The 138,683-nt window shown below is 45.8% G+C and overlaps 1 protein-coding gene, 1 long non-coding RNA gene, 1 other non-coding gene and 4 pseudogenes across 7 annotated transcripts, besides 1 other annotated feature; 3 read left to right on the plus strand and 4 right to left on the minus strand.

Annotated features, from left to right (window-relative positions):
• Positions 1-5,495: 5,495 nt before the first annotated feature.
• Positions 5,496-102,505, minus strand: Lima1 (LIM domain and actin binding 1). Of its 5 annotated transcripts, XR_001781560.2 has the most exons (12): positions 102,361-102,505; positions 70,703-70,851; positions 53,820-53,865; positions 46,522-46,986; positions 34,687-34,771; positions 33,451-33,599; positions 29,139-29,240; positions 23,770-23,827; positions 21,437-21,546; positions 14,353-14,411; positions 10,548-10,681; positions 5,498-8,318 (listed from the first exon to the last, which is right to left on the minus strand). XR_001781560.2 is itself a non-coding variant. In NM_001113545.1 (11 exons), the coding sequence occupies exons 2-11, from the start codon at positions 70,819-70,821 to the stop codon at positions 7,325-7,327; spliced, it is 2,262 nt and encodes a 753-aa protein (NP_001107017.1). In that variant the 5' UTR covers positions 70,822-70,851; positions 102,361-102,484; the 3' UTR covers positions 5,496-7,324. The 5 variants fall into 5 exon arrangements, 4 of the variants coding, with proteins under 4 accessions (NP_001107017.1, NP_075550.2, XP_030104549.1 ...); NM_001113545.1 differs by lacking the exon at positions 14,353-14,411 and having other exon boundaries at positions 5,496-8,318; positions 102,361-102,484; NM_023063.4 differs by lacking the exons at positions 14,353-14,411; positions 53,820-53,865; positions 70,703-70,851; positions 102,361-102,505 and having other exon boundaries at positions 5,496-8,318; positions 46,522-47,177.
• Gm25897 lies at positions 30,048-30,154 on the minus strand. The gene has a single exon (XR_003951733.1). It is a non-coding gene; the product is annotated as a U6 spliceosomal RNA (small nuclear RNA).
• Positions 34,104-36,722: an enhancer, noted in NCBI's record as "VISTA enhancer mm17". NCBI's record gives its function as "enhancer in: forebrain[4/8]" and the evidence as "EXISTENCE:transgenic organism evidence [ECO:0001131][PMID:17130149]".
• Gm4468 lies at positions 36,061-37,668 on the minus strand (annotated as a pseudogene).
• On the plus strand, positions 44,975-63,049 carry Gm17057. The gene is made up of 2 exons (XR_384452.3): positions 44,975-46,246; positions 61,207-63,049. It is a non-coding gene; the product is annotated as a predicted gene 17057 (long non-coding RNA).
• Positions 107,227-107,831, plus strand: Gm18095 (predicted gene, 18095; annotated as a pseudogene).
• On the plus strand, positions 110,660-111,458 carry Gm18890 (predicted gene, 18890; annotated as a pseudogene).
• Positions 125,126-125,642, minus strand: Uqcrh-ps1 (ubiquinol-cytochrome c reductase hinge protein, pseudogene 1; annotated as a pseudogene).

A 138,683-nucleotide genomic window follows, 5' to 3' on the forward strand; every position in this document is an offset into this window, starting at 1 on the left:
TTTTGCACTTCCTTGATCTCCACCCCCCTCCTTGGCTTTAGGCCTTAAAAGTTACCTTCACTTTTTCTCAGAGAAAACACAAGGCTTTGAAATATCTTTACATTAAAAGCCTGTAATTCCAGCCTCCACTGTAATCCCACTTGGGGCTCAGGGTCGTTCTCTGCAAGTTCAGGGCCAAAATGAACTTCATGAGACCTCCCCATCCCACCCCCATTCCCTTTTGAGTGTCTGTGGGAGGTAGTGTTTCACAGCTGACGGCTCCGCACTTGGGTGACCAAAGGGAGAGAATTGTCCCTTCCTTTTAAGACCAGTTTGCATACAGTACAGGACAAAAGGTTCCTCCTCTCCCCTCTTGAGGCAGAAGGTAATGGGGGGAAAAAAAAGCAACAAGGCAAAAGGAAAATAAATGACCGCTAGTTTTAATGACATCTGTCATGTAGCAGTTTATGAAGGAATAAACTGAAGTCCAAAGAGGCAGAATAGTTTGCCCAAAGTCATATAGACCAACAGCTGTAATTAGAAAATAATTAGAGGGGCTGGTGAGATGTCTCAGTGGGTAAGAGCACCCGACTGCTCTTCCGAAGGTCTGGAGTTCAAATCCCAGCAACCACATGGTGGCTCACAACCATCTGTAATGAGATCTGACTCCCTCTTCTGTAGTGTCTGAAGATAGCTACAGTATACTTAGATATAATAAATAAATAAATCTTAAAAAAAAAAGAAAGAAAATACTTAGACTCCAGAACTCTCATTTCCTTATCTTACAAACCACCTCAACTTTATTTTTTTATTTATTTATTGTTTCCAGCCCGCTTGGGCCCAGATCGCTTTGGCCTATTTATTTATTATATGTAAGTACACTGTAGCTATCTTCAGACACCCCCAGAAGAGGGGATCAGATCTCATTACAGATAGTTGTGAGCCACCATGTGGTTGCTGGGATTTGAACTCATGACCTCTGGAAGAATAGTCAGGGCTCTTATCTGCTGAGCCATCTCTCCAGCCCCCCACCTCAACTTTAAATGGTCAGAGCAAACCTTGAACTCTTGTAAATCTACCTAAACAAGGAAACAAACCAGAGACCAGGCAGTTTTCAGAGGACTAAACTGTCCTTCAATTGCCAGAGAGCCCTGAACATTGGTTAAAACTTAGCTACAAGGCTAATAGCCAGGAACTAACTGGGGACAGCGGTGATGGTAATCTCAACTTACGGTCTGAGGACAACAGATAAAGGAACTTCACAACTAGTAGGGTATGTTTAAAGTGTGAGGTGAGGGCCAGTCATGAAAGAGCCACCCAGTGAGGACACTCAAAAGTGTTCCTCACCTGAGTGCTTCTCAGACGTTAGCCTTATCCCATGCCGCATATGGAGAGTGTTAGGAGCTTTCTGGGCCCAACCAGAGATGCTCTGAACAGAACCCATGGGAGTGGACTTAATTGACTTTTCTGTTTTGGTGTTGCAGATTGAACCCTGGCCTTACGCATGGGAAGCACACTCGCTGCAGCTGAGCTACAGCCTCAGCATTGCTTGCTTGCTTGCTTGCTTTAGGATTTATTGGTTTACTGTATCTAAGTACACTGTAGCTGTCGGCATCAGATCCCCATTACGGATGGTTGTGAGCCACCATGTGGTTGCTGGGATTTGAACTCAGGACCTTTGGAGGAGCAGCCAGTGCTTTTATCTGCTGAGCCATCTCTCCAGCCCCCATTTCTTATTTCTAACAAACTCATAAGTGACATCGCAGGCTCCTGAACCGTTGCTTGAAGCCATGTCCATTAAACTCGGCCTCATTTATGGAAACTACTCCATGTGTGTGGTATGGTGTGTGTGTGTGCAAATTACATTTATTATATGCAGGTTCTGCTTGTCTGCACGTGTATCACAGATAGGCCAGGTGCCTGTAGAGGTCAGAAGAGGGCATCAGATCCCCTGGAACTGGAGCTACTGATGCTTGTCAGCCACAATGTGGGTGCTGGGAGCTAAACATGTATTCTCTTGCAAAAGCAACAAGGCCTCTGAATCACTGAGCCATCTCTCCAGCCCCAGGTACATTGTAATTTTTATAGACTTTGTAAAAAAGCATTAATTATTGGTCTTCTCTTTCCAACACCAATAAACTTGTTTCTAACAAGGAATTCAGGTCTTATCTTGCCCACTTGGTAGGTCTTTTTTTTTTTTTTCTGAGACAGTTTCTTTGCATATCCCGGGCAGTCCTGGATCTCACTCTAAAGACAGAGGCTCTCAACTCAGAGGTCCGCAGGCCTCTACCTCCTGAGTGATGAGATTTAAGATCTGTGCTCACCTGGTAAGTCTTTTATGCAAATTCCTTCATCTCCCCCACCTTGTAAAACCTTTATGCAAATGTTTTAAACCCCCTCCCCCCTGCTTCCCAAAATTGAAAATCCTGTTTACATAAAGGCCTCTATGCCTCCTTGGAACTTAAGTGAGTTAATGGGATGAGAACTCTTTCCACTTTCCCTCATTTCCTTTAGGCTGACTGTCTTAAAAACTAGTCTAGTAGACAATCTTTTGGCTGGGTGTGTGTGTGTCTCACACCTTTCATCACAGCACCGGGTAGGCAGAGGCAGGCGAATCTCTGGAGTTCCAGGCCAGTCTGGTCTACCAAGCGAGTTTCAGGACAGCCAGGGCTACACAGAGAAACCCTGTCTGGAAACACACACACACACACACACACACGTATATGAACAGCTATTCTGGGCCCATGAGGTTTTAAATCTGAGCACGAAGAACATGTCAGCTGAGCATATGGGAACCAGTATACAATGAATTTGGTCTAAGATGCTATTCAAAATTCCCCCCAAATGTGCATGTAGCAATTCTTAACATGTTTACTGGAATCATTCCTATTGAAATAGGTGATAAAGTGAGAGAAGCTGAGGAATCCACCTTTTCCTAAGAGCTAGGAATTAAACGTTGCTAAACAGCTTTAATAATAGGCCCTTTTGTAAATACTCTTTAATATTTACTTCAAATAAGCCGAAGTCCTAAGGACCAGCTTCAACTGACAGCTGCCAGACCCTCCACTCGTGCCTAGCTGCCTTGACTTAACCAAGAGCCAATAGCCAAGCCTCCCTTCTTTGACGGTCAGCCGAGCAGTCATCATGCCATCCTAGCACTCAGGAAATGGAGGTAGGTGGATGTCTCTGATTTCAAGGTCAGCCTGGTTTACATAATAAATTCTACACCAGCTGTGGCTTACATTGTGAGATAACCTCATCTCAATAAATAAATATTTTTCAAAAATGCTCTACATTCTAGAGTACCAAAGATTAAGATCTAATATGCAGAGACTGTGGGGAGATAGCTTGGCTTGGCAGGTAAGAGTACTTGCTGTTGCTGAGGAACCAGGTTTGGTTCCTGGAACCTACACAGTGACTCACAAACACCCATAACTCCAGTTCCAGAGACTCAGATGCCCTCTTCTGACCTCTGGGACATGAGGTACTCATGTGGTACACACATATGCATATAGGCAAAACATTTGTACACATAAATAAATCTAAAAAAAAATTTAATGTGCAAATATTCAAGTTTTGATTCTCTCTATAAAAATAAAACCCATCTGATTAATATACAAATTTACTCTCTGTATACCAGAGAGCTGTTTTAAATATTTTGGGCTGGGGAAATCGTTCAGTGGAGCACTGGCTGCTCCCCCAGAGGAACCAAGTTCAATTCCCAGCATCCACACAGAAAACCACAAGCATCTGTGATTCCAGTTGCAGGTGAGCAACGATGCTGCCGGCCACCATGGTAACCAGGCACGCATACGGTGCACAGACACACATACAGGCAAAATACCCATTCACCATAAAAATCAACATTTCTACAAAAACGAGTTGCCTCATAATTTACTATCGGTACATGTTTTGTTTGTACACCTACGTCGTGTGCCTGTATACCTGAAGTCACATAGTAGCGTATTGGGAGAAAACAGCTCTTGAGTGGGATATACAAAGCCCTGATCAACAGCAGACTGCAGGAAGTCAAGAACAGAGGCAGAGAAGACGAGAGATGACAGAGAAGCTGAAACTGACCGAGGGTGAGAAGCTGTGGAGGGCAGAGGTGAGACTTCGGAATTATAACCCTGGGCTGATAGGAGAGTTTAAGAGTTGGGCATTGTGGCTCACACCATTAATCCCAGCACTCAGGAGGCAGAGGCAGGCAGATCTCTGTGAGTTCAAGGCCAGCCTGGTCTGTAGAGCGAGTTCTAGGACGTCCAGGGCTACACAGAGAGGAAACCCTGTCTTAGGGTGAGGTGAGGTGGAAAACTAGAGAGAAGATGCTGGGTGACCTAATAAATAGATTGCCCCAAAGCACACATCTCTCCGAAGAAATCCAATCATAGGAAACTAAATAAAATTTCTAAGATGGTCTTTTTAGGCAGGGTCTCTCTTGTAGTACAGGCTGGCCCCACACTTCCGGCCCCACGCTGGCCTCAGCCTCCCACAGGGTGGGTTTACAGGCGTGCCACCACTCCAACTTATTTTTTAATCATTTTTTTGTTGTTGTTTTTTGTTTTTTTTGTTTTTTTTGTTTTTTGTTTTTTGAGACAGGGTTTCTCTGTGTAGCCCTGGCTGTCCTGGAACTCACTTTGTAGACCAGGCTGGCCTCGAACTCAGAAATCCGCCTGCCTCTGCCTCCCGAGTGCTGTGATTAAAGGCGTGCGCTACCACGCCCGGCTTCTGGCTTGTTTTTTAATCCTTATTTAAGTGTATATCTGTGGATGTCAGTACAGGGTGTCAAACTCTGTAGAGCTGGAGTTCAGATTCTTGTGAGCCACCACGAGGGTGCTAGGAACCAAACCTGAGTCCTTCAGAAGAACAGCACTCACTCTAAAATTCAGAGCCAACTCTCCAGCCTCTTGATCTGTTTGAGATTGGGACTCACACTCTGTGGTTTAGGCTGGCTTCCAATTCAGTAATCCTCCTGTCTCAGAGGCCTCCTGAGTCCTGGAATTACACGCATGGACCACCACCACCTTTGGTTTTCAGGCTATTATTGAAACCACGAATCAATGGCAGCAGGAAACACTTGGAGAAGTTGATTCTATAGAAGAAATCAACCAAACGCGCTCACACCCAGAGCGAAGAGCGTGCGTCTTCAGCAGAGATGGCTGAAAATCCTGTTTTGTGTCAGACACAATCATAAGGTAAATTAGTAAATGCGGAATGCGGTAAACAGTAAAATCCGCCACTGGAATTTGAATTGGTAAAACAAACAGTTCATTTTGAATGCACACACTAATTTTCTTGCCAAATTACTTGCAGCCCCCCAACTCCCAAAAAAGTCTTTAGGGTAGATGAAAAGTGCACAATTCGGTTCTACATTGCCATCTAGTGGTCAAATGAACTCACAGCATTTTCCCCCTAAAAGCTGCTCAATAGAAGCAGGTTCCGAGAGACCCTGTGTAAAGAGACGGGAATAAGAGCAGTGTGGAGGAGACGGGAATAAGAGCAGTGTGGACACTGGAAATGTAAATTAAAAGCTTTATTGAATAAAAATGTTTTAGGCTAAACAAGGCCATAAGGAAACAGATTATTTTACATCTCTAAAACTGAGCTAAATCTCTACAAATGCAAAGAGGCCACTACCTTAAGCCCACCCCGCCATACACATCATTTGGAATATCAGTTACATACAAGAACTGCACTCGTTTATAATATTCTAAAGCCTTAATACCAGAGAAAACCATCTATCCTCCTCTGGGTTTACCAGCCTCACACAGAGTCACCTGGATGTGGGACTCAGCTGATGAACCGCCTCTAACCGATGCACCTGTGGGCCTTGTCTGTTTTTGTTGTGAGCAGTGTCACCCCTGGCCAGGTGGCCCTGGGTGGTGTAAGAAAACCAGTTGAGTAAGCCACAGAGATGAAGTCAGCAAGCAGTGTTCCCACACGGTCTGCATCAGCTCTTGCCTCTGGGTTCTGGCCTCGCTTCCCTTGACCATGCTGCGTGCGCGCGTGGCCTGTGTGTGACCCGTGGCCTGTGAGTGGAGACAAACCCTTCCCCTCTGAGTTGCTCCTGCCCAGTGTTTTATCACTACAATGAATCAAAGTAGGACACGGCCTAAGAAGACAGACCTAAAAGTGATTTAATGCAACCCTGGAAGAATTATCTGGCCTAAAAATCAATACATTTCAGAGCCAAGATTCGCCTCGACCTGAGGCTTCCCAGCTCTGATCTCAGGTTGTTTTACTTGGAGCATGGTGAAGCGTGATCCAAAAGGTCTTACAGCAACACTGCAGCTTTCCGCAAAGTGCGAGAAACCACCAGAAGAGATGGCAAACACCCAGAGTGCAGGGAGACACACTGGCATTCGCCACTGATTATCTGGGTACAATGTCCGTCTCTCCAAACACCAAAGTATATAGGTTGGTTCTCTGTCTCGCAGGTGTTTGTGAGGTTGGTTGTATTTTTTTTTTTAACTTGTTTCTTATTGTTGATGATGGGCACGTGTGGACAGCTCTGTGCAGTCTGCTCTCTCACCTTTACGTAGGTTTTGGGGATTGAACACTGCTGCTCCGGCTTCAGTAACCAGCGCCTTTCACTTGGCCAAAGGTTGCTGTTTTGTGCCTCAGTGATTAAAAATACAGGATGTAGGATGAAAGACAGTAAGCTTTCCCTATCTACCAGAGGAAGAGAATGCATTTCAAAAGCTTGAAAGACTAAATATTTGATTTTCAGCAATTGAGTACTAAAAAATGAAATTGGTAAAATAGCTACACTGTGCCCTTTATACTAAAGTGCCTCTGGTCATGAGGTGGGCTCCTAAATGTGTTGTGTGTGTCTCTAATTCCACAATGGTCTCTGTAGTGTGAAAACAAGCCTCTAAATATCTAACCACACCAATCTTGATTTGGGGAATGCAGTGGATGGCAGGCAGCATCAGTGAGAGAAATCCCTACTTAGCCCTTCCCTGAAAAAATGGAGGGATTTGTTTGTTTGTTTGTTTTGAGGCAAGGTTTCTCTTTGTAGCCCTGGCTGTCCTGGAACTCAGAGAGACCCACCTGCCTCTGCCTCTGCCTCCCGAGTGGAGTGCTGGGATTAAAGGTGTTTACCACCACACCAGGCTTAAAAGATCACTGGTGTTTTGACAATGCGCTTAGAATTGGTTTTGGGTGAGTTTGTTTGTCTGTTTTGTTTTTGCTTGTTTTTGCCCTGTTTTGCTAGCGGGAATTCATTTCCAAAGTTGCTCCCACATGAATGACCCTTGGCGCCAAGCTGCCTGTTTCTGCGCACCACTTGATAAAGGGCAGTGAGTTGCTAACCAAAATCTAAGGCCAGAACCATGGCGGCCGGTCATTCTTCATCCTCGTCCTCATCATAGTACCGGTTTCTCTTTATCTGTTCCTCCACAGACAGCTCTCGGACCACTTCTCCCTCCCAGAACCCGACATCTTGGGATTTTTGATTCTGGGTAGTGAATTCTTTAGCAGCCGTGGTGTCTACAAAGCCAGACCAACCCGGAGCCTCGGGTTCTAACGGGGACTGCTGTGCGTGGACATGGTTGTCATCTTCAGCTATGTTTGCTCCATTTTCCATAAAATTCTCACTCTCCAGCTCAAAAGAACTACGGTCCTTGCTCCTCGGCACTTCCTCGCCCTGCCAGCGTGATTTTCCCACATTCTCTTTCTCCCCAGAGGGTCTGGCATTTTCCGTTTGTTTCCTTTCCATCGTCGCTATCCCTCCTCCAAACTCCTCACTCTGCTCGGACTCGCTCCAACCTTTCCTGAGAGATGGCGAAGAGGCCTTGGGGCTCTTGATGGAAGAGGTTCGAAAGGAAGCTGCTACCGTAAACGGGCGGCTCCTCTCCTTCAGGGACGAAGACCGCCGCAGCTTCTTCAGGTCCAGATCTACATCCTCCGGGGCCTCCGTCTTGCAGACGTCATCCTCCGGAGGCCACTTGGGCTTCGATACTTTGATCCCTTCCTCCAGGGCACTTCCGGAACCGCCCAGCTCGGCTGGCGGAGGCCAGGCGATCCTCAGCTTCTTGGTCTCCGCAGGCTTATCCTCCCTCTCCCTCTGAGAAGAGGCCTTGGCTTCCATACTTGCCGCCAGCACGCCGACCTTGGCGATGGGGGCATCTTCTACACCCGGGCTATGGGGGCTCTCCCCTGCATTAGGCGGCTGGGCTGGTCTCCCCAAAGTCTCCTCATTGTCGCTCTTGCTTGCCCACAGATCCTTATGCTGCTTGTGCCCAAAGCCCTCGTCATAGTTGCCTTTGGACTTGAAGAGTTGATTGAAGTGAGGCTTACAGTAGATTCGTCCATGTAAGGATGCATATGTTCCTAGACTGTCACCAAAAGAGAAAACACTAAGTCAGCGAATCTTCCTTTATACTCTCAGTTACTGCGGCAGGCTGTAACGAGAGTGTCAGTATTTTGTGAGATGGTGAGAACCCTCCTTCCCCTTTGGAGGTAGATACTGTGAATGTGGGGGGTCTTCTACATGCCAGGCAAACACTGTGCTAACTCATCTATAACCCTAGTCCAAGGAAAGTGCCTTGTTTGTTTGTGTTTTTCTTTTTTTATTTATTTATTATATGTAAGTACACTGTAGCTGTCTTCAGGCACACCAGAAGAGGGCGTCAGATCTTGTTACGGATGGTTGTGAGCCACCACATGGTGGTTGCTGGGATTTGAACTCTGGACCTTCGGAAGAGCAGTCAGGTGCTCTTACCCACTGAGCCATCTCACCAGCCCTTGTTTTTGTTTTTCAAGACAGGGTTTCTCTGTGTAGCTCTGGCTGTCCTGGAATTCACTCTGTAGACCAGGCTGGTCTCGAACTCAGAAATCCACCTGCCTCTGCCTCCCAAGTGCTGGGATTAAAGGCATGCGCCGCCAGCACCACCCGACGCTTCATTTACATTTCAAGTGCTATCCCAAAAGTCTTATGCTCTTTTAAGGCCTTTTCTAGTTTTATTTTTTCCAGGGAGGGTCTAAAGTCACTATGTAACCCAGGCTGGCCTTGAACTTGAAACTCAGTCTTCTGAGCGCTAAGAGCTCAGGTGTGCAGCGCCATGATTGTCGTTACCTTTACACAGAACATGCTCACGCCCTATGACCAGTAAACCTTCACCGGTCACTCTCCTAACTGGTATGTAATTCCTCGTTTTCAAGTGCTTTTATTCTCTCTAGTCAAAATGTTTAAAAGTTACTTTTCCTGTAAGTCTGTCTTAACCTTATGGCTCCAATCACTCATTTCCTCAACATTTTTTATAACCTGTAAGTCATATAATTTTCTTCTTGATTTATCATCTGTGCTAATTTTAAAATCACAACAGTGTGAGAATGAATACAGTGTGCTGCACATATTTGGTACTTAGTGTCTGCTCCTGACTGGATAAGAGCAAGCCATGCTGACAGAGAAGGAGCAGGAGGCAACACTTTATTCAGTTTAACTTAAAAAAAAAAAAAAGAATTTTTATTTATGTAAATACACTGTAGCTACCTTCAGACACACCAGAAGAGGGTGTCAGATCTCATTACAGGTGGTTGTGAGCCACCATGTGGTTGCTGGGATCTGAACTCAGGACCTTTGGAAGAGCAGTCAGTACTCTTAACCACTGAGCCTCTCCAGCCCGGTTTAACTTTTTTTTTTTTTTTTTTTTTTTTTGAGACAGGGTTTCTCTGTATAGCCCTGGCTGTCCTGGAACTCACTTTGTAGACCAGGTTGGTCTCGAACTCAGAAATCCACCTGCCTCTGCCTCCCGAGTGCTGGGATTAAAGGCGTGTGCCACCACCCCCGCCCCGACCCCTTTTTTTCTTTAATTCAAAGATAGAATCACTAGATAGCCCTAGCTGACCTGGAGCTTATTATGTAGAACAGGCTAGACTTGAAGTCACCTGCCCTCCTCTTTAGTGTTGGAATTAAAGATGTGTGCCACCAAGCCCAGCCCACTATATAATAGCTTGTAAAGGCTCATTTAATAGGGGTTGGAGAGATGGCTTAGTGGTTAAGAGCACTGGCAGCTCTTCTAGAGGACCCAGGTTTGATTCCCAGCACCCTGATGGCGGCTCACAGCTGTCTTCAGTGGGTCTGCTGCTTTCTTTTTAGCCTTTGCAGACACATGGTGCAGGCAAAACACCTATATCTATATTTCTTTTTAAAAATTAAATTCCTGGGAGATCTGATGCCCTCTTCTGGTGTGTCTGAAGATAGCTACAGCATACTTACTGTAATAATAAATAAATAAATCTTTAAAAAATTAAATTCCTTTTATACCTTGGGATTTGATGGCTTATGGTTCGATAAGGCCACAGGTTCTGCTAAACCTGGTCACGAATGAGGGGCTTCGCTAGCAGTTCATAGATTCTAGGCTTCAGTTCTAACACAGCAAGGCATCAAAACATTCCCAATGACATCATCACTCATATGCAGGACCTATCATTAAATAGTGCTTTCTGTCTTACCAGAGGCCCCAGCAGTGTTAATACAGTTGCTTTTAGTGCCTGTGTTCTAAAAGCCAGAGTTCCTCTGCGCGCCCACTCTGCAGACAGAGGCCTGCTTGGGTCTGGCTCACCTGAGCTTGTTGTTGCAGTAGGAGCATCGGAAACAGCTGATGTGAAACACCTGCTGGTTGGCCAGGAGCCGTTCCATGGGGTACACCGTCTTCTGACACTCCACGCAGCTCTCCTTTGCCGGCGCCTGAAACTTCTAGAGAAGGAAGCAGACAACTTCAGCCTCAGCACTAATGCCTTGGTACCTGCCGAGATGGGCCTAGGATTTAACTTATCTTAAGGGCCATTCTCAAAGGAACTACACCCTGCTCAGATTCTACCCGCTGGCTTGGTAGAGCTGGGAGGCTCTCCTGGATTTCTGTACCAAACCGTGTGGCTGCCCTAAGTGTTGATGCCTTTGAGGTCAGGTGGGCTTGGGTTGTATTGCAGAGCAAGGTGTAGGCAGGCTGAGACACAGACACAGGCATAGGCACACGCACTCGCGCGCACACACACACACCCCACAGATACACTTCGGGTTGGAGAGCTGTAGTTAGAGGGGCAGGGAGGAGAAAATGAAATCGTAACACAGAATGAGCAAGTTTGACAGAAGTGGCAGAAAGGAGGCAATCTGCACAGTCTCGGGGGGTGTGGGGTTCTGACACCCAGGCTGAGGGAAGGTGATTATAACAACCGGGTGTATGTGTTGAGGGGCCAGGGTCTGACGCTCAAGGGAAGGTATTACACTTTGGGAATTAGGGGTTGGTATTTTAATTCCAGAGGAGTATCTTTTGTTACTCTCTGGACAGGTTTTATTCTAGTTTTTTAAAGACAGATTCGCACGTAGCCCAAGCTGCCCTCAGACCCATCGGGTTCCCACGGACGACCTTGACCCTCCTGCCTCTACTTCCCAAGTGTCAAGACTGTATGGATACACCACTACATCTAAATGTGTGTAGCATATTTTAAAAAAAAACTTTTAAAATGTTTACTATTATTTTATTTTCTCAGTGAACATGTGCACACACCACTGTGCACGTGTGGCGGTCACAGGACAGCTCTGGGGAGTTCGGTCTCCCCTTCTGCCATGTGGATTCTGAGGATCAAGCTTAGGTCCCTAAGCTTGGCAGTAAGTGCCTTTACCTGCAGAGCCATCTTGTCAGCCCCAAGCTTTTTTTGGGGGGGGGGGCGGGGGGGGAGTTTCTCTTTATAGCTCTGGCTGTCCTGGAGCTCACGTTGTAGACCAAGCTGGCCTGGAACTCAGAAATCCGCCTGCCTCTGCCTCCTGAGTGCTGGGATTAAAGGCTTGCACCACCCCGCCCGGCTTCTAGGCATACTTTTAAGCAAACCTTAACTGACACACAGATGGGGTAATTTGTAAGAGAAACAAACTCCCTCATTAGGCTTCCTCACACTACATTGTTTATACTGTCTGAAAACTAACAGAGAAGAAAAGCAATGCCCTGGGCAAGGTATTCCTTAATGACTGTGAATTTGTGAACTACTTGCAAACTGTGCATTAAGAGTGGTCGGCTGGAGAGATGGCTCAGTGGTTCAAAGCACTGACTACTCCTCCAGAGGTCATGAGTTCAATTCCCAGCAACCACAGGGTGGCTCACAATCATCTGGGATCTGACGCCCTCTTCTGGTGTGTCTATAGTGTACATCATATGTATAAGATAAATACTTTTTTAAAAAAATTAAAAATCATATTAAAAAAAAAGAGTTGTCACGTTGATCAACACAATAATTCAACTTCTGAAACCATGAGAGCCAGGGACTGACGATGATGCTTAGCTGGCAGAGAGCTTGCCCAGCTCCTACAAAGCCCTGGGTTCAGTGCTCAACAATGAATAAAACTGGGCATGATGGTACAGCCCTTGAGTGGTGGAAACAGTAGAGTCTTAAGTTCAAGGTCATCCATAGCTATATATACAACAAGTTTGGGGCAAGCCAGTGATCCACAAGGCCCTAAAGCCCTCCCACAATATATACAGATTGCTACTGTAGCCCTGATAAAAGGCAGAATTCTAAACAGATACTGAAAACGTTTACATGATAAAAAGTGTTATGTTATGGATGGTGGTGGGACCCAGAAGTCTCTACTCCTGAGTGTGAATGTCCTAACTTGCTCCAGCACAAGTATGTCAGCCAATAGAGGAATATAGCATATAGTGACCAGGTAACTCTCATAGGCACCCCCTAGCGGGGCAGGCCTAAGGTGAGCTTGGGCTCTCAGCAGAAAATGTAAGATAATGCAAGTTATTCCTTGGGCCCAGAACCTGAATTTAGCTAAGCCTAAAAGGACCAGGTTATGGGTGGACCAGACTTGAGATTTAAAAAACAAACAAACAAACAAACAAACAAACCAACCCTAGTTGGGTGTGGAAACTTAGGCCTAGCATCCCAGCACTTGGGAGGCACCTGCAAGAGGATGGTTGCAAACTCAAGGCTATTCTGGTCTATATAGCAAGTGCCCACCAAGCCAGCCATGCTAGAGTGGGACCCCATTGCAAATAAACCATACTGACCAAGCAGCCAGCCCTGAAGATAGACATGTAAAAACATCACACTGACTGTTTATTCACTACAGGGACAAAATCAGTGAGGACAGACTGTTCTCCAAGCAGATCTGGTAGGAAATGGAAGCAGAAAACAGACGTGGAATTGCAAGTGAAGATCTATAAAGCAAAGCTTACAAAAACAACAGGCGAACACTCGCACAGTCTCGGGGGCACAGGAGTAAGAGACAGAGTGCAGTGGAAGGAAGGGTAACCCCCTCCATTCGGGCCAAGTCCTGAGAAGAAGAGAAGTGAAATCACCCAAAGCCAGAGGCTAGCTCAGTGTACCAGAGGCTAGCTCAGTGTACCAGTCATGAGGGAAGCACCTCAGAGTGGCCCAGGTTACAGCTGAGAGCTGTGGGCAGTCACGAGGGCAGTATTTGAATAAAAGGTTTCATTTCTTTTATAGACACAACTGGATTTAAAGGGAGACACTGTTGCCCCGTTTTAATAAGGTTTTCTCTAAAAGGACTAGATGGGTTTTTGTGCGTGTGTGTGTGTGTGTTTGGTTTTTTGGATTTGTTGTTTTATTTTGCCCAGAAAGCAGGACCTCCATTAAAATGCAGAATAAGGGCTGGAGAGATGGCTCAGCGGTTAAGAGCACTGACTGCTCTTCCAGAGGTCCCCAGTTCAATTCCCAGCAACCACATGGTGGCTCAAAATCATTTGTAATGGGATCCGATGCCCTCTTCTGGGGTGTCTGAAGATAGCTACGGTGTACTCACATACATAAAATAGATAAATCTTTAAAAAAGAAAACACACACACAATGAAATTTGAGAATGATGGTACAATTGGAGTTACTTGAGAACCTCTCCAAATCACAATTCAAACTGAGCAAGTAATGAGATAAATGTGCTTGTCAGATTGAGAATCTTTTTCACTTGCAAAGAGGGGATCCTGCAGTTTTAACAGTTGAAATAGAATTGGAGCCGGGCGTGGTGGCACACGCCTTTAATCCCAGCACTTGGGAGGCAGAGGCAGGCGGATTTCTGAGTTCGAGGCCAGCCTAGGCTTCAGAGTGAGTTCCAGTACAGCCAGGGCGACACAGAGAAACCCTGTCTCGAAAAACAACAACAACAACAGAAATAGAATTGGGAGAACAAGGGGAAGGGACACTGAGAGCATGTGTGCAGACACATGAATATACACACATGTATGCACACACACAATCACATACACACACACATGCATGCAGGAATGCACGCACACACTCATACATATGCACTCACACAGGCACCATACACAAAGAAGGAACAAACTGTAGCAGGGTGCAGCCCAGGGAATAGAGAGAAGAAACTTGAGAGACAGCGAAGGTTTTGCTCACATTAGGAGGAAAGTGGAAGGCAGGAACAGAGATTAGGTGCCAGGAGCAGGACGCAGAGGCTGGAAGAGACAAATAGGAACCTTTAATGAATACATAGCATTCCATGTGCCCAGAGAACGCAACTGCAGCTGAGCTCCCGCTCAGACTCTGATCCGAGAGTGAGACCACATTCTAACTCTGCCTAGGGAGGCAAAACCCAGCCCCTCTCAGACCCACCTGGGGCACAGCCAACCTCAGGATCAGGATTATGAAGGCTTTTATGAACCTTCACCTACACAAGGAGTGTCTTCCTCATAACTGTTCAGGCTGCATTACCTCCCACGCCTGACCCACAGCCGCTTTGTTAGGACTTTAGTACCTCCCACGCCTGACCCGCAGCCGCTTTCTTCATTGAAGCCTCCCACACCCAAGTGAGAAGTCACCCCCTCCTTGACATCAACTCCACAGCCTGCTGCCTCACACAACTGGCTGAGCACAGGACCTGCTGCTTCCTGCTGCTTCTGTCCAAGTCTCAGGGCTTTTTTCTGCTGTTATTTAAGGCTTGTGCAGCGAGGGACCCTACACTGTCATAAAAACAACAGCAGAGGCTCCCAGCATGCTCATATGCCAAGTAGTAGCGGCTGGGTTGTGCCTTCCCCTTAATTCTCTGTCCTGGGCGCTCAGCCACTTTTCTGTAATTTCCCCCATGTCTATTCAGACAACAGGAAGCATAGTCAATGCCCGAAATGCTTCCATTATCCAAGGTCTGGCATACATCCTGCCCACCCATGCCTCCACCATAGGTTGACTTGACACAGCCATGCCCAGAACCCTGCTGACATGGGACTGTTAGATAGGCTTCATCTTTATGATATATTCTCTCACCTACTAAGTGTTTTTTTTTTGTTTTGTTTTGTTTTGTGGTTTTTTTTTTCATTCCTCTTTCTCTACCTCACTTCTCACACATAGATACTAAAGTATCAGGGGTTTCAGATACCTGACCAAGGTTACAAACAGTCAGGGACAGAATGAGAATTAAAACCCATAATTCCTAACTCAGGCCAACGGAGTGTTTTCTAAACACTCCGAGCTGTCTTTGGAGAAGAGTACGGATGCTAATTCAGGACAAATGCCCTCACACTCACACATCCAACACACTGGAGTCTTCACTTGATTTCAGATTCAAATGTGGAGATATTATCTTCCGGACCTTCTTGAATGAATGAGGCAATATATAAATAACTTATATTAACCAACACAATCTTTACCACGTGAAGAATATTACAGCTCTTCCATTGATGGGCATCTACCTGCTTCAAGTTAGTTTCCAACACATCTACCTCCCTTCATCTGTATCCTTTCAACACAGTATTATGCACACTGTCAGATGAAGGCGGATGTGCAGCGGGCATATCCATCAACGAGGGGGTTGGGGGAGGGAAACGGCTGGCAACAAATCGGGAAGCTAGGCCGGTGGACATAATGAAATCGGAAAGAATTCTACCCAGAGGTCAGACCTCCAATTCATCGGATGAATACCGCAAATGCTGTTCATTTTTCCAGTTTGTGCAAAAAAAAAAAAAAAAAAACAACAACAAAAACCGACGGCTAGGTAATAAAACTGGACTTCTTTGTCACGCAGTACATGACTGAATACCGTGTAGCCTGCAGATGCTGAGTGAAACTCTCTGTGAAACCATTCTCAGCACCACTCACATCCCACATAGACTGTCTCCATAAGAGGAGGTCAGTATGCTGGGACAGCATCTACAGGATCTTGGTGACCTTTGGTCATGATTCTCCTAGGTTTGTAAAAGAATATGAAACCAGGCTGGGGGCAGCAGGGACCGCTGGGAAAAGCTTGCTTATCATTAATGGGGTTCTATATCTCCCACACCATACAATAAACCCACAAAGCCTCTTATCCCTGCCCACAGAGGGCAGAAAGACACATACGGCAAGGGGCACCTCGAAGGATGTCCTTCCAAGCAGTATGTTGTGCTTGCTTGCTTTTCTCTTCCTTCCTTCCTTCCTTCCTTCCTTCCTTCCTTCCTTCCTTCCTTTCTGTCTATCTGTCTGTCTGTCTGTCTGTTTTTCCTTCTCTCTCTCTTTCTTTTAATTTTATTTATTTAATGTATGAAAGCTCTGCTGCATATACATCTGCCTATATAATGAGGGAGGGCATCAGATGCCCCTATAGATGGTTGTGAGCCACCATGTGGTTGCTGGGAATTGAACTCATGACCTCTGGAAGAGCAGCCAGTGCTCTTAGCCGCTGAGCCATCTCTCCAGCCCCATGCTGTGCTTTCTTTCTACATTCATCAGCAGGACCATCTGAGGAAGCAGGGGACAAACCGGTGACCCTCAGGGCTGGCCACATTCTTTTGCCTTTTCATCTCTCTTGGGTCTTGGCCTTTCTCCTACACCCCATCATTAATCATTGAAAATGCCATGGCCTGATGGCAAATGTCTATAACCTTAGTACATGGGAGACAGACACAGCAGGACTACAAGTTTAAGGCTAGCTTGAAGTATACAGTGAACTGAGGCCAGACTGGGCTCAGTAGTGAAATCCTATTGCAAAACAATTTTTGAAAGGTTGTTAAAAACGCCCAGGGGGCTGGAGAGATGGCTCAGTGGTTAAGAGCACTGACTGCTCTTCCGAAGGTCCTGAGTTCAAACCCCAGCAACCACCTGGTGGCTCACAACCATCTGTAATGAGATCTGACACCCTCTTCTGGTGCATCTGAAGACAGCTACAGTGTACTTAGATATAGTAATAAATAAATCCTAAAAAAAAAAAAAACAAAAAAACTCCCAGGGTTTGGACTGGAGAGATGGCTCAGTGGTTAAGAGCCCTGGCTACTCTTGCAGAGAACTGGGGTTCAATTCCCCGCATCCACACGGTGTTTCACAACCACCTGCAATTACTGTTCCAGGAGACCTGCTGCTTTCTTCTGACCTCCACAGGGACCAGGCACACGGCAAACATCCATGCAGGCCAAACATTAGAGAGCTGGGATTAAAGGAGTGTGACATCATGCCCAACAATATTTATTTTGATTTTATGTCTATGAGTGTTTTATCTCCATGTATGTTATGGGCACTGTATGTGTGCCTGGTGCTCAAGGAGGGCATTGGATCCCCTGAACGAGAGTCACTGATGGTTGTGAGCCACCCCGTGGGTGCTGGGAATCGAACCAGGATCCTCTGCAAGTGCTCTAAACCACTGAGCCAACTCTCCAGCCACCTTCAGTTTTTACATAAAAATACTAAATTTTAAAATTATCTGAGTTCCCTGCTTTGGATGCCCTAGTTTTCAGTAACAGACAGGCACTAAGAACAGATCCCCTCCACCTCAGGATGCGTGGGACTCGAAAAGTCTATTTTGAGTGAACAAATGTATTCTTTGCTACATGCGATTTCCCAAAGTAGAGAACTGACTTCTGATGCAAAGTCTAGAGCCATGACATGAGACCAGTTACATCAGCAGCTCTTCCCAGACACGTTTACTGAAAGTATTTCTCTTGCTTACAGACTGCAAGAAGACTTTAAGCAAAAGAAAACAAACAGCCCTTAAATAAAGGGGAGGTAAAATAAGTCCCATGCAAGGTTCTGTCCTTTTGAGCTTTGGACTACTGACAAATAGGAGGAACTGGGCAAGGTACTTTAGTCTTTCCCACAGGCCTCAAACCCTGAGGTGTGTGTGTAAAGGCTACTGCTAATGACCAGAGACAAAGGAGCCCTTGGAGAAAGACACACATTGTCTCTGACCAACTGAGGAACACCTGTGTGATGCGTTCCTACACAGCCCTCATTGGCTCGGGGCCTGGAGCCTAAATCAGAACGGAATTCAACTCAGCACTGGGCCAGAATAAACAGCCCTAATCATATCTGGGTAAACAGGCAAGGCCATATTGAGGAATAATGCTATCATGGCCAGATATTAGTTCTTGGATAAACAAGGGCTCAGGTTCTTCAGTGACACAGAATCCACAACCAGGTCCAGTCTTATTAATGATTGTTTTATACAGATAGGGTCAGTTTCAATGCATAGCCCAGGCTAGGCCAGAATCTGCTACCTCACTGCCTTAACATGCACCACTATCCCTAGTTTTAGTACCATTTTCTTTTTCATTTAAGTTTGCAAGTGTGTGGCGGGGGGTGGGGGGTGGGGGTCACTGAAACACAGTATAAGCATTCAAAGGACAGCTTGCAAGTGTTGGTCCTTTTCATGTGGGCCTCATGCAGCTTGTCAAGTGCCGTGTCTGCTGAGCCATTTCACTGGTAGTGCTAGCAAATTACATGCTGACTCGACACACGTTAGAGTCATCTGGGAGGAGGGAAGCTCAATTAAGAAAATGTCGCCATAAGACTGGGCTGTAAACAAGCTTCTTAGTGATTTATTGGGGGTGGGGTGGGGGAGCGGGCAGCCCATTGTGAGGGTGGGGTCACCCTTGGTCCTGGGTTCTATAAGAAAACAGGCTGAGCAAGCCATGGGGAGCAAGGTAGTAAGCAGCATCCCTCCATGGCCTCTGCATCAGCTCCTGCCTCCAGGTTCTTGCCCTGTAGGAGTTCCTGTCCTGATTCCTTCTGTGATGGATTGCGATAACCCAAATAAACCCTCTTCTTCCCAACTAGCTTTGGTCATGGTGTTTTTCATTGCAGCAACAGTAACCCTAACTAGGGCACTGGTCTTCTTTTCCCACCTCTTCCTTGCAGAACTTGGGAATGGAATCCAGAGTCTCACATATTAAGAAAATGCTCTACCACAGAGCCAAGGCTGGGCCCCCTAGCTACTATCCCCTCTATCCTTAAAATAAAAAAAAAAATGTATTCTTATTATTTGAAAAAGTATACTTGCGCATGTCTGTGTGGGGTGTGTTTCTGTAGCTGCAGAGGCCCAAGGAAACCAGAGGCGTGAATCTCCTTGGAAATGGAGTTAAGGACAGCTCTAGGCTGCCGGATGTGGGTGCTGGGAATCTAACTCAGGTCCTCTGCAGGAGCTGCTCTTACGCATCTCTCTAGCCACCCCCTCCCTGCTTTAAATCTATTTTTTGATCCAGAGTCACAAGCCAAACATTGACCTTCGGACAGACGGTGCAGGGGAGGTAATCACACAGTACGGCACCGGCTACCCGGCTGGGCTCAGACCTTGGAAAGGTCAGGGAGAACTCAGGTGCACACTCAATGCCCGTGACTCTGCCCTTTCCTCTCTCCTTTGTCTGCGTTGGTGCCTGGCATAGCCTGCACCTGCGGGCCCTGTGCTTGGACACCCAGCTGCACCTGGAGCCTCCCAGTTCATTTCTTCCGCACCCGCTTTCTTTTGTTCCCTTTCTCAGCTTCTGTTCTTCTATAAACCACGCCCTCCTCGTGAATTTCTGCTTCCTTTAAACATCTATCTCTTCTTGTTTGCTCTCTTTGCTCCTTGACCTCCTAATCTGCCCTTGGGATGCTGGATTCCTCTGCTTCCTCTTTTGGTCCAGACACCTACTCGGGTTCTGTGTCCTTCATCCTTTTTGTGAACTAAGGAGTTCATCTGCGCATCAATCATGGACTCCGATCCTCACAGCACATGTGTCCATGGTGCGGGAACAGCATGGACTGCCTTAAAACCAGTCTATCTTTCAGTTTCTCCCAAGCTGAAATCTTTAAAAATGAGCCCAGGGCTCAGCGGTTAAGAGCACTGGCTGCTTTTCCAGAGGCCCTGAGTTCAATTCCCAGCAACCACAGGGTGCCTCACAACCATCTGTAATGGGACCCAATGTCCTCTTCTGGTGTGTCTGAAGACAGCTACAATATATTCATATACACAAAATAATCCTAAAAATGAAGAAACAAAACCCAGCTGCACAAAGGCACACCCGAGAGAAGGTCAAGTGAGGAGGGATGTGTGGGTGTCACCAGTTACCACTCCTTTTTTAAAAAATTATTTAAGTATTTATTTATTTATTTATTAAGTACACTGTAGCTGTCTTCAGACACACCAGAAGAGGGCATCAGATCTCATTACGGATGGTTGTGAGCCACCATGTGGTTGCTGGGATTTGAACTCAGGACTTTAGGAAGAACAGTCAGTGCTCTTAACCACTGAGCCATCTCTCCAGCCCCCAGTTACCACTCCTAGCAGGAAATGGCTCTGCACTGACCAACATACACTTACAAGTCTATTAGCACGACTAGTAACATGAAGTGTAGGGGGGAAAACTGATTGTTTTTGGATATGTGTGTGTTGGTGTGTGTGTGAAGGTATGTGTGGAGGTCAGAGGTCAATGCCAGGTGTCTTCCTCAGTCACTCCCCATCTTCTTTAATTGGCTAGACTGGATGGCCAGTGAGCCCCAGATATTCTCCAGTCTCTGCTTCTCCAGCACTGGGTTTACAGTCCTGCACCTCCATGCCCAGCTTTTTTATATGGGTGCTGGGAGAGCCAGATCCAGGTCTTATGGCTATGCTGCAAGTGTTTTTATTCCACTGAGCTACCTCCACAGTTCCCGGCCCCTCACCCCCCCCCCCGCCTTTAATGTGATGTTCTGTGTATGAGTGCTTTGCCTGCATGTACATATGTGCACCACACACCACATGCATTCCTGGTACTCCAGGAGGCCAGAAGAGGATAGATGGTAGACCTCCCAGAACCGGAGTTACATACAGATGGTTGTGAGTCACCATGTGGGTAGTGAGAAGTGAACCTGCGTCTTCGGAAAGAACAGTAGGTGTTCTAACCAGTGGGCCATCTCTCCTGCCCCTGAAAGCGACTCTGAAGCATATCCCTACTGGCATTACAGCTAGGAAAGCACAAACAGGCAATGCTGAACAGAGCAATAAAAACTGCAACACACATGGCTGCAGAGATGGCTCAGTGGTTAAGAGCACTGACTGCCCTTCCAGAGGTCCTGAGTTCAAATCCCAGCAACCACATGGTGGCTCACAACCATCTGCAATGGGATCCTATACTCTCTTCTGGTGTGTCTGAAGACAGTGTACTCATATACAAAATCTTTAAAAAAAAAAAAAAAAAAGATACCCGTCCAGGACACATACCAACCAGTAACTTAAAAAAGCAACGGGCAATACGTAAGACTCAGAGAGCAAGCACCACCGTACCTTCGCTGTTTTGGAAGGAGAACTTTCCGGAAGACTGGAGGTCCTGGCGTCAGGACTCAGCGGCTTAGGGTGCATAGGCTGCTGGGCCTCGCTCTTCACCTGGGAGTTACCTGGTTAAGTCACAGAAGGCAGGCATATTAGAGTAGCTCACGCAAGCCTCAGGAAGAGAGTTTTGAAAAAGCAAAACATGGGTACTTCCCACCAGGGACTGACTGGTCCTTTTAGCATCAGGAGAAATACTGCTTCTCTGTTGAAGAAGGGCTAAACTGAAGGTGTCCTGGGCCCCGCTAGGACTCAGGCTGTCAGTGAGACCTTCTTGCCCTGCAGCACACAGCTGGGACCCAGACCATGCAGAACAACATTCTGCTCTGAAGCCTTAGCCACTTCGAAGCTGTGTATAGATTTTGATATGTTCCTGGTGGTTTGCAACCCTAGTAACTTCCAGGCTGGGAAAAAGAGAGACTGCATGTTGAGTCTTTTTTGTTGTTGTTGTTGTTGTTTTTGTTTGTTTGTTTTTTGTTTTTTTTTTTTCTGAGACAGGGTTTCTGGCTGTCCTGGACTTTTTTGTTTTTTGGTTTTTCGAGACAGGGTTTCTCTGTGTAGTCCTGGCTGTCCTGGAACTCGCTCTGTAGACCAGGCTGGCCTCGAACTCAGAAATCCGCCTGCCTCTGCTTCCCAAGTGCTGGGATTAAAGGCGTGCGCCACCACACCCGGCTCATGTTGAGTCTTTGTCAGTCATTGTTTGAAAAATTTTTTGACATAGGAGATATCTCCTGTGTAGCCCTGGATGGCCCAGAACTGTAATAATTATCAAGAAAAACTTTTCATTCTTTTATCAAGGGAAAAAAAAAAAAGAAAAAAAAGCATGCTGGCCACAGTGGTGCACATCTCCAGTCCCAGCACTGGGGAGGCAGAGGCAGGTTTGAGTTTGAGTTCGAGGCCAACCTGATCTACAGAGTGAGTTCCAGGACAGCCAGGGCTTCAGAGGGAGTCCCTAAATATTAGAATCAGAAGTGGTCCCAGTATCATAAGCGTGTGGCCCACGTAGGTCTGGGAGGCAGGATAGATCAACCTACACAGTGAGCTCCAGTGTGTAGTGAAACCGTGGTCAAAATCAGAGATGGCGGGCGGGCCGAACGTGGTGGCACACACCTTTAATCCCAGCACTCGGGAGGCAGAGGCAGGCAGATTTCTGAGTTTGAGGCCAGCCTGGTCTACAAAGTGAGTTCTAGGCCAGCCTGGGCTACAGAGAGAAAACCTGTCTCGAAAAACAAAAAAACAAAAAAAAAAAAAACAAAAAACAAAAAAAAAAAAAGAAAAAGAAAATCAGAGGTGGTAAGAGCCAAGTCAACCCCAAACCTTTTTTTAAAAATGTATTTATTTTTATTTATATATGAGTACACTGTATCCGTTTTCATATACACACACAAAAAGAGGGCGTCAGATCCCATTACAGATGGTTATGAGCCACCGTGTGGTTGCGGGGAATTGAACTCAGGACCTCTGAAAGAGCAGACAGTACTCTTTAACGCCGAGCCATCTCTCAAACCTTTTATCTTTGAGAAATCAGGCTTAAAATACTCCAAAACAGGATAAAAGTATGAAAATTTAGCACTTAAGTAGAAAAAAATCCTTAGGCCTTTAAAATGTTCTTCCAAAATTAATCCATCTCTCTTGAACAACCTCTGTCAAAGTAAAACGTCAAGATCTGCTTATGTAGCTTCGGACTTGGAAGAGTCTGGTACAGAAACAGGATAAGTTCAATGAGAGAAGTGTTGTTAAAAATATTCTTTCAGTGAGGGCTGGAGCAATGGCCCAGCAGTTAAGAGTGCTGGCTACTCCTCCAGACCCAAGGGATCTAATGCCATCTTCTGGCCTTGATCGATACTACAGGCTTGTGGTACACAAATGTATTTCAGGCAAACACCCATGCACAATAAATGAAAACCTCAAAAATTAAAATATTCTTTTTCTCTCATGTTAACCATATTTAATTTCTTTTTCTTTTTGGCTTTTCAAGATGAGGTTTCTCTGTGTAGGCCTGGCTGTCTTGGAACTCACTCTGTAGAACTCACTCTGTAGACCAGGCTGGTCTTGAACTCACAGAGATCTGCCTGCCTCACCCTTCCTAATGCTGGGGTTACCGGTGTGTGCCACCACTGCTGGCTAACAGTGTTTAACTTCTCCCTAAACTATGAATGTGTGAAGGGTGTTCCAGCACCAGCCCTTAGCACCCAGACCCTGATGAGATTGGTTGCTAGGTTTGGTACATTCTCTACAGACGATAGCAGGGGGAGGAGGACCCCGCCACAGAGCTCGGAGCAAATGCTTACAGGTGTCATCTTCAGCAGGGACAGAGAGGGCCACTAGACTATTCTCAGTTGTAGAAACCTACAAGAATAAAAAAGATTAAGGAGGATTAAGAAGCGCATTAAAAATACAAGCGCAAACCGGTGCCAGTTCCATAAAATCCTGCTGACTCCAGTTAGTCACTGGCAGCCTGCAGGGAAGTAACGGCCCCAGAACAGCTGAGCATTTAAACAACAGGCAGCAAAATGTCTTTTATGAGGATATTAACGTGCCTCTCAATTACAGAGGAACACTAGAGCAGACAGCACTCAGCTGCCAAGCCGGTATCATCTCCCTCATAAAGAACTTTCACGCCATATCTTAGGAAGAACACCCCCCCCCCCCGGCATTAAGAACAACCCCCCCTCAGATGGCGCCAAGTACACTCCGTGGCAAGGGAAAGGAAAGTATTTAAACCCAGGGGTTATTCTTACTCTTATTTTCCTGTTTTTTATGGAAAGGTTGAGACTTGGGAGGTGGAGGCAGGGGAATCAGGAGTTGAAGATAACCCCCTGCTATGTTGTGAGTTTGATGATAACCTGGGCTACAGTATACCATGTCTTAGAGGGGAGGGGAGGGGAGGGGAGGGAAGGGGAGGGGAGGGGAGGGGAGGGGAGGGGAGCAGAGCCAGTCTTGGAGAGTGGGCTCATTTTAAAGACTCAGATTTAATTCCCAGCACCTACATGGTGTCTCACAATCATCAATACAATACTCTAGTCTCAGGGGATCCAGCAACCTTTTATGACCACTTCAGGTGTCAGGAACAAACATGGTGTATAGACATACACACGCGCGCGCCCGTGCGTGTGCGTGTGTGTGTGTGTGTGTGTGTGTATGGGAAAACAGACCAAAACACTGCCATACCTTGGTGAAGGGTCGGGGTTGGTGTGTGTGTGTCTGTGTGGGATCAGGTTGGGGAAGAACAATAAAAACCAACAAAAAACTTCCAGTTTTTTTTTTTTTTAAACAAGAAGCAGACCCTATGTAGAGGTATATATCTCTTCCTCAGAAGCCATCAACTTTACATAAAAGTGTATATATATATATATCACTTTTATTTTTAAGTATATATATATCAAGGTCTTTAATGAGCTGAATACATTCACAATGGAGACTAGGTGGCTGGCCGACCACACCTGAATGCCAGCATTCCCCCCCTCCCACCCCCAGTCTCTTTTCACTACAGGAATTCTGCCTTGGCAGAGGATAAATCAGAAAAATCACAGTTGACGTTTAGCGAGTGTTTACTATATGCCAAGTATCGCACTGATGGCCTCACATGCAGCATTTCATTTGATGACATGAAATACTTTTCTCTGAAAGCCGTGCTTGGTTATAAAGAGGCCATTCCTGCTGGCAGGTTGGCACATGCCCGTAATCTCAACACTTGAGAAACCACAGAGAGAGGAGGGGCCAGAAATTCAGGGTCATCCTTGCTAACACAGCCTGTGCTACATGAGACCCTGTGACCCAAAACCAAAACCAAACAAGATGCTCAGCTCTTGAGAATCTGTAGGTACACCTTTCCTGGGATATTCTCTCCCCTTGAATCCGGTCCCCTTGAACCTGTGGGGGTACACGTAACGCTGACATCACTGCCCACCGGCAGACAGAGGTCATGAACTCAGAAACTTCCAGGCAGGAGTATCGGAGACCATGCTCAGACATCTCCTTGAAGGAAGAATAGCAGCTTGACAAAGCATGGTATTTCAAGAAAGTTTCCTTGGGGCTGCAGAGGTGGCTCTGCAGTTACGAGCACTGGCTGCTCCTTCATAAGACCTGGGCTCAATTTCCAGCAACCACGTAGCGGTTCCAGATGATCCAAGGCAGTCTTCCATTCCCAAAGGATAAATATCGCCCCCTCCCACTTGTGTGTGTGTGTGTGTGTGTCTGTTTTGCTTTCTTAAAGAACAGCTCCTATAGCACCAGAGTCCTTTTGCAGCAGACCGAAGTTTAAAACTGTGCTTAGGCACTGCTTAGCACGTGGTGGCGAGGTGCGCACCAAGGCTCTGAAATCCCACAGACTTGGACACAGTCATGTTCGCAGACTCACAGGTCGTGCGGGAAGAGTATCTGTTCTCTGCCCCTTCCCTCCCCACCCACTCTCCCAGTTATGATTCACTGCACCCCGTGCTCCTTTAGGCTGTAATTAAAATGTTCTGATCTTGCCGTTCAGCCTAGAGTTCTCATTTCAAATCAAACCAGCAGGAGGACAATCAGGAATTAAGCACAAAACACAGAATTAAAACCACGTGACCATGATTTTCCAGATAAGTATTTCTTCAGAGACGCCCCTTAGGTAACAAAGCAGGGAGGCATTTCAATGCTGCGGATTTTTTTTTTTTTTTTAATTTACAGACTATAAGGAAAATTCCAAACATATCTGCTGGTTATATTTGAGAAACAGCTTTCACTAGGCAGGCATGGGGAACTACACCTTTAGTCTCAGCAGTCAAGAGACAGAGACAGACATATCTCTGTAAGTTTCAGGCTAGCCTAGTCTACCCAGCAATTCCAAGCCATCCACGACTACAGGGAGAGAACTTGTCTCAAAAACATTTAAAAAAAGAAAGAAAGAAGAAGAGCCCACTTATACAGTTTATTGTTTATCTTATTATAAGATCCTTTTATTTTCTATGTAGGAGTGCTTTGCCTGCATGTATGTATGTGCACTATGTATGTTCAGAAGAGGGTGCTGGCTCCCCTGCAATTGGAGTTACACACAGTTGTGAGCTGCTATGTGGGGGCTAGGAATTGAACCCTGATCCTCTGAAGAACAGCCAGTGCTCTTAGCTATGGAGGCATCTCTCCAGCCCAGTCTGACATTGATTTGAGGAGTCTATGGTTGCCAAGTATGCTGTCTACATAAAGTTGTTACCTGCTACAACTAAGTTGTCCCTCTAATTGTGATTTGCTGAAACAGTCCCCATGCCTTCCCACCGATGTCTGATCGGCCTAGAAGGCTTTTCCAGATCTTGCCCTGGCCTCTTCCTTCTGCCTGTCTCTCATTCCTGACTATTTACGCGAATGCCAAATCAATCAAACAGCCATTCCTAAGAGGTCAGTCCAGGTCTCTGCACTCAGCTATGCCTGCGTGTGTCTATTCTTCTTCTTCTTCTTTTAAAATGCCACTTCTCCACACCCTTGGCCTATTCCTGCACATTCCTCAAGGCGTGGCTCAGACACCATTTTCCTGAAGAAGTCAGTTTAGCTAGCTCTGAACTCCTTGGCCCTACCATCTCGCAGGGAACCTACCATAATGATTCTTGATAGTTAACATGCTGGAGGGCTAGCCTGATAGTGTTCCTGCACATGAAGGCCACATGGCTTGGGGAGGAAGTGGGGGAGGGGAGGGAGGAAGGGAAAGAGAGAGAGAGAGAGAGAGAGAGAGAGAGAAGAGGGGAGGGAGGGAGGGAGAATCTGAATAAGAATAAAGGTTTGTGTGCTATTTTTCTGTTTTTTTTTTTAAAGATTTATTTTATTATTATATCTAAGTACACTGTAGCTGTCTTCAGACACACCAGAAGAGGGCATCAGATCTTATTAAGGATGGTTGTGAGCCACCATGTGGTTGCTGGGATTTGAACTCATGACCTTTGGAAGAGCAGTCAGTGCTCTTACCCTCTGAGCCATCTCTCCAGCCCCCGCTATTTTTCTGTTTTAAACAGACTCACGCTTCTCTGGTCTTTGCTTCCTTCATTGCTTCTAGGGTTACTGGTATTTGCTACTGTACCTGGCTTAGCCTTTCGTTTAGCCCCCATTATGTTAATTAATTGTTATATGTGTGGAGTGAGGACATACTACAGCACACACTGGGAGGTCAGATCTCTCTTGCAGGAGTTGAATCTCTCCTTCCATGGTGCTAGTGCTGGGGATTGGACTCAGGTCCTCAGCTTTGCCTGCACAGCCCTTCTCTGGGAAGCTGACTGGTTGGCCCGGCCTTTAGTTTCTAAGCTTTGCATTTCCTATGCTTCTTAACAAACCGCCTAGGATTCTAAACGGCCTCGAGTGAGCCCTGGAGATGTAACTCAGTAGTAGAACACTTGCCTAGTGTGCGCACTGCCTTGGGTTAATCACTACTGTAGCAAAGCCAAGACCAAACAAATAAGAGTGTTGTCAAGGGCTGGAGAGATAGCTCAACGGTTAAGAGTACTACTGTCTGATCTTCCAGAGGTCCTGAGTTCAATCCCCAGTAACTACATGGGGGTCTTACAACCATCTATAATGGAATCTGATGCCCTCTTCTGGCATGCAGGTGTATATGCAAATAGAGCACTCAATAAATAAATAATTAAAAAAAAATTTTTTTTTAAAGAGTAATGTCAAAAGCTTGTAGTCTCGGTGATTTAAAAGGCTGAGGCAGGAGGACTGCTGGAATGTACAAGTTCAAGATAAGCCTGAGCAACAAAGATCTGAAAACAAATTTAAAACAAAACAAGCAGGCTGGAGAGATGGCTCAGTGGTTAGGAACACTGGCTGTTCTTCCAGAGGTCTTGAGTTCAATTCCCAGCAACCCCACGGTGGCTCACAACCATCTTGTGGTGGCTTATAACCATCTTGTAAAGTGATCAGATGCCCTCTTCTGGAGTGTCTGAAGACAGCTACAATGTACTTAAAAATAAATAAATAATTCTTTAAAAAAAAAAAAAAAGACAAAAAAACCCACAAACCCAACCCTTTAAATATATATATATTTTGGTTTTTTGAGACAGGGTTTCTCTGTATAGCCCTGGCTGTCCTGCTGTCCTGGAACTCTGTAGACCAGGCTGGCCTTGAACTCAGAAATCCACCGGCCTCTGCCTCCTGAGTGCTGGGATTAAAGGCGTGCACCACCACGCCCGGCTTTAAGTATATATTTAAGAAGTATACCTGGGTGCTTTAAAGATAATATCTCAGGGCTGGAGAGATGGATTGAAGGTTTAAAGCCTTTGCTGTTCTTGCAGCGGACCCACATCTGTAACTCCTCCTCTGACTCTGAGGGCACCAGCCACTCACACGGTACACATACACACAACCAGGCAAACCATTATACACATTCAATAAAGTAAATCTCAAACAAGTTTTCAAAAATAAAAATTACATCTCTGGTCAGGGTTTTATAAACGGCTTTAGTTTTTTGCTTTCTGGGCATTTGCTGAGCAAAACAATTTTCCAGTGAAGACTCATTACTTGGTCAGCTATAAACTGCAAAGCTTCCTAACTGAAATTATGTGACCTGCAAAAATGACAATCTGCCCTGGCAGCTGCCACCAAATTCCTAGACGCTGCAGCCTAGAGTCAGACTTTCTAATTTTAACCACCTAATTTAGAACACATGCCTCCCTGGCGACTGGACACCGGCGTGCCGACCTACCTTGCTTCCTTCCTGATGGACGCTGCAGGCCTCGGGACCTGGGGGCACATTCTCCTTCTGTTCCCATTTATGAGTTTTGCTTTCACTGGTTTTCAGCTCATTCTACAAAATAAAAAATAACCCGTCAACTCAAAACGCCTACCATCCCAGTCTCTGCACAGCCATCCTTCAGACAGACGTGGCACGTTAAAAGAACGCATTCTTCTTCCTAGAACTCGGGTCAAATCAAACCCCCGTCACAAGCAAACCCGCTGACCAGTGAAACGACCAAAGCAGCCGTGCGGACGCATACCTCGGAGTTAAATATCTCTGTGCCTGTCTCAAACTGGATGCTCATCAGAAGACAGACACACCCACGTGGATGGACCCCCCACCCCCGGCCGCCCCCAGCACACACCACATTCTCGTGATTCTCTCTTCTAGCAGCACAGCTTGTGAAAGTGCAAAAGCCTGTGAGTGTTATCCAGAAAAGACCATTCTGGAGCAGAGAGAGAGGATGCCAAGTGCCAATAATTAAGAAAATATACTGACCATAGATACAAATGCCCGGCCTGGAAAGAAAGACAGGGATGATGGATACATATAAAAAACTGCAATTACACCAAGTGATACCATAAACACTCTTTTTCTACGGAGCTTTCGGAAGCAAGTTTTTCTCATAAGATTCATAAAAACACACTTTGACCAGTATTTCATAACAGAACCTCAACATTAAAAAAATAAACCAAACCCCATGTATTTGTGCTGCAGTGAGAACTCGGAGTAGGATGTGAACTAATTTACTAATTCAAAATAAAATCAACCAAGGGGGAGATGAAGATGGACTTGTCCTACCTCTACTGTGCCCCCACGTCCCTTTTCTCTTTCTGACAGGCTCTCACGTAGTTCGTGCTGGCCTCAGACTTACTATATAGCCAAGGATAACTCTGCAAATTTGGTGTCATCCTTGCGCAGGGGCCAGGCTAATCTTCTCTGTATCATTCCAATTTTAGTATATGTGCTGCTGAAGCTAGCGCAACTCTGAATTTTTGATCCCCCTGGCTACACCTCTCAAGCGCTAGAGCGTCACTGCATTTAGTTTCTTTGATGTGGCCCTGGTGGTTAAAATTAAGACTGTGCACTAGGCTACACTGACTGGGCTACATTTCCAGACCCTCTCTCTGAGTCTTTAGGCTCAGGAGGAAGGAAGCCATGTAAAGCCGCAGGGTTAACCAAAGTGGGCGGGGTGAGATTGCTACAGTCAGCTACTCCAGAGTGGGCAGTCTCTGCTCTGGAAGGGTGCCTATTAGAAAGACTGCAGGCTGCCGGACTGCACTAACTTACTGTCTGTCTGCCTGCCTGCCTGCCTGCCTGCCTGACTCTGAGCTCCCCTCTAAGCTGCTGCTGAGGACAGTTGTGTCCTGTGAGGAATTAGAGACATTCTTTGAGGATGAGATAAAACGTACTTTTCACAAGAATTTCCAAAGATTTCTCAACCCTCCCGGGAGTACTTATTTAGAGATAAGATCTCTGCAGCATGGCTGCCCGGGAAATGACTTCAAATGATCATCCATCTACACTGCTACACCCTTGAGGTTTTGTTCCATTTTAAGGGGGAGCTAAGGATGTATAGCTTAGCTGGTAGAGAGCTTGCCTTGCCTGGCATATATAAAGCCCCGGGTTCCATCCCCAGCACCCATAAAACCAGGTGTGGTCTCACAAGCTGAGAGCTGGGAGCTGGAGGCAGGAGGATCTGGAGTTCAAAACCCAGGCTTGGCTACACAGGCAGTTTGAGGTCAGCCTGGGATAAAGCAGACCATTTAAAAATGAACGAAACCCCGGCCAGGTCATCGGGAGGATGCTTTGCTACCGTCAGGCCTGCTGCTCCTTCCAGTGTACAAAATGCCAAAACAAAACAAAACAAAACAAACAAACAAAAAAACCAAGGTCACTGAACGGGTTCTCCTACCAGAGGAGTCACCTGGAATTTTTGTTTGCAGTAGGAAGGCACAGACAGACACCTCCAGTAAGAGGCAGGAAGCAAAGCTCCGCATCTCTGGATCTATGTTCTAAGGGAAGCCTAACTCCACTCACTTCTCATACTCAGGAAACCATGGGGTTTCTCTGTATCCGCGCACACATACCGTCTCTCACTAAAGCTACTGAGAAGAACCGGAGTAAGGGAGGAGGGTGTGTTCTCGTCTAGGAGGTGTGAAGCCGTGATTTTAATCAATCACGAAAGAAAAAGAAAGAAAAATCCTCGGAGAATTAGTCCTTCGGTACTACTGTGGGGAGAAAAGTTCTAATTTCTGGAATATGCATTATGAACTTGTATCTGTCCAGGAACAAATAAAACTCAGTATTCTTCTGGCTTTGTTAAGACCTTTGGCCATTAATAGATATTATGTTCTGAAATCACAGAAGGAATAAACATATGTATCCTTTAAAAATGAGAAGTTGGGGGCAGGGGGTGCCGGAGAGACAGCTCAGTGGTTAAGAGCACTGACTGCTCTTCTGAAGGTGCTGAGTTCAAATCCCAGCAACCACCTGGTGGCTCACAACCATCTGTAGTGAGATCTGACTCCCTCTTCTGGTGCGTCTGAAGACAGCTACAATGTACTTATATGATAAATAAATAAATAAATAAATAAATAAGAAGTTGGGCTAGAAGTTGAGTTTAATTCCCAGCAACCACATGGTGGCTCACAACCATTTGTAATAGGATCCGATGCCCTCTTCTGGTGTGTCCTAGGAGAACCACAATGTATTCACATATATAGAATAAATAAATCTTAAAAAAAAAAAAAAGAAGACAGACAAGGATGTGCTTCAGTCATTTCAGTACTTGGGAAGGAGGGAGGGAGGGAAGCTGAGGCAAGAAGAGCTCTGTGTATTTAAGGCGAGACTAGACTGACTGGGTCACAGAGTAAAATCATGTCTTAACCTTTAATCCCACCACTCTGGAGGCAGAGGCAGGCAGATCTCCCAGTTCCAGATCAGCCTGGTCTACAAGAGTGAGTTCCAAGACAGCAGACAAGGATGACAGGGTTGGGGGCCGGGGTGTGACCGAGTAGAAGAGCGTTTACATATATGTGCTTTGATTCTTGGCGTTACGGGGTTGGGAGACGTGGAATACTGAACTTTCCACTCATCAAGGATGCCATCTTCCAGTCAGTCCCAGTCCCCTCTTGCTAACACACCGTTCTTCCTCTGCAGGAAAGCATGACATCATAAGGAATAAAGACTGAGTAGACCACATAGAACTCCCTTATGTTGGGAATGAAATCCTGAGCCTCAGGCATGCTAGGCCAATGCCGCACCACGGAGCCACAGTCCCGGCTCGCACAGAATCTTCACATGAAATGCTTAGGCTGTGCCGGTCCAGGAAGGCAGGAAGCAAATTAGTGGGTGACTGACGGATAAGGAATTGCTTTGGGGGATGTCAGAAAGGTTCTGGACTTAAGAAAGCAGTGATAGTTGTACAACCTTATGAATATACTTTAAATCTCCAAAGTGTGGACTTGGATTTTTTTCCCCCCTGTGGAGCTAGGAATCAGACCCAGGGCCTCAAGCAAGCTAGGCAAAGGCTCTACCTCTGAGATGCATCCTTAGCTAGCCCGTGCTTCCAATAAAATGGTGATTTTATATTACATGAACAATATTTCAGTGAAAAACTTAAAAATACTCCACATCAATGCTCAATGCACTTACTGGTTTTCATATTTCCTATGATGCTCTTGAAAAGGGAAGTGAGATGAAGATATAGCCCAATGCAGCATGCTGGCCTAGCATATGCAAAGGCCTGAGCACCCACCACAAAACCAAAAGGAAGGCTCATAATAGATGTTCCTATTAAAGCTAATGAGCTGGGCAGTGGTGGCGCACACCTTTAATCCCAGCACTTGGAAGGCAGAGGCAGGCGGATTTCTGAGTTCGAGGCCAGCCTAGTCTATAAAGTGAGTTCCAGGACAGCCAGGGCTACACAGAGAAACCCTGTCTCAAAAAAACCAAAAGAAAAAGAAAAAAAACCAAAACAAAAAGCTAATGAAATAGCGTTCCTTCCTCGGCAACAATGACAAAGCCCAGCAGATGAGCCAGGAGAGGCTCATCTTGATATCACAGTGGGTGACATCACGGAAAATGAGCCAGGTCCGAATGTGCATGAGCTGGCAGAGCAGAATCAAGACCAGAAAATGGCTATGGCAGAGGGGTGGGGCTTATGAGAAGTGTGTCAGAGGTCAGCCCCCCCCCCCCCCAGGCATTTCCTAGCTGCAAGTTCTGTGGGCTGGCTGGAGGAATGAATAAGGACGGTGCATTGGTGCAGGACACCTACTGTGTAGCTGGCTGGGCTGCTCTGCTTGGACACTGCAGCCTGGTACTTGGCCATGCGGTCCTTTATGGAGGTTTCTGAGAGGCGTGGCAGCTCCAGATTCCTCTTACTCTCGTTTTTCTCCGAGTTGAATGCAGAGGAAGACAAATGACCTGGAAGTGTGGAAATAACACCCTTTGTTAGAGGACAAAAGGGATTCTAAGTCCCGAGTGACTACGATCTAATGCCTAGCTTTTTCTATTAGAAGTAGAAGGTGTAGTAGCTCTCATCTGTAATCCCAGCACTGGGGAGACTGAGGCAGGAGTGTCACATGTTCAAGGCCAACCTAGGCTACAGAGTGAGACCCTGTTTAAAAACCAAACAAGAAACAAAACCAACAACCAAAAGCACACACAAAAAGAAAATCAGAAATATAATTATCTTTCTTTTTAAAGATTTATTTATTTATTTATTTAATGTATATGAGTGTGCTGTTACTGTCTTCAAGCACACCAGAAGAGGGCACGGATCTTACAGATGGTTGTGAGCCACCATGTGGTTGCTGGGATTTGAACTCAGGACCTTTGGAAGAGCAGTTGGTGCTCTTAACCACTGAGCCCTCTCTCCAGCCCCCATAATTATCTTTCATAAGGTAACTTTAATTCACTCACTTTCCTAACATTGAAGGATCACCTTTACCACAGTTGTACTTTTGTACACTACACACACACACAATTTAAAAAATTTTTATTTCCTTATTTTTCTGTGGTGCTGAGACTCAAACTCAGGGTTTTGTGTACACTGAGTACCTGAGCTACGCTCCATCCCCAGCTCAGGATAAGCAATCTTGGTCGGGGACTCAATCCATCTACTGACGTCTTCCAGTTCAAGATAGCTATGGCAACAAAGCATCTATAGCCTTTCACCTGTCAGCCCAAGGACAGTTTAAAAATGCAAAGAGAGCAAACGGGCACAATGGGCTCCTGTCTCTAATCCCAGAACCGGAGAATCAGCAGTTCAAGGTCAACATTGGCTGCATAGGAGGTTCTAGGCCAGCCTGGGCTAAAGCTCTTGTCTCAAACAAAGGACAAAAAAATAAAATTCCATAGAGCTAATAGAGAGCAGAACAGTGGCGACCTTCTTGCAGCTAACATGCGACCGTCTCTCTAACGTGTGTCCGTCTGTCTATCTTCCTTTAGAAGCGCCGGGTTTGAGCACAAAAGGTTTTGCAGTGACTGAGTTCCACTACCGCTTACTTACCCGCACCTATTTCCCAGTCATCCAGGGAACAGTTGTTTTCAGAGAGCCTCCTTCCACCCGCATTTCGGCTTTGGGTCCAGAGACTCTGTCCAGAAGATAGGAAATACAGATGTAAGGCTCACAGCTCTTTCATTAAAGAAACGCAGATTATTAGAATTTTTAAAATGCCAAGTAGCACACACTCACAGGTGCTCACAGAAAAACAAGTAGCTGTAAATAGACAAAGCCCTTTGCTGTGGCCCGCTGCCAGGCCAGCTTACAGGACTGGCACAGCTGCCAGAGGAGAGCCCTCTATCTCAGAGGACAATGATGCGTCCCTTAAGAACCGCTGAGGCACAGGCGGTACCCGCTGTTCTCCCTCTCCCTCTCGCTGCTCCCTGCTGCTGCTGCCTTCATCAAGGCTCTTTTAACGATCTCATTATCTTCTTAATTGGCTCTTTTTCCACCTCCTAATCCAGTCTTTGAGAGGTTGCCATTATCCCAACTAATAAAAAGTAATTATTCTAAAATCTACATCTCCCCTGTTCAAAATTCTTTCAGAATTTCCAATCAGCCCTTGAACGCCATCGCAAGCCTTTCAGCACATGCCAGACGACTTTCTCAGGCTGGTCAGCGCCGACCCAGCCTCCTCTCTGGATACTCTCTGCCGCATTTTTTATCCTTCAGGGAACCCAAACTGCTCTGAGGACCGTGGTATAGTAAATGAGGCTCCCTCCACCCCTATCATGTTTGTCCTTCTGTCTAGCAAATGCTATCCTTTGGGACGAGGTACCACTCGCTTATACATACATTTAGCCACCCTTCCTGTAGTCTCAAGTACCCAGCCATGTTTTATTGCAATGCCTGGTAGACCCCTGTAGCTGTCCTTCCACTGGCTGGCAAGCCACCCATGGAGGGAGCCCAGGCCTCCGCCCTCACACACTCCCAGGACGTGTGTGTAGGCTGTAGCATGATTTGTCTCTTTCGTGCTGGAGATCAAACCTAGGTCCTTGCACACACCAGGCAAGCGCAGCATGCTGAGCTATGCTGCAGACACTGGGCACAGATTTTTGAATCAAGTGTTTTGTAATTCCTGAAATCTCAACACTTTATGTCTCATAATGTGGATAGACCTTTGGTTATAGTTACAAATTAGCCCGAGCGTGGTGGCACACACCTGTAATTAATCCCGACAGAGCCCAGGGGATCAGGAATTCAAGGGTACACTCTACAAATATAGCAGGTTATAGGAGATCCTGCCTTACAAAAAACAAAACATGCCAGGCGGTGGTGGTGCACACCTTTAATCCCAGCACCTGGGAGGCAGAGGCAGGCGGATTTCTGAGTTCGAGGACAGCCTGGTCTACAAAGTGAGTTCCAGGACAGCCAGGGCTATACAGAGAAACCCTGTCTCAAAGTCTCAAAAAAAAAAAAAACATATAAATAAAGTTTTAAATTATAATTTTAGGACTAGAAATATACTCAAGACACTTAGGTTCATAGAGTATTTCAAACACAGACGTGGAACATCACCTTCTGTTATGATGGCCTTCAGCCAGATTCTGCCATTCAAATATCTGGGAATTACTGAAAGCCAGTGTGTCGGAGGTAAGAGACACATCCCCGCCCCTTGCCCCATTCCTGCTTCCTATTTCCTTTAGCTTAAAGATCAAATTCAGAGCCCCAAATATCCTTGGGGCTTGTTCTGCAGCTGGACCTTCTGAATTCAATATGTGAGAAACAACTTCTTCTTCTTCTTCTTCTTCTTCTTCTTCTTCTTCCTCTTCCTCTTCCTCTTCCTCTTCCTCCTCTTCATTTTAAATCCAACATAGTTAATAGTTAGCGGGCAAGGGTGGTTAGCCAATCCTGGCGGACTCTGGAGTTGAGCTCCCACCAATAGAAGGAGCTGCAGTCACCACCCTCAGGAAGAAAGGGTAGGTGCTACTTTGGCCTAGTGTGCTGTTAGCTGGAGTTTTAAAAAAAGCTTCACCTTCCTCAGATATTTTTTATCCCTCTGTATGAACAGAGCAGGGCCCAGAGCAAGAGGGAGAAGGGACAGGGGGAAAAAATAGACAAGGCTAGGCCTGAACTTGTGAATCTGGGTTATAGATTCTTCTTTAAAAGAAAAAACAAAAACAGTAAGAAAACCCTATTTTATTGTGTGAGCACACATGCACACATGTCCCACATGTGGAGGTTAGAGGTCAACTCTCAGGATCGGTTTCTCCTGCTTTTTCCAGATCCAGGGATTTGACCTCAGGTCATCGGGTGGGCTGGCCAATCACATGCTCTTACCTGCTGTGCCACCTACCAGCCCTAAATCTACCTATATATATATTTAAAAACAAGTATTTTCTAGTCTACATATCTTGACAATTACATGCCTGTACAGAATGTATTGTGGCCAGGTTTTACTTTCTCTCCTTTTTCTTTCTGAGACAAGTCTAACTACATAGTCCCAACTGGCTTGGAACTCACCATGAAGACCATGGTGGCTTTGATCTCACAGCCATCCTCCTGCCCCTGCCCCTGCCCTTGCCTATTGAATGCTGGGATTAAAGACATGTATGGTCTTGACTGGGTAGGTTCTACATTCTTTTCTTTTTTTTCTTTTGAAACCAGAACATTTATTTTATGACTGATTGAAATCCTCAAGATGAACTGGATGCTGCAACAGCTGCCCTCTTGGGTTTCGGTGTTGTTCCCTCACGGAATCCATGTCTGAATCTGCGGTAGACAATCTTTAGGTGCCTCATCCGACCAGTCCCGGTAGTATTTCATCTCTTAGCCTTGCCACTCCAGTTATACTTTCTCTTGCGCTTGGCAGGGTAGCCACATTTGCCACAGGTCGACTTCTGAAGGTGGTAGGACTTGGAGCCACAGCGGCGACACAGCATGTGTGTCTTGTTGCGACCCTTACCGAAGGATGACGTTCCCTTCGTCATCTTGTTTCTACCAGTGAGGCCCTCTACATTCTTTTATTTTTAAATATTTACTTATTATGTATACAATATTCTGTACTGCATGTATGCCTGCACACCAGAAGATGGCACCAGATCTCATTATAGATGATTGCAAGCTACCATGTGCTTGGTGGGAATTGAACTCAGGACCTCTGAAAAACAGTCAGTGCTCTCAGCCTCTAAGCCATCTCCCCAGCCCCTAGGTTCTATATACTACCCCCCGCCCCGGTTTTTTTCTGAGACAGGATTTCTCTGTATAGCCCTGGCTGTCCTGGAACTACATTCTTTTTTTTTTTTTTTTTTAAGATTTATTTATTATTATATGTAAGTACACTGTAGCTGTCTTTAGACACACCAGTAGAGGGTATCAGATCTCATTATGGATGGTTGTAAACCACCAGGTGGTTGCTGGGATTTGAACTCAGGACCTTCAGAAGAGCAGTCAGTGCTCTTAACCACTGAGCCATCTCTCCAGCCCCCCTGGAACTACATTCTTAACAGAGGAATTTACATTCTGCCGAAGACAAAATTCAAGTACAGAGTATGTGTTACGGGTTGCAACCTGCAAAGCTCAGTGCTGGTCCTAGTCTTACGCCCCTGCCTTGTGTGGAAAGAAGGGAACAGACCCCATGGGTGCAGAAGCACCATCTTTTCTTTCACATGAAAAAAAAAAAAAAAAAACCGCTTTCCACCTTTCCTGGCTTTTAACTTCACAGCTTGGGTTAAAAGTGGGGTGTGTCAGAGCTGTAACCTTGCCCTCTAGAGGAGAAGGCTGGAGGGGCCATCCTGGTTTACACAGCCAGTTCCAGGACAGCCAGGGTGACATAGGGAGACCTAAAAGTATGGGTGTGGTAGCTCAGGCCTATAATTTCAGCACATCAGCGGTAGGAACTGCGAGTTCAAAGGTCATCCTCAGCTTCAGAGCAAGTCTGGGGGCTGCCTGCGTTAGTGAGACCCTGTGTACTACAAAGCAGTATTAGGGAGACAGCTCTGCTCTGCTAATCAAGTACTTGCCTTACAAAGATGAAGACGTGACTGTGTTCCCCAGAATTCTTTTCTTTTGGTCATACATACGGGGTATATGCTTATAATCCCAGTTCAGGGAAGTAGAGACAGGTGGTTCCCTGAGGGTCACTAGGCAGCCACACCAGCCCGTGAGATGGCTCAGTAGATAAAGGCGAGTGCCATCAGGCCTAAAGAGGAGTTCAATCCCCAAGAACAACAGTAGAGGGGAGGCCTGGCTCTTGCCAGCTTTCCTGACTTCCACACAGAGGTATGATAAGTGCCCCTCCCCCAGTGAATTTTATGAAAACCACAAACTAAACAAGCAAGAAAGAAACAAGGTATACAGCTCGTGGAGAATGACATTAGAGGCCTAATATCATTAGGCTGGAGGACCCAGACTCAGGTAGCAAGGCCTTGTCTCATAACAAAACCAAAATCCAAACCAAACAAGCCCCACAAAACACCAAAAGCTAACAACAGAACAGCGGTCACACGGGAGCCTTAGGGATACTTTTTGGTTGGGTCTGGTGGAGTAGGATTAGAATCTGAATCCTTGGGAAACCAAGGCAGAACTTCGAGGCCAGCCCAGCCCAGGGTGGGGAGAATAAGCAAATGCCTGACCTTCCAGGAAACAGGGCAGCGGCTGTGCCGATTGGTTCTGAGGAAGAAAGTGGCTCTGAGCAGCCAGCTGCTGCCTTGGGCCCAGGCGAGGCTCTGGTTTTCACTTTCAATGTTTCAGCTTCAGAGTAGAGGTGCTAGCAATGCAAGACCCCAGACACACGTCAGACTGCACGCATGTCAGGTTGCATGTGGGTTTGGTCACAGTTTACAAGTGATGTGAAGCACAGGAAGAGACAGTATTTCTCAAGGATGTAAGAGGGTTTTCCCCAAATGGAGCAAAACAAAAAGGAGTGTGTGTCTAGCTGTCACGAGTACACACAGGTGTATACACACACACACACACACACACACACACACACACACACACACACACCTGCAACAGATTTTTTTTTTTATCATTCCAGGCTTTTCTCACTTGGACACATGGACACTCAAGGAGTTAGTTACTCTTTGCCAAGGAGAGAAAGGTGAGATATGTTAAGGCTTTGTGGAATTTCCTAGGACCTGGCTCAACCTACCCTACAAGTCCTCCTTCCCTGTCGGCTGACGGTGACATGGTGACATGCCTCGTGTGAAAACCTCCTAAATATTTCCTGTGAAGCCAACAATCAGATGCACTAACGCACATCACTAAGACAGCAAGCACTCGGGGCTTTTAGCCAGGAAAGTAGAATCTTGTTTTTCCTAGAATTAAGAAAAGAGGAGGCAGCTGGGCGTGGTGGTGCAGAGGCAGGGGGATTTCTGAGTTCGAGGCCAGCCTGGTCTACAAAGTGAGTTCCAGGACAGCCAGGAAGGCAAGAAAGAAGGAGGGAAGGAGACCCAGTTCTAGATGATTAACAAGGTGAGATTTCCTATCTCATCTACTGTTGTTTTCAGGAAAATTCTTTTCTCTCTCTGTAGCTCAAGCTGGCCTGAACTTATGGTAATCCTCCTGCCTAAGTCTTGAGATTGCCAGGGGGGTTACAGGCACAAGTCACCATTTGTTAAAACCAGTGTATGTGTGTAATCCCAGTTCAAGGATGTACAGATAGATGGGTCATTGCAGCCTGGTGGCCAGCTAGCCTGCCAACTAGTTGAACTCCAGGTCCAGTGAGATCATTGAAAGACCTGGTCTCCAAAAAAAAAAAAAAAAAAAAAATGGCTGATGAGACACTGTTTCTCTATGCAGCCCTGGCTGTCCTAGAACTCACTCTGTAGACCAGGCTGGCCTTGAACTCAGAAATCCACCTGCTTCTGCCTCCCATGGGTCAGAATTAAAGGTATGTAACCACCATACTTCACTTTTTTTTTTTCAAGAGAGAATCTCACTATGTAGCCCTGGCTGTCCTGGGATTTGCATTGTAGACCAGGCTAGCCTTAAACTCAGTGAGACACACCTGCCTTGCATTGTAGACCAGGCTAGCCTTAAAATCAGTGAGACACACCTGCCTTAAACGTGTGAGTCATGGGAGGTTACACCTGGCAAAGTTGATTCGCAAGCCAGGTGTTGTGGTGCGTGCCCATAATCCCAGCTTCTGGGAGGTAGAGACCGGAGGATCAAGAGTTCGAGGGCAGCTTCTGAGAACAGCCTGGGCTATGTGAGATCCTGTCTCTGCCCCACAGAGAAGCTGACTCAGCACATTATGAAGAGTCCTGTACTCCTTCACTCCTTCAACTCCTTCTACCTTCTCACCTGGACCTTCCTTCAGACTCCCATATTTCCTAAAAACCAAGGATGGAGGGAAGAAGAGCAGGGTTTAGGGGAAATCGGATTTTGCTGACCTACAGATGGAAATGGTGAGGTGTTCATCTCTTAATATCTCAATGCATTAAGTGATAAAAAATTTTTCTAGACAAAATGGTTTGTTTATATAAGAAACACACATGGGATGGTGATGACTGACTGATTGGGGGGGGCACAGGGGCAGCTCGCTGTGAGGGGAGCCATCCCTGGGCTCTATAAGAAAGCAGGTTGAGCAAGCCAGTAAGCAGCACCCCTCCATGGCCTCTGCATCAGCTCCTGCCCGCAGGTGCCTGCCCTGACTCCCCTCAGTGATGGACAGTTACCTGGAAGTGTAGGTGGAATAAACTCTTTCCTCCCAGTTTTTTTTTTTTTTTTTTGGTTCTGGTGTTTTGTGTTTTATCACAGCAATAGAAATCCTGATAAAGGCAGAGAAGTGCTTTTCTCCAGATACAAGATGTTTGTCTACGCTTTCTGTATTTTCAAGTGTTTGATAAAAATTGTATTAGCCTTACAATAAGCGGAAAAGGAGGAGGAGGGGGAGGAGGAGGAGGAAGAAGAGGAGAGAGGGAAGGAGGAAGGGAGGGAGGGAGGGAGGGAGAGAGGGAGGGAGGGAGGAAGGGAGGGAGGGAGGAAGGGAGGAAGGGAGGGAGGGAGGAAGGGAGGGAGGGAGGGATACTTTGTATCTAGTAAGCTAATTCAGTAGTTTACAATCTGGGCCAGGAGAAACAGCACAGCTGTCTGAGTCCTCCCTGCTCTTGCAGAGGACCCAGGTTCCGTTGCCAGCAGCCACACGGTGACAGCCACACGGTGACTCACGCTCAGCCACAGCTCCAGCTCCAGGGATTCCGACGCCGCCTTCTGACCTCCACGGACACCAGGCACCCGTGTGGCACACGCATAAAATATAAGACTAGTTAAGAATCCCACAAACCCAACAACCAGCGAAGCTGTCGGGATGACGCGCTCGGGCGGCGCTGGTTTTGAAGTAGCTGAGCGTACATAAGAAAAAAAACGCCCAGAAGAGTGTTTCTTCTAAATATGGTATACATCGCAGAATACAGCCCAAAGAAATTACTCAAGACAAGACTCTTCTGCCAAGATGCTCAGAGCTAGAAGAGAATCTAATTATTGGGAAGTGATGACACAGCATAATGAAACACGTCCCCATAAAAGGGGAAGCCCATGAGCTCGGAAGATGCATTCTTGAACTATGTGACAAAGACTAAACAGTGACAAAGTAAAACAAATTAAGGGAGGTGAGCATTGATTAAAGCCCAGCTTTAAAACCCAGATACGGGCTGGGCGTGGTGGCGCACGCCTGTAATCCCAGCACTCGGGAGCCAGAGGCAGGCGGATTTCTGAGTTCGAGGCCAGCCTAGTCTACAAAATGAGCTCCAGGACAGCCAGGGCTATACAGAGAAACCCTGTCTCGAAAAACCAACACCCCCCCCCAAAAAAAAAAAAAAAAAAACCATATACACTGGGCAGTGGTGGTGCATGCCTGTAATCCCAGCACTCAGGAGGCAGAGGCAGGAGGGTCTCTGTAAGTTCAAGGCCAGCCTGGCCTACAGAAAGAGTTCCTGGACAGCCAGGGCTACATAGAGAAGTCCTGTCTCAAACCCCCTAAAATAAACAAACGGAAAGAAACAGAAATTCAGTGGAATGGGAAAACAGAGAGCTTATGATGTGTGTGTGGCAGGTGCCACTGGTTGGAAGCAGGAAGCAGGGAGTTGGCGTAAATCAGATCAGAAGAGATGTCTGACCTGTGGCTGATACATCAACAACAGCCATTCAGGGAAAGAAACTGAAAAATACCAGGATTCCTCAAGAGGCAACTTTACATCTAGATCCTTCCTTATCTCGCAAAGGACTGAAGGATCACACGAAACCATTAATCACAAACTTTAATTTATATGGATGTGTCTTTTATAAGACACGTTCAGCTACAGTGAGGAGTCAGGTACAACAGTCAAACTTTCAAACTATATAAACTAGAGGTGACATACTAAACCAATTAAAAGTTAGGTTAATAGGAGTATGAATGCAGGGGTGGTAATATACACCAATCTTCCCAGAGCTTGGGAAGAGACAGGAAGATAAGGAGCTTATGACCAGCCTGGGCTACAAGTGACCCTGCCACAAACCAAACCAAACCAAAACCTGGATTTGGCTCCTAGCACCCACACAGTGGTTCACAACCATCCATAACTCCAGTTCCAGGGAGTCTGGCGCCCTCTTCTGGGCTCCCTGGGCATGCGCATGGCACACAGACATGCCCAGAGGCAAAATCCTCTACTTACAAAACAAATGAATCTGCAATAAGGTCATTCCCATCCTCAAGGAGGCACATACACACTGGTTCTCTGATGCCGGTTGTAGACTGGCTAGGGATAAGGTCAGGTTTTACTCTGGTGCCTCCGTTCTCTCAAAGGGCTCACTCCACTGTAGCGACACACATATGCTCGCACGTGTCACTGTTACGGGAAACTAAAGAAAACACCATCGTCATGTCTACGATCAGGCTTATTTTCAGACTGAGTCTCACTGTATAGGCCGGGCTCTAGGCAGGCCTCAAATTCATTGTGTAGCCCAGGCTAGCCTAAATTTTTCAAGTCCTGGGATTGATCATTTCATTTGTCAGCAGTTGTCACTGACTGACAGGTTCTGAGTTGCACTTAAGCAGTCTTACTCCTGAAGGGGGACCAGTGCTCCATACCTCTCAGACTTTCCCAAATACCCAAACACGTACCTTCTCATCAAAGCCTTGTCTGTGTGGTAAAGATGAAACTGGGCCAGCAATAACCACATTCTCATTGCAAACACATTGGTTATTCTTCAACCCCAGACAGACAAAGTTTCCTAAGAGTTTAATTGAGACATTGGACTAAACAGCCAGGTACCATGGGTCATATCTTGAACCCTAGCACTAAGGAGGCAGAGGCGGGAGGATCTCTGTGAGTTAGAGGCCAGCTCATTGTACAAAGTGAGTTCCAGAGCCAGCTAGGGCTACACAATGAGACCCTCTTAAATACACAATCAAGTACACAAGCTCACACACACATCAAAACAAAAGAAAGTGTGTGTGTGTTTGAGTGTGTATGTGGGAGTGTGTGTGTGAGTACTGGAAGTGTGTGTGTTTGAGTGTGTATGTGGGAGTGGGAGTGGGAGTGTGTGTGTGTGTGTGTGTGTACTGGGAGTGTGTACTTGTAGAGATTGTGCTTAGAGCCCTTGTAAAAGTTAGCCAAAACCACCACAGAGCTACAGTTTCAGTCCTGGACAAAACTTATAAAAAGTGACTAATATTTCCTACATAGATAATTATGCTTGCTCTGAAATAGCTATAAAACCAAGGAACAAAGGACTATTTAATCTAGGAAGTTAAGAAAGGCACACACACAAATACCTAGACCCCAAAATGCCCAGGTGAACCCAGAACATACATTTATCAATGAGTTTAGTCATGAGGTTGCCTGATGTAAGCGCTGACCCTGCAGGACCTTTCTCTTCCTCTTCCTGCCCCCTCCTCCCTTTTCTTTCCTTCCTTCCTTATGCAGGGTCCGGGGAAACTACACAGGGGTCACACTGTAGCTTGACTCATCTCAGTCTCCCGAGTGCTAAGATTATGGGCAAGAGCTGTGGGTCAGTGTGTTTAGCTAAGGGTTGTTCCTTATGTGATGGGTCCCCCACCCCAAACAGGCCTGTCATGACCCATCTCTCACTAGACATTTACTAGAAGAGAGTTTCTCTCTCTCCCCCTCCCTCTCTCTCTCTCCCCCTCCCTCTCCTTCTCTTCCCCTCTCCCTCCCTCCCTCTCTCTCTCCCTCCCTCTCCCTTCCCCCCTCTCTCCCTCTCTCTCCTCCCTCTCCTTCCCTCTCCTTCTCCCTCCCTCCCTCTCTCTCTTTCTCCCTCCCTCCCTCTCTCCCTCCCTCCCTCCCTCTCTCTCTCTCCCTCTCCCTCTCTCTCTCTGTCTCCCTCCTTCTCTTTTCCTCTCTTTCTCCCTCTCTCCCTCCCTCTCTCTCTCCCTGAGTCTTACACATAATCAGCATTTTTGTTTTCGGCTGTCCCAGTCATTTCCTACCTTGGGCCGGTTCTGACATGCACAAGGCCTTTACACTGAACCCACATTGTGTGTGTTGCATGACCTCAGCCGTCCCACCCGGCGGAGTCTGTGAGGGACTTACAATGCTGCTTTGACTCACTACAAAGCCCCTTCCTCTCCATTTAGGATTTCTTACATTTTTCCCCCTTCCATTTAAAATTCTTCTTCCCATTTAAATAAAAAAAACCTTTTTTTTTTTTTTTTTATTAAGACCATAAAGGAGAAAGAGGGAGTTGGCCCAGGGAACTAAGAAAATTGAGAGTAGAGTTTAAAGGAAAGCCATAAAACTGCTTTGTGGTTACATCTCCTGCCAATTGGTTCCAGCATTAAAACAGAGCTAAAAGCGCAAACTCAGAAGAAAAAAAAAAAAAAGCCTGAAAATTCTCCCTAAGGTTCAAAGATGTGACCAATCAAGACCTTTCCTGCTCAGGAAGGCGGCAGGCGCAGGGAGTTACTGGAAGGAACTGAGAGCCCCAGCCCTGACATAACCCAGGATTCCAGGATGAGTTATCTATTTTCTTTATCTCAGAAGGAATGTCTCATATTATTATTGCAGCAATACAGGGATTTGGGCCAAATATTTAGCTCAAGAAAAGACAGCTTTCCCATGGAGCTGGAATCTCGAGTACATGAGGGCTTTGCTATCCGTCAGATCTGTTTGTTTCATTACGAGGGCCCTCGTAACAAACCATTCCGTACACAACGTAGGAAAGTCTGAGCACACTGGAAAACCTGACCAGTCCTGCAGCCCCCGGAGTGTGCTGTAAGGCTTGAGCATGTGCAACTCATTTTCTAGTTAAGTAATTCCCTCTGGGGACTTGGTGTGCAATGCACAAGAAGGATCCAATTTCATTAGCAGATGCAGGAAAATACAACCCTGTGCATTTGCAAGTCAAAACTCCGGAAAGCTACGCTAGTCTGGCTCTCAACGCTGCTTTTTCCTGGGAGAGGAGTTTAGCTGATAAAAAACATTTGTTGGGAGGCACAGATGAGCAAGTTGAGAAGAGAGGGGGCTCAGCTAGGGCAGAGACAACCAAGCCTCAGTCTTAAAGCTCAACTCTGGCCTTAACTCTCAGCCTGCAGCTGCGTTCCAAGCAGATAGCGATTCAAGCAGCAGTCTGACCCCCAAGGCTGTAGACGACAAAAGACTCAGGAAGACAAATTAAAAGGGTAAGTGTCTGAGAGCACACAGTCCTGTCTGTATCCAAACTCTTCAATTTTAGGTACCAGCCTGAATCCCAGAATGAGCTAGACTTAACATGAAACGGAATGGGGACTCAAATCTCAGCATCCATAAATAGTTCATTTGAGGCTTTTATGAACACAACTCGAATCAAAAGACATACTGTCCACACATTGACTGCTAAAGCTGGCCAGACGTAGAAAATCAACCTCGGTTAGTACAGGTTTTCCTGCAGTGAGCTCTACACCCACCGGGCTCTTACCTTGGTTTGGTTGTGTTCACCTTTCTCAAACATCATCTTCAGTCTATTCAGTGGAACGTTGTATTTCTCTATTTTGCCTGAAGTTTCTGTGTTTTCGCTCGTCTCTGGCTTCTCTGCTTCATGCCTGGAATCTCCCAGACAGTTTTCCATTTTTTGGCTCTCCGTGGCCTGGGCTTTAAAATCGTGGCTGTTCTCTGAGCGAGGATACCGGCTCTGGATAACTGCTTCCGGACGAGATCCAAATCTAGGTTTGGGCTGGGTGTGCTCTTCCCGGTCAGCTCTGACTCCAGGAGCAGGCTTGTCCGTCACTTCAGCAGGAGGGTAGTCCGCTGTGTGCCCACCCTCACTGCTGCTGTTTGGCAGTGAGTCTGTGTGGAATTCTGCCCCAGCCACCGGGTTCTCCCACTTCTTCTTTAACACAGACAGGGTCCCTCTTCTAAAGTGCTGGGGCAGACTTTCAGGGTTCTAGAGGAACAAGAAGTAAGTACCAGTTACAACTTGCCTGCTGCAACAGCCAAACATGCGTCTTTGTAAACTGAAAGTTAAAACTCCAAGCTGTGCCTGGTCCACCGTCGTTCACACAGCTGTGAACAGTTACTGCCCTGCCACAAGGAGCGAGCATCCACCCAGGGCCCAGAGAGAGGAAGAGGGAAAAAGTCAGGAGCTGAAGCAGGAAGTGATAAAACAGGATAGCCTTATAAGGACAAAGTGAGCAGCCTAGATCTCATGTAGTTACATTGGAAGGGAGAGACTTTTTCTCTCTCAAGACTCACCAAGAAGAAAAGGCAGATGGCTAGGTGCCTTCAACATTGTAACTATATTTGAATAGAAGTTCACCCAGGTATGCCACAAACAACAAGAGTATATAATGCTAGGAATTCTTTCCTAACCAAAAAACAAAACAAAACAAAACAAAACAAAAAAACCCCAACAAGACAAAGATACAGTAACTATGCACTTCTAATTATAATTACTGAGGTCAATGTCAGAGACTGCACCTATCTATAAGGTCTAAAGATTTACCGTTTTTTGCATGGGTGGTATTAGTATATAGCTGATAGAATTTATAAGGCTCGTGGGTCAAATGGGGACCTTGTTTCATGGCTGGCAAATGCTCTACTTCTGACCTGTACTCCCAGACCTCAGATCTTATTTCTGCATAACAATCTAATTTTTCCTCCATCCTCCTCTCTATTATTTATCTTTATCTACTTTGTAGCTATCTTGGAAAATGCACTATTTTACAGATCCTTTGCTTGAGAAATACACAGGCCTCATAAGAAAAGAGAGCCACCACCCACTTTGATACACAGAAGACATACATTTTCCCGCACACCTATGAGAACAGTTCACTTTCACTTGGGTCAAAAGTGATATAATGGATTGGAGATCAACCAGCGAGTCGTCAGTGACGTTGTAGAATAATAGTGGGAACATGCTTGTTGTAAAATTAGGCATCCTGCGCTTTCAAAGTCCTAATCAAACCAAACGCCACAAACTGCTAGTACCTTCTTACTCTCCATCCCTGCTGCCTGTGACTCCTCCGGGTTCCAAGTGGGAAAGAAAGGACAAACAGCCCAGGACTGGAGAGGTCAGAGAATTAGGGGATTAGCAGCTATATTGGGAATTAGGTCTCTGGCTCCTTCTTCTCTGAACACACTAAGAGCCACTTCACCACACAGCAGGGAGACATGGACAGAGTTACAGGAGACCTGATGGATCCTCAGATTTAAACCATGGCTAGAGGCTGCACATACAGCTCAGAGACGGAAGAAACACAAAAGGCTCCTGCCAGGTATGACTGCACAAATCCCAGTTTCCCAGTTACTCGTTTGGGAGGCTGTGGCAGGGGAATTACTTGAGGCCAGGGATTTAAGACTCACCCTATGCCAAAAAATAAAAATAAAAGGCATCCCCCAAAGCTAATGCTACAAGCAGCATTGCCAGACCTCTTCCCTCCCTCCTGCCACAGACCTGATGAATCATTCAGGTCTCTGCCTTCACTTGCCCTGCCTACTTGTCCTGCACAGGAGCCCTGAGAGGTAGAGACATATCCGCTTTGGTGACTGGACCCTACCTTGTTCAGACACACAGATCACTGCATTTTTACTGAAAAATGCTTTTCAATTAAAAAAAAAAAAGGAAATTATAAGTCAGAAAGATCCCATTTTGAGTGAATATAGTTAATGAGCATAGAAAAGCAGTCTAGAGGTCATCCAGATGTTTAGTCATTTACTTATGTGCACACGTTTGTGTGTGCGCGCGTGCACATGTGTATGTGCTCCTGTGTGGTGGCCAGAAGACAGCCTCACGTGTCATTCTTCAGGTACTACCTAACTTTTTTTTCCCTAAAGACAATCTCTCTCTCCCCTGGAACTCACTAAGTAGGCTAGGATACTGGCTGGACAATGACCTCAGGAATCATCCGGTCTCCAGCCTTCCCAGAATTGAGATTACAAGAAAGATTACAGCTAATTGTTTTTTTTTTTTTTTTTTTTTTTTAAATTTTAATTTCTTTTTTTTTTTTTTGAAAGATTTATTTATCTATTTATTATATGTAAGTACACTGTAGCTGTCTTCAGACACTCCAGAAGAGGGCGTCAGATCTCGTTATGGATGGTTGTGAGCCACCATGTGGTTGCTGGGATTTGAACTTCGGACCTTCGGAAGAGCAGTCGGGTGCTCTTACCCACTGAGCCATCTCACCAGCCCCCTTTTTTTTTTTTTTTTTTTTTTTTTTTTTTAAATTTTAATTTCTTTTTTTTTTTTTTTGAAAGATTTATTTATCTATTTATTATATGTAAGTACACTGTAGCTGTCTTCAGACACTCCAGAAGAGGGCGTCAGATCTCGTTATGGATGGTTGTGAGCCACCATGTGGTTGCTGGGATTTGAACTTCGGACCTTCGGAAGAGCAGTCGGGTGCTCTTACCCACTGAGCCATCTCACCAGCCCCCTTTTTTTTTTTTTTTTTTTTAAATTTTAATTTCTTTTTTTTTTTTTTGAAAGATTTATTTATCTATTTATTATATGTAAGTACACTGTAGCTGTCTTCAGACACTCCAGAAGAGGGCGTCAGATCTCGTTATGGATGGTTGTGAGCCACCATGTGGTTGCTGGGATTTGAACTTCGGACCTTCGGAAGCAGCTAATTGTTTTTTAAACAAGGATTCTAGGGGTCGAAGTCCAAGCCCCCGAATCTGCAAGGCCAGCACGCTGCTGAGCTGCCTCCCGAGGGATCCACTCATAGCTTTGTGCTCTCCTTTTGTAATAAATATGTTTAAACGTGTGACAACCGGGAGGACAAACCGAAGCTCTTTATCACCTTCACCGCACAACAAACACTTTCACAGAGACATAAATACAAGTCACGGCTCCTATGAGCAGTGTGAAAACTCAGCTCTGCCTATGATGAGCAGAAAGGGGATTGGGTGGCAAAGTACCAGTGTCCCAAACAAGGAGAGGTGTGATGGAGGACATCCTGTTGAGAGAGAGAGCATCATCTTCAGAGAGAGAAAGCATGCTCTTTTATTGAAAAGTGTTCCCTCCTCTTCCTCCTCCTCTTTTTTTGAGACAGTTTCTCTGTGTAGCCCTAGCTGACTTGGAACTCACTCTGTAGACCAGGCTGGCTTTGAACTCAGAAACCCACCCTTGTACCACCTCACCTGTCTCTCTTCTTCATCTTCTCTTTTATAACCTGTGTAACCTGTGTCTATTACCTGCATTCAGATGACTGCCCCCCCCCCACCCCCCCAATGCTTACGAGTGATAGAAAGTTAATTGCTCCTCTGGTTCTTAACTGTATCATCGTTTTTCTTTCTTGTGGTGCATAAGTGTAAAAGAATGTATCTGATAGTCAGAGTGTAAACTCCAGTGTGAGGCTCCACAGCCGCAGAATGGTCATTCTATCTCTGTAGCAGTGTGCAGACTTGGGTCTGCTTAATTTCAGTATGTGTTCCTCTTTCAAAACTGAATTTGATTAAGCAAAGAGGTGCCCCTGCTAGAAAGGAAGTGAAGGACTGCAAACCCAGCACTGGAGACAGAGAGGTCACGGTATGCTTTTAGCTAACGCGTGAGACTGTATCTAAGAAACAGATTAAAAAAAAAAAAAACAGTAACAAAAACAAAACCCAGGAAGCCAAGCATATTGATGCACACTTGTGAGCCCAGTGCTGGGGAGGTCAAACAGGGAGGTCCCTGGGCTCGCTGGCCAGCTAGGCTAGTGTAACTGGTGAGTGCCACGTGGGTGGGGCCCCAGCAGGAGCAGCACCTAATGTGTTCTGGCCTTCACATGTATGGGCACGTGTGTGCACATATACAACACGCATGTGCACATAGGTGAACATATTCAAACAAACATACATCTACACACACATACTCAGCCCACCTCCCCAATCAGAACACATTAAAAAAAATGGCCTCTTAAAGGTGCAGCTTCAAGAGTGTTGAGAGAGATGTGGAGAAGCCCAAGGCAGTGTGGGCTGACCCGTCATTAAAAACCCCACACCCATAAACCATCCCTGAGAGTGAGACCCAGGCCATGGCCCAGTCTTTAGGACTAGGGGCGAGCCGAGATAGGGAAGAGAAGAGTTACACCACAGAAATCATCAATAAAGTCAAAAATGAAAGGAACGTTAGGCTGAGAGGCCTGGCTTGACCGTCGATCGGATAGCTGCTTACATAGATAACCTGCATCCTCCTTCTCTGTATTCTCTACAAGTAACGAGTGTTATCTGCATACGCTACCCCCATCCAGCCATGTGACTTTGGACAAGTTGTCCAGTTTCTATAAACTATTATAGACTATTTCTATAAACTATAAATTCTGTAGCTACTGTACCCTTTATATTGAGCCTTTGTTCATGTATACAATATAGCGTTTGACATCAGCAGGCTTCTGGAAAGTAGTGATGATATTATTAAATGAGCATGGCCAGGCTTGGTGGCACAGGCCTGTAATCCCAGCTACTGGGGGGTGGGGGGTGGCACAGATGGTTACCAGTTAAAGGCCTACTTGGGTTACAGAGTGACTTCAAGACTAGCTAGAACTGGAACTGGAGTTAGACATCTGTCTGTAAGCTACCGTGTAGGTGCTGGGAATTGAACCTGGGTCCTCTGGAAGAGCAGCCAGTGCTCTTAACTGCTGAGCCATCTCTCTCAGTTCTTGATTCACTTGTTGATCTTAAGAAAGTACCTCAGAGCTGGTGGTGATTGTGTGGTGGCGAATACCTGTAGTTCCAGTGGAGTTCAGGGCTAATTCTGACTATAATGAGTTCAAAGCCAATCTAGGCCACATAAAACCCTATAATAAGACACTGGAAAATTAAAGAAAGGAAGGAAGACAGATAGACAGACAGACAGAAAGACCAGCCATATATGAAACAGATCCAGAGCTGATTACATCTCGATCGGGCTGTTCTCACTACAATACTACCGCTGCAGTACAATTCACAATCTTTTCAAAATCATTACAGTCCTTTCTTTTAAGACAGCCTTGGGCTGGAGAGATGGCTCAGTGGTTAAGAGCACTGACTGCTCTTCCAAAGGTCCTGAGTTCAAATCCCAGCAACCACATGGTGGCTCACGACCATCCGTAATGAGATCTGATGCCCTCTTCTGGTGCGTCTGAAGACAGTGTACTTACACATGATAATAAATAAATCTTTGAGATTCAGTTCCTCAATTCCTAGCTCAGGCTGCCTTGAACGCACTATGTAGCTAAGAATGACCCTGAACTTCTGACCCTCCTGCCCCCTCCCCAATGCTGGGACTGCATCTCCATGCCTTGCTGGCTGCCTCTGCATCCCCATCGCTGTCCTGAGTTGCTCTGCCTGCTTCTGCCTTTGTTCCTTGGCAGTTTAAGCTGGGTCACGTCAGCCCTTCGCACATTTCCCCAAAGGCCTGTTTTTCTTTGGACTAAAGCTCCAACCTTCCCAAGGATTCTGAAGCCCTTTCTCTTTCTAGTCCTCCAATGTCCAACATGACTTCTCCTTGGGACATTTACATGTATGGTTCTTTCTGTCTGACTTTTTCCTTGGCTCATGACCTCAGCTCTGGGTTACTTAAGTCCCCCAAGAGAGGGCCACACCTAAACTACCCTTTACCCTTTCTGCTGCTTTAAGCCAATAGTTGCTAACTGACGTGTGTGTGTGTGTGTGTGTGTGTGTGTGTGTGTGTGTGTGTGTGTGTGTGTGCATGTGTGTCCTTGTTTCCTCCACTTGAATGAAAATGCCTGAGAAGATGTAGTCCATATTTTTAATGTCTAGAACAGTGCTTAGCACATAGATGCCCTACAAAAAACGTGTTAATTAAATGGGTAAAAGGAAAAATAGGGACGAGAGAGAAGGCGAAAGCAGCCGGCTGTAGAGCAGCTAATGGTGCTTTTTTCTTTCATTCTGTTTTTGTATTTTTGGTTTTTTGACAGGGTATTATACTGCAAGCAAGGCTGGTCTAGAACTCATGTCGCTCAGGTAGGCCTTAAATTTACACCAATCCTCCTGCCTCAGCTTTCTGAGTTCTAGGATTATTAGCATGAATCATCACCATCAAAGGCTTTTTTTTTCCCCCTGTTAATGCACCAGGAAGCTCAACTTTGAAATCACAGGAAGATTAAGCTGGAGACCCAGTTAATACTGCTCCCCAGAGAGACCAAACCAACAGGCAAGTGCTAGGCACCCATCTAAGCTACGCTCCTTTGACACTAAATCCTTCAGAGCTAAGGCCCAGGGACTTCTCTCCCTGAGTTCAAACTCAGCCTGGGTGCAGAGTGAGACTCCATCCTAGAAAAAGACAAAGGATCTGGCCCAGCTGGAAGTCACAGCAGGGAGAGAATGGACTGGCAGGGGGCTTGAGCACACCCCCCCCCCGCCCCCCCACTCAGGCAGCTGGGAAACACACTAACCAGACTGGGCCAGCTTCAAGCAAAGCACCAGGCAGATAAACACAGTTGCAGAGTTTCCTTTCAAAGGCAGATTCTTCCATTTGGAGGCAGAGATGGTGGCACCTGCTCTCCTTTGGTGGGCACTTCATTAAGCTTAGCAAAGCATTTGGCCCTCCATCCTTTTTTCTTAGTTACAGTAAGGGGGGGGTTGGGAGTGGCGCCCAAAAGTAAAACATTGAAACTCAGACTCCCTGCACCTAAGCCAACTTCTCCCAGCAAATGGCTTGCCATCAGACCAAATGACACAAACGTCCAGCTCAGCTGTCACGGAGAGGAGCGCAAGCGCCACTGAGGGGCAGGTGGCTAGGCCACGCAGACTGCTTGAGCTCTACATGCCCTGGGGCCTCTGAGTACTTACATTTTTCTTCCTTTCCATGTTGGCTTCTTCAGCAGCCTTCTGGTACCTTCAGAGAGGGGAGAGAAGCGATATTTTCAGGTTAAACTTGGCTCTTACTCCTTTCGTTTTTAGAAACCTATTTTGCAGACCTGTTTCTGCCAGCTTTTGTCTTTCACCAAGTCTCCCAGGAGTGGCATAGAACCACAGCGCCCACACTTGATGGGCCCTGGATGGTCACATGCTCTGCTAGAACACGACGAAACAGAAGGATGAGATCACGTGAGAAAACGCTGCAGAGGGTACGGGGTGTAGACGACGGAGCTCAGTTGCTTACCCAACACCGCACAGCTCTGGGCTCCATCCCGGCACTGTACAAACTAGACATGCACTGGATGTCCTGGCAGTAAGGTTAGGGTCAGGTGTTCAAGGGCATCCTCAGCTACACTGAGTTTGAGGGCCAACCTGTACTACATAAGACCCCAAAACCAAACAAAAAACCAAAGCCCTTGGAATTAGTAGTCAACTACAAACAGCATCCCATGAATTCTATTGCACAGACCTCCCCCCCCCCCCCACATTTGGTGACGTCTCTGAAATCTTAGTTGCTGTTGGTATGTCTATGAGGTTACTCACTCCCTGCAATGCCTGAACTTAGACCAAGTTAAGGTACTGATCTGAAAGATACAATCATACCACCTCATTCATATGAATTTGATGGTATGAGGTTTTTCAGTTCTTCACTTGCAGGGGGAGGTGAATGCACGCGTGCAGAGGTACATATACCCACCAGAGCATGTGCAGAGGACACGAAAGATCATGTGATGTCATCATCTATTGCTTCCTGCCTTTTCCCTGGGTACCCTGAACCCAGAATCACTGATCCAACCACCATCCTGTTTCTGTTTTTCCCAGCTCTGTGGTCACAGATATATGGGGTCATGCCTGGCTTGCTTGTTTTTTTGTTTTTGTTTTTGTTTCGTTTTGTTTTGTTTATTTGAGACAGGGACTCCATGTAGACCAGACTGGCCTAGAACTCACAGAGACCCACTGGCCTCTGCTTCCTGAGTGTTGTGATCAAAGGCTCAGTGTGTTCAGCTTTTTATGAGGGCGCTGAGGATCCCAACCGAAGTCCTCATGCAACAAGAGCGCTTACCCACTGAGCCCCTTCCCCAGCTCTACTTCTTTTCCTTTTTTAAACACAAGGTCTAGCGGTTAAGAGCACTGACTGCTCTTCCAAAGGTCCTGAATTCAATTCCCAGCAACCACGTGGTGGCTCACAACCATCTGTAACGGGATCCAACTTCTGGTGTGTCTGAAGACAGCTACAGTGTACTCATATGCATAAAATAAAAAAAATAAATCTTAAAAAACAAAATGAAACAACACAAGGTCTCACCTAATGGTCTAATCTGGACTTCCAATTGTGATCCTGCTTCAACTCGTGTGCACCACTGTAACCTGGTTTTATCTGGTGCTGGCATTGAGCCCAGCTGGACACTGGGGAATCACTCTACCCAGAGCTCCACATCTCCAGCAGAACAGATTTTACTTAACAAGGAGAAAGAGATTTTTTTTCAAAAGCAAGCATGCTACACTGAGGAGGGGATGGGGAGTGGGTTCCATCCAACACTGCTGGTGGGAAGGCAAAGCCTCTTGGGAAGACATTTGTCACCTTCTTGCCAAAACTAAACACAAATGTCAACGTTTACTCTCAGACTTTATCCCACAGACACCCTTACATAAGGTGGTGCACGCCTTTAATCCCAGCACTTGGGAGGCAGAGGCAGGCGAATTTCTGAGTTCGAGGCCAGCTTGGTCTACAGAGAGAGTCCCAAGACAGCCAGGGCTATGAAAAGAAACCCTGTCTCGAAACAAACAAACACAAACAAAACCTTAGGGGGGAAAACCATACAGAGAGAAAAACTTTATGATTGGGTTGTTTTCTCTTTGTTCCAAAAACATCTATTTTATTTTATGTGTATGTGTGTGTGCTTGTGGATGGATACATATGTGAGTGCAGGGCCCACAGAGGTCAGAAGAAGACATCAGAGGTCCTGGATCTGGGGTTAAAGATGGTTGTGAGCTGTCTGTCGCATGGGCGCTGGGAACCACACTCCAGACCTCCATAAGAGCAGCCAGGGGTCGCTCCAGCCCTTCCTTTTAAAACAGTAGAATCTTGCTATATAGCTCACCCTGACTTAGAATTCGCTATAGACCCCATGTTGGCTTTGATCTTTGACCTCCAGACATTTTTGCCTCAGCCTTCCCAGTATAGGCATTGTCTTAGACTGGGTTTCTATTCCCACACAAACATCAGGACCAAGAAGCAAGTTGGGGAGGAAAGGGTTTATTCAGCTTTCGCTTCCACATTGCTGTTCATCACCAAAGGAAGTCAGGACTGGAACTCAAGCAGGTCAAGAAGCAGGAGCTGATGCAGAGGCCACGGAGGGATATTACTTACTGGCTTGCTTCCACTGGCTTGTTCAGCCTGCTCTCTTATAGAACCCAAAACTACCAACCCAGGGATGGCACCACCCACAATGGGCCCTCCCACCCTTGATCACTAGTTGAGAAAATGCTTTACAGCTGGATCTCATGGAGGCATTTCCTCAAAGGAGGCTCCTTTCTCTTTGATAACTCCAGCTTGTGTCAAGTTGACACACAAAACCAGCCAGTACAGGCATGTACCACCAATTCCAGCCATGACATTTGATTTGGCAATGGCTTCTTAGATATGATACCAAGAGAATAGGCAACTAAATAAAAATAGATGAAGTGCATTTCAACATAATTAAAGTTGGATGTGCACCATAGAATAGCATCAGCTGTGTCAAAGTGCCAGTAGGAAGGAAGAGAACATTTGGAGCGTATATGTCTAACGAGGAATTAATATCCAGATTACACAATAAAAACAAACAAACAAAAACCACAGAATGAATTCTGTACGGCGTATTCATTTTAAAGATAAATTCAAAACTGTTATGTTTTCATTCAAGGACTAAGTATTTCCAGGCACTGGAGAAGCTGAGGAAGAAGGACTGAAGGTTTAAAGGTAGTTTGCTTTTTAAAAAAAAATAAAAAGTTTTTAAAAAAACCCAAAAAACAACAAACAAACAAACAAAGAAACAAAGAAAGGCTGAGAAGCTGGAGAGATGGCTCAGAGATCTGGCTCTAATTCCTGCTCTAGAGATTGTGATTCCCTCTTCCTGCCTCCTGCGAACACTGCATGCATATGGTACACAGACATATATGCAGGCAAAACACCCATATGCACAAAATAAAAAAAAAAGAAAGCAAAAATGAAAGAGAGGAAGGAAGGGGGAGGGAGCGAGAGAGAGAAAGAGAGAGAAAAGGAGGGAGGAAGAAAGGAAGGAAGGAAGAGAGAGAGCGAGAGAAGAGAGCGAGCAAATGTGTATAAAGCCTGTCTAGCGTGCCCACACACAAGGTTTGGGTACCAGTAAGAGAAGGAAGGAATGGAGGGAGGGAGGGAGGGAAGAAGAAGAAGAAATAGTTCTTGGTGTCTACTATGTCCCAAACACCAGGGAAAGAAAGAAAAAGCGACCACCTCACCTGTGGTAGCACAAATCATTATTCTCAGCTCTTGGGAGGCTGAGGCAGAGGTCAGAAGCCAAGGCCTTGCACTTACCTGGCAAGCGATCTACTACTGAGCTAGCATCTACAACCTGGAAAAAGACCGTCCTGAGTTCAAAGCCAGCATGGGTACTGAGAGGCCCTATCTAAAAAATGGAGGGGGAGGAGGAAGGGAGAAGGGGAAGGGAAAGAAAGAAGACAGAAAGGAAGGAAGCAGGAAAGAAGGCAGGCAGGCAGACAGACAGACAGAAAGAAACGAACTAAAGTTAACACAATCTGTGCAATTTACACAGGAAAACCTCCACAATGGGGCTGGGGGCTTGATAGTGGCTCAGTTGGTAAAGGTGGTTGTTGCCTGCCAGGTTTCACAAGATAAAGGAAGAGAACCTACCAAGGGCTCTTCCTGACTGTCACATGTATGCTGTGGCAAGGGCACCATGGAACACATCCCCAAATATATACGCACAGATTAATTAGTTAACTAATGTGATTAAAAAAAAAGTTCGGTAATATAATTTTAAAAAACCCATGCAGAGCTATAGGGTGGCAGTTGTCTAGCACTTGTCAATACCTGGATTTGGACTCTTAAGAAAGAGAGAAAGAGAGAGAGAGAGGAATCTAAACAATACATCTACCTACAGAATGAGTCCTTCAAAGAAAAAGAACAGATTGTTAATGAACAACTTAGTCTGTAGGCTGTAAAAGTTAATGTTATTATAAATGTATGCAGTAAATTAATATAGCAGCTGTTTTTCTTTATCCTAGCATGCTCCCCAATAATGAAACAGAGAGTTCAAGATTTATCTGTAACTTGAGCACAAGAACTAGGCATTGTAAGTCTATTCTAATCCTTTAATCTAATCTAGCTACTTCCTCCAAGACATCTGCATTTTTATATTGCTCTGGCTTTCTAGGCTTCAGGTGTGTTCTATGATGTCTCTCTGGGCCCCTTCCTTGTACTGACTCCCCTTTTCTTTCTTTTTTTAAAAGATTTATTTATTTATTATATATAAGTACACTGAAACTATCTTCAGACACACCAGAAGAGGGTGTCAGATCTCCACCATGTGGTCGCTGGGATTTGAACTCAGGATCTCTGGAAGAGCAGTCAGTGTTCTTAACCACTGAGCCATCTCTCCAGCCCGACTCCCCTTTTGGCTTCTCTCTGTTTCTGTCTGTCTCTCCGTTTGTCTCTATGTGTGTTTTTCTCTGTTTCTCTCCCTCTCCCTTCTTTCTCCTTCCCTCCCTCCTTCCTTCCTTCCCTGGCTGGCGGAAGTCCCACCTATTCTCCTTGTTGCCTTGTTATTGGCTTCTCCAGTTTTGATTGACAAGGCAGAGAATAAATGGTGAGCATTGTTTACACAAACTGGAGATAGGAGAGTCTTGCAGCGCGTCCAGATAGAAACCAGATGGTGGGATAGAGAAAAGAGCATTTGAATAGCACTAGAGTAAACTTCACACAGCGCACAATAGTGGTACCAGACAGTAGGCTGAACTGCCCCACTCTACAGCATGTTCAACAAACCTGGTTTTGTTTTGTTAAAAAATAAAATAAAATAAAAGAGCCAAACTATGCCTTTAATTCCAGCAATCAGGAGGCAGAGGTAGGAGGATCTCAGTGAGTTGGAGGCCGGCCTGGCTACACAGATGGAGTTCCAGGCCAGCTAGGGCTACACTGAGAAACCATGTCTCAAAAACAAAAACCAAACCAAACCAAACCAAACCAAACCAAACCAAACCAGAAGAGCCTAAGGAGCGCAGGGAGAATAGCTCAGAGTGCTTGCCTGATGAGCACGAAACCCTGCTTGGCTCCCAGCATCACATCAGCCGAGCATGGTGGCATATACCTGTAACTCCAGTACTGTGGAGGTGGGGGCAGGAGCATCAGAAGTTCAAGGCCTACAGAATGACTTTGAGACTAACCTGGGCTGTCAAACACTCTCAGGCTTCTAAAATAAATCAATGGAAATAATGTTCACTGGGAAGGCAAATTCTGAAGGAAGCACCTTTGGTAACTGGGTTGGATAACTTTGTCAACTTGACCTAAGCTAGGGTTATCTCAGAGAAGGGACTGCCAATGAGAAAATGCTCCTATAAGATTTAGCTGTGGGCAAGCCGGTCGAGCATATTCTTAATTAGTGATTGATGGGGAAGGGCCCAGCTCACTGTTGGTGGGACCATCCCCGGGCTGGTAGTCCTATAAGAAAGCAGGCTGAGCAAGCCATGAGGAGCAAGCCAATAAGCAGCACCCCTCCACGGCCTCTGTGTCAGCTCCTGCCTCCAGGATGGTGCCTTGTTTGAGTTCCTGTCCTGACTTCCTTCAGTGATGTGGAAGTGTAAAGTGAATAAATGCTCTCCTCCCCAGCTTGCTTTGGTCATGGTGTTTTAGCACAGCAATAGTAACCCTCACCAGAACAGAGATCACGAAAAGCCAAGCGTTCATTGTCAGCCATGTTAAGTGTCCAGTGGGTGGCAGCTTATTACATTTAATATGCATTTGTGCATGCGCGCACACACACACACACACACACACACACGAGGAGGTCACAAGACAACCTGCAGGTGCTGATATTCTTAATCTACTATGTGCTTGCTGGAGGTCAAACTCGGATCATTAACCTGGGTGGCTAGTGCCTTTATCTGCTGAGCCATCTTGCTGGTTGGTTCAGGTAGGAGCCATGAGACACAAACGTCTGAGTGCTGAAGAGAGGCAAGAGCCAGTCACAAACGTTTAGGCCTTGTCTGCAGAACCGATAGTGCAAGAGGATGCACAAGACGCAGCACTGGAGACTTAACACTTTAGCAACTTGGAGAGGAAGAAGCTGTTAGAATGGCAAGGGACAGAGAGGCAGGAAAACCAGGGGACCAGCAGAGATGTCAAGGGAAGGGTGGGAAACAGCCAGAGGTTACAGGAGGACAAAGGGGAACTTGGTGACACAGATGTTAGTCTTGGTAGTTGTCTTCCATGATAAAGAGAACTCTAACTTGGCACCATGACCACTGCTAGCACCTCCTTCTCCCCACTGTTGCTCATGCAGCCCAGGCTCACTTGAAACTTGGTATGCATTGGAGGGTGCTTGCTAATCCTCCTGCCTTCGTCACCGTAGTGCAACAACACCGTAGTGGATCAACAGCACCATCAACTTCAACCTCAGTTATTTAACGGTCTTTGAAATTATTTCCAGTTTTTCATCACTGAAAATAGTGCTTTGGTGAATGTCTATGTGTGTATGTATGTATGAATATATATATATATACATATACACATATATATGTGTGTGTATGTATGTGTATACACACACACACACATATATATACATACATATATACATACATATATACATATATATACACACACACATATATATATTTATTTCATTCCAACTGCACTAAAAGGACTTAAGAGACTGCCTTAGTAGGAATTGAGAAACACAGCAGATTGCAGTTAAACTGGAACTTAGACCTGGCCTTGAACTTTTGTTTCCACACCCTGTGACAATCATCTTCTGTTTATTATACCAATAAATCAGTATAGAGAGCCAGACTCGATCACTGCACAGCCAGTGAATTATTCTTACGCTGAGTTTGGTTGAATAAATATTCACAGGCTCCTTTTTCTTCACTGTCCTAAGAGAAGTCCAAATCTTGAAATTCCAAATACTTTGGTTGTTTGCTTCTGTTTTGTTTTATGAAATAGGGTTTCATGGCCTTCAGCATGCTGTGCAGGCCAGGCTGGCTCCGCCTATGTCCACCTCCAAGTGCTGAGTGTGCACTTATCATGCTTGCTTTTGTCTTTTAAATGCTGTCTGGCATTTAGGGTGCCTGGTGTCCGAGGAGGCCAGAAGAGGGCATCAGATCCCCTTGGACTGGAGTTACAGATGGTTGTCAGCTGCCAAGAGGATGTTGGGAACTGAACCTGTGTCTGCTAGAAGAGCAGCTGGTGTCCTTAACCACTGATCCATCTCTTCCTCCTTAAGATGGCGTTTCTCTGTGTGGTTCAAGCTAGACTCCACCTTCTGGGCTTCACTGACCCTTCTTCTGTGTGGTAGCACAGGCTACCACAGAGGCTGTGAAGCTCAAGAGACCCAACCTTCCTGCAGCGTGCAGGATTAAACCTATGGCCATACCTGCGCTGGGCACGTGCTCCTCACTGGACTTTCTTACCATCTCTCAAGTGTAGCGCCAGAATTCAGGCCTCGGACTTTGTTTGGAAAAGTGGGAAGGGCACTTTGAAGACTCAAGTTGAGGGGGAAAACAAAAAACAAAAAAACCCACTTGCAATGGCATTCTCTAAGCAAGACCCAGTGTGGGGTGGTGGCACTGTATGCAATTTCTGGTACTCAGGAGAATCTGTGTCCAAGGCCAGCCTGGGCTACACATTAAAACCTGCTCTCAAAAAAAAAAAAGAGTTCTATAATTAAAATCTCATGCCACTCCCTTCCCAGAGTTCTGGTAGTCATCTGGGACCACAGATGACCATCCCATCCCCTCTCCCTCACATATGGAATCTAATCTTGCAACTGTTCACTCCCCACAGCTGTGAGGCAGGCAGCTGACAGAGGACACTAAAATTATCTGGAGGATAATCACAGTGTCTGAAATATTTCTAAGGCCAGAAAACAGAGTTCCTGAGCGATGACCCTTGCTTGTGTGCTTTCGGATAGAGAGAGGAACTCTGGGCCTAAAGAAGAAAACACGGGAACTCCCAAGGTTAGGTTTATTTTATTATTTCTAGAACAATTTCACCACAAAAATGTCAAAGAGAAGCAAAAGAGGAAGCCATCAAGGAAGGTCTGAGAGCCTCTTTCATTGCTGTTATTAAATAAGCCCCCCTCCCCCCCCACACCCCTAATTCCGTACCCTCTTTAGCACGGGGATTCAGTGGTAAAAGGGTGCTGGCTCAGCCAGAGCCATGATATGGGGAAGAGGACACAACTGGTGGGGGCTGAGGGATCGGTGGGCCGGACTGACCAGTTCCTCAGCATGTGACTAACCTCGTGACCGACCTTTAATCACAAATTCCTTATAGGCCAGAGTGGGACAAAGGTTAGGCAGGTGTGGTTTCAAACTCTGTCAGCTGCTGGGTGCTCTTCTCAGTGCTAATCTACTCAGAACCTAAAACAAAACCGCCATCAGGGCAGGGTCTGGGCTCAGCCCTTCCATCTCTCCAGAACTGGCAGTGGAGGCTCTTCCGAGGACCTCAGGGAAGACGACTCAAAAATAACAGGGCCAGATTCCCTTTAACTTCAAAAATATTGATTCAAACAGGAAACCAAACTCTGCCAGTTAACCTTTATCAAGAGAAGAATCATATGATGCTGAAACCACAGGGAAGGGAACCCAAAGCTCTTCAAGCTGCCGTTAATAGGACCTTTCTTATGCCAGGGGCGATGGTTTACAAAGCAGAGATCTAAAAGTGTATAAATTTATAAAGAGCTAAGTGTGGAGATATAAAGAGCCTGAGACTTAGGCTCTGTTGCCAGGAACAACTCTTCTGTACGCATAACTATAAGATGAATCCCCTTTCTTGCCCCAGAGAGGGTTTCTCTGTGTAGCTCTGGCTGCCCTGGAACTCGATCTGTAGTCCAGGCTGGCCTCAGACTCACAGAGCGCCTCCTGCCTCTGCCTCCCAAGTGTTGAAATTAAAAGTGTGCACACTATGCTCTGCTCTAATTATTTATTTATTTTAAAGTAACTCTTTAGTCACACAAACAAACAAACAAAAACATAGTCCTATAGCCATCTTTGGGAATATGTAGTGAGTATTAAAGTAATATTAGCAGCATGTTTCCATTTAATATGAAACCTAGGAAAGAAATCCAGGCTGAGCCCTTCATTTTTTTTTTAAGATTTTCTAAAAAAGATTTATTTATTTATTATATGTAAATACACTGTAGCTGTCTTCAGACACACCAGAAAAGGGCGTCAGATCTCATTACAGATGGCTGTGAGCCACCATGTGGTTGTTGGGATTTGAACTCAGGACCTTTGGAAGAGCAGCCAGTGTTCTTAACCGCTGAGCCATCTCTCCAGCCCCTTTTCTTAGATTTATTTACTTATTTTATATATAAGTACACTGTAGCTGCCTTCAGACACACCAGAAGAGGGTGTCAGATCTCATTATGGATGGTTGTTGGGATCTGAACTCATGACCCTTGGAAGAGCAGTTAATGCTCTTAACCGCTGAGCCATCTCTCCAGCCCTTCATTTTTATGGCTGGCCCCACTTCTGTATTTACAATTAATATTGATAATACTGTGTGCGTGCTCGCGTGCCTGGAGAGGCTAGAAGGAGCCTGCTGTCCTCTGTGCTAGAGTCAGGGGTGTCTGTGTGTCACCTGATAGGCTGCTGTGAACCAAAGTCTGGTCTTATAAAAAGCAATCTGTACTCTCAGCCTCGGAGCTGCCTCTCCAGCCTGGCTGGCTGTCACATTTCCATGCCTTTATTTTCTGCTCCCCTGGAATGTCCCCACCATGTTCCTAATCCACAAACTAAATGTCATTTATCTCCCCAAACCAGTTCAACATGTTAAGATAACCGCCCCAGGGGGGATAAGACAAACCCAAATGTTAACTCCAGCAGGTTTTCTCAACTACAAATCAGAGATAAAGCCGCTCCCATGCAGGTTTTGTAAAGATCAGAAATACTGTATGCGAATTTCTAGAGTCCAGCGGCTGAGAACATTGCTCCGTGGAAGAGTGTGTGCTTAGCTCGTACCCGACATTAGGTTCGAACCCCAGAATCTCCTTACACACAATAGAAGCCTGGTAAGTCACTTGTGGCTAAACAGGCTTAGGGCTTCCACCTTTGTATCTGTGCAACCTGTCTTTATAACCTTTATATAGAGGAGCTAGTTAACTAGTCTATGGAGAAGGAGACCTCTAAGATCCTCTTAAGACCATCAATCCCGACAACGGCAGGGGTGGTATGTGCAGATGGATCTTTGTGAGCCTGGTCGAGCTCCAGGCCAGCTGGGGCTATGCAGAAAAACTGTCTCAAATAAAACAAAACAAAACAACCCCAAAACAGGCAGAAGCAGTTAAGAACTTTTTTTTGTTGTTTGTGCAGAGGACCCAAACTCCGTTTGTACCACTTAAACAGTATAGCTCCATAACTCCAACTCTAGGGGATCCAATATCTCCAAGGACACAGAATGTATGTGGTACATACATTCCAGCAATAAATGAATGAATGAATGAATGAATGAATGAATTAACAAATATGACCTCCCCCCGCCCCTCAACGTTCTAATGAGTTTCAAATCCTCATGAGAACTGGTTAGACCAGGCAGGGGTAAGGTGAGAGGTTACTGAACAGAGCAGAGAGCTTGGGCGAAATTCCCCAGCTAGAGAGAAGCTGAGCGCCAGCCAGGGACACAACACTGCCACCGTACAGAGGGAGCCATATGGAAGTCCCTGAGAACCGCCTGCAAGACACACCAGGGACAGAAGGACAGAGGGATTCAGTCTGAGATCACCTTTCCAAATTAGGTTGCTCCCTCAGTCAGGGCAAGCTCTGCGACCCTGTCACCCCAGGGGCACCAAGAATATCTTAACTTTAGGTTCTAGTGAACCTACTGTGTCAAACAGTTACACATTTTCTTTCTCCTTGCCACTAAAACCCAGATTTTGATCTTCTCAGCAGAATCAATAAAGCTTTTTAAAGTGCTCAAAAACAAACAGCAAAGAGGAGTGAGTGTCTGTCACAAAAATGACCATGTTGGGCAAGGGTGTCCTCGTGAGGTCCAAGTGTGAGGCCAGTGGGAATAGGAGACCACAAGAAGCAGCAGGAGAGGCTCTGACGAGGGGGCACGTTTCCCAGACATGTCCTTTCGGAGGAGGAAGATGGAGGCAGGGCACAGAGACCAGCTTGAGAAGAAGAGAAGATCAAGAAACTAGGAAGAAATTCTAAGTATAAGGTCAATGACTCATCGCTAGAGGAACCATTAGTACCTGTGGCAATTAGAAACATGGTGGATCTTACTGGAGTTCCCCCCCCCCCCCTTACCTTTGTTTGGTTGCCACAACTTCTGTATTTGGAGGAAGGAAAAATGATTAATATATTACGCAAGGAAAATATCCTTTACCTAAAGTGACCAACACACTCTCAATGGGAAACAGCAAAACAAAACTGAAGCTGGGGGCTGGAGAGATGGCTCAGGGGTTAAGAGCACTGGCTGCTCTTCCAAAGGTCCTGAGTTCAATTTCCAGCAACCACACGGTAGCTTACAACCATTAGTAATGGGATCTGATGCTCTCCTCTGGCATGCGTGTACATGATGATAGAGCACTCATATACATAAAAATTCATAGAATGTGGGGGCTGGAGAGATGGCTCAGTGGTTAAGGACACTGACTGCTCTTCCAGAGGTCCTGAGTTCAATTTCCAGCATCTACGTGGTGGCTCACAGCCATCCCTAATGGGGTCTGATGCCCTCTTCTGGTGTGTCTGAAGACAGCTACAGTGTACTCACATACATAAAATAAATAAATAAATAAATCTGAGAGAGAGAGAGAGAGAGAATGATGCTATGATCTCTGATGGGAGTCGATACTGGAGATGCAGCAGGGCTGCCACTGTGTCTCCTGGCCCTAGAGCATTTTAGGCACACGTGCAGAAAGAGCAGGCTTAGGCAGCCACTACACAGACACATGACTCAAGTCATGAGAAAGCCAAGCCTAGTAAACCGATCGCAGGTGGGGATGAGGAGGGTGAAAAGGTCGGGGGTGAGGCAGCTTCTCTACAGAACAGGGGATTCTCAGGCCCGTTAATCATATCCCCCCGACTGTCTCGTATTCCTTTGCTTTCTTCCAGGTCCTGGTAGCCCCTCCACGCCCACCCCACCAGCTTTCACTCAAAAGCCCCATTAATCGTCTCCATGCTACCAATCTCTCACTGTGCCAATAAAGCTTTCCTGCTGCTGCCAGAAGCATCTTAGGAAAGCACAGGTCTCATCTTGTCAGTCTCCCTGCAGGGAAACTTCCCACGGCATCTTGCTGTTAACCCAACTAAAACCCCAGCCAGCACAGTTGGAGCTGACCATCTGGCCTAACTGACCTGTGTGGGCCCTATCCCTCCATCACGCAGGGTCTCCATGCCTTTCCTTGTTCCCTTCGCTCTACGCTCAACTCTCATTTCACAAACCAACCTCCTCTATCGATCTCCCCGAGGATAAAAAAACAAAACACTTAGGTCAAGAGGTAGAGGCAGGAGTTCAAGGTTATCCTCAGTAAGTAGCAAGTTCAAGGCCAGTCTGAGCTGGAAGAGTTTGTTTAAACAAAACAAAAGAAAGACCCCTGAGACAGCTGGGTTCCACTGCAGACACACAAAAGAGGAGTCTTTAGGAAGGCCTGGGAAACCCACAGAAGATGGTTTAAAAACATGTGCAAGGGAACTGGGGGTTGTAGCTCAGTGGTCGGATGCTTGCCTGGAATACACGAGCTTCCGGGGCTCAACCCCGAGGACTTAAAGAAAACGGACAAGAGCCGGGCAGAGTGTAGTACCTTAGCTTCTGTTGAGCAGAGATGGGAAACTGGATATCTGGGTATTCAGTCTTGTTACATAATGAGGTCTAAGACCCTGTCTCCAAAAAAAAAAAAAAAAAAAAATTCAAAATATCTTTGACATTCCTCCCACCAGAAGGTGGAGCCAAATTCCACCCCCTTCTCCAGAATAGGAGCCAGCCTTCTGATTCACATCTGAGGATAAGGCCACTAAAAAGTGTATGGCTTCCAAGACCAAGGTCAGGAGCAAGCATAGAGCTTCTGGCTCCTCCCCTTTTGCACGCCCTCCTCTCCAGACTTTTGCCTTTGGAACCCAGCCACCAAGCCAAACAGTCACATGGACTGGCCATGTGGAGGTGCTCCAGCCCTGACTCCAGCCTGTGAGCCGCCCTGGCTGATGCTAACTTGAGAAGAGACAAGCCCAAATCAGTTACAAACCAAACACTGTCATTCACTGCGAGTCATAACTCTCAGTCTTAGAGATTTAGTGAGGCTGGGCATGATAGGCCAACCTGCACTGTTGAGGAAAGCCCTACCTAGAGGGATGAGGTACTGGCTGGTCTGGAATTCTTTTTATTTTTAAATTTATTTTATTTTATATGTATGGGTGTTTTTGTCTACATATGTCTGTGGATGATGTGTGTGCCTGGTGTTGGCAGAGGTCAATACAGACAATTGTGAACTGCCATGTGGGTGTTGGGATTTGAACTCACATCCTCTGGAAGAGCAGCTGGTGTTCTTAACAATTGAGGTGTCTCCCTAGCCCCTGTTCTGGAATTCTTCATGTAAACCAGACTGGCCTTGGCCTTGCAGTGATCCTCCTGTCCTAGCCTCCCAGGTGCTGGGATTGTAGGTGTGTACCATTATACTCTCTATAAGCTGTTCAGATTGGCCTTAAACACACTTTGTGCCTTGGCAGACCATGAAGTTGGAATTCTCCTGCCTCAGACTCCCAAATACTTGGAACTATACATCTCTGACACTAGGCCATGAATTTTGGGTTTTGTGATGGGTCTTGCTATATTGTAGCTGGTCTTTGCTACTTTGTGAGTTCTTCTTCTTCCAGCCCTTTATCCCCTACTCCTTATCACTAAATAGGAGAGAAAGGATAGAGGAGAAAGAGAGAGACAGAGAGAGAGAGAGAGAGAGAGAGAGAGAGAGAGAGAGATCCCTGAATCTATCTTTCTTTTTGTTTCTTCTTTGAGCAGGGCTACTAACAAACTGTAACAACCCCCCCTCCCCCCAACATACAACTCAGCCTGCCTTTCTTTTTTTCTTTCTTTCTTTTTTTCTTTCTTTCTTTCTTTCTTTCTTTCTTTCTTTCTTTCTTTCTTTTTTTGTTTTTTTTTTTTTGTTTTTTTTTGTTTTTCGAGACAGGGTTTCTCTGTGTAGCCCTGGCTGTCCTGGAACTCACTCTGTAAAACTCAGAAATCCGCCTGACTCTGCCTCCCGAGTGCTGGGATTAAAGACGTGCGCCACCAGGCCCAGCTTCGGCCTGCCTTTCTAGACCCTGACATTTATATACTCTCTGAATTCCAAATGTCACACAATCGCAGAAAGTATCATCTACAGCTGGTAAAACCACCACTCTGCTAGAGCATGAGGCAAATCACAGTCAGCTGCTCTAGGCAGTCCAAGCAGCCCTACATCCTCACACCTGGCATCAAAATGAAACATATTCTTACAATATCTTTGTGTTTTTTTAGAGAAACCAAAACTCCAGAATTGTCACTAAACTATATAGCTAACATTGGCCTGGACATAGTGATCCTTCTGCCTCAGCCTCCTGAGTGTGGGAGTGTAGGCACGTGCTACCATATATGTAAGACTTTAAAAAAAAAAAAAAAAAAAAACAGAACCGGGACACTATATCATTAATAACTACTCTAATGAGTCATTCTTTTTAAAAGTTTAAAATTATATTTCTTTAGTTTTGAGTGTGTGTGTCTGTGCGCGCACACACGTGTAGGTGATGACCTAAGAGTATTGGGAAGGGCACGCTAGCTGCGGTAGATTGGAGGTGCCCAGAAATTGAGCCAATAATTTTTCATCCACAGATCCAAAGGAACCTGGAAGCCCCTTCTCAGAGCTTAGAGAGGGGTAGGTAGCAAAAGCTACGCACAGTATCCACCTTTGCTGGCCTCTGCCCCACTGGCACATCTCTACTCCCTCTGGTGTGCTAAGCTCTAGGAACCATTCCTTTCGCCTGTGTGTGTTCCAGCCACTGTGCTTGTCACTAGACATACAGAGCAGCTCAAGGTGAAGGCCAGTGGAGGGGGTAGCATACACTTTTATTCTCAATCCCCTCCTTCCACATACAGGGTTTCTTAATGTAGCCCTGGCTATCTCAGAGCTCACTCTGGAGACCAGGCTAGCCTCAAACTCAAAGATCCATTTGCCATTGCCTCCCCAGTGCTGGCTGTCACACTTGGCCAGCAAATGTTTTCTCATTTCTTTTTTTTAAAGATTTATTTACTTTTTATATGTAAGTACACTGTAGCTTTCTTCAGACACATCAGAAGAGAGCATCAGATCTCATTGCAGATGGTTGTGAGCCAGCATGTGGTTTTGGGATTTGAACTCAGGTCCTCTCGAAGAGCAGTCAGTGCTCTTAACCACTGAGCCATCTCCCCAGCCCGTTTTCTCATTTTCTTAAAGGGCCAGATGGGAAATATTTTAATCCAGTGTCTCTGCTGTCTTAGTGTGAAAGCAAAAGCAACCTACAAATGGATGCCTGCGTTTCACTAAACCCTTATTTGCTAAACTCTACTATCAGACACTTGAAATGCTACAAGTATAACGGATACCCTGAATTTTAAATGTTATTTTGGCTCTTATAGGTGGGGACTAGCTCAGGGATGGAGCACACACGTAGCATGTAAAGGCTCTGGGCATGACCTTTAGCACTGAAAAATCAAAGTTATACTATTTTTTCCCCACAGGGAATGGTGGTTTACACCTAGAAATGTAGCATTCAGAAGGCGGAGTCAAGAGTTCTGCTCATGTGTTCAAACCCAGTCTGGGACACATAGTGAGTTTCGGACCATCAACCTGGGCTACAGAGTGGGGAGGGAAAAATAATCCTATAACAAACAAAAAAATGGGCTTGGTGGCTCGTACCTATGATCCCAGGATGTTGGAGGCAGAGGTTAGAGGTTTCAGAGTTCAAAGTTATTCTCAGCCCAGTGGGTACAAGGCCAGCCTGGGCTACAGGAGACCCCATCTCAATATAAACAAGCAAACCAAGGAATGAACAAAGCAAAACAGAGCAAGCGCACTGCTCAGTGGCTCCTGCCCATGACGGACTCACTCCATTCCTTTGAATTTGGTAACATTTTACTTTACAAGTATCTTTTTTCTTTTCTTTTCTTTTTCTTTTCTTTTTTTTTTTTGCTCCTTCCTTCCTTCCTTCCTTCCTTCCTTTTCTTTCTTTTTGCTTTTCTAGACAGGGCTTCTCTGTGTAACAGTCCTCCTGGTTGTCCTAGACTCATTCTGTAGAACAGGCTGGCCTGGAACTCATGGCGATCCCCCTGCCTCTGCCTCCTGAGTGCTAGGTGTGCTCCACCATGCCCGGCTCTTACAAGTATCTTTTTTTGTGTTTATAACTTTTTTTTCCCTCAGTTAAATAAAAATTCAAAGATGGGGGAGGTGCCTTCTGACTGGTACCATTGTTTCCTCTCCAGTGACCTGTAGGGTGCATAAAGCCCGGGGGTGCTCAGTCCGGCCAGTTGACATCACTTCACCAATTTTCCTGACAGGTGGTAAATCTGCTCAAGGCAGACGGTCCTTTTGGACCGAGATAGCACTTACTTGGAGAATATTTCCACAATTGCGGATGACTTGTTCTTGTTGACAAGAGAAAGCTCTTTGGCTGTTACTCTCAATGACAGGGAAGTCCACTGGCGTCTATTAAATGGAGTCGATTCCATCTTGTCTACAGACTCTGAGACACCTGTGGGCTAGAGAAAGGGAGAGAATATTTAGGACAGGACCCCCAGCACTCAGGGATGGGCAGCTGGGTGAGCAAAGCAAGAGCGCAGATCAGCAGATCACACTCCTGGGCTGCTTTCCCCAAGTCCGTGTGACCTCTGTCAGAGGAGTCAGGATCCTTGGGGTAAGGTTTCCTGTAAAAGGAGGTCAGAACAGATGATCTCTGAGGTCCCAGTCCAATTCCATCGTTGTATCACTGACCCTACTGTGCAAACATTAGTTGGCCTTTTTCTGAACTTAAGTTGGTTCCAAAGTCACATTTGGAGTGAAATCATCCCCTCTTTGGAATAACATCCTGGGAGAGATTGAATCAAAATCTCAGAGTGAAGCCCAAGCTAGGCTCTGCCAGGTCCACAGGGTTTCTGTCTCTGTCTCTTCTTCTTTGTTAGTTCCTTCCTTCTTTCCTTTCCCCCCTACTGTCTCTCCCTACACGCAGGAACACTGACCACTGTTATTCAGGAGAGAGCTGGGGAGGTTGTAGGGCTTAAGAGAAAGAGCTAGCTTTGGAGGTATTGCAAGTTTGTTACTTTGAACTGGTTACACTTGGGTTTGGGGTACTGCTCAGCGTGAGCTTGCCAAGCACCTGTAAAGCCCTGAGCCCCAGCGCTGCGAAGTAGACAAATACAAAATACTTTAAATTGGTAGAGTCTTAAGTACAAAACCATCCAGACTGAGAGTGGTAACCCAGACCCTAAAGAAGAAACTCTGGCCGGGCCGTGGTGGCTATACGCCTTTAATTCCAGCACTTGGGAGGCAGAGGTAGATTTCTGAGTTTGAGGTCAGCCTGGAGTAGAGTGAGTTCCAGGACAGCCAGGGCTACACAGAAAAACCCTGTCTTGACCACACACCCCTCCCAAAAGAAAAGAATTAGAAACCCTGTTTCCTCTCATAGATAGACTGTAGATCGACATGTTTAGATTTCTGTGTTTAAGGTGGAGTGAGTGTCCACGGAAGCCAGGAGACAAGAAGGGGCCATGAGAGTTCCGTGAGAGGATGGGGTGGGGGAAGTCTTTGGTGGGTGGATAGTAAAACACATGGAACACGGAAGTAATGTGGAGGAATACCACAGGTAGAAAGGTTTAAATGGTAATGGGTTTTGGGGAGAGAGGAGATGTGGGGGTGAGGAGCCTACTACTTCAGAAACTAAGCAATACGATGATAACAGTTTAAGTGGAGGTGCCCTGCATGGGTGGGCAATGCTGATCCTAGAAGACACAGGGTTTTGTTTGGCTTTGCTTTCCATTTTTATTTGATGTGCATGAGTGGTTATTACGCCTACATGTATGTGAGTGCACCAGGTATATACCTGGTGCCTGTGGGGGCCAGAAGAAGGCATCAGAGCCCCTGGAACTGGAGTTCCAGACAGATGTGCGCTGCCATATAGGTGATGGGAATCACTGGGTCCTCTGCAAGAGCAGCTAGTGCTCTTAACCTCTGAGCCATCTTTCCAGCCCCGGGAAACCACAGGTTTTAAATGAAAATCCCAGTGCAGGTATAGGACACATCCCTAGAAGTCATGGTTAAGGAGTCCCCAGAAACACCCAAAACAGCAGAGGTTATTACTGCTGCTCTTGGTTCCCACTTGGACTAACTAGATGGCAAGACCCTGTTGTTGAAGATGTCGTACACTTTGGATGCAGGGCACAAAAATCAAGGTTGACTGAGCTGAAAGCTGTCTTCTGCTGGCTGGTATTTCATAATTCTAGAAGGGGCTTTGCAGGCCACTGGGGGAGAAATGTCATCAACTGTCTTACCAGGCTATGGAGCCTGTGAGCTACAATACCAACCTGCTAGGCTGGACATGTCCACCCTTGCTACAGGGCAAGACTGTTTGGTGGGGATGGGGGTGGGTTAACCAATCACTTCCCCATTGGATCTGAGGCCTGCTTCACAGGAAGGAACTCAGGTCTGGTATAAACTTGGCCAAAAGCCTATGGCTGGGCCCTAGAGGGAATGCTTCACTGCTATGTTGCTAACTGGACAGGTTGACAAACTGCCACAGAACAGTGCTGGGGTTGGTTTTGGTCAGAGCATCTTCTATGTACAATGGTTAAAGTAGAGACTTGTCAGTATTGAGGATAAGCGAGTTCAGAGTGCAATCCTCAGCCCTAGACAGGGCGCTGCAAGAGGAGGGGGAAGAATGTTAGAGCCATAGGACAGACAGCGGTACCACGAAATGTAGTCTTCTGGATGTGACCACTCTCACAATCACAAGCACACAGAAGCTATGGTCACCCGAACAAGACCTACACACCAAAAGAAAGGACATGGAGGCGGGGAGATGATTAAGTGGGTAAAGACATTTGCCACCAAGCCTGACCACTGAAATGCTATCCCTGGGACACACATGGTGACAACCTCCTGACATTGTCCTGGATGTACATGCCTTGTCCCCAAACAACCAATCAAAAGCTGATTGATGGATTGATCAATAAGATACAAAGCAGGAGAGGAACTGATGGGGAAGCAGCAGAGGCCCAGTAGGAGTTGGGATGAGGAAGGGTGACTGGGTAAGTATGATCACGATACATTGTATCCAGGCCATGCAACTGTGAAAATGTTCCAACTTACATAATCTTTAGTTTTAATATCTTCAAATGAAAAAAACAAAGACAGCATTTGTCTTTCTAGGATTTTACTGTAGATTTAAGGAGAGAATATATTTTAAATATTAGACATACTTTAGTATTGTGAATATTTAGAATATTTTAAGTGTAATGTTTTACCACTGGCTCTTATCAAGCTTTTTAAATGTCTGGGTAAAGTACATATTTAAATTAAGAGGGTAAATCCTCTACACCTAACATTCCTTTCTGGAATCTCTCCAAGCTGTAGAACACACACGAAGTGCACCCCTCACACCACTCGGTTCCCACCTGCTAACCTGGAGGTGGGGTTTTCTTGTCTTAGTAATTACCAAAGGAGTTCCAACCTTTGTCCAGAAGAGGTGAGATCAGAAACAAGTCAATACTTCCTTATTTGAGTAGGGGAAAAAAAAATACAGATGAAACAGCTGTTCTCTTGGCAACCACAGAGCAGGACTGATCTGTAGAATGGATTCGTTAGAACTGCTCTCTCTCTCATCAGCCCTGACAACAGCACAATACAGTGTGCCGGGCCAAGCCCTCCAGATCGCCTTCTGAGACCACCCTCCATACCCGCAGGCAGTGTGCTGTCCTTCTAATCAAAGCCTTCTCTGAAAATAACACGGATTAGTTTTTGATGACTTAACGTTCGTGTATTCAAGTACAGTTGCTCTCACCACTTAAAGCTTGTGGTTTTTTTCTCAGACTTATTTAAAAATTTAAAAATTCAGGACAATAGGATGAATAAGATGAAGAGGAAATGACACTCCTACAGACTAAGTCAACACAGTAAGTGTGGAAGCTTTGAACACGTATGTATGTCCCTCATTCATGTGAGCTCAACATGAGTGTGCCGTACCTTCGCTGACAGACTCACCAAGCACCGTCAGCATTTTCTCTGAAGAGAAAAAGGCAAGGGGGTGGGGGCGACGTGTAATTCAGCTAAGTGTCAGGACCGGAAACCACAGCAGTCGCCTTTCAAGCCAAATTTAGGAAACGTTGACCAACACTTTAGGACAACATTTGGAAGATTTATGCTTCCATGTGGGTGTGACTATAAATGTTGTCAGATCTTTCACAGTGAACCATTATGGATAAAGGAAGAAAAAAAATAAACAAAGTATGTTCTGAAAGCTGTTCATGAAAAAGGAAATGCAGAGCCAGATGCGGCACTCTAAGTTCACAGTCCCGGCTGTCTTCAAGGCTGAGGCAGGAATGCTTGAGACTCGCCTGGGCAGCAAGTATGCACAGTACTCACACCAGCAGCAGCACCCTAGGTACGCCTGTATCAGGGTTTTACTAGTTAGGTCTTTCTGGCTGGCCTCAAACTCACAATCCTCCTGCTTCAGCTTCCCAAGTGCTGAGATTACAAGCATCTGCCACCATGCCTGGTTATATTATTTGGAGGGGTAGAGATGATAAGGTTTAAAAAAGAAGAAAAAAAAAAAGCAACTCCTAAGTTCATGGTTTTGATTACTTTTGACCAAAATGCCCGGGAAATCTTAGTCAAAGGTTAGGAGAAGCACCCCTCATATTCAAGCAGTGAATAGAGGGTACCCTCAAAGCTGAACAGAAAGCTCCTCTCCAAAGAGTGCTCGTGATTTATTGACTCTGCAGCCATCTACACAATTACAGCACAAGGCAACGATGTGGTTAGAGGCGATGCATACCTCTGGCTCGATGCATACCTCTGGCTCGGTGAGAGGAAAAGACATTAGCTTGACTTGGGATTTGCAGAATGGAAAGAATGTGAAAGTGAGGGCAGGGTGGGAGAGGGGAGTGAATGGGGGGGGGGGGGAAGCACAGCACTAGTGTCTGAGGAAGAGTTAGATTCCAGGCAGAAACAGACGGAAGGAAGCCAGGCGGGGAAGAGGAATTTGGGCCATATTTCAACGGTGGAGAGAAGTAGCCTGTGAGCGAACAGATATAGAGTCTAATCCTTCTATGTATGACCTTTAAGGCAAATAAAAATTTCTCTCCGCTTTAACATTCACATCTGCAGGACAAGAGATCTATCATGCACCGCAGTCTGCGGTGGAGCACGAAAAGTTTCTGGAAAGATGAGACATATGTGAACATCATGTTCTATGAGCGCTTATTTTAGCTGGCTGTGGTGATACATGCCTATGGTGGTGCTGATGGCAGTGCCCCTTGCTATCCACCCCAATGTGCTGGGTTGGGTTCAATAGTAGACTACATACTGATAGCTAGGAAGGGAGATGTTCACTCCTGGGCCACCTGGCTGCTGCAAACCTACACCAGTTGGTTTTCAGTGAGGGAACAATGGGCCATCACGGTAGCTCAGTGAGGAAAGGCGCTTTCTCCAAGCTTGATAACCTGAGTTTAAGCCCCACGATCTGCGTGTTAGAAGTCGAGAACTGGGGGCTGGTGAGATGGCTCAGTGGGTAAGAGTACTCGACTGCTCTTCCGAAGGTCCGAAGTTCAAATCCCAGCAACCACATGGTGGCTCACAACCACCTGTAATGATAATGAGATCTGATGCCCTCTTCTGGTGCGTCTGAAGACAGCTACAGTGCACTTACATATAAATAAATAAACAAACAAATAAATAAATAAATAAATAAATAAATAAATAGAAGTCGAGAACTGATAAATAAATAAATAAATAAATAAAAGTCGAGAACTGATCCCTGCAAGCTGACCTCTGACTTCCACACCTGTGCCACGGTGCACATAAATGTGATTAGAATTTACCAAAAACCACCGAGACGGCTATAGATTGCCCCCTACACACCTGGATTCTGCATTAGCGGAATAAAACCAACTGAGAACCAAAAAATATTTTCAAAAATTTGCATATACAGGGTATGTTAGTGCATGCCTGTATTCTCAGTACTCAGGAGGCTGAGGCTGGGGGATAGTCATGAATTTAAGGCCACTCAGACCTGTCTCAAGGATCAAATAAAACAAGAAACCATGGAAGAAACCAAGAAACCAAGAAACAGTGTTGTACCCACACTGAATGCACAGATTCGGGTCGTTGTTCCATGATCAATATACACAACTATTAGAGCAGCACGCATCATGCTAGGCATCATATGTAGTCTAATGATGGTGTGAACTGCATATAAGTTCTATGTAAACATGACACTATTTATATAAAGGGATTTGAGCATCCACAGCCCCAAAGTCTTCAAGGGACTGCAGTTTGTTATCAGAATAGTAAGCATCAGAGGTAATCATCCCTACTTCTGAGAGAAACAGTTACTTCTGGTCACTATACACACTCCACTGTAAACAGGGATCCAGCTATTATGTACTTAAAGGTATAGTATTGCTCTTCAGCATCCAGTCTTTCTAGATGAGGCTCTTTTTCAGACTCCCAAAACCATCCTCTTAGGTCAGATTTTATGATATAAACATAATACAATATATAATAAATAAATAATAAATATATAAAATGTACACATAATAAAATATATGTATATGTATGTACATATAATAAAAATATTTGTTCGAGGCCAGCCTGGTCTACAAAGTGAATTCCAGGACAGCTAGTACTATACAGAGAAACTCTGTCTAGAAAAGCCAAAAAAAAAAAATTTTTTTTTTTACATAAAAAACATATATCACTGAGCTATCTCTCCAGCCCTTATTCAAACTTTTGACATAAATGCAAATCATATGAAAAAAATGAAGCCTTAATAACTTGAAGGCAGGTATGGTATTACAAGCAAGCCTCTGTAATACCAGTACAGAGGGTAGAGACAGGAGGATCCTGAATTTGAGGACGGCCTAGTCTGAGTAGTGAGAGACTGTCCTTGTCACCCAAATCCTATAAACAAGAAGCTTCATCTATCATACATACAAAGCTCACTGTTTTACTGCAGAGACATAACAGACAAGTCTATAGGCGTGTGGGCTAGTCACTGCCACTGTTGCTGGAGAACTTCAGCCAGCTGCCTGTAGAGATATGTATCTAGACAATAGGATAATTGTAACGCCAACCAAATTCCCAGAGTCAACAAGGACGTAGATGCTTGTATCAGGACAGAGTCACTTCAGGAGCATGTGATCCCTCTTTTATCTCCTTTTATGGATATTTTGTATAGAAAAGTGGTTGTGTAACTGAGAAGCAAATTCATGGGTGGAAGGATGGGGAGTAAGGTTACACTTGCTGAGCAGTTTGCCCTAAGTGTTTATATTTATTTACTGAGTCACACATTACCAGGCCAGGGATAAAATATGGAGGCAGACAAGCTCTCTCAGACACAATCTTTTCCCCTTCTTGCCTAGGGTCTGGGAAAGTAACTGTTGCAATCTTCCACCTGGCCTTTTCTCCACCCTTCACCCTTGAACTAGAGATTGAGCCCAGGGCCTTGACCTTGCAAGACAAAGGCTCCACCACTAAGTCCAAGCATCCAGGCCCCTGACGATTCCTCCTCCTCCTCCTCCTCCTCCTCCTCCCCCTCCCCCTCCTCCTCCTCCTCTTCCTCCTCCTCCTCTTCCTCCTCCTCCTCCTCCTCCTCCTCCTCCTCAGCTTATCTCTATCCCAGATTTTGCCCTTCTACCCAAGATGTGAGCTATTTTTGATGACTATGTTTCTATATCTATAATACATATCTGAACTCACACATAGCTTTTTAAAAAAAATTATTTTATTGTTATTATATCTAAGTACACTGTAGCTGTCTTCAGACACCCCAGAAAGGGGCATCAGATCTCATTATGGATGGTTGTGAGCCACCATGTGGTTGCTGGGAATTGAACTCAGGACCTTCAGAAGAGCAGTCAGTGCTCTTAAACGCTGAGCCATCTCTCCAGCCCCACATATAGCTTTTTAAAATTACTTTTTTAAAAAAGATTTATTTATTATTTATTATATGTAAGTACACTGTAGCTGTCTTCAGACACTCCAGAAGAGGGAGTCAGATCTCGTTACAGATGGTTGTGAGCCACCATGTGGTTGCTGGGACTTGAACTCCGGACCTTCGGAAGAGCAGTCGGGTGCTCTTACCTGCTGAGCCATCTCACCAGCCCTAAAATTACTTTTTACCTTAAGCTTTTTCCTCTCACACGCACTTTGCTGGTACAGCGCAGTCAGACTGCAGTCCTCACATGCTCCACTTCATCATCCATCTATTGCTCTGGCCTGGCTCTATCCCCAGACATTTCCTACAGACCACTGAACCACCAACACAAGGACCACAGACCCCGTCCTTGTCTTTAACCCCCAGCACTCAGGAGGCAGAAACTGGTGGATCTCTGTAAGTATGAGGCCAGCCTGGTCTACAGAGTGAGTTCCGGGACAGCCAGGGATACACAGAGAAACCCTGTCTCCAAAAACCAAACTAAAACAAAACAAAATTCCCCAAACCAAAAGGCAAGAGCCACGTTTTAGCTGCTCTTGCCTCTGCTTCCTGGGGGCTAGGATTAAAGCCACACTTTAGATCTTACTATCTTCTTGTCATCTCCAGAACTAATTAGTCCCTCAATTTTGAAATTATCTTTTTAATGGCGCTCTCCTGACGCAAATCATTCTCATTATCTTGCAGAAGCCTCCCTGCCTCCACTCAGCCCCACTCCCAGAATCACTCAAGGCTCAGTTTCTCTTCTCCTTAAACTCTCACCTCGGCCATCGAGACAGTTCAGTGGGTGAAGGTGGTGGGCCTGATGACCTGAGTGGAATCCCTTGTAACCACATGGTGAAAAGAGACAGTGGAGTCCAATAAGTTGTCTTCTCATCTCCAAACACACATGGTACATACACACAAACACAAAATACTAAAAAAATAACATTGATCACATCATACAGTCTGTTGCTGTTTTGTTTGGGTTAAAATTTTTTAAGGATTTATCTATCTATCTATATATCTATCTATCTATCTCTGTGTGTGTGTGTATTTTGTCTGCATCTATGTATGTGCACCATGTGTGTGCAATGCCTGAGGAGGCCAGAAGAGGACATCTGATCCCCTAGAACAGGAGTTTCCGAGAGTTGTAAGCTGCTGTGCAGGTGTAGGGAAACCCAGGTCCTCTGGAACAGCGGCCGGTGCCATTAACCATTGAGCCATCTCTCCAGCCTCTGGTTTGGTTTCTTTTAGAGTCGCATGCAGTTTAGGCTGGCAATGAGCTTGCTATGTAGCTGAGGCTAACTGAATCTTCCAAGTGCTTGAATTACAGGCCCTAGCTAATGACCATAACCAACAGGTATCTGTCAATGAAGGAAATGGCCTCAGGCTCTGAAGTCACCAGTTGGAGTCAGCTATTTGCATAGACTAGAGCTTTCAGGGAAAGGAGACTGAAACACACAGCTTGCTCACTAAACAATTCATTGCAAACTATGAGAAACCACTGAATGCAGCAGCAAAGTCCTTAGTGCTGAACTCAGAGCAGCTTGTCCCAGTCAGGGCTGTTGACATAACTCAGGTGTTCCCTCATACATGCTAATGAATAACTATGTCAGACAACAAAGCCAGAGTGGAAACAGAGAAACCAAAAGGAGTTAAGATGAGAAATGAGAAATGAAAGAGAAAAGAAATTTTAATTCAGTAGGTCATAAACTTAAGTACACACAAGAATCACCTAGGAAACTTGTTTCAAATACTGACTTTTTGGGTTCTTTCCCATGACTCATCAAGCTGGAGAAGAGCCCGGGATAGACCACGTTTTAACCAGAACCTTGCAATGGTTCTAGTAGCCAAGGTTCCCCTACCCCTCATTAAAGGCTGGAAAACACAGAATTAAAGGGCTGGAGAGAGAGGGATGTGTATACCAGAAAAGTAGGAAAGGGACCACATACAACACTCCCAGCATCCAGAATTCATCCTTTAAAAATAACCCAACCGGCCGGTGGTGGCGCACGCCTTTAATCCCAGCACTTGGGAGGCAGAGACCAGCGAAATTCTGACAGGGTTTCTCTGTATAGTCCTGGAACTTACTTTGTAGACCAGGTTGGCCTCAAACTCAGAAATCCGCCTGCCTCTGTGTGTGCTGACACACATCTGTAACTCCTCATTCTGGACTTGGAGGCAGGAGGATTAGGAGTTCGAGGCTGACCTGGGCTACTTGAGAGCCTGTCCTAAAGGAAACCAAAGGGGCTGGGGGGATTGCTCAGTGTTAGGGGATGCATGATCTTGCAGAGAACCGGGTTCTGCTACCAGCACCCACCCTACCCTCACTTCGCCCCCCACTGGCAGGCAGCTCACAGACCACCAGCAACTCCAAATCCAGGGACCTGAAGCCTCTGCCCAGCACACAGAACTCCCACGCAAACACCCAAGCTCATACATTAAAAAAAAAAAAAAAAAAAAAAAAAAAAAAAAAAGGACAGGGCTAGAGTGGTGGCTCAGCGGTTAAAGCTGATTTTCCAGATGACCCCAGCACCTACACAGTGACTCACAACCTCCTGTAACTCCAGCCCACACAAACAAGTAATAAAATAAAAGTTCAACATTTTCTTCTGTTTCTTTAAACAGGCATGGCAGTGCCTGTTTTATTCTCTGAACTTAGGAGGCAGAGGCAGGCAGATCTCTGAATTTGAGGCTGGCCTGGACTACAGAGCTAGTTGCAGGTCAACCACAGCAAAGTAAGATACCATTCTCAAACAAACAAACAAACAAACAAAAGTGTTTTAAAGGTGAATGGTTCAGCAGCAGGGCACTTGTCAAGCCTTAGGCCAATCCGAAGTACTAGGGGCAGGGAGGGAAGGGAAGGGAAAGAAAAATAACACAAAAGTAAAAGTGAAGCCGAGCATGGTGGCGCACGCCTTTAATCCCAGCACTCGGGAGGCAGAGGCAGGTGGATTTCTGAGTTCGAGGCCAGCCTGGTCTACAGAGTGAGTTCCAGGACAGGCAGGGCTACACAGAGAAACCCTGTCTCAAAAAACCAAAAAGTAAAAGTAAAAGTGAGAGAAAGAGGCAACTCTCCTCACCCCCTGAGAGTTGAGAGTTACAGCCAGCTTGTGCAGAGTCTGGGACAGTGAGGAGCCAGGCAGACAGCAGTCTACCGTAGGAAAGGGGCTTAATAGAAAACAAAGCCAAGGTGCTGGAGCGATGGCTCAGCGGTTAGGAGCACTGACTGCTCTTCCAGAGGTCCTGAGTTCAATTCCCAGCAACCACATGGTGGCTCACAACCATCTGCAAGGGGGTCTGATGCCATCTTAGGTGTGTCTGAAGAGAGCAGTGGTGTACTCACATACATAAAATAAATAAATGATTCTTTAAAACCAAACCAAACAAAAGGTAGAGGTAGTGCTCACTTAGCATGCACAAGGCCCTATGCTCAACTCCCAGCACTGAAAAACAAAGCAAAATATTAAATTAAAAAGCAACTTAGTGATTTGGCCTGTGACCTCTGGTACTCGGTCAGGTCCATGTTTTTCATTGGCCACAATCACAGGGTCTAAAGAGAGCTTGCAGCAAACACTAAGTTCCTTTTGGCTTCTCCCATTTTCCTACTTACAGCAACTGATCATCAAACACCAATGTTAGGAGATTTAATTCTAACATCAGTGTTCTCCTGGCCTGTTTCTCAAGCTCTCTCGTGCACTTACTATTCCATGCTATGCGAGCCAAATCCATGTGACCCTGTGGTGCCAGAGATTTCGAAGATTTACAAAACGGAGAAATACAAGCCACTCTCTTAGAACGGGACTCAGTTGCATGTCCTGTGATGGGTCCCAGAAATCAGAGTAAGCTGCACTGCAGCTGCAAGAGACTTTAAATTACAATTGAAAAATATCAAACCTGGAAGATAACAGGCTTGGGCTCTAATCTTGCCTCTGCCACTAATTAGCCAAGTGACCTAGGAAGACACCTGTCTGGGCCTTGTCCTCCCTCTTCTTTAAGGCGAAGGGACTTACAATGGCCTAGTGTTTTTCTGACTCCAGGGCACAATTAGTAAGTTTCAAAACCAGTTTTTGGAGTCAGAACCAGCATGCTTTGCTCTTGCTTTTGTTTTTGCAAAGCTGAGCCAGAGCCTCTAGCGCACTGTGTGCTCACTGAATCAGTGAGAAAGCTCACTGGGTTACAGCCTCAGCCCGTTTATTTGTTTTAATAAGGACTAAAACATTGTAGCAAACACTACAGTGTTTGATTATACTATAAACAAACATCCTTAAAAAAAAAACAACACCGCTCTTGTTGAGCTATTTATGTGTTGTGTGTGTGAACTGTGTAGGAAGATAAAATATTTCTTTTCTTTTTCTTTTGTTGTTTGTTTGTTTGAGGTAAGGTTTCTCTGTGTAGCCCTGGCTGTCCTGGAACTCACTCTGTAGACCAGGTTGGCTGTGAACTCAGAGATCAGCCTGCCTCTGTCTCCTGAGTGCTGGGATTAAAGGCATGTGTCACAATGCCCAGTGGAAGGTGAAATATTTCTTTTTTTTTTTTTTTAATTTTTTTTTTAAGATTTATTTATTTATTATATGTAAGTACACTGTAGTTGTCTTCAGACACTCCAGAAGAGGGCATCAGATCTTGTTACAGATGGTTGTGAGCCACCATGTGGTTGCTGGGATTTGAACTCTGGACCTTCGGAAGAGCAGTCGGGTGCTCTTACCCACTGAGCCATCTCACCAGCCTGAAATATTTCTTACTGTGAGACAGGCTCACTTGACACGTGCTGGTGAGGATACAAGCAGCTGGAATGTTTGTATACTGTGGTGGGAAAGACAATGGGAGGGTCATTTGGAAAAGGGCACCACTTCTTCAAAAGATTACATGTAAAAAATTCTATAATATATAATTTGGTGTTTCCCCCCCCTTTGGTGGCTGCTGTGTGGGTATATTAAAATCCACTGAATGGGACACTTAAACAGATAAGCTACATGATGTGTAAATCATTATATTTTAATAAACCCTTATTTTTAAAAGTATAGTTTTAGGACTGGGAGGTAGATCGGCCATAGTACCTACAATGAGCTGGGTTAATTCCCAGCACCAAAAATAAAATAAAACATACATTATACATTATAGCTTGAAAGTCACCAGGTGATCATGATGACTGAGGTGCCCTCCCTAAGGGCATGCATCACCCACCTTCTCGTCATGGTTACCATGGTTACTGCGAGACAGGACCATACCTCGGAAACACCAGCTAACTCCAACTCTACTTCCAATGTTTACCAGGCTCAGGGCAGCCTTCCTTCTATGTACAGTCAAGGTGACAACTGGCCCCAGAGAGTGGTCTCATATACAGGGATGTAAGTATGGAAAAGGGTAGAGCACACAGCTTAAGGTCTCTTGACATCTCTATATACTAGTGTCGAGGTCACAGATGACAAAACATTAAAGATTCAGTTCTTATTAAAGCTTAGTTCCTATGTAAGACCTCCTATGTCTCTTATAAGGCTCTAATTAAAAATCATTTAGAATGGGGGCTGCAGAGGTGGCTAGGGGTTAGAGTCCTGACTGAACTTCTAGAGGATCCAGGTTCAATTCCCAGCATCACAAGTTTATCAAAGTAGAATACTTTTCCTACCTATAACTTTTTTCAAATTTTTAAATTTATTCTCTTATATATTACAACCCACTAAATCCCTCCCTCTTCTCTCTCTCTCTCTCTCTCTCACTGTGCACGTGCGCGCATGTGCAAGTGTGTCTGTTCCTCCTCCATTTCCCTTCAGAAAAGGGCAATCCTCCCAGCAATATCAACCAAACACAGCAGTTACAATAAGACCAGGGATCTTCCCTCAAATCAAGGCTGAAGGAGGCAACCTAGTAGGCAAAAAAGGTCCCTAAAGCAGGCAAATAAGTCAGAGACACACACCCCACGCCCACTGTCAGGAGTCCCACAGGAAGACCAAGCTATGCCATCATAACAGATGTGCAGTGGATCCCATGGGGGCTTCCTGTTTGGTGGTTCAGTCTCCTGAACCCGTCTCAGTTCACGAGCCCCGAGAGCCCAGGTTACTTGATTCCCGAGTGTTTCCTTTTGATGTCCTTGACCTTCTGGCTCCTACAATTCTTCCCACTCTTCCTCTGCCTAATGTCTGGCTGTGGGTCTCTGACTGTTTCCATCAGTTTTCTTTGATGACAATTATGTCAGGCTCTTGTCTATAGCAGAACAACATCTGGAATCTTTTGTTTGTTTGTGGCCTGGCACGTTTGGTTTTAGCTAGGCCTCTGGGCTATCCAGCCTCTGGTTCCCGCCCCTCCAGGCAATGTCAGGGGTGGGCTCCCTCCCACAGCACGGGTCTCAAGCTAGACCAGTCACCGGTTGGCCACTCCCACAACTTCTGCACCACCTTTACCCCAGCACATCTCAGGCAGAACACATTGTAGGTCGAAGGTTTTGTGGCTGGGTTGGTGTCCCAATCCCTCCGCTGGCAGCCTTGCCTAATTATGGTTCAGGTTTTGTATCTTTCATTACTCAGTCTTAGCTATGAACCCTTCATAGATTCCCGGGATTTCCACTGCCCTACATTTGTGCCTCTCCCCGGAAATGACCCCCAATTCCAGTGGTCTCTCCCAGTACTGCAAGCTTTAATCTTTAATTAGGTCCACAGTTCAGCACTGAGGGTGGAATCCATCAACATTTCTGCCTCCCCGCTTTGGGAAGCCCTCGCCTGCAGACCTAAGCAGGTGGTGCTTCCTTGACAGATGAGGGAACCGAGGCGCTGAGAGGTCATTTATACAATGTAACAGTTCTGCAGGTCTTAACAGCTCAGGCCTGCAATCCTAGCACCAAGGAAGGTGCCGAGACCAGTGGGGGAGGGTGCCGCCAGTCCAAGGCTAGCCTGGGCTCTCAAAAGCCAACCGAGACTATACAGAAAACTGTGTCTCATAAACAAAAACGCACACATGTGAAAAATACCCAAAGGCCTTTTGTACGTCCTTGGATTTTGTTTGTTTGTTTGTTTGTTTGGTTGGTTGGTTGATTGGTTGGTTGGTTTTTCGAGATAGGGTTTCTCTGTATAGCCCTGGCTGTCCTGGAACTCACTCTGTAGACCAGGCTGGCCTCGAACTCAGAAATTCTCCTGCCTCTGCCTCCCGAGTGCTGGGATTAAAGGTGTGCGCCACCACCACCTGGCACGTCCTTGTTTGACAGTAGTGTTTTTATTCCTTTTGTCTGTTTTCCCACCTAAGGACACAAGGAAATATTCCATCTTCCAAGAACCACAATAACATCATGCTACATGATGTCTGATATCTTATAACTTACTAAGGCAATGTCAATGTGCTGGCTAGTTTTGTGTGTCAACTTGACAAAGTTGGAGTTAACACAGAGAAAGGAGCTTCAGGTGAGGAAATGCCTCCATGAGATCCAGCTGTAAGGCATTTTCTCAGTGATCAAGCGGGGAGGGCCCCTTGTGGGTGGTGCCATCCCTGAGCTGATAGTCTTGAGTTCTATAAGAGAGCAGGCTGAGCAAGCCAGGGGAAGCAAGCAAGCCAGTAAGTAACATCCCTCCATGGCCTCTGCATCAGCTCCTGCTTCCTGACCTGCTTGAGTTTCAGTCCTGGCTTCCTTGGTGATGAACAGCAGCATGGAAGTGTAAGCTGAATAAACCCTTTCCTCCCCAACTTGCTTCTTGGTCATGATGTTTGTGCAGGAATAGAAACCCTGACTAAGACAGTCAATGAACATTTTTAGGTTGCTTGGCTCTTCACCGTGAGCAAGCCTGCAATGGATGTGAACACAGTGCCCACTGGAGGTGCACATTTGATGGACAGAGGAGCTTTTTTTTTTAAAGATTTATTTATTTACTTATTTATTTATTATATGTAAGTACACTGTAGCTGCCTTCAGACACTCCAGAAGAGGGAGTCAGATCTTGTTACGGATGGTTGTGAGCCACCATGTGGTTGCTGGGATTTGAACTCCTGACCTTCAGAAGAGCAGTTGGGTGCCCACTGAGCCATCTCACCAGCCCCAGAGGAGCTTTTTCCATCGACAAAAGTTCAATAGACATTCCTGAATTTCTCTCAGAAACGTCACATCAATTTATATATTTGAAACTACATTTATTTTATTTTAAAATTATAATCACACCCTCTCTCTGTGGTGTATGTGTGTATATGGTATGTGTGTTTGTGTGTGTGTGTGTGTGTTGTGTGTTTATATGTGTATATGGTATGTATGTAAGTGTGTATGGTAGGTGTATGCATATAGTGTGTGTGAGAGAGAGACATGCTTGTGCTATGGCACACATCTGGAGGTCAAAGGACAGCTTTTGGGGATTGCATTTCTCCCTCCACCATGAAATCTGATTTGGGCCACTGGGCATATGGAACATTTGCCTTTACCAGTTGAGCCACCTCGCCGGCATTTATTTTTAAATGTCATTTATAAATGGTTTATTATACCTCTGCAGCTTAATTACGCTTTTTAATTGCACAGGGGCTTTCTGAATATCACATGGAACTCCTTGAACAACTAAGCTGTCTCTCCCAGCAGCTGTCCCTTCTGGGTGTCTGATTCTTATCCAGACCTCATTAATATTCCTTGCAAGCATAAATGGCACTTGATGTACAGATGAGAACCACATCTCAATGGGGAGACGGTCCAGTGGGGAGCCTGACTGGTGTTATATGGCCCCACAGCCTTAAGAGAAACTCACTGTTTGGGGCTGTTTCAGGTCCTCCCCTTGTCCTGGCAGTCCAGCACTTCCTACTTGGGGAGGGGCCACTCAAATATCATCTGAATATTAGGCAGGCCTCAGAGGGTTCTCATTATATGATCCAGGCTGGGCACAAACTCTTGATCCTCCTGGGTCAGCCTCCCAAGTGCTGGAATTGAAGATTCTAGCCACCTACCTAGGGAGACGACATCTCTGCCAGGCCACTGTAGCCCGGGGATCAATTACTGAAAGCTAACCATTTGCCACAGGCTTTACACACGCTGGCTCATTATCCTCTTGATCTCATTCACTTAGTGTTTATGACATCACAAAGCAAGCATTCTCACCCGACAGAGGAAGAAATTAGTCTCAGAGAAGTTAATTTTCTCAGAGGCATACAGTTGCCGAGTTTTAGAGCCAGAGTCCTGGAGATGGTTTAGCAGGAAAAGCTGCCAGACCCAATGACCTGAGTTCAATTCCCCGGCATCCACCTGGTGAAACAGAAGAACTGACCCCCACAAGCTGCCCCCTCAATAAATAAGTAATAAATAAAATGAAAGGTAGTAGAACCAGACAGGCCTTGTTATTCTCACCTGTTATCTCAGTATTTAAGAGGCTAAGGCAGGGGGATTGCTGTAACTTCTATCCAGCTGGGGCTCTGGAGTGAGACCCTTGTTTCCAAACAACAGAAAAATGTGACAGACCAGACTTTAAAAGTCTTACGGACTCTGATTCCCATGGGGCAACAGCATGCTGAGAATCACACCCCTGGTGCCCAGGGTAGTCTGAACAGCCTTCTTTAGGCTGTCATGATTGCCAATGATACAGTCCAGAAGCCCCGACCTGGCCTGCATCTCTGCCCTGCCGCCCTGCGAGTTCATGTTAACATAAAGGATACGGGGCTGGAGAGATGGCTCAGTGGTTAAGAGCACTGACTGCTCTTCTGAAGGTCCTGAGTTCAAATCCCAGCAACCACATGGTGGCTCACAATCATCTGTAATAAGATCTGACTCCCTCTTCTGGTGTCTGAAGACAGCTACAGTGTACTTACATACAATAATAAATAAATTAAAAAGAAACGTAAAGGATGCATAGTATCTTACATTTAGGGCTGAGGCTATCGGTGAGTTGGTAGACCGCTCACATCCTCATGCCCAAGACTGCGGGTTCCATCCCTAGCAATGCACAGAACTTAGGCATGGAGTGCATTCCCAGCACCTGGGAGACTGTGGCCAGAGGTTCAGAAACATAAGTGGCCTTGGAGACTGCTCAGAGGGTAACGGGGTGATTGCAGTCTAATAGCCAAGCCCCGAGATTCCCAGAGTCTCTCCTGGAAGGAGAGAGCTGACTTCACAAAGCTGTCCACTGACCTCCGGACACAAGCTGTAGCATTTATGAATACCCCACCCCCACCCCAACACACACTAAATAAACAAAAGTTTAGGCCATCTAGCTATCCTCAGCTACACAGCGAGTTTGAGGCCAGCCTGGGCTAGTTGAGAGCCTATCTCAAAAAACCAAACAACAAAACAAAACAAACAAAAAACCCAATCCCTAGCATCTTGCAAGCTATTTTTTTTTCTTTCTGTTTTTTGAGACTGGGCTTCTCTGTGTAGCCCTCGCTGTCCAGAAACTTTCTCTGTAGCCCAGGTTGGCCTAGAACTCAGATTTTTTTTTTTTTTTTTTTTTTTTTTTTTTAAGGCAGGTTATTGCTACATAGCCCTGCCTGGCCTGGAGCCTCCCTCTGCCTGCGGAGTGTTGAGAGTACAGGCTTGGCCAAGTTCTGTTCTGTTTTGTTTTGTGTTTCCTTATTTGTTTTCTCGTTTATAGGGTTTACAGGGTTCGACTCTGACATTCTGGCTGAACCTGTACTCACTGCAGAGCCCAGAGACTCTGTGCTCCTCATCCTATTGCTGGAGTACGGATCTGTGTCGTTTTAATGGAATCCCACATACAGATGTGTTTCATCCTCACAGTAACACATGCAGAAATACTGTCACGGTGTATTTCAGTGGCTGGGTCATCTGTATAGAAAGGACCCGAGGTTCAGAAAGAAAATCAACTCCTGTTCATTTAGGAGGTGAGGCTGGAAACATGATGGCTTCCAGCACAAACAAAAGAGAAGCGTGGCTGTGGAATGTGGGGGCGCTGCAGGCTCAACTTATTTCTGTCAAATCACCAGCGAAAGAAAGGGTCGGGCCGGGCCGGAATGTGCCTCAGTGTAGGGAGCTCTTGCATTTCAGAAACCCCAGTCAGGGGCTGGGCAAGATGGCTCTAAGCCTGGTGGCGTGAGTTCTCCACAGAGCCCACGCGGTGGAAGGAGAGAGTTCACACCAAAAGCTGTTCTCTGACTCCACATGTGTCCACATACATGTACATGCAAGATAAGTTAATGTAAAAAGAAAACTTAAAAAAAAAAAAGAAACCCAAATTAGCTTGTTAGACATATAACTATGGTAATTTCACATATCTTCTTTAAACATGAAATATAATTTATAGCTTTTAAAAACACACTTTGATCTGAAAATTGCAGGTCATAAAAGATCACCCGAGAGCCTCTCTAATCTTCTTCTCCTTTAAATTAAACAATTACCGGCTCTAACACATACAGGCTTCCCCCCACCTCGCTCCCAAATAACTAATTTGTTTTTTGTCTCGTTGCTTCCTCTCTGCCTCTCCACGTCGGTTGATAATTAACTCAATGCAAAGGGCAGACAGCTCCCGGGGAGGGGTTTTCGGCCAGTTCCTACAGTGAGAGAAATGGATAGAAAAAGGCAGCCAATGATTTCAAATTTAAGGTGAATGTGAAAGGAAGCCCATTTGATCAGAGAAGCTCGGAAGTGAGCAGCTGGCAAGGCTCTTCGCATAGACTGTGTCTCCTTTAACCTCTGCACTGGTGACATACGTATGTGATCATCAGGTGCATCACATATGCGTCTCGCGCGCGCGCGCGCACACGCACACACACACACACACACACACACACGGAACACAGTGCTGTGCTGGCACTTTCCCTACCGTGTTCAACAAAGTCCCACTGTGTAACTGAGTATCTCACACCTAGTGGTGGCGCTCCCAGCACTTGGGAGGCAGAGGCAGGAAGATCTCCCAGTTAAGAGGCTAGCCTAGTGTACAGAGTGAGTTCCAGGACAGCCAGAGCTACAACAGAGAAACCCTGCCTCAAAAGACAAAGCAAGCCAAACTGAGTATCTGTCTGCAAGCCACATGCTTGCCAATTACAAGCTTAATTAAGACAAAATAACCAGTTGGGGGAGTCAGCTCACACCTTTAATTCCAGCACTTGGGAGGCGAAGGCAGGAGGATCTCTGAGCTCTGGACGTGGTCTACAGAGTTCCAGGACAGCCAGGGCTACCCTGTCATGGAAAAAAAAAGGGTAGGGAAACATGCCTTATTTTAGGAGAGTCCTAAACAACTCCTGAAGGCAGAACCTCCTTACCCCAGTCCGTGTCCTTACTAATTAGTCAAGATCCCTCCAGACACAGGCCTTCTTAGTTTCACTATTGGCCATTTCCAGGAAAGGCTTGGCTTCAATTATTCTTCTCTGAAATTTTAGATGATATTTTTTTCAGAGCTTGCTCAATCTGAAGAGCCAGTTCAGATAGTGGAGCCAATTCCGTCAAGCGGGAGAATTAAACAGACTTACTGAAACAAGCTCTCTAGTCTTACCTTTCTGCAATAAGCTGAGAGGTGCAGCACAGGACAGTGCTTTAACCAAGGGTAAGAGCAGCTAGGGTGGTCCAGTAAGGAATCATCAAACCACGGAGCCACGCAAGCCACGCATGCCACGCAAGCCATAATGCCGGGCAACTCCCCAAGATTGATGCTCCATTCCTTATTTCTTAGGGATTAATTACAAATATATTAATATTGATGCTTTGTCGTCGTCGTCCCCTATCCCACCTCCCACTCCACCTCCCCACCAACCAAGGCCTTTAACCTGATGAATGCTTTGCCTGCATGTATGGCTGTTCATCATGTGCATGCAGTACCTGTGGAGGTCAGACGAGGGCACCAGATATCTTGATCTGGAGTTCAAGATGGTTCTGAGTCACCATGTAGGTGCTAGAAATAGAACCCATGTCCTCTGGAAGAGCAACCAGTGCTCTTAACCGCTGAGCCATCTCTCATCCCTGAGCTTCTTGTTTTGTTTTTATATAACCCACGATAGCCTTGAACTTGCTACGTAGCCAAGGTGACTTAAACTCGTCTCTTGTCTATCCTCCGAGTGCTGGAAGTGCAGGAGGGAGCTATACAGAATTAATCAATGGTTCAGCTGAACTGTGATGTTTGTCTCTTAATGCCGATAGCGGTGCCTTTCAGTTAACACGGAAAAGTCAACTTTACTGGGTTTCGGTTTTGCTCTTTATGTCTTTGCCTATGTATTGTGTGTGTGAATGCACACGAGTACATATGTGTGCGCATACTGTATACAAGCTTATTTGTATGTATGATAGCATGTACATAGAGGTCAGAGGTCAACTTCAGATGTCTGCCTCTACTTTCAACCTTTTTGAACTCTCTCTCTTCTCTCTCTTTCTCTTTCTCTTTCTCTCTCTCTCTCTCTCTCTCTCTCTCTCTCTCTCTCTCTCTCTCCACTGCTTATGCCAAGCTAGATGGCCCACCACCAGCTTCCAGGGACTCTTGTCTTTGCCGCCCATCCTGTCATAGGAACATCAAGGTTACAGGCGAGATACTGAGTATGGCTCTTTTGAATTCTGGGAATCCAAACTCAGTTCTCATGCTTGTGTGGCGGGAGCTTTACTCGATAAACGAGTCTCAAGCTCATCACTTAAAAACCGGATATTAAATGACACAAATATTCTGAGCGTTATGTGAGGGGGGAAAGCAAAAGTGCCTTGAAGACTTGAGCTGCACTGAAAGGCATTTATGGAATAAAATCTGAAGCCGATGTTAGAGAAAGCACGGAATTAAAAAAGTAAGGTCGTGAAAATGGGAAAAGGCTGGAAATCAGTCAGTTACCTGGGGGTTACACTGAAACAGGAGGTCAGCTGTGAGTTCAAGACCAGTGTGAGGGGGGAGGGAAGGAAAGGGGAGAGAAAGAAGGGGGAAGAAAAAAAATTTTGGTATAATGTCAAGTTTAATTAGTTATAAGTAAGCAAACCTGATTCACAGCTACTGTCGAAAAGCATTTCTGCTTAGTTTCATTCCAAGTCAATAGAGGGAACATAATTCCAGCATTCCTGGGGTGCTCTGGATAGTTCCCTCCGCTCCGCCCCCCAGCGGAAAGCAGAAGCCTGCTGGTTCCTGAGGCGTTTACCGGCTGGGTTCCAGGTTTTGAAAGAGTAATTAAAGAGTGGGTGGTGGTGGCGCTTGCCTTTATTCCCAGCAGAGGCAGGTGGATCTCTGTGAGTTCAAGGTCAGCCTGGTCTACAGAGTGAGTTCCAGGACAGCCAGGGCTACACAGAGAAGTCTGGTGGAAAACAAACAAACAAACAAACAAAAGCAAACCAACAAAGGGGGAAAAAATTAGAGGCTAATGAGAGCCAAAAGCGCCATATTCTCTCAGTGGCACCTCAGCGAGCAGACGCGCAGACGCACATACGCACATACGCAAAGACGCAAAGACGCGCAGGCGCACACGGTGGCAGCAGACCCGTATCCTGATCCTGGGATCACCTTGGAAATCTGCACCCTGGGACCAAATCCCAGCTGCCACTGTACCCTTTGTCCTACAGAAATCCTCAGAGGGTGCCACCTGACGTGAACTCACATGGAACTCCTCGGGCTGTTGTCCATTTAAGAGATAGCGCCACACCTCTTTGGACTGCAAACCCACACAAGAGTCGTTAAAACTCGAAGTCTATCTTCAATGCTTATTCATTCGCTCAGCAAATATTTACTGAGCTCTTACCACACTGGGCAGGGTCTGCGGCTCAGAGTTAACAAGGTAGGCAAGTTAACAGATAGGCAAGGTCTCTCCTCTCAGGAAACGTCCATTCTGCTGGAGAATGGGACAAATGAAGGATGTGACTGGGGCAGGCAGGCAGGCAAGCGCACCAAGGGTAATTGGTGTACGGAGGGGAAGAGGCCAGAGGCTCCAGAGCCGCTCCAGAAAGCCTCCCGATGAATGACATTTGAGCAGAATGCAGAATGAGGGGGAGGATACAGGCAGCCAGCCAGGGGACAAGAGGAGGAGAATGTTCTAGGCAAAGGCCCTGAGGCAGGAATAAAATTGCTGGGGAGTGAGCTAAGAGGGAAGGACAAGATGACTAAGAGTGGCAGCCAGGTTCAAGGTGGACTTAGGAGCAGTTGGAAAGGACTTTAACTGCTATATAATACTATGGACACAAGATAAGATATATTTCATATACTGTGAGTATCTGATTGCTCACTGTGCGCACTATAGCTACAATGAAATCAAAACCCTCTTTCGCTTATAATCTTTCAAGGAAGCAATCAGTCTGAAAGCGGCAAGGAGAGAAATGAAGCAAAAATAAAATGACAGCCACGGACTCAAAAGTCAATACTAGAATATGCCTGTTGAGGTTTTTGGTTGTTTTGTTTTGTTTTGTCTTAAAGTCGCGTTTTATTTGGATTCTTAAGAAACAGGGGTGCATCAGGAATGGGGTGGGGGCGGTCTGATGCTGTGGGAACCACAAAGGCAAGGAGGCAGGAAGGGAACCGGGCGGGTCCAGGAAACAATGAATCATTTGCTGCAGCAGCGCCAGGAGGGTGGGTAGTGCGGAGAGATAAGCCGGGGGAAAGATGCTGGGGGCATCTTGACGGTCTGAGATTTAGACCGTATCCTTGGGTACTGGTTCCCTGAAGTGTCTACATGACTCTAGAACTGTTAAACGTCACATTGCCACAGGTATCCCCCAGAGATCTAGGTAGGACCTGAGAACCTATATTTGATCACCACCAGGCAGTGTGCACCAAGGCGATCCTGGAAGCCACAATTTGAAAATTCCACACTCTTGACCTTTTTGTTTGTTTTAGTGGCAACCTTGCTGGACTGAAAAGGGAGAGCCCGAAGTCCCTTGAAGGGATATTTAAGGGCTAGGGCAAAAATAAATAATTAAATAAATGAAGGCTGATGAGAGCCACAATCGATGCTGGCTTGCACACTCAGTGATTTCGAGACCCAGTTAAGATCTTGTCTCAGGAATATCAGACTGGGGGACTGGAGAAATAGCTCAGTGGTTAGGAGCACATACTGTTCCTCCAGAGGACCAGAGTTCAAGTCTCAGCACCCACATTAGGCAGCTCTGGACAGTGTGCGACACATCTTATGTATCATCTTCAAGTTTCTCTCTTACTTTTTTGAGATAAGTTCTTCTCATAGCCCTAACTAAGAGGGAATTAAAAATGAATGCTTATCTTATGTATCATTTTCAAGTTTCTTTCTTACTTTTTGAGATAAGCTCTTCCTCCAGCCCTGGCTGTCCTTGAACTCCTGATCTTCCTCCTCTCAATCAAATGCAGGAGTTCCAGGCACAAGCAACCGAGCTCAGCTCAAACAGTAACATTCTGAAAGAGAGCTCTCTACAAATCACAAAGTAAACTCGAAGAACAGCTTCTATTTGGAACAGCAGACATTGTCCAATAACTTGACATAGCAACACCAATCCTCCTGCCAGGGTGAGATAGGAGAAACACGATAGGATTTGTGGGACAGGCCAGCAGGGCTCTTCTAGCTTAGGCTATGAGCTTCCCAAGGGTCAATCTGTGGGAGTACCTCAAAGCGTTGCACCAGTTTTTATTTTAGCTTCTGAAAGTTAAAGGGCCAAAGCGATTATCTCAAGGTTCCATGAAAGCTTACTCAAGGGATCCGATCTTCCCTGGGGAGTCTGGAAGGGGAAGCAGGGTGGGGCAGGACTAGAAGTGACTCTAGAACTCTTGCTAACTGCAGCTTTACAGATTGGACTTTGGGATCGAGAGCCCAACCCTTTCCCTTTCCTCTTACAGAGACCTGTCAATGAGTGACTTGTCAATGAGTGATCACCTACTGGGAGGGTCCCCAGCTCAGTCTGCACAGAGCTTTTATCACACCACAGCCTCAACTTCTGACACTTCCCACTTTTCCAACCCACTCATTCAGTCTGGCTGGAAAGCCAACCTTTTTCCCCACGATCTTAACACTCCAAATAAATGAAAGAAGCAAAAAAACCTTAACTGTGAGGACCAAACAAAACAAAAAAAGGAGACGTGGACTGACAAAAAAGGCAAGTCACTGAAAAAAAAAAAAAAAAAAAGGAGATGGAGATGAGTGTGTGACAAATGCTTGGTGACTAAAAATTAAGGAAAGACAAGTAGGCCAGGGTGATACAATCTGTAATCCCAGCCGCCGAGGCTGCTTTGTTCACGGCCAGCGGAGTCCACGGTTCGTGACGACTCAGTTTCAGAATAAAGCGAATAAATACAAACAGATGGAGTCAATTGCATTCAAGCACTTAGTAAATTAGCAAAACTTAGAAAGTAATATTCAATCAACATTACTGACCTGACAGCACTCACGCCGGGCACTCACACCGCTGGGGGTGAGAAAGTCCTGTTGAGTCCCTGTCTTGACTTCCTTCATCGATGGATGGACAGTGCTGTGGAAGTGTGAGCTGAATAAACCCTTTCCTCCCCGACGTGACTCACTGCAGCAATAGCGATCTTAGCTGAGACAAGGCCTGAATGGAACGCAGGTTCACCACCTGAGCTGACTCTCCAGCCCTGTCTTACTTATTATTCTGAGACTCATCAGTAAGTTGTCCAGGCTAGCCTTGTATGCATTTTGTAGCTCAGGATGGCCATGAACTTGCCATCCATCTGCCTCAGTGTCGAGCAGAGTTAGGAATACAAATCTTCACCACCAATCCTTGCTTGACCGGGGCAGTAAACACCCACTAAGCTGATGGTGCAGGCTCACTACTGCGGTCTCAGCACTTGGGAGGTAGAAGCAGGAGAATCAGGAGTTCAAGGCCAGCCTGGGCTGTATGATAACCAGTCTCAACATTTAAAAAAAAATGATTATGGTTAATATTATTGTTATTACTGCTAAGTTGTAGCAAGGAAGACAGTGACAGGGTATTAGAGAGAAATCATAGGATAGCATGTTCAGACAGGCAGGCTCACATGTCAGACTTCGAAGAATATATGGGTCAAGAACCAAGTGGTCAAGAGCTTGCAGGGCATCCCTAGCATCCTCTCATAGAACATTCTGGAAGGAGGTGCCACCGACTCCTGCTCTGTTTCCCTCCTAGACAGTATAGATGCTAACGATGGGGTGAGCCTGAGCCAGCGATGTACTGTTAGTACAAAACTATCCTTGCTTATGCTAAACTTACAGTCCACGTGATTTTATTTTCTACACTGGAGCATGTGAAGAATACAAGGGCAAGATTCTTACTATAATCCAAGAGGTTGATCCACACGGCTGGAGAGGTCATTTAGAAAGACTCTGCCTGTTTTGATTTTTTTAAAGATTTATTTATTATTATATCTAAATACACTGTAGCTGTCTTTAGACACTCCAGAAGAGGGAGTTAGATCTTCTTACGGATGGTTGTGAGCCACCATGTGGTTGCTGGGATTTGAACTCAGGACCTCTGGAAGAGCAGTCAGTGCTCTTAACAGCTGAGCCAACTCTCCAGCCCCGACTCTGCATGTTTTAAAATGAGTTCTCTTTACTCACTCAAGTTCTGGAATAATCTTTCTGAATTGACCGTGTTCTAAACCTAGAAGATACAGGCCTGAAGCTGAGGTAACCATCAGGAACCACCGAGCTGAGCCCTCATTGATGCTTCCAAGGTTGTGGGATTTTCAACTTGGGAGAAGTTGTGTCACCTGTCCCATATTACAAGAGACAAAAAGGCTGCAAAATAAGTGTTTTGGGTTTTGTTTTGTTTTGGTTTTTTTTTTTTGTCTTTGTTTTTGTTTTTTCAAGACAGGGTTTCTCTGTGTAGCCCTGGCCTGGCCTAGAACTCACTCTGTAGACCAGGCTGGCCTTGAACTCACTGAGATCTGCCTGCCTCTGCCTCTCGAGTGCTGGGATTAAAGGTGTGCGCCACTCAGGTAAGTGGCATGATCTTACTTATATACCACCAGATGAACAACTCATACCTTTTAAAAAGTTGTGTGTGCACGTGAGTCAGATGCCGTGCGGCTGGAGTACCCCAGTATGGAGAACAAAACAGCTCCCCAAAATGTTTTAAAGTGATAGGACGTCATAGCACATGCTAGTAGTTGCACTCTTGTTGGGTGAGACCCCCCCTACTTTTAATGAAAAACAAGTTTTCATTCAGTCACCAAATAATTTGAGTCTGGAGAGATGCTCAGTGGTTAAGAACCTTTAAGCTCTTCCTTCCAGAGGCCCCAGGCTCCATTCCCAGTACCCACATCAGGCAGCCTGAAACAGCCTATAAATCTAGATCTGGGGAAATCTGATGCTTTTGGCCTCTTTGGGCACCCGTATTCCCATGCGCAACTGCCCCACCCCAGGTGTACACATAGTCAAAGATAAAAATAAATCCTAAAGATGTTTTTGACTCCCAGACCTTTTACACCCAGCCACAGAACAGAACATTGGGACGATCCCTCTAAAGGTACCATTTACCAAAAAACCTCAACCTCGATAATAAAGCAGAAACTACATAAAGCCACTAATTTGTTACTAGAAGCCTCAAGAGCCTGTGTTAAGTGACTTAGCGCACCTTGAGGTTACTGTGCACAGTCTGCAATGGAGTGTTTTACCTTCCTATAGAAAGCACAGTTAAAGACCCCAGCAATCTTCTAGAGGTTTGTCTCTCTCTTTTTTTTTTTTTTTGGTTTTTCAAGACAGGGTTTCTCTGTGTAGCCCTGGCTGTCCTGGAACTCACTTTGTAGACCAGGCCGACCTCGAACTCAGAAATCCGCCTGCCTCTGCCTCCCGAGTGCTGGGATTAAAGGTGTGCGCCACCATGCCCGGCAGTTAGTCTCTTCTTGCATAAATTAGGTTAGGGACAAAGCTAAGCATTTTCTACCTGTAGAATGAGCACTCTTCCATTGAAACGAAAGTCACCTATCCTGCGGTAACATGGAATGAAGAAAGCTTGGAAACTGGAGCCCAGCTTGATGCCGCAGCTTGATGCCGCAGGAGGTAAAGGTTCCTGGCATCAAGCATGGCAACCTACTCAATCCTCAGGACCCACACTGTGGAAGACAGGGCTAATGATTCCCTAAGTTGTCCTCTGATAGCCACAGGCATGCCATGGTGTGCATTCGCACATATACACACATACTCTCTCTCACACACACATACACATACCCACACATATACACACGCACACTCACATATATACACACATATACACATGCATACACACACTCACATATGCATATAGACATACATATACACACATACAAACATACACACATACACTCATATACACACACTCACACACATACTCACATACACTCACATACATATACACACACACTCACATATATACACACATATACACATACATACACACACACTCACAGACGCATACAGACATACATATACACACATACAAACATACACGCATACACTCATATACACACACTCACACACATACTCACATACACTCACATACATATACACACACACTCACACACAAACACACAGAAGCTCACATACACCTACATACTTACACACACACACATACAACACACACATTCATACACACACAAAATAAATCTAATTTAAAATTAAAACAAGGGGACATTCTCCCCCCCAATATGTAGTAAAGTATTCATTTATAGCAAAGATGTCTAGTGATCTCCCACACCCCATATTTCTCTCTATGTGTGTGTGTGTGTGTGCTCGCAGGTGTGTGCCTGTGTGTGGTGTGTATGTGTGTGCGTGTGTGGTGTGTGTATGTGTGTGTCTGACAAGTCTTTGGTGTGTGTGTGTGTGTGTATCTGACAAGCCTTTGGCATAGAATTTTAAAGTTAACTATACCTGATTACAGTTGATTGGTGGAACCCTCAGAAAAATTAAAATTATATTTAAAACATCCCAATAAAAATTTGTAGATATTCAAAATACATAATAAATGCAAAATAAACCTGATGCCTTTACAAAACTTTCTACAAAAGTGTTTCTCCAGAAAACACTTTCCAGGGCACAAAGGAGACAGGCCAAGCAACATCTAAGAAATATGCTCATTAAGCCTAACCACTCACACCAGTAAGACAGCTACCACACTCACTATTAACTCAAAGCCTTTATCTTAAAAGGTAAGACGGGGCCGGAGAGATGGCTCAGCGGTTAAGAGCAACGGTTAAGAGCACTGACTGCTTTTCTGAAGGTCCTGAGTTCAAATCCCAGCAACCACATGGTAGCGCACAACCATCCGAGATGAGATCTGCCCTCTTCTGGTGTGTCTAAAAGATAGCTACAGTGTACTTACATATACTAAATAAATAAATCTTTGAAAACAAAAAGGCAAGACAGATCCTATAAGAGTGACCAAATCATGTCGATCCGTTGTGTATTAATTAGGGCCTTGCTAAACAGTTAAGCAGTCAGGAACGGTGGTGAAGACCACACCTACATTGTGTGGTCTTCTGGAGGATGCTCACAAGAGGAGTGGGACTTCAAGTCTAGCCTCTGCTACATAACAACCTGAAGCTGAGCTCCATGAGACATAATCCCAAAACCTCAACAAAACACCTATGGTCAAAAGAAGAGTTTTCAAAGGTGACCACTAGTCTCAGATCACCAGATCATCAAACGCCTCAACGAATCCTCCCAGGCTCAGAAGTTCCCCCTAATTGGCATAAGACAGGACATGCTTTATACTCTGTGAGTGCGTTAAACACAGCCTCTTACATATGCTAAACTCACTCTCCACCACTGAGCTACACCCAGAGTCAAAACAAATATATTCAAAACAAGGCATTTGAAGGGCACCTCCACAGCCAACAGTGTCTCCACTGTTAATAGAGTTATTTTCACTTCTGAGCCTTCTCTTCCTACAATTATTAGGTTGAAACTTGGCCCCACCTTTAACTAGAGTCGGGAACAAAGCCTGAATGTACCAAGTCAAACAAAGTTATACAATGAGGTCATTTTTACAAAATGGCACTGCTTTGCTCACATTGACGACGGGCGGCGTACTGTCTCGGCCCAGTGACTCTACTTACAGATCAGGGACTACCTGATAACTCTGCTTCTGAGTCTAACACATTAGCAGTGAGAACCACTGCTCCACCCACCTACTGAATTGCTGGAGAATTAAACAGGCTCTAATCCCATTTTCAAAAGACTATAGAGTTGACTGACCAAAGACAAGGCAAGAAATTGGAGTGGTGTAAGTATACGGCAATGGGGTACTTCCCTAGCATGCACATGCCCCAGGGGTTGATACCTCCATGTAAATTGGGAGGTTTTCCGAGGCCGAGTGGAGGGAGAGAGAGAGAGAGAGAGAGAGAAGAAATACCAAAACAATAACAGCAAATGATTTCACCAATACTATAGGTTGTATCTGTGGTGTTGCCTAACCATCTATCTCACTGTAGGCTCTTTAAGGGTAGGAGCTTTTGCAACTTTGAATCCACAAAAGAATGGGCATAAAAGTCACTGGGAAAAAAAATGTTTTGTCCCCTCAAGAATTCCTAACATAATTTAGTACCATGTTACCTTGTTGAACCAATGCACATATATGTGCATGCAGACCTTTAAAAAGAGCTAAGCTTTTTCAGGCTGGGAAGATGGCTCATCAGGGAAAAGGTGCTTGCCATGAAGCCTGATGCACTGAGTTCAAACCCTGGAACCCGCAGGGGTTCCAGGAAGAATCCTGGAAGAAAAGAACAGACCCCACAGTTCTCATCTGACCTACATTCAATGCACATGCCATGGCGCATGCGCACACGCGCGCATGCACACACTATAAATGTAAAAAAGCAAAAGAAGGAAAGAAAGAAAGAAAGAAAGAAAGTAAGGAAGAAAGAAAGAAAGGAAGGAAGAAGAAAAGAAAGAAAGAAAGAAAGAAAGAAAGAAAGAAAGAAAGAAAGAAAGGACGAACGAACTTCTCTGGGCTGGCAAGATGGCTCAGAAGATGAAAACCTTTGCTGCACAAGACTAAGGACCAGAGTTTGATCCTCAAATCCTAAGTTAGAGAGAACCAACTCCTATAAGCTGCCCTCTGACCTCCACAAGCCTACCATAGCACGATGGCTGGTATTCATGCACACACATCACACAAATGGTAATTTTTAAAATATATATATATATATATATATATATATATATATATATATATATATATATATATATATATATATATATATATATATATATATATATATATATTGAAGGTCAGGGACAGTGGAGCACACCTTTAATCCTAACATTCAAGATGCAGAGGCAGCCATATTTCAGGCAGCCAAAGCTAGATAGCCAGCTCAAGGCTAGTCAGGGATTCTCTGAAGAAGCAGAAAGAGGAAGAGAAGAAGAAAAAGGAGGGAGAGGAGGAGGAGAAGACAACGACTGAGGAGGAGTTGTTCTTTCCTGCTAACTCTATAGCTTTTTGAAGGCTGTCTAAACATGATCACACTTGGTCGTCCATAGACTAACTGGACTAGGTATTTGTACCAGTAACTATGTAGATACAAAGTAGCCCACTCACCCACTTCCGTGCCAAGGATGATCTGCCCTCCAAAGGTCAACGTCTTAAAAACATAACCTCACAGTCTTCGGCTAACTTGCAAAGTCAACAGAACCATTTGGATTAGGCAGATTTTTGAGAGCTGGAATTAGTTGCAAGACAATAGCAGATCAGTATCTCTCACCAGGATCAGCTAAACTCATTGTTGTGAGCACCAATAAGAAGGCTAGGACGGGTGCCAGATGGTTCGCTCCTAGCACCCACGACTTCGAGCTCCAGTGTGTGTGGCCAGGGGTGTACAGTTACCTAATATTAACACCTACGGATGCGAGTGAGCAGTGGATCCCAGCTCAAGTACACCATAGCGATTTGGGAAGGACACAGCAAGTAGGAACTGTTCGGAAGGATGTTAAGTCTTAACCAGAGTTCATCTGGAGGAATGGACGGGAGAAAAATTGGAAAAGGAACGGCCGCGTGGAAGAAGGAAAGAGTGGCAGGATTACCTCCCTAAGAGGGTGTTTTAACTTTTGATGAAATGCCACTTTCCCTCCATCCCGTGCGAGACCAGGGGCCCAGGCAGCGAAGTCTCAGTCCCTTGGACTTCCCAGAAGGGAGGGCGGAGCATGGGAGGCTCCTCCAACGTGGACCCCAAGGGGTGAGCCTCCTGCTCCTGCTACCCACCGCCTCAAAATACGCGGGGAGAGTGCGGGGCTCAGCAGGGTCTCCGCGCGCATGCAGGCTGCGGAGGGCGAGGCGAGAGGAAGCGCTTACCTGACTAGAAAGCCGTCGGGGCTCGGCGCTGCACGGCCACGGTCCTGCGCTCTGTCTGCCCAGCGCACCTGTCGCAACTGGGCTGCAGCACCTTCAGCTCCGCGGCCCCGCCCCGGCCCCGCTCAGAGCCCCGCCCCCTGCCGCGGAGGCGCGCCCGTCTCCCGCCTCCCGCGCGGCCTTGGAGCGAACGTGCTCGCTCCCGGCGGCGTGTTCAACTCGTGACCGGAGCGTCGCCCTAGTAGCGGTGGTGTTGCAGGAGGCGTGGCTCCTGTGTCAGCCTCCAACTTGGTCGTGTCCCCTTTCTGGCTCACCCTATCTCTCTCTGACTAGAGATTGCAGCAGTTTGATCTGAGACTCACCCAGAAATCTGGTCTAAGTGCAACTTCAGGGAAGTTCCTGGTGCTGTCGGGGTAAGTTCTGTGGAAAGGTATTTTAAGAGAGGCCATGCCCTGTGCTGCAAAGAGCTGCCAAAGAGGCCTGGCTCAGACTACATTGGATCACTTCACCTCAGTGGACCTGAGTTTCCTCAGGAAAGGATAGGATTAGATAAGAGTAGGTGGTGTCCAAGTTCTCCAAGAGCTATGGGTTTTGTTTGTTTGGTTTTTGGTTTTTTGTTTTTTTCAACAACGGGTGGTTTTCCTTCATTTTCTTTTGAGACAGAGGAGGGTCATCACATGTAGCTGAGATTAGCCTGGAACTCACAGTGTAGCTGAAGTGATCTTTGAGCTGTTGGCTCACAAAACTGCCCGTAACTCCAGCACCTGGGGAACCTGATACCATTTTCTGGCGTCCGTGAGGAACTGCACACACATCACACACTCACACACATATACATACTAATAAGATTAAATAAAAGTCTTTTTTAAAAGAGGCTCTAAGAGAAGGGTAGTAGCACACACCCTAGAGTGGGCTTGCACTTCTCAACAGTGTCTGCAAGACCTGTTTCTGTTTCTGCACTAGGAATGTGAGGGTCTGAATAGATCATGAGGAGACATAGCATGTGGCCATCCAGCCCTCAGATTCTTGGCTCCACCACCATTCCTCTCTGCACGAAGCCTTTTGATAGTATCCTTTCCTGAGGTCTAGTGACATACCAAACGAAAGGAATTCTGAGGCTTTTCATGTGAGTGTTGATTAGTATCATAAGGGCCAGTGGTAGAAAGATTTGTTCAACTCCTAAAGCAGTCACTGGCAAAGGGCACAGGACATGTGGCCTTTATCCTGGCAACTGAGGTAGGATGGTTGCCTTGAGTCCCTGGATGTCCAGTGTTACAGAGTGAGAATAACCCAAAAGGAACAAAACAAGAAACCTACAAAAAGCTGTTGATGAACAAGTTTTAAGGAATTGAGCCATTCACCAAGGATAGAATATCATTCAAAAATCTAACCTAGACTGATTTCTGGATAAATGTACTAAAGAAGCAAATTAACTTTATTCGAAGATTAAAAGGGTTTTGTTTTTGTTTTTGTTTTTTTAAACGGGAAATCAGCAAACTTCTCTAACAGCTTGGGAAAGGAGCTTCATAAGCCGAACAAGGAAGTAATGATATTGGCTTTGCTTTATTTGATACGGTCACATGGCAGCTCCCTAGTTATATAACCAATTGACTGGTTGGCTATCTGTGAATGGCTGTCTCGATTCAGAATTAATCAGTTAGAAGGACTTTCTGGTACAAAAATAACCTTAGGCTAATGGCCTGCTTATTTTGTGTTAACACCATTAAACATGAATAATCCAAGGCCTGAGAACTGGTCACCACCCACAATGGGCCCTCGTACCCTTGATCACTGATTGAGAAAATGCCTTATAGCTGGATCTCATGGAGGCCTTTCCTCAAGGGAGGCTCCTTTCTCTGTGATAACTTCAGCTGTGTCAAGTTGACACACAAAACCAGCTGGGACAGGAGAATGTTAAAGAGGATGTGTTACCAATATGGGACCGGACTTCAACAAACTCACTCTGTTGTATACGGAATCCCCTCAATAGAAAACACAGGACCGAGCCAATTAGGAGTCCATTCTCCACAACAACAGCAACAGCAGCAACAACAACAACAAAAATGTGTAGCCTGGGGGCTGGTGAGATGGCTCAGTGGGTAAGAGCACCCGACTGCTCTTCCGAAGGTCAGGAGTTCAAATCCCAGCAACCACATGGTGGCTCACAACCATCCGTAACGAGATCTGACTTCTTCTTCTGGAGTGTCTGAAGACAGCTACAGTGTACTTACATATAATAAATAAATAAATCTAAAAAAAAAAAAAATGTGTAGCCTGTGTTGGGGTTTTGGCTCTAAATCTTGTTTCAGCCGCTTTCCTACTAGACCACTAACTTAACTCCCAAAGGGCCTTTTTGAAAGTATAGGTGGTAGAACACCACAGGGGGCTTGTATTTGCAAGTGCTAATGATAAACTATCAGGATTTCCTTTTAAAGATTTACTTATTTATTTTATGTATATGAGTACAACTATAGCTGTCTTCAGACACACCAGAAGAGGGCATCGGATCCCATTACAGATGGTTGTGAGCCACCATGTGGTTGCTGGGAATTGAACTCAGGACCTCTGGAAGAGCAGTCAGTGCTCTTAACCACTGAGCCATCTCTCCAGCCCCCCAACTATCAGGATTTTATGAGTCAGTTTTTTAGTAAAACCATTCTTAAGAATCAAATTTTGGGCCAGCAAGATGCTCAGCTGGTAAAAGCGCTTGCGGTGCAAGCTTGGGTGCCATCCTTGGGAGCCTCTGTGGACACACAGGAATAACTGCTACAAGTCATGTTGTGACCTCTGTGTGTGTGCCAACGCATTTCTGTACTGGTATACACATGCACACACCATGTGTGCGTGAGCACACACACACACACGCCACGTGCAGGACTTCATTTATTGCTTTTAAAACATTTCCTAGACCAATAGCCAGCAAATTTTTTTTTTTTTTTAAAGATTTATTTATTTATTGTAAGTACACTGTAGCTGTCCTCAGACACTCCAGAAGAGGGAGTCAGATCTCGTTACGGATGGTTGTGAGCCACCATGTGGTTGCTGGGATTTGAACTCCTGACCTTCGGAAGAGCAGTCGGGTGCTCTTACCCACTGAGCCATCTCACCAGCCCCAAATTTTTTATATATATATATAAAAAAGCCAACTACTAACAGGTTGTAGTGATAAATTCCTGTAATCTCAGCACTCAAGAGGCAGAAGCAGGCCTGAGTTCCAAGCCAGCCTGGGCTACATAGTTCCAGATCAGCCTGGGATACACAGGGAGGCAGTGTCCCAAACAAAGTAGTCAACTAGGAAATATTGTAGATTTGTCTAACACATTGTCTCTGTAACAGTTATTCATCTCTTACTACAAAAGTGACCGCAGACCACACAGAGAGGATGGACATGGCTGTGATCCAATAAAGCTTTATTTATTTGCGGACAAGGTCTTGTGACTTCCCCTGTAGCCGGCTATGACTTTGGCCTTCTGAGCTCCCTGTTTCCACAGGGGCTGGGAGTATAGGTATGGCTCCAGCCCGTTGTTGTGGTTTGTGCAGTCCTGGGGATCAAAGTCAGGGTTTTGTGTGTGTTCGCAAGCACTCTACCAGCTGAACTACACCCTCAGCTTCAGGCTTAACTCGTGGAAGCAAGCTGCATATGGGAGAGACAATGTTAATGAAGCGGATCGGAGTGGAAGGGCAGCTAGAGCAGCCACTGCGGTAAGAAGCACAAGAAACTGGGCTGCTGTTGGTAAGCTCCCATATGCTTCCGTACAGTACTGTTGTCACTGATCAATGCGTGAGTTCTAATGTTCTTTCTATCTTACTGAGTAAGCTAAATGAAGATGCCCGCCAATGCCCAGATCTGAGCTGTATTCTCTTGGAGGAGAAGCACTCATCTTCTTAGCCGAGTCATATAATAATCAAACACTTATTCATAGACTAAACATCATTGGAAAAAGTATTATTAAAACATGTTGTTGTTGGCTTGGGTTTTCCAAGACAGGTTTCTCTGTGTAGCCCTGGCTGTAGACCAGGCTGGTCTTGAACTCGGAGCTCCAGCTGCCTTTGCTTCTCAGGTGCTGGAATTAAAGTTAGCCCGGCATCGGACTGCTGTGTTTTGTATTGTTTTTGACAGGTGTGGTGACATATGTCTTCAGCCCCTGCGTCCTGGAGACAGATGCAGCTGGCTCTCTGAATTGGAGGCCAACCTGGTCTACAAAGTGAGTGCCAAGCCAACTGAGGCTTCATGGTGAGACTGTGTCTCAAACAAACAAACAAAATCCAAGTTTGTAGCTAGCAAGTTGACTCAGTGGAAAAGGCGTTAGCTGCCAAGTCTGATGCCTTGGGTTTGAACCCTGGAACCACGTGATGGAGGATCAAGCCCAGAAAGTTGTCTTCTGATTTCCATACACTTGCTGTATGATTTCCATACGCCTGCTCACGTGGACATGCCTATGTCTGTGCCAGAAACAAAACAAAACAAAAACCAAAGAAGCATGGATGAACGTGAGTGCAGTTTACTGTTGTTTCTCTGGTACTCAAGAGATCAGGATCTCCTATAAGCTAGGCAAACACTCTACCACTGAACCACATCCCTAGAATGTGATATTTGGAAAGATTATGAGAATTCAATATTATATTACAAGAGTCAACTCACAACTTTTCGGTCAGTGTAAACTAGACAGAAATACTGACATATCATTATCATAGGCCTTTATCGGCTAGCAAAAGGGACAATAGAGGTGGCTGCCCACGTTCACAAGTGCCACAGGATCAAACCTGTCTGCTTCCACGGTGTGGCCTTAGCCTTTTCTGGCTGCCCCAGGACGGTAATACAGACTTGTTCTTGATTCCTGTCATAACTGAAAGGGAAACTTCCATACCCTGTCTGGAGCCCTTGGTGCTCGGCAGATGGAGGAAGACCCCTCAGATTCCTTGTGCCCGGAGCCCACTCAGGTGGCACCAACCTTGACTTCCAGGTGGGAAGGGACAGCTGTAAGGTCTGCGTCATAAATCTGAAGGTAACCTGGGAGGAGCTGCCGGTGGTGGCTAGTGTCACTGCTGCCATTGAAAAACCCGCTGCTGACAGCACTGCCTCCTCCAGGAGTGCCAGCTACCGCTGGACCCACGTCAGTTGCTGACTGTTCACTCCTGGGACCTTTACTAACCTAATCCAAGCAGCCTTGCAGGAGCTACAGCTTCTGGTGCTGGCTGGTCTAGGACTGACCACAAGCTCTTCACAGAGTTGTCAACCTGCCTACCTTCTCTCCTCCATGCTGTGTGGACACACTGCTGTCCCCCACAACAGCCCCAGGTCAGTGGGTAAACTGTAACCCAAGAAGTTCTGCACATAGCAGACATGTGACCCCATGTCCTGTGAGCACCCATGGGAAGCCATGCCTGCTCTCCATTTCCATGGAGATCCTGAAGAGACTGAGAAGGAAGAGGAGCCCACTGCCGGAAAGGCTATAGCCAAGGAGTTTCAGGGACTGGAGAGATGGCTCAGTTGTCAAGGGCACTGACTGCTTTTCTAGAGGTCCTGAGTTCAATTCCCAATAGTGGAATTAATCCCAAGGTTAGTACTTTTAGTGACTAAAGGTTAGTACGTGGGTCACACATGTTCATCTGACCCCAGCCATCTGTAATGGGACTGATATCCTCTTCTGGTGTGTCTGAAGATAGTGACAATGTACTCACATGCATAAAAAAAATTTTTTTTTAATCCCAAAGAATGAATATATATATATTGGAGTTTCAGGGCAAATAGACTACAGCAGCTCCTAAGGTCACTGCTGCTCAACCAGAGGTGTCAGACAAGTTCAAAGGAATGTAGCTGCGCTCTGTGCTTACCTACAACTTCCTGAGTGAAGACTGGAGTTCCTGGCCAGCCTCTGAGGACTATCTGCAGCTCCCGCTATATACTGCTATACTGTATACTATATACTGCGTACTGTATACTGCTCAGGCCACTATACTTGGTTGGAACAACATGGTCATAAACTGGTTTGCAGTCACTTAAGCAAAATGGAGAGGAGGAAGAGGATGAAAACAAACAGTCTTTGAAAACTGAAAAGCACATGGCTTCAATAGTGAATATCCAAGCCAGGCATGGTAGCACAAGCCAGTAATTCCAACACCCAGGAGACGGGAGGAGGAGAATTATAGGGCACTTTTGGCTACCTCATGAGTTTAACGCATCCTGGGGCTGCAAGAGACTCTGCCTCAATGAAACAACCAAACCAAATAATTGAAATTTAGTATAAGTATTTGGAAAGTGAACTTAATTATATGTTTTAATTAATGATGCTTGTATAATAACTACTAATACTGGAGTAGCTGTGTAACAGCGCCCCACCCCCCCAGGCTGTCACACAACTTACACCATATTTGTGATGCCATTTTGACCTTAAAACCAGAACATAAGGCCTAACAGCGCCAAAATGGGAGCAGAAACCTAAAAACCTTGGTTCATAGTTCCAGGATTCAGGGAAGTCTCTAAATGTACTAACCTTGCTTTGGGGCTTCTGTAGTTTTGCTTCTCACTATTGATGCTAACCAAAGTATGTCAACCAGGATCTGGGTTTTGCGCAATAAAAGACAAAAGACTGTAAGAATTGGGGCTGCTCAGTGTAGGATAGTTCCCCAAGCAATGGCTGTCTAGCAATAAAGTCTCTCTAATCAGTTTTACAAGTGAGTGTCCATGTATCTCTCTGGTGGGCTTACAGCTCCAATTTTTACAGAAAGTTTTCCTAAGCCAGAAACGAAGACACAGCGGGGGGGGGGGGGTTGGGGGTTGTTGCAAATGTCTTTGATCTCAGTTCTCAGGCATTAAAGGCAGGTGGATTTCTAAGTTTTAGGGCCAGCCTGCTCTACAGAATGAGTTCCAGGACAGCCCGAGCTACATAGAGAAACCCTGTCTCAAAAGAAAGGAAGGCAGGCAGGCAGGCAGGCCAGCCAGATAGTTCTTGGGAGGCAGAGGCAGGAAGGGAAGATTACAAGTTCAAGGTCATCCATCCGGGATAACCAGTGAGAACTTGTGTCCAAAGAAGCTGGTTGTGGTGGTTTTCGCCTTAGTGGGAATCCTAGAATTGAGAAGACAAGAGGTAGATGGGTCTCTATGACTTTGATGCCAACCTGGTCTACAGATGAAGTCCAGGCCAACAACTGGGTAGGGATACCCTGTTTCAAACAGACAGAAAGGCTGGACGAGTTAGTGGGAGCTGTAACTTGAACACAGAGGATGAGCCTGTAATTTGAGCACTTGGGAGTGGGAAGAGAAGGATCAGAGGAGTGAGGCCATCTTCTACTACAGTGATTCTCAACCTATGGGTCATGACCCAGTGGGAGGAGGGGGGCCAGGGACCATTTTACAGGGGTTGCCTAATACTACCAGAAAACAGATACTTACATTACGATTCGAAACAGTAGCAAAACTGTTACGAAGTAGCAACAAAAATAATTTTATGGGTGGGGTCACCACAGCATGAAGAGCTGTACTAAAGGGTCACAGCATTTAGGAAGGTTGAGAACCATTGTTTTCCTACATAGGCTTCCATTCTTCCACACCTACTTTAATAAGGGTTCCTAAACGCTTCAGCCTTCCTTCTAGTTTGCTACCCACCAGAGGTAGTGGAAAAGAAAGGTTAATAGAAAATGGGGGTTGTGGACCTGCTTAGAAATAGTTCTCTGGGGCGATTCCAATCTTCGTTGTCAGCAGTCCAGTCTTCTAACAAAACACCAACATGAATCAGCAGCTGCAGTCCAGTCCACTCGGCAGCCACCACTCACGAATCAGCAAGGACTGTTTGATCCAGAAGAAAACCACAAGGCTCTGCCGAGCTACCCCGAGCCTGCAGAAGTGTCAAGAAGTAGCCAAGACATTACAAGAAGTACTGCATCAAGTTACTCTCTATGAAGTCATGGCAAGCAAAGATCAGCAAATCAATGCAAGGTGAATCAATACTTGCATGTCATCAGTGGAGACTATGGGGCAGAGCAAGGCTAAGCAATGCCAGAGCCACCTCCCACTGTCTGCAGGGTCATAGTTACATTCTTTCTAACATCTCAAGTCCTCTCATGTGTCTGCTTCAGCAAATCATCCTTTCACCTGTCTGCCCCAGAAAAACATTATACGACATAACCGAGTTTCCAAAGAAACCAGAAGTATCCACTACATCAGGGAGTTTGAGGCCAGCCTAGGAAACAGGAGACCCTGGTCATACAACAAAAGTGTAGTCTAATAAGCATTTGCTAGCCAAGAAAAAAATTACAGTTATCTACAGTGCATGACATTGCCTTCCTTGGCGGGGTTGGCTAATACTAGGACCTGTCCCAGTAAGTGGCTGATCTCCTGGCCTGGAACTGAGCAAGGTGGTCATTGAGAAGTTCACCAGGAAACCACTGTCATCACGAAAGAAAGCCAGAGAGGGGAGGTGATGTATCACCTAGGGTTGAGGAAGTTGAGCACAGCTTAAAGGCACTGCTCATCAAGATCCACGTGTGCAAGATGGCCCCATGGAGGGTCACTGCAGTGACCCAGTTCCCTGTTTGCCCTGCAGGGTTTAAAAAAAAAAAGTGTCGTACTGTGATTTCTGCACCATTAGTACTGGTCATGGGATCAGACCACATTATCACCGTTGACCCGCATGCCTATCAGATCCAGGGAGCCATTGTTACCTGTAATGACTTCTACAAGAGCCTGCTGTTCCACAGTAAATTCAGGGGCGCGTTCCTGAGTGGAGGAACTGTAACGTCCTTCCCTGGGTGCAGGGAAACCAAAATGGTCACCTCAAGTGTAAACATCTTGACTGTGGAATTTGCTCTGATGGATGAAGAGAAAGAAAAGGAAATGAAGTGACCCCCGTGTCATCGTGATGGCTGATACAGCTCGCACGTGTGTATCACGTGTTGTCCACTGTGCCACCAGTTAATGCTGTCCTCATAGGACCTTCCCCTGCCAGCTATTTCTAGGATACTTCGTTGCTGCCTTTATCACAACACTCCTAGAAGAGAGCAAAATAAAATTCTGTCCCAAGATAGAAGCGACTAGAGGTTCAGTGGCCATGGCTGAGGCCATCTGAAGAACACACAGTGAGGAATCTGCGTCCAGTCTGTTCCCGTGCTTCTCTTGTCCACAATGGGGAGGCCTCTTCCAAGTTCTCTCTGTTTGTGTTTGTCTGCCGCTTTAGCACTGGGACTTGGCGCTGCTTGGATCATCATTAGTAAAAGCATCTAGTCTCTCTGTGTATGCTGAGATTTCTTGTCCACAGCACAACAATTTCTTTCCAGGTTTTTTTTTTTTTGTTGGTTTTTGTTTTGCAGGAAAGTAGTGGTCACTGGTCCTTAAGTAAACTGTGTTAGACAATACTTTGTCTTCCTCCTCTTTTTTTTAAAAAAGATTTATTTATGTATTATACATAAGTACACTGTAGCTGTCTTCAGACACACCAGGAGAGGGAGTCAGATCTCGTTAGGGATGGTTGTGAGCCACCATGTGGTTGCTGGGATTTGAACTCAGGACCTTCGGAAGAGCAGTTGGGTGCTCTTACCTGCTGAGCCATCTCACCAGCCCCTGTCTTCCTCTTCTTTTTTGATTTTTTTTTTTGAACAGGGTTTCTCTGTGTAGTGTAGCCATGTAAGTCCTGGGATGCACTCTGTAGATCAGGCTGGCCTCAAACTCAAATATTCACCTGCTTCTGTCTCCCAGGTTCTGGGATGAAAGATGTGCACCACTATGCCTGGCTGTTTTTATCTTCTGAGGTGATTTTTTTGTTGTGGTGGTAGTGGCGAGCGGGAGGGGGTGTGCATTGAGATAAGTTCTCACAGTGAAGTTCTGGCTGCCCTGGCTAGACCAGGCTGACCTCAAACTCACAAAGATCTGCCTGCTTCTGGCTCCCAAGCACTAGGATTTTGTTATTGTTGCTATTGTTTGAAGTGACAATTCTCAAAGTATACAGTCCAAGTGTGGACATCCATCGTTGCCAGAGGCAGCTTCAGGTGAAAGTCTTCTGTTTAAACACATAGTGAAAATGTCTGTGAGCATTTGGGTGAAGCCCTAGGTAGCCCTTTACTTCAGCATGAACCTTACAAATTTGATAATCCTGTCCAGTATGTGGTACAGATTGTAGAATTTCTGGATCAACCCCCTCACAAGCCAGACAACCCCCAACCGAATCAGATATGGTGATGCACCCCTGTTACCATAGCACTTGGGAGGTAGAGTTTCCAGGTCTGGGCTGGAAAAGGGAGTTGGTTCTCGCCATCTACCACCTAGACCATGGAGAGTGAAGTCAAGACATCAGACTTGGCCATGTCTTTACCATTGAACAATGTCTCTGACCTTGGGTATTCTACTTTCTTTTAATCAATTTTTATTGAGCCTGAGATTGTCACTGGTAACATTTGTTATTTTCTGTAGACTTTAGACATAGGAAAGACAATGCAATATTGTATCATCCTTACACTACATGCCTTAGTAGGGCTTATCAAGACCAAGAAGCAAATTGGGGAGGAAAGGGTTTATCACCAAAAGAAGTCAGGACTGGAACTCCAGCAGGTCACCAAGCAGGAGCTGATGCAGAGGCCATGGAGGAATGTTCCTTACTAGCTTGCTTCCCCTGGCTTGCTCAGCTTGCTTGCTTATAGAACCCAGGACTACCAGCCCAGGGATGGACCCCCCCCCCACAACAGGCCCTCTCACCCTTGATCATTAATGAATAAAATGCCCCACAGCTGGATCTCATGGAGGCATTTCCTCAAGGGAGGCTCCTTTCTCTTTGATAATTCCAGCTTGTATCAAGTTGACACACAGAACCAGCCAGCACACTACACTTCTACACTACCTGAAATTCCAAATTTGTGTTCAGTGAGTATTATGATTTAGAAAGCATTTCAAACTGCAGCCAGTACTCTGGTATGTCCTTGCCCTCTATCCTCTTGGAGTACATTCAATAAGCTTATTTCCCCAACTCTGGTCTCAAGGGTGGATTCATTCTCTCCTGCCAATCTTGTCCCTGCTGCCTACGATGGACGTACGATGGACGCTGGCTATGCAGCCTAGCATGCATGGAATAGGAAATGAAGACAGAAAGACCAGAATGAAAGTCTGTGCCTAGCGAGTCTGGTTTATAGAAAACAATGAAGTTTGGGGGCGGGGGGGGCATTTCAGATGTGGTCACTGAGCCCCTTGTCACACAGGTGCTTGCCCCTGCTCATCCAGAGGAAAATCTCCTTGGGAAGTTCCTCATATTCTGTCTTCTTGCACATTTTTAGCTATATTCTTTTTTTTTTAAAGATTTATTTATTTATTATATGTATAAATACATTGTAGCTATCTTCAGACACACCAGAAGAGGGCATCAGATCTCATTATAGATGGTTGTGAGCCAGCATGTGGTTCCTGGGAGCTCAGGACCTCTAGAAGAGCAGTGAGTGCTCTTACCCACTGAGCCACCTCTCCAGCCTTTTACTGTCATGCTGTAGGTTCCCACTAGGGACTCTGTGAATCCTTGCCTAGCATGTGTGAGACTTTTGTGGTTTGTTTGCCTTGTTTTTTGATACAATGTTTCTCTATGTATCCCTGGCAGCTTTGGAACTCACTCTGTAGACCAGGCGGGCTTCAGACTCATAGACATCCACCTGCCTCTACCTCCTGAGTGCTGAGATTAAAGGTGGGCACCACTGCACTTGCGTGGGGGGCTTTGGGCTTGATAATCAGCACTGCAAGAAGACAAAAGTATCCGAGGTGATGTCAAAATTACAACAAATTTTATTGGCTTTTATTTGTGAAAAAGTGTAACATAAAAACAAAAAAACTAGGCCTTTAGTTAGGCTCAGGCTTGAAAATGTGACCTTTGTGACTCAATGCTCCAAGGCATGCTAATCATAAAACAGATAGCAGTATTCCTTCACCTACCCCACTTCCTGGGTTCAGGGAGAGTTTGTTCAAAAAAAAAAAAAGTCACCCTGACCATTGCTGGAAACCGCTATGCAAATGTGCTATTGTTAGAGGCTCATAGAAATTGTCTTGAGAAATAACTGCACAATTACCAGGTATTTTTCCTTGTGAATCTCATGACTTCCACTCCCTCCTGACTCTTTTTTTTTTTTTTTTTTTTTTAGTTTTTCCAGACAGGGCTTCTCTGTATAGCTCTGGCTGTCCTGGAACTCACTTTGTAGACCAAGCTGGCCTCAAACTCAGAAATCCGCCTGCCTCTGCCTCCCAAGTGCTGAGATTAAAGCCACCATGCCCGGCTCCTCATGACTCTTAACTGGTATTTTTGGTATTTCCAACAATGCCCTCCCCACCCCCTTGAGTTGTGGTTTCTTCCTTTAAATACCCCCTTTCCCAGCTACTCAGGGCCCACGGTCCTCTAACCCTGCATAGTGTATGACTGTGGGCCCTAAAGCACACCTGGAATAAAAGTCCTCTTGCGGTTTGCATCAAGGCCATTTCTCATGAGTGATTTGGGGTGTCGCCTCTCCTGAGTCAGAATGTGGGGGAGTCCTCACATTGTGAGTCTTTTATTTGTATTTCATTAATCAGAGCATCCTTCACTGTTTCAAACAATAAGTACCACCCCCCACTCCCTGCACACACCCCCCCCCCCCGCAATAGCTGAACAACGAGTGCTGCTCATTGTAACAAGAACCAGGGAACAGGCTGGGCAGTGATGGCCAACCGCACCGTTAATCCCAGCACTTGGGAGGCAGAGGCAGGCAGATTTCTGAGTTTGAGGCCAGCCTGGTCTATAGAGTGAGTTCCAGGGCAGCCAGGGCTACACAGAGAAACCCTGTATCAACCCCCCCCCCCCCAAAAAAAAGAACCAGGAAACAAAACAATATGAAGGAGGAAAGCTGGTTACAAGCTGGAGAGATGGGTTGCTCTTGCAGAAGACCAGAGTTCAATTCACACCACCCAAATTGGGGCTCACAATCATCTGTAACTCCAGTTTTAGGGGATCCGATGCCCTCTTATGTCCTCTATGGACAACAGGTATGACTGTGGTAATAGGCATGCATGCAAGCCAAACACACAACTACATGCATATATGCCACATATAACATATACACAACTACACACACATACACACAACCGGACACATCTACATATCTGTAGATACACCTACACACACACCTACATATACCACACAACCACATACATACACACAGCCAGTGTGTGTCTGTGTGTGCACCAGGACCTCTATGAGGTCTGAGGACTTTTGGGAATCAGTTCTGACCTTTCACCTCCTTGAGATAAGGTCTGTCTTACTGTTTCTCCCGTGCTTCGCCTCCAGGCCAGATGGCCCCAGAGACTCTGGCCCATTCTGTCTCAGTCTCCCATCTCACCAGAGCAATGCTGGGCTTACAGCTGTAACCATATCCTGGTTTTATGGAGGTTCCAGGAATCATGCCCAGTGGTTAGGCTAACACAGCAAGCAGCCTTATGACAACCTGTTTAGTGAGAAGATAATTTGTTTTTACTTTGTTAAACAAACAAACAAGCAAAAACCCACAAAAAAACTATAAAGCAAACAAACAAAAACTCTGAAGTGATTCTTGGTTATTATGAAAAAGAACTGAATTCCTCATATGTTGAACAATTTGCATTCTTCCCAGATAGCCTAACTAGAATGGTATGAGTGTATTAAAGATAATTTCTAGAATTAAAGTTATCCCTGTAGCAAGCACGTGTTTTTTAAGAAGGAATTAGCCAGGTTTTGCTGTTGTTCCCAGTGTCTTTTGAGACATGGCTTCTGTATGTAGCCCAGGCTGTCCTGGAGCTCACTACATAGACCAGACCATCCTAATCAGCATAGTGAGTTTGAGGCCAGCCTGGGCTACAGGAGGACAGGCTCAAAAGGACAGCAAAAAGAATTAGGCATTCTTTGCTTGTAGTTTTATTTTCCCAGAATATAGGAATAAAATTACTTCTCGTGTGGAAACCTTTAAAAATAACTCAGACTATGTTCTATTAAAGAGCAAAACCATTCGAAAATGTCAAGGCTTGAGAATAAAGTCTGCTCTTTATAAACAACAGCCACATAAATACCACAAATCAAGGAAGGGGATTTCCTGACTTCTGCTTCCAAGCAATTCCAATAAATGAAGGTGGAAGTGATTGTCCTTTGGAAAAAACTCACTGCTGGCAAGATTAACACACTTCCGGCCACTCTGTTAGGGTTTTATTCATTATTTATTCAAATTAATGAGAACTAACACATTCCTCTTGCCCCCACCCCCAGCTTTCCGTCGGGATTTTAAACACTCCCCCAAGTACTTCAGCAGATGACAAGCTATTGGGATTCTGTCGGCTTCTGAAAAAGCTGAATAGTAAATTGTTTGAGGCTGGAGTCACTGTTCTGTGGTGGGAATGGTATCACATGAGGGAGCTGATGCATTAGGAAGGGGAGGGGGCCCACACCCAGGCGTACACCCTCAGGCTGGGAGAGTGAGCTCGGGCTTTGCAGTCAAGAGTTTGTTTGCGGTTCCTTTTTACTTCTTTTTAGAATACTTTAAAACTTAGTATCTGACATTCCATGCCTGTACATAATGGTGTTTTGTTTTTCTCAGATTCACCCCTGATTCCCATTTTTCACCCCCCCCATCTTATTGATTTACTTATTTTTAAGATTTATTTATTTAGTATTATGTAAGTACACTGTAGCTGTCTTCAGACACCGCAGAAGAGGGCATCAGATCTCATTATAGAAGGCTGTGACCCACCATGTGGTTGCTGGGAATTGAACTTAGGACCTCTGGAAGAGCAGCCAGTGCTCTTAACCTCTGAGCCATCTCTCTAGCTCCATCTTATTTATTTTTGAGGCAGAGTCTCACTATATAGTCCCAGCTGGTCTGGAACTTACTGTATAGACCAGGCTGACCAAGAACTCACAGCAATCCTCCTGTCTCTGCCTCCTAAGAGCTGGGATTAAAGGCGTGCACCACCATGCCCAACCCTTTTTGACATATTGACCGTGTACTCATGAGACCAGTTTCTTGGTTTCAGTCAGCTGCTTCTTTGCAGTTATATTGAAAGGACGGACCCTGGGCTCCATCGTCAGTAAATTCAGACTCCTTCCTTTTCTCCCACGCTGGATTTCCAGGAGGCAAACAGTGCACCCCACAGCAGAATCTGATCTGTTAGCTTTTCCTCGTCCTTTTCAGAGAGAGCGATAGAAGCCCGCAGAGCACTGGGAAACTGGAGAACACCTGAGCTCCAGGATCCGCCTCTGGGATAAGAAACTAGTTCAGCAGGAAGGGAGCACGGCCAGCCCCTTAAGGGTCACATGCTTAAGGTGCCCAATCTCATCTCACATGCTTAATACCTCAAATGTCACCAGGTGGGGAAGACTCTCTAGGGAACGCTGGGAGAACAGTGCGTGGCTGTAGTGGCAAGCTGACCTGAGAACACCTCTTCGTCTTTCTCTATCCCTCTTTGTCCTTGTGTAATTTAATTATGTCCTTTCGTACCACAGCTTTTAAAGTCAAAGACAGTTATTCTTGTTGTCTGTCTGTCACCTTAAATCACCAGAGTCTGTCCCTCCTCTTCTCCTCCCGTCGGTCTTTTCCGGTGCAAAGGACAGCAGTGCTGCTTAGGTTGGCCACTGCTGGTTCCTCTTCCGATCTCCAACACACCTGCTCTTTCCCAGTTAACCGTGAAGCAGCTGTTAATTCTAAAAGGCAGGAGGAAATACCAAAATGCACAGACAGCTTACTGGGAGGCGGGTCACACCCCTGTTAGCAAACAACAGTCAGCAGGTGTTCAGACGTCCAAATGTACTTTTGGAATCATGCAGAAAAACTGTCCTTTTTTTACTTTCAAAACATAGACCAAAACAAAACGGTCTCCATGTGACTAGCCGGGGTCATACTTTAGACTCTGCACCACCCTGCTCTTCTACTGACAAACAGTGAAGGTCGTCGGGCTTCCTGTGAGCTCTCAGTAAAAACTCCAGAGTCAGCCTCAGATCTAGTTTTCAAGGAAGGCAATGAACGTGAGTTGGTTCCCCCCCCCCCCATTTTGATTTTGAGACAGCCTTGAATATGCAATATTCCTGGGGCTCCCACCTCTCAAGTGCTGGGGTCACAGCCACACACACACCCATGCTCAGAGCCGCCCCCCCCCCCCCCCCGCCCTCCACCCTTTCACTATGTAGTCTACACTGGAACTTAACATCCACCTGCCTGAGCTTCTCAAATACAAGAATAACAGATGTTCTGGGACTGCAGGCATGTACTACCACCTGGCTCAAAAGCTGTCTGTCTGTCTGTCTACCACCTGTCTGTCTATCTGTATATATATTTTATATAGACCACCTGTCTGTCTATATCATCTATATCTGTCTATCTATATACCTATATATCTTTAACATAGGGTCTTCCTCTGTAGCCCTGGAACTTGCTATGTAGACCACGCTGGCCTCAGACTTATATTGATCCACTTGCCTCTCTGCCTCCTCCCAAGTGCTGGGGTCAAAGGTGTGTGCTAACCATCCTGGCTTTCTGCTTCTTTGATCATTTGTAGTCTGAGCCTGTATAGCTATCAGTGCAAGTTTTTATGTGTTCTATTATAGTATCATGCATATCTATATTAGGCAGGGTGGTACAGGCCTGTAACAGCAAACACAAAACTCACAAATAAAATATACATATTTATTAGAAAAAATCTGAGTCTTAGATTTTTTTAAAAATATATATTTACTTTGATTTTATGTGCATTGATGTCTTTCCTCCATGTATATCTGTGTGAAGATGTTAGAACTCATAGAGCTGGAGTTACAGACAGTGGTGAGCCGCCATGTGGGTGCTGGGAATTGAACCTAGGTCCTCTGGAAGAGCAGCCAGCCCTCTTAACCACTGAGCCACCTCTCCAGCCCTGAGTTTTAGAATGTTATTGAAACCATTGAAGATCTCCACCAAGCAGGATAGCCAGGGCTACACAGAGAAAGCCTGTCTCGAAAGACTAAGGCATATACCACCAATCCTAGCCTTTCCCTTTTGGTCTTATACCCCTTCCCTCCCTCTCCTCTTCACAATCATTTAGAAACACAAAAAATGTTTTAGCTCATGAGCTATACAGAACAGGCCAGAGGTTATCAGCACCTTAACTAGAACACCTAACCCACGGAGGTTGTTAAAATGAGCCAAGCCAGCATTAACCCAGCTCATCTTAACTGGCGGTGCAGGCTGAGAATTATTACTGCTACCATTTTGTAACTCGGGAAACCCGAAGCAAAGACAGTCAAAATAACTAAGTCTGTACTCTGAGGTGCTTAATCTTGCTTGTCTGGATTGAGAGATACCTGGGTTAGCAAAACAAGGCCCTCTGGGCACGCCGATGAGGGAGTTACCAAAAAACGATTGGCTAACGGAGGAACCCACACTCAGATGTGAGCTGGCATGAGCCCGGAGGCTGGGAGCCTCTGTGGAACACAGAAGGGAAAGAAAAGAACCTGGCATCTTTTTCTGTTTCCTGGACAGCCCTGCTGCCCCCCGCCCCACCCCCTTCATAAAGCACTGAAACCTTTGGAACTATGAACCACAATAAGTTCTAAAGTCCTTTGTCAGATACTTGTCACCACACCAAAACGCTAGCATGCGTGCTAGGCATGGCGGGTCACACCTACAAACCAACTCAGAAACCTGAGGCAGGAAGAATGGGAGTTCGAGGCTAGCCTGAGCTACAGGAGACCCTGCCTGAAAAGAATAAATGGTTCTGAGGATGCAGCTTAGTGGCAGACCGCTTCTGCCAGCATATGTATGCTAACAGCACAACTGACTCCAAAATGGAAGCACCATTCAGGCTGTAAAACTCTTAAATAGCAACACCTGCCAAAACAGAAACAAAGGCCTAATCCATCAAAGTCCACAGTTCTGAGGAAGTCTCTAAATGTAGCTTAACCTTGCTTTTTGGCTTCTGTAGTTCTGCTCCTGGCTAACTGTTCTTGTTAACTGAAGGATGTCGATCCAGACCGTGGGGTTTGTTGTTGTTGTTGTTGTTGTTCACCTTTTTTTAAAAGTTCACCTTGAGAAAAACTGGGGGCTACATTGAGATCCTGAATATCCAGTGTAGTTGCCACCAACAGTAAAGACTTTTTATTGACTTAGATCTACGTCCAAGCAGTCATCTCTGACAGATGTCCCACAGCAACATGCAGTCCTCGGTTCATTCCATCGCAAGATCTGTAAGAACAAAGAACACAAAGTTAAATATGATGCCTTCATCAAAGTTCACAGCCGTGGCATCCGCCCTTAATCCCAGCACTCAGGAGGCAGAGGCAATTGTATCTCTGAGTTCAAGGCTAGCTGGGCTGTAGGGAAGCTCTGAGATACTGCTCTGAGGGTGGGGGTCCCTGGGCCTGCGACAAGGCCAGGGCTGTGGGGTTCTCAGACTCTTGGACACGTGGGCGCCGCTGGGAGTCTCAGAAGAACAGAGGCGTCTAACCCTGGGGCCTGGGGGTAAGGGGAGCTCAGGCCTGTCCCAGCAGTGGTTGTCCTTAGCTTGGTGGAGGCAGGCTTGGTGGCAGTTGTGGCAGGGAGCACACAGAGGCCTTCTACGGGAGAATTAAGCTGTAGTTCTGTAGGTGAATGCCTGCCTTCTCCATGGCTCCCCATGGCGGATGGATCTTGATGAAAGAGACGGTCTGTAGTTCTAATCAGTTCATTGGTCGTTCATGGTGGAAAATGGATGCTTACTGTACCATACCCATCTCTTAGTGTAGATCTGAGGTCAAAAACATTTCTCAAGGAGGAATGTCTGGGAAGGGAAGCTTATTGGCTGAACACTCCAGGACTCTTCGTACCTCATTAGCATGGAGAACTGTTTTGGGCCCTGAGAAGCATCGCACGTGTTCCAGGTCAGGGATCTGGCAGGGGTTGGGGAGTTGCCTAAGCCTCAGGTGTGTGCCCACCGGGTCTCTGGGTCTCAACCTGCTCTACTTTGCCAAACATCCTGGCATGGATTTATGTCCCACAGTCTAGTCTACAGATCGAGTTCCAGAACAGCCAAAACTACACCATGAGACTCTGTCTCAAAAGTAAATAAATAAATAAATTTAAAAATAAATACTATACTTTGTATATTACTCTTCACACTTATTAAATTATTTATTTATTTATTTATTTTGGTTTTTTGAGATAGGGTTTCTCTGTGTAGCCTGGCTGTCCTGAAACTCACTCTGTAGACCAGGCTGGCCTTGAACTCAGAAATCTGCCTGCCTCTGTCTCCCAAGTGCTGGGATTAAAGGCGTGTGCCACCACTACCCGGCTTTTTTTTTTTTTTTACTTTTTTAAAGATTTATTTATTATTATATCTAAGTACACTGTAGCTGTCTTCATGTGCACTAGAAGAGGGCATCAGATCTCATTACAGATGGTTGTGAGCCACCATGTGGTTGCTGGGATTTGAACTCAGGATCTTTGGAAGAGCAGTTAGTGTTCTTAACCACTGAGCCATCTCTCCAGCCCTACTCTTCACACTTATTACTCTCTTATATCATGCATGTTTGGAGTTGTGCCCAAAGTATTTTATCTTTGTAGATGAATTGGAAAAAGTAGAATAAAACTGAGTTTTAGTTCCTGTATTTGTCAGAAACATTGTGAACACTGAAAGATGACCCCAGAACTGAAGCCACCGAACCCAAGGTTGTTGGAACACTGAGCCATGTCACAGCAGCAGGCTGGGGTAAACATATGTCAGCTAAGATGTTGAGAAAAGGATGGTGGCTTCGTCCAGGACAGATCCTGGAGGGACAGGCTTCTTCTGGAAGCAGACTTTCTGAGCCAGTCACTCAGATGTGATAGCCACTCAGGATGACTAAGCTCTGGAAGCCACTTTTGAGATAGTCATGGTGGAATCCTTACCAGAGGTGGGGGTGGGGGTGGGGGGACCCCAGGTGCACTCAGTGTGTCTTGCTTTGTCTCAGTATTTTTATTATCACTGTATTTTTGAAGGGAGCGCCTTAGGATGCTCGGTTGTTTGTCTCTTAGGGTTTGTATAGCGGGTTGGTAGAAGTGGGGCCGTGACCCCCAGTTCTCTTGTTTATAAGACAGAGTTGCAAGCCAGGGCTTCGGGTGCAGCACTCCTGAGAGCGAGCTGGTACTTAACCATTTGGTTTTTTTTGTTTCATTTTGTAAACAGACTCTTTCTTTGGGGCGTGTATGTGTGTGTGCGCGCGCGCGCGCGTGTGTGTGTGTGTGTGTGTGTGTGTGTGTGTGTGTGTATGTGTGTATGAGTATGTATGTGTGTGTATCTGTATGTGTATTTGTATGTGTATATGTGTAGGTCTTTTTGTGTTTATTGGGTTTTCCTCTGAGACTGCAAGTCAGCACATAGCCTAGGCTAAGAATAGCAGCCGTGGGATTACAAAAGTGCTTGCACTCACAGCTTTTTAACATATGGGATCTGGGGCTGGAGAGATGTCTCAGTGGTTATGAGCACTAACTGCTCTTCCAGAGGTCCTGAGTTCAGTTCCCAGCAACTACATGGTAGCTCACAGCCATTTGTAATGGGATCCAGTGCCCTCTACTGGTGTGTCTGAAGACAGCTACAGTGTACTCATATCAATAATATAAATAAATCTTTAATAACATGGGATCTGGGACCAAACTCTCGTTTCTGTGCTTGCAAAGTAAGCAGTTTACTGACTGAGCTATCTCCCCAACCTGTTGAAACAGAATCTCTAGGGTCCAGCAAGATGGCTCAGTGGATAAAGAAAGATGCTTTGTGTCAAACCTGACAACCTGACCTAGGACCCACGTGACAAAGAGCCAACTTCTGAAGCAAGTGACCCTCTGTCCTTCATATGTGTCTTGTGGCATATGCTCACCCACTATGCTTATATGTAATAAGTACATGTAATACAAATTTTAAAAATAAATAGGAATACCCCCCACCCCCGGCTGCACTTACAGTAGCTGTGTTCCTGACTGTGAATGCAGATGGCCTTGAACTCTTGATTTTCCTGTCTCTACCAACCTAGTACTGGGATTGCAGCATGAGCTATCACAGCCAACTTTCTAACCATATTTTTTTAATCTTGATTTCTGTTTATTGAACAACTAAAAATAAAAGATAACGTCTTCTATAGTAGTTTTTAAATCTTATATAGATGTAATCAACACACACATACACACATGACATGTGTGTATGCATGTGCTCAGTAAGTATAGTTAAATGTATTTTGGATATGTGTATGTGTGCACCTGAGTGTATGCATGTGCCCCATGTGCTTATAGGAGTTCCTGGAGAACAGAAGAGGGTACCAGAACCCCTAGAATGGAAGTTACATGTGATTGTGAGCAACTGTGGATTCTGGGAACCAAACCCAGGTCTTCTGCAAGAATAGCAAGCACTCTGAACCAAGGAGCCATCTCTCCAATCCCAAGAAAGGGAGTTTCTACTTCTCCTTATTCTGCTCTCTGATTGAAACATGGGATCAAAGCAGAGCCCTTTAAACCCACAGAAGATGAGGTCCAAACCCTTGGCTTCTACTGTCCTCTACAGGTCTTTGCCTTGCAAACAACTATTTTGGAGCATTTCTACCAGCATGTCCTGTGTGACCAATTACAGTCACACACACACACACACACACACACACACACACACATCACATGCCCTTCCTTTTCTCTTTTGAGACAGGTTTTTCTCTATAACCCTGACTGGCCTAGAACCTAGAACTAACTATGTTGTACACCAGGATAGGGATCCTCTCAGAACAAAACAAACCCTTGATAAACACCATTGATGAGCTAGGCTCCCCATGTGGGGTTCAGGGATCAGACTTGCCCTGGCCCTTGAAGTCATCTGTCTCGCTGACCCCAGGAACAGACTTTCTGGGGATGTAGCTTAGCTCAGTGTGGACACCACTGTGTGCACCAGGGATAATCCTCAACGCTGATGGACAAAACACAGAGCAAACAAGAAGAAACACGTGGAATTTACAGCCTCGCCTCTAGTCGGTTAACTCCAAGGTGGCCTCATAAAGAGACGTGTTGCTCTGCTTTCTCCCTTTGATCCTTTGTTCTGAGAGGAAGTCAGACTCTCTATTATTAGGTACTAGGAAGGGTCCCCAGAGCTCTAGGAACACACAGCTCTCTGAGTGGGCTGATAAGGACCCCCAGCCCTAGTCAAGCCTTCTGATGATAGCAGCCAGCATTTTTTTTTCCTTTTTTTCTTTTCCTTCATTTTTTTGGATGGGGTGAGGTGGGGGACATGGTTTTACTGTGTATTGCTGGCTAACCTGGAACTCCTTTTGTGGATCAGAGTGGCCTCGAACTCACAGAGCTCCACCTGGCATCCACTTCCCAAATGCTGGGGTTATAGGTGTGTACTCCCATGCCCATCCCTGGGCACATTCATGAAACAGTTTGAGCGCTAACCAGCCATGTATGGTGCTATTAATTGACCTAAGCCATGACCATAGAGACTGTTTTAGGTGCTGTTTTAGGCTGCTAAGCTTTAGGAGTGACTCTAGGCAGGAAGCTAGCTGATTCATTGTTCTGTGACATTTTGTAGTAATGGAATTTACAAAGCTTTTACTCAGTGTATAAATAGTATCTCTTAGTGTGCCTACCCCTCACTTTCCCTGCTTTCAAGATTTTTGTGGTTCTTTGATTTGTTGTTATTTTGTTATTATTATTTGTTATTTGTTATGTATCTTTGAACTTAGACAGAGAGATATGGTTAAAGCCATTATTCTGTCTTCCCATGTTCCTAGTCTCTGTCTGCAGGTTGCTGCAGTGTTACTGTTGCTTGGATATTTGTAGCTGTTTGATCCGTATCTTTTTTTTTCAAGTTTGCAAATCAGTTTATTAGGATGAAATCACTGCTAATTACACAGAAGAGAAGCTACCTGCCCAAATCAGTGAGGGTCTCAGAGCTTACTGCATCAGAAACAAATGTTCAAAACCACAATAAGGAACTGTCCCTGATTCCCAGTGACAAGGCCAAGGCAGGCGAATCTGCATATTTACTCAAGTCTTTAAAGAGCTTGTGGGCCACACAGTGGTCGCGTGCATGCAGGAAGTCAAAGCGCTCCTCTGTACAGCCCTCTTCTGACTGTGATCGGGAAGACACGCGCTTATCACACAACTCTAGTCGTTCCCGGGCCTTTACACACTTCTCCAGCTGTTCACAGTGCTCTCTCACTGTTGTTAGGGGGTCCACTAATTCTTCCTCCTCCTCTTCCTCTTTGGGGTCTCCGGATCCAGTGAGCATCATTCGTTCATTCGCTAGTCCCATGTCGGGAGCCGGTTTGGGATTCAACAAGAGCAACAAACACCACTTCAGGTTTAGGGAGCTTGACCTGCATCTTAAGTGCAGCTTTTACCTACAGTACAAGATCACCTGTCTCATCTCATGCCTTTTTACATTAAATTCGGCCTTGTCTGACATTAGGAATAGAGAACTTTTGCTTCTCAAAATATACATCTGGCTATTATGTCTTTGTTCTTCCGCAACCTCTCCTTCTGACAGGGCCTTCCTGTGTACCCCAGGCTGGCCTCTAAGTTGTGAGCCAGCCTCAGGACTTGGTCTTTCAGTGTTCTTTCTTTAACTGTCTCATATACAGCAAGCAGTTAGGTTTTTACTATGTGAGCCCACTTTTACAGTTTTACATTTTTCTTTGACTTATTTATTTTTTGAGATAGGGTCTTAGTTTTGGCTGTTCTGAAACTTACTATGTAGGTCAGGCTAGCCTCAGACTCAGAAATCCACCTGCCTCTGTCTCCTGAGTGTTGGGGTGTGGGAAGCCACATGTGCCATTGCAGAGTGGCACTGACTACTGCTGGCCACCACGCATAAGTTTGGACAAACAACCAATGTGTACATATGCAGTAAAGTTTTTTGCAAAGACACTGCCTGGCCCGGGCATGATAATGAGGCTTTGAGAGTATAACCAATCAGATGTGAGACATGCAAATGAGGTATGATAATGAGGCTCTGTGAGGTACAGAGAGAGAGAGTAGCCAATCAGATGAGGCACATGCAAATGAGGCGTAGTGCATAACCAATCCGGGTGTGAGACACGCCTCTCCTAGGCCTATATAAGCAGCACCAGTTCTGGGCTCGGGGTCTTTTCGCCTCTACAATCAAGCTCTCCCAATAAACGTGTGCAGAAGGATCCTGTTGCAGCGTCAAGCGCGCGCGCAAGATTGGGGCTAAAGGCATGTGCTTCTGCACCTGGATATTTTTATTATTTTTAGTTATATGGAGGTGTGTGTGTGTGAGAGAGCAGCTGCCTGAGAAGGCCAAGGCAGCAGATCTGGAGCTGGAATTACAGGCAGTTTGTAAGCTGTCTGACACGGACACCACTGGAAACTGAACTCAGGTCCTCTGCAAGACCAGCAAGTGCTCTAACCACTGCGCCATCTCTCCAGCCTCCTTGTGAGCCAGTTAAGCTAAGGTTATTTAATAATGTAAGCTAATATAACTGTTATGTTTCATTTCAACTGTGTCGTGTCTGTACCCGTGAAACAGTACACACAGCCTCTCTGCAAACTCTCCCATTTCCTTTGCTTCTTGTGCGTGTTTCTCTCGTTTCCCTCCTCATTGCTACGCTGTCGAGATGAGCAGTCTCTCTCTCAGAACACTCCCAGCCATATTTCTCCCACTTCTCATGGAAATCCATACTCTGCTCTTAAGGATCACCTTTGCCAGGGTGTTCCAGTAACACCTCCCACTCTCTTTCTTACATGACCATGAGAACTTGAAGCCTCCCATTCCTCTGCGTCCCCTACCACACAGCTTTTGCTGATATTATCATGCTCACCCTTGAATTTGCTCTGCCTTACACAGCAGTTGTTGGCTTTAAGCATCACTACCCTTTCTCCTTCTACCCAGGAGACAGCCAGTGAGCTAACACTCACCCTCTCCTCTCAGTGTTTATGGAGTTACTTCAAACTGTCAGAGCATATAAAGTGTATTTACTGCTGTAGCCGTTTCTCCCTGCCCGTTACAAGCTTCCACTGAGCACCCTGGGCCAAGAACAAGTTAACCAGAGAGCAGGTCTGCATATCTGAGGCACCTGTATTCTTCCACACTTAGTCCAATGCAGTGAGGGTTGTGGGGAGCATGAGAGCAATGCAAAGGGGACCTTCGGGGTCGGGGGAGGTTAGTGAGAGCTGTTGTTGAATTCTTCATGTCTCCATGCTTTCAAAGATAAGAATGTTTCTGTCTGTCTGGGCGTGGTGGCGCACGCCTTTAATCCCAGCACTTGGGAGGCAGAGGCAGGTGGATTTCTGAGTTCGAGGCCAGCCTGGTCTACAGAGTGAGTTCCAGGACAGCCAGGGCTACACAGAGAATTCCTGTCTCAAAAACCACACACACAAAAAAGAATGTTTCTGTCCTTTGACTATGGAGAGACTGCCTTTCCACTGACAGTGTAGCTACTACTGTTGCTCTGTTTGTATGTGCTGTTATTATTAGTTATTATTATTACTAATTCTATTGAATGTTTGGGTGGGTGTTGTGTCTGCATAGATGTCTGTTCACCAAGTACATGCAGTTCCCAAGGAGGCCAGAAAAAGGGGTCTTCTGGGACCGCAATTATAAATGGCTGCCGTGTGAATATAGGAAACAGAACCCAGGCCCTCTGGAAGAGCAGCCAGTGCTCTTAACCACTGAGCCATCCATCTCTCCAGCACTGAGCCTTTGTTTCTTATTATATTTTATCTTATATGTGGATGTGTGCTTGCCACAGCCCACACGTGGAGAGCAGAGGTCAGTTCTTTCCCACCAAGTGGCTCCTGGGGACTACATTTGGCTCGGCAGCAAGTGCCTCTACCTGCTGAGCCATCGCTGGACTGCAGAGAGCGTTCATGACCTGCTTTAGGGGTGAGGAACGAAGGGAAGGTTTCCTGTGTCCGCTGTGCCCCTGAATACCAAGGTGTCATATCTGGGGGTCCAGTGTAGGTCCTCTCAGTGCTCCCGTGTGTTCAGCGGCAGCTTGCGTGCATGTCCAAGCTGCCTCAGTCCTCCTCAGATGTGCTTTGTCCTCTCCGTGTTCACCTTACCAAAACCTTATATAGTAAAATAAGGTTTTATTTCTATTATTTTAAATCATGTATAGGTATATGTGTCTACATATGGGTATGTGCCCGTGGAGACCAGAGGCATTGAATGCCCTGGAGCTGCGGTTACAAAAGGCCGTGAGCCACCCGAGGGGGCTGGGCACTGAACTCTGGTCCTCTGGAAGAGCAGCAAGTGCTCTTAGCCACGGAGCCATCTCTCCAGCCCAGACTGTCTTTTTCTTTCTGTGGTGGTTTGAATAAGTTTGGCAAGGGAGTGTCACTATTAGAAGGTGTGGCCTTGTTGGAATAGATGTGTCTTTGGCGGAGGAAGTATGTCACTGGTGGGACTGGGCAATGGGACCCTCCTCCTAACCTCATGGGAGCCAGTCTTCTGTTTGCCTTCAGATCTACAACCCTCAGCTCCTCCTGCACCACTGCCTGCTTGGAAGCTGCCATGCTCCTGCCTTGGTGATGGACTGAACCTCTGAACCTGTAAGCCAGACCCAATTAAATGTTGTTCTTTATAAGAACTGCCTTGGTCATGGTGTCTCCTCATGGCAGTAAAACCCAAGCCAAGACACTTTCTTTTCTTTAAAAAAAAAAAAAAAAAAAAATTCAGGAGGCAGAGGCAGGCGGATTTCTGAGTTCGAGGCCAACCTGGTCTACAGAGTGAGTTCCAGGACAGCCAGGGCTACACAGAGAAACCCTGTATCGAAAAACCAAAAAAAAAAAAAAAAAAAAATTACATTTCTTTGTGTATGGTGTGTGCGTGTAGACTCCCATGTGTCACAGCAAGTCTGAAGAGGTCAGAGAACATCTTGGGGGAGTCAGTTCTCTCTCCCCACCATGTGGGTCTTAGGGATGGAGCTCACTCAGGCCTTAAGCCTGGCAGTCAGTGCTGGTACCCACTCACAGTCCCTCCAGCCTGCGGGGGGGCCCCTCCGGGATGAACTCAAATGCTTCCTCCCCTCCACAGAAGTGTGACTGGGTTTGAATTATCATTGTAAATATTAATTCTATCGCATTATTATGAATTTCTTCTGTAAGGCGCCATCTGGGTGTTTGATCTGTTTTGTCTAGTTTCAATCATTTTTAAGATTCATTTGTATTATACTTATTTCTGTGTCGGTGTGTGTCTGCACACATGAGTGCAGTTGCCGGCAGAGGCAGGAGGTGGTGCTCCCCCTCCCCCAGGAACTAGAATTGCAGACAGTTGTGAGCTGCCATGGGGACGCTGGGGGTCAAACCAGGGGTCCTCTGGAGGAGCCACCAGTGCTCTTAACTGTTGAGCCATCTCTCCAGCCCCCCTTCCCATATTGTTTTGAGCTTTTGAATTTCGATTTAGTGGTGGAGATTATAGCTCAGTTGTTGAGTGCCCAGGGTTGGATGGCTGGTGGGAATGGGGTATCATGCTCTTTTCTATCTTCCTGTCTCTTCATTCTGTCTACTAGGCTTTTCCCTAGACAGCCCCTTCTGTAGATTTGGGTCACATTCCCAGGGATGCTGACACTGAAACAAGGGCACGTAAAAGGAGAGCACCCTTGTGAGGGGAGGAGATGGCAGCTGGTTAACATTTAACCACCAGCTCTCAAGGGCAAGCTTTGATCTGTCGCATCTGACCACTCTCAGTACGCGGACACTTGTGTTCTGGCTCTCTTCTCTGGAGCACAGATGACAGCGGACATGGTACAATGGTCAGGAAAGGTAACTGCCAAGTGTTTGTTACTTTGGTTTTGAATATAATTTACTTAAATTTGACTTTATGGCTGAGCATGGTGTGAGTGTAACCCCATCTGGGCTGTGGACACAAGAGACTCTTGGGTTTCAGGCCAGCCTGGGCTGTGTAGTGAGTTCTAGGTCAGCCTAAGCTACGCTGCAAGCTGAGGTCTACACAAAGTTACAATTTAAATCATTTGAGTTCAGATAATGGCTCTAACAGCTGTGTGTAAAATTTCCAAGTATCTAACACTTGGCTCTCAGGTCAGGAGGAGGCAGTTGCCCGCCATCCCTATCACGGCCTCAGCTGATCACAGGAAGAAAGGTCTGAACAAAATTACTTCTAGTCATTGTATCCATCTTTAGACGAGTCACCTGTTCACCAGACTGGCTCCAAACTGGCTGTAGCTGGCTGAACTCCTTCCCAATTGCTTAGATCACAGGAGTGAGCAGCCAGGCCTCATGAGAACTTTGAAACAGACTGACCCTTCAAAGATGTCTATCCGCTGACAAGGGCTCATTACCTTACGTGAGAAGTAACTGTTGTCAGCCACATCTTGAGGACAAGGGGTGATCTTGGGTGAGGGGTGCTCTTTGCCAAAAGGAAATTCCCAGAGAAAGACCAGCAACAAGCAAGCACGAGGGAGTGTTTTAATCCTGAGCAGCATCAGAGGACACCCAGAGTAGCCCCTGGGGCCATGTACCACCCAGAGTAGCCCCCGGGGCCGTGTACCACCCAGAGTAGCTCCCAGGGCCGTGTACCCTGTGGTTTTATTTCATTTTCCGTTTTGGAACAATGTCTGTCATGCTTTCATTGAAACTTACGGTTCTATCAGGGTATAGTGGAACACAGCTTTAATCTCAGCACTGGGGAGTCAGAGGCAGGCCGGTCTCTGAGAGTTTGGAGCCAGACTGGTCTACAAATCGAGTTCTGGGACAGCCAGTAAGACTTTGTCTCAGAAAAATCCAAACCAAACTAAAACAAAAACTGCCAAAACTTCTGGTTCTTGTGTGTGTACGTAGTCTTTCCTTATTGTAGTTTTAGATATAATACTTTTATTGTTATCATATTTTAATATATCAGATTTTTTAGCCAGCTTTTTTTTTCTTTTTAATATGTTTTGAGATTATAATTATATTGTTTCTTTCTTGCTTTTTCTCTCTCTCCAAACCTTCCCAGCCACCCCCTTCAAATTCATGGCTTCTTTTTTTTTAAAAAAAAATTTTTTTATATATATATGTGAATGTGTACATGCAGATGCACACAGATGCATACAAAGACACACACACACCTACACACTCACACTCCTAAATACATACACAGAACCTGCTCAGCCTGTATAATGTCACTCATTTGTATGTTTTCAGAGCCTACCACTTGGCATTAGAGAGCACACTTTATAGAGTGCTCTTCATAATCAGCTTCCCAGAGATGCGTCTTTGGAGGACAATGGGGACCTGTTTGGAGGGGTTTTCCTCATTTTTCAGCTCAATGGTGCCATCTCCTGTCATTAGAGGGAATAGCAGGTTTCTGGATTCTGACGTGCTGTTGGCAGCTGGCCTGCAGCTGGCCTTGAGTTCTCTAAGCAGTGAAGAGTGACTTCCCTGACCGCTGCCTCCAAATTCTGGGATTGTAGATATCACGCCAGCCTTCTTCCCCTCCTCCATGCCTACTTCCTCACTTCCTTCCTTCTTTCCTTCCTTTCTTCTTTCCTTCCCTCTTCTGTGGTACACTCTCACACTGCAGTCCAGGCTAACCCAGATGAACTCCTGGTTGTCTTTCTGCCTTAGCCTCTGGAGTGCCTGATGTGTTCTTACAACTATGAACGCCTTCTGATTCTCCTGTTTATTGTCAGGAGCAATTATTTTACTTTTCACAGTTCCTCTTCCCCCAAAGAGATATCAAGAACACCACCATTGTTCCTATGAATGGATTTTCCAGCTGTGACTTCTGTTGCCTGTGGCGACATGCTGAGTTTCAGACCAGTTCTGCACTAGTCTCACTGTGGGTTGGGACCTTCTAGGAGTGAGCCACTGTTCACTAATGATTTAGTTTCCGCTCTCCTTTCAACGGTTCCGTGGTCGCTAAGAGTGCCTGGGATTTCAGCTGGTCTCCGGTGGTTTTCCCCGGCATACCGTAGAGGCCAGGACTTACCCTCCTGTGTTAGCTCCATGTAGGTATTTCTCTTTATGTTCCTCCCTACGCTCATGCCAAGATGTGACATCACTTCCTCAAATTTTGTCATTCTGGCAAATCAATGTTTGTTCTTGAATGATTGTCAGAAGATCCACTCTCCAGCGGGCAGGAGGGCGACAAGTTTAAGGCCTGCTGGGACTTCAGAGTGAATTCTAGGCCAGCCTGGGGAAGGTGGTGGGATCCTGTCTCAAAACAAAATAAAAGGTGGACGTGTGGTGCAGGGTGACAAGCGCAAGGCCGTGCGTGCGTTCCATCGCTGGCATGGAAAGGAAAACTGAACAAACAAAATAAACAGAAGCATCTCCCATCCTAAGCCAAAAAGATTCACTTAAACAATTTTTATGTATTTATTTTAAAAGATTTATTTATTTTATGTATATGAGTACAGTGTAGCTGTCTTCAGACACACCAGAAGAGGGCATCAGATCCCATGACAGGTGGTTGTGAGCCACCATGTGGTCGTGGGAATTGAACTCAGGACCTCTGGAAGAGCAGTCAGTGCTCTTAACCACTGAGCTCTCTCTCCAGCCCCCAACAATTTTTATTTTTAAATTGTGTGTGCGCGAGTGCATGTGTGTGTGTTCATATAAGTACAAGTGCCTGAAGAGGGTATTGCATTGCCTTGGAACTAGAATTTCAGGTGACTGTGAGCTGTGTGATGGGTATTGGAAGTCAAGTGCAGATCCTGCAGGTAGGGCATAGTTGCTCTTAACCCCTGAGCCCCCATTCTGCCTTCCTTTTAGTAATTTTTTTTTGTTTTGTTTTTGTTTTTCGAGACAGGGTTTCTCTGTATAGCCCTGGCTGTCCTGAAACTCACTCTGTAGACCAGACTGGCCTCAAACTCAGAAATCCGCCTGCCTCTGCCTCCCGAGTGCTGGGATTAAAGGTGTGTGCCACCACCCCCGGCCCCTTTTGGTAATTTTTATTTCCTGTGTGGAATGGTGTGCTTGTACAGACCAGAGAACAACTCATGAGAGTCAGTTCTCTTCCATGGGTCCCAAGGATCGAACTCAAGTCCCCAGTCTTAGCCGCAAGCACCTTTACCCTCTGAGCCATCTTGCCGCACCTTGATTTTCCACTTGTGTCTTCTCTTTTTGGTTATGTGTATGTGTGGCTGTGTGAGTGTGAGCACAGCTGCCCACGAGGCCAGAGGAAGGTTTCAGTCAACTGAGGTGGAGCTACAGGAGGCTGTGAGAGCCCTGGTGTGGGTCCTGCGAGCCACACTCCGCCACTTGAAGGAGCAGCCGATGATCTTAACCTCCCTTTACAGCTTGAATCCACCAGAAGTTCACCTCGCTGAGTGTGGAGCAGATTTAGCTTAATCTTTGTAGTCTGGTTTGGTGCTCACTGTGTAGCTCAAGCTCACTTCAGAACTCTTGGCAATCCTCCTGCCTCAGCCTCCCAAATTTGTATTATAGGTGTGCGGCCACCACACCCGGTTGGTTATAAAACAGTTTTCTCTACACAGTTCTAAAAAGGGTGTGTATTGGGCTGGTGAGATGGCTCAGTGGGTAAGAGCACCCGACTGCTCTTCCGAAGGTCCGGAGTTCAAATCCCAGCAACCACATGGTGGCTCACAACCATCCGTAAAGAGATCTGACTCCCTCTTCTGGAGTGTCTGAAGACAGCTACAGTGTACTTACATATAATCAATAAATAAATCTTTAAAAAAAAAAAAAAAAAAAAAAAGGGTGTGTATTATGTTTCATAAAAACACAAGTGAGTGCCAACTGCTCTTCCGAAGGTCCCGAGTTCAAATCCCAGCAACCACATGGTGGCTCGCAACCACCCATAACAAAATCTGATGCCCTCTTCTGGAGTATCTGAGGATATCTACAGTGTACTTACATATAAATAAATAAATTAATTAATAAAAAAACCCCACAAGTGTTGGATTTAAAAAAAAAAAAAAAAAAAAAGGTCTGGCAGTGGGGTGTGAAGGCCTATGCCTTTAAACCCAGCAGAGGCAGGTGACCTTTGAGTTCCAGGACACAGATGGTGAAGCTTGGGCGGTGCTGGGAAGCCTTCTTTCCCATCTTTCTGGCGGTGTGGTTTTCATGTGACAGGTTCCACATGCCATAGATCCATTCCCGAGCTGTCACTCTGTTCTCTTGGTGTGTTTGTCCTTCTGTCTTTCTAATACTTAGTTGTGTTGCGAAGGTCCAGCCATAGCCTTTGTACACTTTTAGCAAATATTTATCTCTGTCACACCCCAGTCTCCCAGCCCCAGCTTATTCCTCCCTTCTCCATGGTTTCCAGTCGCTGGCCTGGATCTTGCAGACTGGGAAGACCTCAAGCTCACAGAGATTCACCTGCCTGCATTGCCTGAGTGCTGAGACTTAAGGACATAGTACCACCATGCCTGCCCCTCTTCCTCTCATCCTTCTTCCTTCCTTTTCCCCTCCAAAGCAGTTTCTGAAACCAGAGCTGGTTGTGTAGGTCAGCTGGTAGACGCTTGCCTAACATGCATGAAACCCTGGGTTGGATCTCCAGTATGACAGGAAGTGGGCTTGGTGGCACATGACTGTAACCTCAGCACTAGGGAGGTAGGGACAGGAGGACCAGGGGTTTGAGCCATCCTGGGATACATGAGATCCTGTCTCAAAAATGAATGAATAAATAAAATATTTCCTGTGTACTTTTAAGAATTGGTATATTATCCCTCCTTTAGCTTTTTGTTTTTTCACAACAGACTTTTAATAGATTACTGTCCCATGTTCATTTTATTTATTATGTGTATATATGTGCATTAGTCAGGGTTCTCTAGAGAAACAGAACTGGTAGAATATATATATGTAATAGCATGTATATTATATGGTGAATATATATAAGATTTACTAGAATGCCTTATAGATTGTCGTCCAACTATTCCAGCAATGGCTGCCTGTGGATGGGAAGTCCAAGAACCCAATAGTTGTCTGGTCCACGAGGCCAGGCGTCTCAGCTGGTCTTCAGTGTTTGCTGGAACCTTGAAGCAGACTCTAATGCCAGTGAGAGAGAGCAGGCAGGGGAACAGCCAGCCCTCCCTTCTTCCACATCGTTTACATAGGCTGCCTCAGAAGGCATGACCCACATTTAAGGTGGGTCTTCGCACTCTGAATGGTCCAATCAAGAAAAATCCCTCACAGGAGTTCAGCAGCTTGGGGTTTGGTTAATTCCAGGTGGAGTCAAGCTGCCAACCAAAATGTTGAGTTTATGTGTCCCCTGTGCATGCAGGTACCAAAAGAGGTCAGAGGACATCAGATCCCTTGGAAGCAGAGAATTAGAGATGGTTGTGAGCTGCTTGGTATGGATGCTGTGAACCCAACCTGGGTCTTCTGCAAGAGCAGTGTGCATCTTTCACCTCAGAACCCTCTTTCCAGCACTCTCTATTCTTAAACCAGTCAAGTTTCTAAAAATCCCAGCTCCTTTTTTGTGTGTGTTGTGTATTGAACTTATTGAGCTAAGCACCACCACGCCCCTGACCCAGCTGCGTAAGTAGTAGTAGACGATTGTTATGAACACAGGTTTGTATAGAATTGGGAATCCTTCTGCCTCTGTCTCCCAAGTGCTAGGATTACAGGTGGACACCAGGACGCTCAGCTCAGTCAATATTTTAAATGTAATGCCTTAAAATGTAGTTCACATTTAGTTGAAATTATTAAAATAGGAAGAGCTGCCATCTCTCAGGATGTATGAGTTTTCTCCTTTAACCTAAAGATTTAGTTAATTACAGTTTTCTCACACTAAACCATTCTTGTGATTCTTGAAAGAAAACCTTAGTTGTCGGATTTACATGGCCTATGAATGTATGAGTTCATATAATAGATAATATATTTGTATATTTGTTATTTTTCTTGAAAGGAAAATGAAATGATTTATTAAGAAAAGGGTGGAGAGATGACTCAGCGGTTAAAAGCACTGGCTGCTCTTCCAGAGGACCTGAGTTCAATTCCCAGCAACCACATAGTGGCTAACAACCATCTGTAATGAGATCTGATGCCCACTTCAACAGTGTACTTACATATACAAAATAAATAAATGGTTCTTTAATACAAAAAACCAAAAGGTAGACACTCCGTGTCTTCCCCAATGCCAGGGCCTCCTACCGAACCTAGAGCTTGCTGATTCTGCTAGTCTCTCTAGCCGTCTTGGCCCGAACCCTGGGATCCCCGGTGGCTGCTACACCTGCCTTTTCCCTGCGCCTCCAAACTCCAACCCTCCTGCTTGCCGCGTTTTATCCAAGGAGCCACCTCCCAAGCCCTGCCTTTTGTTATCACTTTTTCTACAAGGTCTCCCTGTGTAGCCCCAGGGGGCCTCCAGCCTCCAGTGATACTCTGTGTCCAGTGATACTCTGTGTGAATGCTGGGTTACATGAGTGCGCCACCATGTGGCTACTTTTATTCCTGCACTGTCTTTTTTTTTTTTTTTTTTTTTTTTTTTTGGTTTTTTGGTTTTTTGGTTTTTTGAGACAGGGTTTCTCTGTGTAGCCCTGGCTGTCCTGGAACTCACTCTGTAGACCAGGCCGGCCTCGAACTCAGAAATCCACCTACCTCTGCCTCCCGAGTGCTGGGATTAAAGGCGTGTGCCACCATGCCTAGCTTCCTGCACTGTCTTTATGGCGCCTCATTTCATACTATCTGGAATGATTTTGAAGGCTTGATAAAGGTCACTGTAAAACCTATAAACCCAGCCAGGCAGTGGTGGCGCCCGCCTTTAATCCCAGCACTTGGGAGGCAGGTGGATTTCTGAGTTTGAGGCCAGCCTGGTCTACAGAGTGAGTTTCAGGACAGCCAGGGCTACACAGAGAAACCCTGTCTTGAAAAACCCCAAAACAAAAGAAAAACCCTATAAACCCTATGCTGCTTCTCAGTTGGGAAGGCCTTTAACCTCCAAGTTACTTATAGATACTTCATCTGTTGGTAGGTAACTTCTTCTGCCAATTTCCACATTTTAAAAATTCCCCCAAATCATTCTCTCCCCTGGCATTATCATTAGCCTATAATGGTCCCCTTTCTCATCACTGGGGATTGGAAATACGGCCCTGAATAAACTCAGCCATAGGTTTCTAGTATAGTGTTTTATTCACTTAACCTCAAGTACTCAAGAGGCTGAGGCAGGAGGATGAAGACCAACCCCAGAAAGGAAGTGAGGCCTCGGTCCAACCAAGCAAGCAGACAGAGAACAATGTCTGTCTGTCTGTCTGTCATGCAGGGCATTCACTTTCCCTCACCATCTCATGATACAATTTGACTATTTAATCTTTTCTTAATCAGCTCATTAGAGAAATCACAGGAAGCAATAATTAGCTAAATGTACAATTGAGAAGGCAGACGCTCAGGTTGGCTCTAGGCTAGATTTTAAAAATTGAGGTCTTGGCTAGAGAGATGGTTCAGTGGTTATGAGTACTGCTCTTCCAGAGGACTGGAGTTCAATTTCCACGTTGGATGGTTCACTGTCTCCTGTAAGTCCAGCTTCAGGGTCACCTGACATCTCTGGCACCGTGCTCATTGACACTCATGCACCCTCATACAGAACCCCCCCATATGTATATATAAGCTATCTATAGAGAGATATAAATATAAATATAAAAAATATATTAATAAAAAATAAAACTTCAAATTTTGGGGTCTAGGGGTTACTTGAGGAATGTCTAAGTGATTAAGAGCACTGGCTGCTTTTTCACAGATTCTGAGTTCAAATCCCAGTGCCCAAATAATGGCTCACAACTGTGTATAACTGTAGTCATAGGAGATCCAGTGCCCTCTTCTGGTATGCAGATATACATGCAGATAAAACGCTCACATACTGTATACATAGAATTTGGGCACATACAATTTGGGATCTAATGCTTGCATGCCTATAAGCTCAGTCCACGGCTGGCTGATGAGCGAGATTTACCATGAACACAGGACTAGTCAGAACTACTAGCATGATCCTACCTCATCAACAACAACCAAAAAGGAAGGGCTGGTGAGGTGGGTGGTGTGGTGATTTCTATATGCTTGGCCCAGGGAGTGGCACTATTAGGAGGTGTGGCCTTGTTGGAGTAGGTGTGTCACCATGGGTGTGGGCTTTAAGACCCTCGGCCTAGCTGCTTGGAAGCCAGTATTCTGCTAGCAGCCTTCAGATGGAGATGTAGAACTCTCAGGTCCTCCTGAACCATGCCTGCCTGGACGCTGCCATGTTCCCACCTTGATGATAATGGACTGAACCTCTGAACCTGTAAGCCAGCCCCAATTAAACGTTGTGCTTGTAAGAGTTGCCTTGGTCATGGTGTTTCTTCACAACATTAAAACCCTAACTAAGACCATCTCCAATGATGAAATATAGAAATATATAAATAAATACATAAATAAGACAAGGACGGGGGGGGCAGCAATATATTGAAGCAGACAGAGGTTCTTGCTGCCAATCCTGATGACCTGAGTTTGACCCT

Source organism: Mus musculus, chromosome 15 (genome assembly GCF_000001635.26).
Source record: "Mus musculus strain C57BL/6J chromosome 15, GRCm38.p6 C57BL/6J".
Lineage (NCBI taxonomy): Eukaryota > Metazoa > Chordata > Mammalia > Rodentia > Muridae > Mus > Mus musculus.

What these genes read in the sequence shown, in the direction of transcription:
- Lima1 (NM_001113545.1), bottom strand. Translation starts at nt 70,821, where the DNA reads ATGGAATCGACTCCATTTAATAGACGCCAGTGGACTTCCCTGTCATTG. An exon ending in GCAGCCCAGCCAGCTACACA is followed by an intron (nt 29,241 to 33,450) that starts GTAGGTGTCCTG and finishes TTTATTTTGTAG; the next exon opens with AATGAGCTGAAAACCAGTGA. An exon ending in TACTGCAACAACAAGCTCAG is followed by an intron (nt 8,319 to 10,547) that starts GTGAGCCAGACC and finishes TTTTGGTGACAG; the next exon opens with TCTAGGAACATATGCATCCT.